At 41.7% G+C, this 131,055-nt stretch overlaps 1 protein-coding gene across 3 annotated transcripts; it reads left to right on the forward strand.

Annotated features, from left to right (window-relative positions):
- The first annotated feature begins 51,546 nt into the window (after positions 1–51,546).
- On the forward strand, positions 51,547–86,088 carry MYB (MYB proto-oncogene, transcription factor). 3 transcript variants are annotated; one of them, XM_045814731.2, is made up of 16 exons: positions 51,547–51,858; positions 56,269–56,386; positions 58,230–58,301; positions 60,013–60,105; positions 60,351–60,571; positions 62,309–62,543; positions 64,196–64,276; positions 64,719–64,823; positions 66,118–66,372; positions 67,259–67,621; positions 69,143–69,285; positions 70,274–70,388; positions 70,480–70,605; positions 71,833–71,943; positions 73,825–73,932; positions 84,743–86,088. In XM_045814731.2, exons 1-16 carry the CDS (start codon positions 51,836–51,838, stop codon positions 84,857–84,859), a joined length of 2,286 nt encoding a protein of 761 aa, XP_045670687.1. In that variant the 5' UTR covers positions 51,547–51,835; the 3' UTR covers positions 84,860–86,088. The 3 variants fall into 3 exon arrangements, with proteins under 3 accessions (XP_045670687.1, XP_045670688.1, XP_087721631.1); XM_087865505.1 differs by lacking the exon at positions 51,547–51,858 and adding an exon at positions 51,941–53,596; XM_045814732.2 differs by lacking the exon at positions 67,259–67,621 and having other exon boundaries at positions 51,555–51,858.
- The last annotated feature ends 44,967 nt before the right edge of the window (positions 86,089–131,055 follow it).

The following is a 131,055-nucleotide window of genomic DNA, read 5'->3' on the forward strand; positions in this document are numbered from 1 at the left end:
TCTCTCCCCCTGTCCTTTTTTCCCTCTCCCCACTCACACTCTCTCTCTTTTCTCTCTCAAATAAATCAATCTTTTTTTTTTTCAAAAAAGCTGATGTTTCCTAAAATTGGAGCTTCAATTAGTTCCTCAAATAGGTAGAATAATTATAGTATCAAAAGGGCCTCAGAGACTGATTTCACTGAAGGTGACATGTCGGATTTAAATAATGTTTCAATTTCCAGCATCATTCCATTTTAAGCTCCTCTGTGGAATCTAGGATTTAGTATTCTTTCCAGAATTTCTTTTTAGACGTAATTTTTTTTAGACATAGTTTAAAAGGGATTCAAACTGCCAACACATCTTGAATATTTGTCTGGAGGGCTTAGTCAAGATTGGGTTTATATGGAGATGCCTGGGTGGCTCAGTCGGTTAAGCGTCTGCCTTCTGCTCAGGTCATGATCCCAGCATCCTGGAATCGAGTCCCGCATCAGGCTCCATGCTCTGCGGGGAGCCTGTTTCTCCCTCTGCCTGTTCTGCCTGCTGCTCTCCCTGCTTATGTGCTCTCGCTCTCTCTCTCTCTCTCTCTCCCTCTGACAAATAAATAAGTAAAATCTTCAAAAAAAAAAAAAAAACAACAAACCTGGGTTTATAATCTGTAACCTAAAGATGGAAGTTTCTGAATGACAATGACACTTGCTAGAGGCGATCTAACTCTCATGATGAATGTGAGCACCTCATTTACAAAATGCGTCAACTGATTATAGAGAATCCAAAAAATGCAAGAACAAGAAAAAAATAAGCCAAAAATAAACTCATCAACTGTGCTGAAGCTTATTTAATCTCATATAGTAATCCTTCCTCTTTTTCAGAATATTATCCGGAAATTCTCATGTCCATAGTCTGCTCCTACTATCTTTGGATGTTACCTTCTCCAGTAAGCCTTCCATAAATCCTCTATGTTCTGGGAAAAATAGGGTGACCCCAAGGGTTCCTTTTCTTTTTAGCTCTTCCTTACTCATCAGTAAGCTAAAGGTAGAGAGTGTTGGTAGAATGTAGGCATATCAAGAAGTGAAATGAAAACAGTTGAGTTAATTCTGTGAAACATTTCCACTGTTCTGGTAAGAGTGAAAAGCATATGTATGAACTACAAAATATGAATAGTGTAAGTTCAGTAACCCTGCATATGAAGTCATTGCTCTTACATTTGCATTTAAGACTGCACAAAATAAAGATGAGCAGTAAGATGCATGCTCATTTCAAATTTTAATTTTTCTTTACTTAAAATGACATTAAATAGGAAAAAAAGAACCCTACCACAAGTGGAGACTCTAGAACAAAAGGAAAAAGGCTTATATATATAGTACCTTTAACGGCACCCTTTTTCTGCCTTTTTAACAAGGGTTTCTGAATTTTCATTTTGTAGCTAGTCATACAGATTGTGTGGCTTTGGTTATAATGATGCATCAAACAGGAGCCTTTAAAGTCTAAAAAAGTTCAATAACTTCCAGAATGCCTACTCTATAGAAAGATGATAGATATTGTTTATTCCTTTTGTTCAAGCAGCACTATGTATTCCTGAAGTATGAATACTTGGTACAAACAACACTTCCTTAGAATCTGCTTACCAATATTCATTGCCTTCACGTTGTTCATAGTTTTAAGCCCCAGAGGTTTGAACTTCTCTTCAATATGCACCTGTGCTGGGCTTTCTCCGAGGCTCTGGAGCATTTCATCACTAGCATGCCCTGTGCTTGATGACCTTTAGGGGAAGATCAGGTGGTTCCTCTGCTCTTCACACTAGGGAAGGAAAGACCTGCTTGTAAAATGCAACAAATGTTTCCTGGATTGAAGCCAATTTATTTTTGATCTTCATTTGATCTTTATTTTGACTAATCCTTTTCTTTGTGTGATTTCCTTTTGTTGATATGCCAAAATCCTGCCAACTTGTTTCCTTTCTCAAAAAACCCCTCATTTCTGTTGGGTTTAATTTAGTATTCAGACTTGTTTGCCGAAAGTAAATTAAATCCCCTCTGCCCTGCACCAACCCCTAACCAGGTCAGAAGCATATCTTGTAAAATGTCTTGACGATTGGCTCATCTATATGCTTGTTGTGCCTTTACCTTTCAGGACTGTCACAGACAGGTCTTTATGAACATGTTTAATGGGGGTGAGGGAAAACTCAGGATTCTCTTTCCATTTATTCACTCTCACAACAGAATATTTTCCTCTCACTGTGGTCCAATCTATACAGCACCAACTATCTAGGTAATGCAGACAACACATTCAGCTTTAATTCGAACTACCCAGGTACACTGCATTGCCCAAGATGCCTATAATCCCAATGCACGAATGTGATAAGGACGTGACTGACCCATTCCATAGCCTATTTTGGGAACTGTGCTTGGCAATCTAGCATTATGGCATTTTGTGCACTCACCTTACTGTAGGTAATCTCTCAGCAAGACCAACGTCCGCTTGCAGAGCTTTACTAAACTTTATGCTAAGAGAAACCTTCTTTTTCCAGATGAAACTATTCAAAGGTTTGGGCAAAGCAAACTAATGCACCAATTAGCACTGTTAGCTCAGCATTTTCAACATGCAAGTTTGCTTCCAAAAACCTCCCTTTGAGCCTGAGTTTGCAAGAGGTTCAGATCTCCTGAGTTTCACTTTGAGTGTCAAGTTCAAGCAGAACCCAAAAGAAAACTCAAATCAAAACCCACTCTGGACCCTTTGAGTTTCACCTGGCTTCTACCTGAAAGAACTACCTAGTGTTCCCTTGAAACTTGACCCAAGTTTGCATGCAATTCAACTGAAATCCAATTCAGCATTGCAGAAAGGTTTGCAAACCTCCATAAAATAGGCTATGAACGTAGGATGACCTTTGGGTATCCAAGGAGGTTTACCAGTTTTTCAAAAACTCCATTTCAACAGCACTGTGAGGACCTGGTAAAGAATCTATATGTTGTTTTTTACACTATAATTCACCTCCAGGAAATCTATGTATCATACATAATTGGCCCCAAAGGATGAGTTATTTCTGCTTTCTAAAATTATTTTTCACCTCTTTATACTCTTTGAAAGAGGAGGAATTCTGGCTAAGTGGTGAGAAAGACAGTGGCTATCACTACATGCTATTTTCACCTCGCTGTTATCTAGGCAAAATCCACAAGCTCAGGCATGTTATTAAACATTGACTATAAAGTGGCCCCAGGGAATCTACACATTTCTAATGGCGAACAGTTGAGATAATTCAGTATCTTAGCACAACACAATGGGTTGGAACAACCTGTCACAGAAGACAAACTTCCACTTTTTCTAATGAAGATAAAACTGCACTTACTCTTTTCTTTGTTCTTTAGGCAAAATTTCTTCCCGTGTCATCTCTGCCTTACTCCCCACCCACTCCTCTCGCCACAAAGCCCTACTTGTGTTCTCCTGATAATCCGCATTCATTCTCCCTTCTCTAACCATTTACCCCTTTCCTCTTTTTCATTCTACATTACCTGCCCCTCATCCTTACTCCATCTCCTTTTTCCCCAAGCTCCTTGAGGGGACTTACGGACTGACTTTCGGCGGCCGCTCTTTTACGACAGTGTTGTAAACGGGCCTCCAATAGCCCTTTCCACCGTTCCCGAGCCTACGCATGAGACTTGGTGCTTCCAGAGCTGTGGTATTGTTCTCAGAGTTGCCATTTTGGGAACTCCTCAAGAGGGAGGTTGTGTGACTCTCCTCAGGGGCTGATGTTAAGCAACACTGTGCAGCGACTGTGGATGAGAGAGTAGCTTTATTCCGTACACCTAACACAAGCAGGAGGGGAAAAAAAAACAAAAAAATAAGGTAGAGTAGAAAAAAGCATGGATTTTGAAGTCAAACAGACGTGGGCTTGAAATAGCGTCTTTGCCATAGTGACCCTCTTGGAGTTGTTTCCTTGTCAGTGAAATGGGAATACTTACACCTACCTCAAAATGTTAAGGGACTAAATGAAATAAAGCACATTACAGAGACTCAGTTCATGTTCATTCTTTACCCTTAATAGTTTCTTAAGAGAAAATACTGCATCTTACATCTTAGGCTTAAACAGGGTGGTTTAGTGGGAAGTTAGAAAACTGCTTATTTTTAGCCTTTCTCCTGCAGTGTAACTTTTCTTTTGGTGTCTAAAGGAAATGTGGTGTCTTCCATATAAGCACAAACACCAGACTCAAAGAAGTCTCCTAGTTTCTCCTTGGGCATGCATCTTCCAAAATGCTCATTTTGCTAGAGCCAAGGTGATCTCATGCTATCTGCTTGGTTTAGAGCACTTGTCTAGCTAAGGAGAATGTTACTAAAAATAATATCCATAACTCTTCTCCATATATTACTTTGTAAATAAAAACATTCATTGATAATATTATTAGAAACAAACCAAATTAAAACTTAACAGTGCTTATAACTGTAAACATTATTTAGTGACATTGCTGTTATTAACGTACAAATATTAAAATTAAAAGGATCTGGCTCAGGTTTTTAGAGTTAAAGTCAAAAAGACACATAAGAATGTTGAACATCGGGGTGCCGGGGTGGCTCAGTTGGTTAAGCCTCCGACTCTTGATTTCAGCTCAGGTCATGATCTCAGTGTCCTGGGACTGAGCACTGAGACAGACTCCATGCTCAGCATGGAGTCCGTTTGAGATTCTCTCTCTCCCTCTCTCTCTCTCCCTCCCCCTCCACCCTCGCACTTTCTCATTCTCTCTCTCAAAAAAAATAAATCTAAAAAAAAAAAAAGAATGTTGAACATCGTTTTTGACTGTGTGTCAGATGAAAAGCTATTTTTTAAATTTATTTATTTGTACCGACCGATAGTTGACATACAATGTTACATTAGTTTCAGGCGTGTATCACAGTGATTCCACCCTCTATACATCCCCTATGCGCACCATAAGTGTAGCTGCCATTTGTCACCACACAATGCATTACAATATCATCAACTGTATTCCCTATTCTATGCCTTTTCTACCCCTGATTCATTCATTCCATCACTGAAAGCCTGTTATCTCCCATCCTCTTCACCCATTTTGCCCACCCCCCACCCCTTGCCTCTCTGAAACCACTGATATATTCTCTGTGTTTATGGGTCTAGTTCTGCTTTTGTTTGTTTGTTTGAAAAGCTATTCTAACTAAAGATCTTAATCTCTATTCACTTCAACACACACAGGTTTTGAAACTTAATTTTTCTGCGGATTTGTGCACTCAAAGATAAGTCAGATTCCTCATGGATTTCTCAGTATCTTTCATGTATTTTTCCCATTTTGGTAAACACATACAACAACCAAATAATAATTGGGGGAAATATACTAATTACTACAATCTCACTGCATCTATCTAAGGTTCAGACTCTAAGCAAGAGCAAAAAGTCTGAATTAAAAATGAAGAATTCTGTCAATCACCCAGTTTTCTTTGTTTAATTTTATAAGGACAACATATTTAGAGCTAATGAAACAAGATAAGTTAGTGTTTGGTGCCATGTGAATTATACTTTAAAATGTCTGTTGGATTTAGTCTTGTGTAAAAATTAATTATCTATTATTGTCTGAAGGAAGCTAGATAAAATGTTTAACAATATGTGCTCTCCTAGGTTCAGTAGAATTCATAGTTGAAAACTTGCCTCAAGAAAAAAATGCCATATGTGACAAGAGGAAAGGTCTGTTGCATTCAACTTTATAATTATGTATACCTAATAAGTGTTTGTTGAATGAATGAAAAGCATAATAAATTAATAACTTAACCAGTCAGTCTAGGAAATGAGGCTGACCAAGCAAATATCAGGGAAGGAGTGAACTGGAGAGACGACTGTGCCCACCTTGAAGCAGGTTGGGCAGGCCCACTGTAGGGCTCACCACAGACACCTAGATAGAAGCATGACTGAAGGTGATGCAGACCAGAGCCCAGGATTCTGCACGAAGCAGAGATCCAAAAGTAAGAAAGAGAGAGATCACATTCAGATGCAAAGTATAACTGGGTAGGGCTAGTAGCAGGTAGCAAACACTGGCGTAAATCAAGAGCTAAAGTATGCTGGAACTGAATCCTTCTAGAAATAGGACAAGCAAGCAAACAGAAAGATTATCTGAATAAATGTTTTAGCCTTAGTCACTTAGTTTTATAAACAGAAGTTTGCATTCTGTTTTGTTTTTGTTTTTGCTTTTAAGTTTTTATTTTAATTCCAGTTAGTTAACATACAGTGTTGTATTAGTTTCAGGTGCACAATAAAGTGATTCAACAATTCCATACGGCGGTTTGCATTTTGAATTTACAAGCTGACATGGAATTGCCTAGATGGAAGTAAATTATGGAGGGGAAAAGTCCAGGTGGAAGAGTGAAGGGAAGGGAGGAAGGAAGAGATGAAAACAAGAAAATAAAAGAGAAAGGAAAGGAAGATGACAATATGAAAGAAAAAACAAAAAGACAAGGGAAGGTAAAAATGGAGGAAGGAGACAAAGACAGGGAGGTGAGAAGGGAAGAAGCTCCCAAGGATTGGGAGGAATCTCGGCTATCTCTCCACCAGTCTTACAGACGTAACCGTTCATTCGCTCATTTATTGACACCAGTTTCCCAGCGTACCTAGCCAGGCATCTTTGAGGTTTGTAGCTTTGGCACAGAAATGGCTCCAGTCTCAGAAGATAGCTCTGAAATAAATATGAGGGATGTTTCATTATAACCACAAATCCGTAAGAGTGAAATTCAAAAAGAAAGAAAAACGAAAATATTATATTTTGTTTGAACGTTTGTCCTGAGGTCATTACCCAGTTATGATTCATTTTACCCAGCAAGGAAAGTTAGGGGTACCCCTTTCGTGAGTCAAAATCTTTTTCTTGTGGATTTCTTTGTTTTGAATATTTTATTTCTTGATTTGTTAAACACTATTAATGTCAAGTGTCATAACAAATGGAAAACTAGTTGAAACCATCACCACAATAATAAAATTAAACACAGGGGCATCAATCCTGCAGGGTACACTTGATAAAGACGACTAATAATTTTCTCTTCTCTAATTAATAAACGTTAACTGGTAGTCAGGAACAGTAGATGCTCTTTATACTCTAACTAGGTCCTATCTAGATAGTGCTGAGCTTCCAGATGTCACCCAGAACATACACCCGGGGGGGGGGGGGATTCCACTTATATGTAACAGAGAGTTAGATCAGGGACATTATGAGCCCTAACAGTGGCCTGGGATAATATAAATGGGTTCAGGAGTGCCTGGGTGGCTCAGTCGGTTAAGCATCTGCCTTGGGCTCAGGTCATGATCTCAGGGTCCTGCGATGGAGCCCCACGTCAGGCTCCCTGCTCAGCAGGGAGTCTGCTGCTCCGTCTCCCTCTGCCTCTTTCCCCCGTTCGTTCTCATTCTCTCTCTCTTTCTCAAATAAATAAATAAAAATACAAATGGGCTCAGCAAGGAGACAAGAGAAAATAATGGATCGGAGATCTCAAATGAGATCTCAGAGATAGTTGGGTACATAGCTCCCCTTCTTCCATCAAACAGCTCTTGGTGCCACTATCATGAGAAGCCACTATCAATGAGAAGATCATCGTTCTAGGCCATTAGTACTTATGCTACTACTAATAAAGACAACAGTAATGGTTTTCATTTACTGCATATTGCCAAGAGCTATTCTAAGCAAATCAATAGTTAATCCTGAGAACAACTCTAAGTGATGGGTGCTTATTGTTATTCTCCTCCATTTTTGTGACTTGATGAGCCCAGACTGATTCCTCGTAAATTAATTATCCAAATTCATGTCCCCAAATCGCAACAATTTAAAGGTAATTCAGCAAGGTGGTATAAAGGTATGGTGGGCTGGTGTGCTCTTGTTGAAAGAGTTTGGGTCAGACAGCCCATCACCAGTGCTATGCACTAGAAACAGGAGACCTGGCCTCTACCCATCCAGCCCAGGCTGTGTCACCTTCCTCCTAAAAACGGAGAATAATAATGATTACCCATTCACTACATGACTTATCATAAGAATCAAATGAGTTATAGATGTAAGAGAACCACTTAAACTTGTTATTTTAATGATGTTAAGCATGAACATATCAGATGATGGAAGAAATGGAAGGAAATATATTTGCTCAAGGTTGTAACAGATTTTGATTACCTCTTTAAGCATTGAATTAATCATATATTCATTTTTTATAAACAGGGTAACTACTTATCTTATAACTATAATAATAAATGGATCCTGAGTTATCTCTAAAATGCTGGGGGCAATGTGATAGTTAACTATACATTTAAGCCAGATTTGCCTGGGTTCAAATACAAACTAGCTGTGCAACTTTTAAAAATGTCCTTAACCTCCTCCGTGTCCTCATCTATAATAACAGGATCTGTCTCATAGGGTTTGTCTTATAGGGTTATTGTGAGGATTAAAGTGAGTCAACAGAAGTAAAGCATTTAGAATTAATACCTATTATATAAAATATACTGTATAAGTGTTTGCAATTATTATGAATTGTAATACACACTCAGGTAGAGAAAGTTACATTATCTTATTTCTAAATCACTCCATACTCATAATCATGAATTTCAAGGGCATCATTATATGATTGTTTTCAAATCCTTTAAGCAAATTAGTATTACACACATACTACTCAGCCAACACTATGCTAGCTACTGGACTGTAACAGCAATAACAACAACAAAAACTATGATATTCTCCCAGCCCGTCAGGGCTTTATAATCCCGTTGGGATCCAGAGAGGAGAAGTATCAAATTTTTGAATACCAAATTAAGTTATTTGAGTACCAAAACAAAAATCACTCTCTGCTCTGAGATGCAGTAGGAGGTCATTATAGATTATTGATCAGGAGAAATACATGATGAGAATGGCAATTGAGGAAGAATAATATAGTAGTAGTATGCTCAAAGACCCGAAGATCTTTTTCCTGTATTCCCAGACTCAGTTGGTGGCAACATCATGTCTCTGGTCACCCAGCCAGAAAATTGCGAGTCCAGTCAATTTCCAAATCCTGTGACTGTGAGAGTCTAAAGATCTTTGCAAGGTATTTCCCACTCTGAATAAAATACCATCTTTCCTGTATACTAGGAGCATGGTTTCTTCTCCCTCTTCCCCTCTTCCTCCATGACCACCACCACCACCAAACTTCTTCATCTCTTATCTGAGCTACTGTAATTGCTTCCTAGTCTCCCTGATGCTTTTGAACTCCTCAAATCAGACAAATTGTTACCTAGCATCTGCCTAAAATGTGTATCTGACCAATCGTTCAGTCATTCTCAAGTATTTATTTAGTGCTTACTCTAGATCAGGTCAAGTGTAGACAATTGTTGTACCAAAGCAGATGGTCTCCGAATATCCTAGAGACGGCATGGTGACAGACAGTAACCAAACTATCCTCACAAACTCATGTTGAGGTTAAGGTAATATTAAATATGACTTCTATGCTTTGATTGCCCCGTATTTGAACAGGAGTAGCAGAACATACTTTACAAGGTTGTTAATGAGGCTACAATAAAATTGCCGTCATGAAGGACCACAGAAGAGAGGCTTGATAAGCATTTACTTTGTTTTTGAAATTAAATGGCAGCAGTCGGCCCAGAGGACAGAGCTAGAGCTATATGACAGGGAGTCACTGGTAGAGGAGAAGTGGAGATAAAACCACGAAAGTGAAGGAATTCTCCAGAAGACAGAGAGAGAGAGAGAGCTAGGCAGGGAAGGCAAAGAACCCAGCACAAGCTTTAAGTGAAGGGGAAGGGAGAAGAGGAGCCACAGGAAGGAGACTAAGACTTTGTAAGAGAGGGAGCAGAGAAACTAGGGTCTACTGTTATTAAATACTAAATGACTTTATGGGAAAGATTTATACATTGCTTGCATTTGTCTTATTTTTATAAATTCCTTTTCACACCGATAGTAATAACCCCCAGGTTACAATATGAAGAACAAAGATGTCAACATCTTGAATTATGTCAAGAAAGTTATTAACCCTTAGCTGGTCTACCAAGTGTTGCATGTAGTCAACTATTATTCAACTCAGACAAGCTAGGAAGGAGACCAGTCTAAACTATTGAAAACTCTGAATTATATTCTTTAAATAAATGCAATTTTATTATTTCATATGTACACAATGATGTCCTATTAGGCCAAAACGAGTACTGGTTAAGTAGATACTTTTATAGGCTTAATTTCATAAATGACAGAAATTATTAATATATAATGTACATAACTTGAAAGTACATAAACAGATGATATCAGGCTACATACAGGTATGCCTTGCTTTTTGCAAGTTCATGTTATGCCACTTCGCCTTTACGGAAGACCTACACTAGTACCTACTTTCACTAACCAAAAGATACACAAGGAGGATTTTTGCTTTTATGAAAAAAGGCAAAAAGCGAAAATACGATTCAGCATTTGCTTTGCAATGAGACTCATAAAGGCAGCTCACACCCCCATCAGCAAGAGGGGCCCATCAAGCTCCTTCCCTAGAGATACACTCAGCGCCTCCGTGTCAAGCCACCAGAGCTTTGAACTGAGTCCATGAACATCCGTGCTTTATCTCGATTTATTTTGTACTTTCATTAATGAGATGTGTCCTGAGGTATCAGAAAAGCCTATGAGAGGTTATTTTCTGGGTTTGGGTATGTTTAAAAATGTTCCATGTACATTACTGGTAACTGCTTTTTCATTTTACACCATTTGGGCTTAAGGAAGTTTTCATGGGAATGCTGTACTTTCAGATAGTGGGAGAAACGGGTACTTGAAAAAATGTCTTCTCTCAAGTAGGTTCATGATATTCTTGCAATCTCTTAGACCATTTTTTGTTTACTGAATCCATTTAGCATAGTTAGACCAAAGGCCATCTTTATCCGAATCCCATGCCAACTACCAAAAATTCCCAATTGCCAGTCCAAAGTCATGACATTTTACCATACCTTCAAGCTAACACCTGAATATTCTTCTCTTTGAAAACGTGCAGTTATGTTTAAGCTGTTTCTTTCTGGACCAAATTTTCAATGGCTAACTGAAGTTCTCGAATGAAATGGATGTATTTCCTTAATGGTTTCTCATAACGAATACAGTATCCGGGTTAAGGAATTGGTCCGTCCATTTTGCCCCACCTTCCGCCCCTGTCAGAGCACAGTCGCAGCTTTATGTTCAGTTCTGATATTCAGTTCTGGGCATCACATTTGAGGACACACTCTCATGAAATGAAACACAGTTTGAAGAGAATGAGATTTGGAACCATTTCATATGAGGGGCAATCGAAAAAACTGGGACACGTGGTGCAGAGAATAGATGACATGGAGAGACAGAATATAATATCTTGTCTCCAGCTCTCTGAAGGGCTAGGCGTATAAGAGGTATTGACCTTGTTATTCTCTTTGGCTTCAGAAGAGTGGTCTTCAAACATACGCATGCAGAGGGAGCTCATAAAGTTTATGAAAGCAGGAATCTGGGCTCCAGAGCCATCAATGGCCGTTCAGTTGGCCCTACGTGGAGGAGAGTTGACGAACCTGCATTTCTACAAGAACCACAAGTGACCTTCATGCACGCGGTCCATGGAGCACACTTTGTGAGGCACTGCTTTCTAAACTGAACAAGCATTACTGGGTCAATGTCACAAGGGATAGATTGCAGCTCAATATACAAAAAAAAAAAAAAAAGCCCTTTTTCATGATTAAAGCTTCTCTAAAATGGAAAGACTTATCTTGTTGTACATTCCTATTATTGATAGGTTCCAACAGGATCCTGGTGACCACCGTCAAGATGTCATGGTTGTGCTGCATGCAAGCTGAGGGATTCAACTGCTAATGAGAGTGTCTTTTTTTCTGGATTTGTTAAATAAAGATGTCGGTTCTGATCATGATCCTTTATACAGAGGTTACTTGGCAGTGGGACAGAAAAAAAAAGCAGAGACTGTGAGAACTTCTGTTAATTTTGAAACAGGGACAACAACTGGTCAATTCATTGTTTTTTCCTTGAAGGACCCAAAATTAAATTAAACTATGACAACAGGGAAAATATGAGAATATTTTATTTTTTCCTGCATTATTTTTGCTACAAGAGGAATTTTTTTTAAGTAATCTCTACACCCAACATGGGGCTCGAACTCACAACCCTGAGATTGAAAGTCACGTGTTCTACCGACTGAGCCAGCCAGGCTCCCCAACAAGATGAACGCTTGAGCCTTGTGAGTAACTTCGCATGTGTTGACCAAAGATGATAAGACATCATAAGTGACACAAGTATTTGAAATAAAGGACAGAGGATGTGGTCGCTGGGGATCCTCCAGACACGTGTTCCGTGGGGTGCGGGGAACAGAGAGATGAAAGAAAAAGGAAAAAATGTAAAAAGTATCTTTTATACTTGTATAAAAGTATACAAGTATACTGATTTTCTCCCCAAATTTCAGTTGTCAGCCTTAAACTGACTACAAGCCAAAAGCTTAAAGTCAAAAACAATTGTCCTAAAAAGAATGAAAAAGAAGCAGGTGGAGAAATGACATCTTTTCACTTCCTGAACAATTTGATATTGATAGGGAAAGGGGACTGATTCATAATAGGTCAGATGTGATGGGAAGCCAATAATGAGACATTAGTTCCATTTGCGGTTTGGCTGTGTGAACTGCCAGGCTGCAGGGTGTGAGAGCAAGCCCAGGGCTGATTCACGCCCTTTCCTTTTATGATATATGTGAGGCAAAAGTACACGCATTTTTAAAATAGGGATGCATGGGGCGCCTGGGTGGCTCAGTCGTTAAGCATCTGCCTTCAGCTCAGGGCCTGATCCCAGGTTCCTGGGATCAAGCCCCACATCGGGCTCCCTGCTCTGCTGGGAGCCTGCCCCTTCCTCTCCCACTCCCCCTGCTTGTCTTCCCTCTCTCGCTGGCTGTCTCTCTCTCTCTCTCTCTCTGTCAAATAAATAAATAAAATCTTTAAAATAAATAAAATAAATAAAATAGGGATGCAAGTTAAGAAAAGAAGGATATCAATGCCTCTCTTTATCTGAGAATGAGGAAAGCCGTGCTGGTCGTGGGAAGGCCTTTCTGAGGAAGTAACATTTGCACCGAGCTCCAAATGAACAAAAGAATCCTGACACATGAAGATCACAAAGAACAGCTTACAAGGCAGAGGGACCAGTCAAAAAATGAGTGCTTGCTTCAAATGTACGAAAGATTACTTTGGTGAGGGAGCAGGAGCTAGTTTCCAGGGTTAAGGATACGGGAAGAATCCAGAGTCCAATAGTATGGCTCATATAGTCCTTGCGGCTGTGAAGTCACAGCCAAGATGGCCACTAAAGATGGGGAGCTTCCATGTTAGGCTCTGACTGACATGAAGAGACCACTGGGCCTGCACACTGACTGGCTAGGACCCACAGAGATTCTTGCTTTCCTAACAGTTGCCTGGAGGACCAGCTAATACAATTGAGACATGTGGTAGTTACTGCCCCATGGGTCTACTTTGACCAATGAAAGATCAGAGAAAGGAAGTGGTCAGCAGATAAATTGGCTGGTTGCTGATCCTCCTCTGTGAGGGCCTCTTTCTAGATGTTTGTATACAGTCCCTTGGCAAGGAAGGCCTTGTGATACCATGCAACCAGCAAACTGTGGCCAGCCCAGGAGGACCCGCCCCCCCTTGCATTTATTCTTATTTCTTCCCTACCTTACAACATTCCTTTTCCTCTCACTGCCGTTTCTGGGATTGCCCTCCAGAATAGAGGTAACACATAAGCTTTTGCCTCAGGCAGGTTTCTGGAGAACTTACTCTAAGATGCATGTATTAATTAATTTAATCCTCATGGAAGTCTCATGAGGCGGGTACTATTAATAACCTTATGATGTAGGTAAAGAAACTGAGCACAGAATTATAGAATTACGTGACTCGCCCAGAGGTGTGCCGCTTGTGAGTGGGCTAGCTGGCTTATGAACCCAGGCGATCTGGCTCCACACCGTCTATGTTGTACAGTCCTGGCGATGCTACCCATGTTCGTGGGGCAGGGGCTGCATTCAAGATAAGCTTGCAAACGCTCATATGCAGTGAATGAGCCCCTTCTCAGGGAGTAGTGCCCCCCTCTCCCCACTTCCTAGGACAGGTCATGAAGCACATGATGAGGGTCCCTTGGCCCACATGGCTAGACTCCCAGTATTGGAAGAGACCAACCTGCACAATCAGCTAGTCTTCATCAGAAATAGCATTAGCCACTTACCAAACAGGGCTGAGCACTGTTCCAGGTACTCATTTGAGAGAGCAGGGGAAGCAGAGCAAAAACAGAAAAGTGGGGCCACGACCAGAATAAGGCAAGTGAGGTACTTGCCCGAGGCACGAAGTTTAAGGAGGTCCCAAATACTCAGTAATCTAGAGAAATCATATTTTAATGGAATAATTTTTAAAATATAGATTAATGCAGAAAATATCAGGGCCATGCTCAATCCCAGAGTAGAACCAAGACTTTCTTTAAATAACTTTGGTGTATAGACCTACCTAACACACACATTTGAATGCCTTGTGCAAGGACTAACATAAAGAGTTACAATCTGTACCCAGCATCGTACTCTCCTCTTGCCAACCTCGGGGCATTAAATAATATTAAATTATATTATTCAGAATTGAAGTTACCTTTAATTATCCCTACCTTTGAAAATGAAAAAAAAAACCCACTATTTTCTTACTGATGATTTTTTTAAATCTTAGAGTTAAATAAGAAATATGATTGCAGGTGACAGAAAATATCACTATTCAATAAATATTCAAAAATATTCAGTAAATGAGGAAACTGAAAATAGATCATAAGCACAGTTTACAATTCTCATATTTTTATTCTATTCTAACAAATGATAATCATGAGATAGTTTAAAATTACAAAGCTAATTTAAATTTACGGAACTATAAATTCTTAATTTAAAATGATAAAACTATGTCTTTATATATGCTAGCTTTGAGGTTATTGGGTGGAAAGATGTTCTGCTGTGCCTAGGAAGAATTATCTTCCGGGTTGGGAAAAAGAAGCCTCTTTGAAGAGTAAAAGCTCCCTTGAATTGCTGTACCGTCCTCAAATACATCAAGAACTTTCTGTGTAGGCATGGATTTCGTAAAAGGAGGCAGATCTAGGAAAGTTCTAGGCGAGCTGCTCCCTCGAAGAGCTGGGGCGGGCGTGGAGAGAGGCAGGGGAATTCCCAGCTGTGGGGGAGAGCAAAAGGGATTACCCACAAGAATCAATGATAACTTGGCATCGATTGAACTTCCTCTTCCTAAACTTGCTGAGGCACTTCTTGAAATCAAAACAAAACATAGCAACAACAACAAAAAATCCCTTCTTTCTTTTACAACTGAACACCAGTGACAATTGTGAGGCTGCTAAATCGTACTTTCCCAGTGGGTCAGGCTGGAACTTGATTTAAGTGATTTTGCACTGGGACAAACGGAGAGAAGGTAGCTGCCTTTCCATTCCCCCGCCCCGCAAGCTTCGGTCTGTTGTTCGCTATATACGCCACACTGGTGATACTTATGATTCCTGCAGCCTACAGTCATTCTGGAAGTTCTTTGTCATGAATTTATTTATATTTCATATGCCATGTGGCTGATAGGAGCCTTGAATGCACCACAGAGATAAACCCTCCTCCAGTATTAATAACGGTTAGGGGGAAAGTGCTTCTTCATGATCATTCAAAATGAGCAAACCAGGAAAATTCTATCATCGGGTTCCTACGTGCGTATTACAAAGGTTTGCTAGTCAAAAGTCTATGGCACAAAAAATAAAATAAATGACCTTCTGTGCCTTTAGCTACTACCTTCAATTAGGAATTAGTGTAACCGTTTCCTTAGGTGATAGCGAGCGCACCCCCCTGCGCACACGCGCACCGCACACGCGCACCGTTTTCGGGTTCAAGAAAACCTCCGAATTTCAATGCAGAATAGCATTCTAATTTTTAGTCCAACATTCTTAGCCCGAGGAGAATGGACTGGAAATTTCACAAGCATTGATTTAGTTGTAAAGGTGCAGATTTTTTTTCCCCTGAAAAACAAAGGAGCCAAAATTCTACGCTTTTGCTCCAGCACTTTCGATATCCTAAAACAGAATGGTGCCAAACCACCATAATAAATCTTAATACTCAAATGAGGATATGTTTAAAAGCTCTGCCTAGATTTACCATAGGTCTCTGTCTCTAGTTCTTCATGCCTTTGGTTTGGACACGGATGTTCTTCTGGGATTCGTATCGGACAAGTTTCTGCTTACAGGCCGAGAGCTGTGTGTTCAAACTCCGTGAAAGTTCTGCTCTGGGCAACGAAACAGAACAAAAATGATAATGCATATATAGTAAATCAGTTTCTAGCTATGTCAAGCCAAACAGAAAAGTGAAAGCTTTCTTTTACATGCCATGTACCTAGCAGACACTGAACAAATCAGTTTTGAATACTGTCATTAGCCTCTTTTTTTATCCCCAGGGAAAAGTTTTTCTTGCTGTAAAAACAACAAATCGTCAATGAATCTCATTTTAGAATCTGTAAATTTCATATCTCCAGATGTGAGGTTGGATATAGAACAGGTGGAGTGGAGGAGAAGGAAGAGGGAAAAAATACTTCGGATCATTTCCCCCTCAAAAAAAGATGGCTGTGTACATTGGCAGAATGTAGACTTCCCAACTATGAAAGAGACATTTGTTGGCCGAAGAAATGCTATAATCTCTGAAACTTTAAGTCTGTGTGGTCAGTGAATATTTCTTTTTTGCTTTTATTCTCCTTTGTTTGAAGGAGGAGGGACAGCTAGTATAAACTGGAAACCACTCCTACACTAAATAAAATCAATTAAGCCCAGGGGTTCCTACGATTTAAGACAATATTGAATAAAAAGCTAACCTTAAAATTCCATTTATATTTAACTTTGACTTAATCTTTTTTCACTCTACAGTTATATCTCTACGGGAAAATAGAGAAAGATGTTTGTGTTCAACCCACTCTTCAGGCATGTCTATTATTCTAGATTATTCGCCCACCGCCAGCATTTACATGAAAGTCTGAGGGGCCTCCTGGGATAAAACCCTTCCTTAAGGGGAAAAAAAAAAAAGGTTCAGACAAGCATCATGGTTATGATCCACTTTTGTTTGTTTGTTTTTTCATTTAAAAGCCTTAGTGGTCAGAGGAGAAGGGGTTGTAAGTACAGCACCATGATTGTCCTTCTATTGTCTCCCCTGATCCAGACCCCAAGTGCTGTACTGGCCTTCAAGCTGTTATCCTAAAAACTCTGAGACATCAGAACACAGGGGGAAGAGCCATGGGGAAAGGTGTAAACCCAGCCAAGGTGGACTGAGCCCCCCCATTCCTGCTCAGGACCCAGCTTGGAAATGCCAGACAACACAGTGCCCCTTGGGCTCCATGAGGAACCCAGCACCCAGTATGCCGCCAGCAGTGGTGGCCATGCCCAATGCACATCCACTGAGCCTGGTGGGGATCACTTCTCATGGGCACCCCAGTGAGCGCCAGGGACACAAAAGGGCGAGAAGAAAAGCTTGGGGAGAAAGCAAGCACAGCCCCATGTGTGGTAGCTAGTAGGTCTTATTTTGTTACAAGCACAGGGAGACTATTTGAGTGAGAGTCATGAAATAATAAGTGAAAGAAAGAATCAAAGACATTCGAATTTATGCACACCTCCACTGCATTAAAATTATATGAAATCTACAGCAAATGTAATGAGACAATTGTGATTGCACATTTTGAAATGAATCAAGATAATAGAGTAGATTTATTTATCAACTTCCGTATTTGTGCTTCAATCTCATGGTTTACCCTCTGGGATGTTAATGTGATTGCACTATTTCATCATTCGCCATAACTTGAAAACGCATTTCATCCACTCCAGCAGACTGTGAGGCACATACTTCTAATAGCCCTGTTTTAAAGGAGAAGAACTAATTCAGAAGGCCCAATGATTTATCCAACACTACACAGTAAGTGCAGAAAGGGACAAACTCAACCCCCTGGCGTAGAATCCTACACCCCTTTCACAGCCCTGGCATGACCTGCTAGTGTTCCCAGGGCTGCTTGGTGATCCCAGAGTCAGCAGGTGAAAGCTCTAGGCGGACTATTAGGAAACCCCAAATGGAATCCTTCTGGCTCTTGTTCAGCTTCTTTTTGACCTTGTGGGAGTCACATAACTTTCTATTTTCTTTCCCCATCTACAGAATAGGTTGGTAATAACACCTGCCCCACCCAAACTTTTATGAATGTTATGAGGAAGAATTAGATAATGTCTGCACTGAGTTTTGTTCTCCTTAGAAGAAAGTCCCTATAAAACTCAAGGTAGAAATTCATTATGTGGACTGAAGAGATCAAAGCCTGTAGTCATGAGCTGGGGAAGCTTTCCCCTGCAGAGAGAGCATTTACTGCTCTACACTCTAATAACATTCCTCCCTTAAGATTCTAAAATGATTTGCAGATAGTCATTAAGCAAATCTTGCTGCCCTTAAGCAAGATGCAATTTGCACTATAACAGCCTAAAGCTTTATGGAAATAAATTCTTAGGAGGAGCAAAGGCAATGCTTAAAAAAATAATCCAGGAATTAGGATCCTTAGGTCTGTTTTTCCAACCACCTACTCTCTAATCCACAAAATATATTTCTTTAGTATTTAACTTTTTCATTTTCCATTCATAGCAGCTAAGTAGTACCATTGCAACCCTATGTGAAAATAAAGGGGAACAGATACTTGTAAATATCAGTAACTTTAGGAGCTTTGGGCAACTCTAAAGCTTTATATGAATCTCTAGTTTTAATATTTGCCTGAACCAAAAATACTGTCTTTTCTCCTGCTTGTTAGGCAGGTCCTTTCCTTCGGCAAGGCGATAAGGCCATCAAACCACAGAAGAATGCACGGGTCGGTTTTAGGGACTCCATCTTCCCAAAATCTTAGGATCCATTAACCAGGTCTTAATGTTTGCATAATATTGCCTAACCTCATTTTCTAATGTCTCAACTTGACTGCATTTCATTTTAATTTATTAAACTCTACTGGCAAAGTCTCAGAGTAAAATGCTGTGCTATCTTATTTTTGAATCTACATGTTAATCATGTCTAATTGGCCTTTATTTCCATCTGCACAGATCTCTAGTCCTCATTTCTGGAATTAGTAGATCAACCAACCCAGTCATGACCTCAGACGTTCATCTGACTTTGCCTCAATATTCTACCAAAGCCTCAAAATGTAAGCATAAGGAATACCGGGCAATTAAAAGATGATACCTATAATATTTCTTGTTTGGATTAGATCTGTCGAAAGACAAGAGTTAAAAGTACTAGGAGCCCCTTATCCTCAAGGCAAGACTGACATAGGCTGTAAGCGTTCTTCCTTTTCTAGATCTGTCCTACAGTTTCTTAGGATGAACACTGAGGCCAGTGTGGATGGGCAACCCACATTTTAAGAGATCGAATAGAAACCACCAACTTTGTCAACCTAAGAGTTTTTGCCTTAAAAAAGAGGGACCCATTCAATCTAAATCTAAAAAGGGGAGGGAGACCAACTTTATGTATCAGAGCTGAATTAATTATAATCCTAATTAAGTATAAACAGGGACCTTTCCATCCAAAAAATAAGCCTTCCATATCTGCTCCTATTTAGTCTCAAGGAGTAACCCTTAAAGTGAGGGGAATAATTTTGAAAGTGTCATAAAAGAACCCTTTTGCAAAATAATTTTATCCGTCCAATAACTGTGTTTCCTTTGACAAACCACTTTGCTCCTGATGAAATGTTAATAGCTTTAAAAGCCATAATACACGAAGTCTTATCAGTTGTTTATCTTTTATCGTGAATTAATTGAACACATTCTGTGGGCATAGGGAAGAGACTGGAAAGGAAAGCTTAAAAGAACTCAAGGCGAATTCTACCAAATTTTAGCGGGCCAGGTGTTTTCTGAATAGCAATCCTTTCTTCATTCTATTTTATGGCAGCTTCTCTCTTCTGTGCTGAAATGTCACGTAGAACCTTTTCTTTAAAGTCTGCACAGGAATTCTGTGTCAGATGAGTAAGAAGATGAAGAGGTGGAGGAGACAGACCCTGGGGTTACATCTTCCCTCTGTGCCCAGAAAGACATTCTGCTAATAGCATAGAAGCTGGCTGAGACAATGTTCTGCAATGAAAACTTGCAGCAACACGCCAGCGTCCAGGGTTCCAGACCAAGGAGGAGGAAGGCGTGTAGAACGTTTCATTCTAATTATGCCAGAAGTCTGAACTAAAAAATAAAAAAATAAAATAAAATCTTGATAACACTGGAAGATTGTACATGGCAGTCTAAAATGACCCAGAACTACTAAAATTTAGAGAAGGGATGGTGTTTCTAGTTCTCCAGTTATAATAAACTCGTGACTGTGAAGGAAAGTCAGTGTTTCTGTAAAAGGAAGACTAGAAACCCAAGGCCCTTGGTTGGTGGAGAAGTCAGCTCTGCTTAAGAACATTATCTTCCCCCAAAGTAAAAAGCAAGATCATTTCAAACATCGTGTTAGCTAGTCTTCCTGCTGAGGGTCACTCTGGTTGACCACCCTTTGATTTTGCAAACAATGTGATGAGCTTTCTGGATGTGCAAAGATGCACATTGAACCTGATCTGCCAACTAAAATTTCCCAAATAATTTCATAAGAACAGGAGAAAGGGGAGATACATCAGGGCTTTGGGAGCTGAGAGTAGACCACCCAAGGCAGGAGCTTTAGAGCAGGAAGATCTATCCTGAAGTTCAAGTGGTCTCTTTTGTGCTCCTGGTGTTGGCGCTGCTCTGGGGAATAAAAGAAGGTGGGTGATGGTCTTGTGGGGGGCAACAGCCTTGTTAGGGTAAAGCAGTGTAGACAGGAGCTAATGGGCAGAGTCAGCAGGATGAAGGGAGCGACGAGAGAATTCAGCAAGAACTCAAGGTGAGAGGTGGTTATGGGGAAGAAGGCACCGAGCTTGGGAATCCTTACTAAGCTCAGGCAGAGCACCGGGCTTCCCACAGTATTTAGTATGGATGGTTGAGCCATTTTGTTTGAAAACAGAAAGAAGAAAAGAAAAGAAAAGAAAAGAAAAGAAAAGAAAAGAAAAGAAAAGAAAAGAAAAGAAAAGAAAAGAAAAGGAAAGGAAAGGAAAGGAAAGGAAAGGAAAGGAAAGGAAAGGAAAGGAAAGGAAAGGAAAGGAAAGGATAAAGCTATAATGCCAGAGGACATTTTTTGGTACCTAATTAGTTTACTCTTGCTGCATAAGGGGTAAAAATCACTGGAAGTCACAGTCTCTTCTCTCCCAAGACAGCTGCATATATGCTTAGATTAAGTACCATGTGGAATGGTTGGATTCTAAATTGGGTATCACTCCATATAATTCAGTCCAGTGGTGTGCTGGTAAACCGGCTCTCTGGGGAGGATAAAAAGAGTTGGCCAATTTTTATGGTGTAAAAACACCCATGTTGACCAATTTTGAGCTACAAACTTTATATCACTGTGTGTGGAGTTAGGGAGACACGTGGAGGCAGTTCTCAGAAGCTGGTCTGAGCCAGCTCCGGTGCACTGCTGGCCTAACCCACGTGAGAGTCACTCATTCCACGCCATCACAGGACCAGCCCCGTGGTCTTCTTTCAATTCCCTTTACCTGGCCTGCGTCTTCCTGCCTCAGGACTCTGTGTGTTCTGTTCCTTCTGCCTAGGATGCGCTCTCCTTCCTTTCCATCTAGTGAATGTCCACTCACCCATCTGTTCTCAGCACAACTGTGGCTTCTTTAGACAAGCTTTCTCTGGCCTCTCTGACCAGGGCAAGCACCTTAAGCCTAGCCTCTCATTGCACCCATGCACCTTTCCCTCCTAAAATAGGTTATGGGTATAATTTTATGCTTGTTCGATTGCTCATTTGATCGATATCTGTCTGCCCTCCTTGACGGTAAGCCTCAGGAGGTCAGGCCCCATCAGCTTTTGTTCACATTGCAGAGCCTGGCAAGTAACAAGTGTGCTATGACAATTCGTTGAATGAATGAGCATCCCAGATCGTCCCCCAAACCTAGTAAGTCACCAGCTGGTCACCTTGCATTTGAAGGTAGAAAGCATAGAGCACACAGACTAAAGCTTCTCTCTCTTCTCATCGGTACCATACCTGGAGGTGCCTGGGACAAGGAAGCGCTCACAAGCTCACACTCACTTGAGTGTCAGTCTACAGCAATTCCTTTCTATCTGAAGAACCACATAATAAACCGGCAGGGGTTTAGAAATCATTTTGTGTAATCTTGAGATACGTAACAATGTCTTGTGTGGTTGCCTGATAGTTCCCTCATCAAATAACCATGTTGTTTCATTTTTTCTATCTATGCATACCTGCTCAATACACTCGGATAAATTCAATTTAAATTCATTTAAGCTGGAAATAAGAAGAGAAACTGGAACTTTTAAGGATCTATGTAGTTCCCAGTCCTCAAGATATTAATGTTTTATTAGATGAGCATTTAAATAATGGAAAAATTTAAATTGTGTAGCAAGCTGAAAGGGTTTACCAAACAACTGTTAAATAATAGCTAAGATTTATGGAGTACTAGGTACTAACTCCTCATGCCAACTCTAGGAGGCACAGAGAAGTTAACAAAGTACTCGAGGTCACACAGCCGAATGCTGGGGACTTGGAAGATAAGGACTCTGACACTGGAAACCACACTTCTGGCTACGAAGCTCCGTAGGGTAAGGGGAAAAGATCAAATGCAAAACAGATACAGTGACCCTTCATTCAGGGAAGACGGGATCTGAATAAGTTCATGCAAATAGACTTGGAAGAAGGCAAGAAGAAACTAAAACAGCCATGCTATGTGAGAAAAGAGAGAATAATAGGCAGACTTTTTTTTTTTTTTTGCTTCTAAAGTTTCATTTTAACATTTTTGTAAAGCAGTTGATGAGGGATAATAACCAGCCAACATCTTTTGACCTATGGAGCATACCCACATAGGGTCATTAGTATCTTACTAAGGATTCTAAGAGGAAAAAAGAAGATTTCAGTTTATTCCTCTGTAGCCCTATGACTTGTGCCCTCACCTAGTCATAGTAGTAGGAGCATATTTTGGCAGTAAAATCATAGTTAAAAGTAGTTGAACTGCTTAGCCATGCATCAAAAGTCAAGTTGTCTACACGCAGTTTAACATAACTTTCTGTAAAGAATCCATTAGGGGCTAAAGACAAACTTAAGTAAAAATGAAAAAGACACTTAGAGACCAGGATACATTGCTCGTTACAGGACAATTGCCTCTACCTCTAATTCCAGCTTTCACTGAGAAAGCCATGCGTGCCGAGCACGAGACTCCATGCTATGGTGGGCCATGCAGTGTTTCATGTAATTGCCCCAACCCCCTGTGAGCTACCTGCTATGACTATCCTCGTTTTAGAGTTGAGGAGTGAAATAATAAGCTCAAATTGGCACACTCTGTGGAAGGGGGAGCAGAAGTTTGAACAAAATTCTATCTCATTCACTGTACACGTTTCATCGAAAAATACAAGATGTTAAAAAGCAAATGTTCATTTGAAAGCTCTGACTGGGGGCGCCTGGGTGGCTCAGCTGTTAAGCGTCTGCCTTCGGCTCAGGGCGCGATCCTGGCGTTCTGGGATCGAGACCCATGTCAGGCTCTTCCACTGGGAGCCTGCTTCTTCCTCTCCCACTCCCCCTGCTTGTGTTCCCTCTCTCACTGGCTGTCCTTATCTCTGTCAAATGAATAAATAAAATCTTTAAAAAAAAAAAAAAAAAAAAAAAAAAGCTCTGACTGGCCCTCCATGGGATCTGATCATTTGGTCTGTCAATTCCTGACAATTTCCTTCTGGAAAACGTTTAGAAACATATTCCATGAAGGAGCTTCTGCTTTATAAGAAGCCGGACACAGCAGTGCCTTTGCCTCTTGAAAAACGAACAAACAAACAAAAAAACAACCCAGCATCAAGAAATAAGCAGCAGCAAAATCCTATAGCAGTAGTTTTCAACTCTGCATATTCAAATCATCTCAGCAGTTTTGAAAAAAATACTAATGCTTAGGCCCATCCCAGACCAATTAAATCAGAATTTCTTGGGGTGCCTGGCTGGCTCGGTCAGAAGAGCATGCGACTCTTGATCTCGGGCTTGTGAGTTCAAGCCCCACACTGGGCATAGAGCCTACTTTAAAAAAAAAAAAATCAGAATTTCTTAGGGGTGGGGTTTGAGCCTTGGTGATTTTTAAATGCTTCCTAAGCCCTCGTCCGCCTTCTCTACGTCCTCTACGCAACCGCGCCGGTGAAAACAAGGGTCACTGAGTAACGAAGACAACAGCAAAAAATTTCGATGTTTTTACATTCTTTTGCTATAGGGCTAATTTGTAAACGTATAGGACTGCTTGTAATTGTAGTTTCTAAACTTACCTAATTTCTGCCAGCAGCATTTCCTAGCTTCAAAAGTCATACCAAAAGGCAACAGTAGATGGCCCACGTCTCTCAGAAAGAAAGATCACAGACCTGACCTTGCATCTTAAATGGGAGAACCCAGACTTCCCTGGCAAATCAGCTTGAAGTAGAGAGTGGGTAGGAAGATAAAAATGCGGTGACGAAAATGGGAATTCGGAGTCTTTTCTCGAATAATCGAAGGGCGGACTAAAAGAATCACACACAAAAACTCTAGGGATGGAAATGAGCAAAAGCGATTCCAGGGTGTAGGCTCTGACACTGATAATGAAAGTAGTGAAAGTTTGAACAGGGAAGTAGACAAACCATGTAAGCGGAGTTCCAAAGTTCCCCCATTTGTGGACATCTTTTTCCCTCCTTTTCTGGTGAAAGTAAGAATGGAAGATTTGGTTTTATGGACAATATCTGTGAGGAAACTTGAATATGTCTTTCCTTTGATTGTCAGTACGTAGCATACAGAGGTGCCAGAAAGGCCAGGAACTTTCCATTGCATCATCTATTCTTAAAATTGTTTTTATTTTCACTTTGGCCATTTATATTATATTTCAGGGACACGAAGTAAGCATACCACTCATTAGAAATCAATGAAAATTAAAGTTTAGTTAAAGGCTGACTCCTATGTGGTTAGTCTTCTAATACAAAGTATTTGTTATAATTGAAATAGAGTGTAAGGGGATTGTCTTTTCTTTTTATACAAGTGTAATTTTTCACTAATGAAATAATAATACATTCTTTCAAGAACTTTGCTCCTGCAGAATTCAGTACATACTCAAGGGATATTCATTTCTATCGAGTAGAAAAGAACAGATTTTTTTAAAAGATTTTATTTATTTATTTATTTATTTATTTATTTATTTATTTGACAGAGAGAGAGACACACAGCGAGAAAGGGAACACAAACAGGGGGAGTGGGAGAGGGAGCCTGACAGGGGCTCCATCCCAGGACCCTGAGATCATGACCTGAGCCAAAGGCAGATACTTAACTGACTGAGCCACCCAGACACCCCCCCAAAAATAGGTTATTATCCCCATTTTACAACCGGACCAACTGAGAGACAAAAGAAAAAGTGATGTGATGAACATTCTCAAATGAAACTGATCTCATGTCTCCTAGTCCAGAGTTCTACTCTTCAGTGGCTTTTCTCACTTTAGTACCTCTGGGCTGATAGAGGTTTGAGGTGACATTTTCACTGTTAAGGATAGTTGTGTCCTGGTTCCAGGACCTCTCATGACTCAAAGCTCAGAGACCAATGTTAGTCATCGTTTTCACCTTTTGACCCCAAACTCACGCTGGACCCAAGTAAACCAGAGACCCTACTTAAAGCTGTAATGGGGGGGAGGGGGTGGCAAGAAAACACAACTTTCCCACAGTACTTAGAACCCAAGCCAGGACTGGCTGCCAAGAACATTAAACTACATTAACAGTCAGATTTCTCCATACTCATGACCATGCATCATCAGAGTCCTGTTTCAGGATGCCTAGAAAAAAGTGTTGAACTTTAACAGAATCTGGCCGTGTGAGCAGCTGTTGTGTGCGACACATTGACCTTGCCCTGAAGCGCTGATAGGAAACAGAGATATTGTTCCTTCAAGTCCATTCACTACCAGGTCTCAGTGAGCAGAAAAAGGGCAGAGTGGGGGTGGTCTAGGATAGACAGCTGCAGCTAAAGCAATGCCAGTGGCCAGAGCTGCGAGGGTAGGTAAACAGCGGGTTACAGCTAACCACATCCTTCTGGCATGAGGTCACCCTAACTTGGCCCAGCTCTGCATACAACTAGGTAAAGGTCTAAGGATGTGTTCCGATTTGTTTATCCTACCTGTGCATGTCAAGTTATTTTTAGTGAGACTGAATCCTATTTAATGCTCCCAATGGGAAGCCAGTGATAATCTTTTTAACAGCGCAGAAATCTCCAGCCCAGTGCCCAATTTACACAATTACATCTGCAAACACACGTGGTGGTGGTGGTAATAAAGTTGTCCTATGGTTCATTTAATTCCTGAGTACTTGATTAACTCCAATTGTAACTACAAACAAGTGCTGGATCTGCTCCTGTGCACACCACTTCTGCGAAAAGATCTATCTTCAGAATTGGCTTTAATTCTTTTGACAATCGAGGACACCTGAGTGGCCCAGCCGGTTAAGGGTCTGACTCTTGGTTTCAGCCCAGGTCATGATCTCAGGGTCGTGAGATCAAGCCCCATGTCGGGCTCCGCTCAGAACGGCGTCTGCTCGAGATTTTCTCTCTCCCTCTGCCCCTCCTGCTTGTGCTCTCTCTCCCTTGCTGTCTCAAATAAATACATAAATAAAATCTATAATTTTTTAAATTAAATTCTTATGAATATTTTCAAGAAGTTAAAATAAATCCAATGATCATGGCATTTTTCTATGTAAAACTGTTGTATTGTTCTCTGTACCTTTAGAATGGAGTCCAAACTGCCAAGATAAGGAATTAGAGACCTTTTATCAACTCTCTCTAACCTGTCTTTCCCTCTTTATCTTTTATGATTCTCTACCATCTCAACAAACCCCCAAGACATCTCCCTACTCTTGCTACGCAGAACCACCCGTCTTTGGACTGTGTTATTCGCCACACAGAATGTCAGCTGGAGGTCTGTGGAGCCAGCTACCCTACAGACATGTTTTGTTTGGGCCTTAGAGTGTTTAAAAAAAATTTTGTTTGGACATTTCACAGGACTTCTATCTTCTTGTGACAATTTGCCAACATTGGGCCCACATCCCTGCATGGCAGTGACTAGCTGACATAAGTAATGGCTTTCTGCTTCAGGTGTGACACACAGTCTCTATTTCTCCACAGCCCTTACCCTTTTCCACTGAATCACTCCTAGCCCACTCATTCGTTTTCTTTATCTGCCTGGTCCCCACAGAGTCATGCCCTTTATACTTTACACTTCCATGTTGTTCCCTTATCCTTGTTCCTCTTTGGGAGATGTTCTTCTGTGTTTCTCTCTGGTAGACTTCTACCAGTCCCAACTTAATATCTCCTCCACTGTGAAGGCTTTCACCTGTAATCCCTTATACGCATTGCTCTCATAGGACTGATCACCATGCCCTAAAGTTCATTCCTGACCACCTGTCCCCTCAAGTCCAAGAATCTGGATCCATTTACTTCCTCATTGCCAGTATTTAGCACAGGTGCCAATGGATGAGTAAGTATCCAAGAGAGTCATGACATGATATAGGAAAGAGTGAACTAATTGCCGCGACATTGAAGTTAAGAATGACTTTTTCCTGGGGCGCCTGGGTGGCACAGCGGTTAAGCGTCTGCCTTCGGCTCAGGGCGTGATCCTGGCGTTCTGGGATCGAGCCCCACATCAGGCTCCTCCCCTGGGAGCCTGCTTCTTCCTCTCCCACTCCCCCTGCTTGTTTTCCCTCTCTTGCTGGCTGTCTCTCTGCCTGTCAAATAAATAAATAAATAAATAAAATCTTTAAAAAAAAAAAAAAGAATGACTTTTTCCTGAGTCAGGCATCGGTTGTGTTAACAGTGGCTGAAAGTGGGGCAAAAAAGTAGGGTAGCAAGAATGTTAAGAGCACAAGCAAAATCCTTACTTATGAACAAATTCAGAAAGCAGGACACATAATTGTAAATTGTACATGGCCTGCAAATGCAGGTAGGTGATGCACGATAATCATAGGAATAGTATAATTGAGGAAAATTGTAAAGGACACATATAGACACAAAAGTATCCGTATTTATAGTCTCCAGTCCTATTGTTTTTTCAGTTAAGAAAGGACAATTTCTGGAATTATTTATAATACTACTGTTCTACATTACAGAGGTAAGAGGTAAGAAGTTCTACATTCCTAAATGTGTGGAAGAAAAGACAAAAACAAGGAAAAAGTAACTCATTTTTTCTGAGACTTTCATTAAAAAAATGAAAGGAGAGGGGAAAAAAAATACTGAATTGTTTAACATCTTAAAGGTTTGATCAGTAGGTAGACCAGAAGTCCGCTCCATTTTTCCAAAGTAATATTTACCATTACCTGGTCATTACAGCTTTTATGCTTGCATCTTCAATTAGTTATGGTAAGCAACAAAAACATGGGGAAGCACTTGAGCAGTCACTGCCTGAATGAGGCATATGAAAAATAAAAATTATCTGTACACATCATAACAAGACTAATACCCTGTGCTAGTAAATAGCCATAGTCTGGTTTGTATACTGAAGTCTTCTTCATTACTCTAAGGGGTACACATGCTCTCTTGTAGAATTCTAGAGCACTTCCTTTAGCTTCTAGCTGAAGTACTCTGACCAATGTATGCTTGCACGCATTTAAAGTTCTCTTTTCTATTACCTACTATTAATGTACTCCTACTTCTTTTCCACTAGCTGCTTAAAATGGAAGAAGAATGAAGCATGTAGTAATTGACCTAGAAAGACAAGTTGCCAATTTTTTAAATGAAAGAAAGGAAGTGTAGTGTCTGTAAGGTGACAAGTTTATGTGGGAGTGTTATTTTGAATGACTTCAAGGAACCTCATATTTTTCTGGTATAACATCAAGTTAGTGGTATGCTTCTACTTTTTTAAAAAGTGTTCTCTCTCTTACAAAATCCCGTTGAAGAAATAAAGCATCCACACCTAAGTATAAGATACTAATTTCCTCAAGTATCTTCTATGAAGTTACAAAACTCATGATGAAATAACAGCCTCTTCAAACACTGCGTTCAATATCTCGGACTTCAGTTTATGCCGTTAGAAGGTCCCTAGCTTCAGAGCTTCTGTTCTCAATCCCATGCTCCCCAAACCCTTGCCCTATAAGCAAATAAGGGGTAGAAATGTTAAGAGGGGAAGAACTGAAATGTCTTATTCTGGGAGGAAGAAAGTATGACTCCATGTTATCATTCTAAAACATCTATTATCTTGGTCAAATCCTTTCCTGTCACCAGTTTTCTAAATTAAATGTTTTATTTTACTTGAATGAACTGCAAAATGTGTCAGCCTCACAGTTCATAAATCTATTAAAAAAGAACTGGCTTCTTGAATTCATTTGCTTGATCCCAGGGAGCTAAGTGATTTCCATTGGAAAATTGACTAAAATTTCACCAGGATATTTAAGACAAAATGACATTAGTTATAGTCTTGTTTTCTTCTATTTCTGTTCCTTACGCTAGGAGAAATTGACCTTTGACTTTTAAGAAAAATGCAAAGTTCATTATCTCTTTTTCAATAAATTAGTCAGCATGAGATCTTGCCTATCATTTTTCATTGAAATAAACAACCGAGTCCAGCAACGCCTACTATAATTCGAATTACTTAACTGAGCATAAATTTTTTAAAAAACGTTTTGTTTTGTTTCTGTAGTATTATTCTATATTTGGGCTCATGATATGGCCTGTTAACATGTGGTCTAAACCATTTGCAAATCATCCCATTTTTATGTGTCTATACTAAATATACAAAATACAGATTTAGGGAAATTAAGGATGAGAGCCATCTGAGACCTTTGGCTCTACTACTTACTAGCTGTATGACCTTGAGCAAATTTTTTAACCTCTTTAACTCTTCATTTCTCTATCTCTAAAAGGAGGATAATATCTTAATTCTAGTGTTGCTGTAAAGATTAGATGGAATACTATATGTCAAGCTCTTGGTCTAGTCCCTGGAACATAAAAGCATGGTCAGTAAGTGATGATGGTATCATGCTGATGATCAGAAAAAAAGAGAAGAGAGGAGTTTGGGTTATTCTATACCCAGCCCATGTGTACCAGATAGAATTCATGAATTCTTTATGCAGGAAATGTTGGGAAAGAAGTGGAATTTTTGAAGCTGTTCAAATGGTATGGAGCGATGAGAGACAGTTTATAACAGGTTGTACAGAAGTAACTGTGTCCTCCTTATTTTCTCACTCGTTCATTAAATATTTACTGTGTGCCCAATTATGCCAGGCACTTTTCCAGGCAAAGGGAATACAGTTGTGAAGAAGTAAAAAAAACAAAAAACAAAACACAAGTCTTTCCCTCTTGAGCAAGTGATATGGATGGAAGGAAGAACATCCAGACAGAAGAAAAAGCAGGCCCTAAAGTGGGACCACGCCTAGTATGTTCTGGAATCAGCCAAGTGGTCACAGTGATGGGAGTGCCCTGAGCAAGAACAATAGGAGGATATGGGGTACAAAGTTGTTACAGTGGGTGAGAGGGTGGTGAATCATACTTATGTCGTTATAGCATCTTGGGCTTCTACTCTAAATTGGAAAAACATCAGGTTTTGAGCAGAAGAGTGACATGGTCTGATTTATCTTTTAAAAGGATTCTTAGGGCACCTGCACCCTGATGTTTATAGCAGCACTATCAACATTAGCCAAATAGCCAAAGAGCCCAAATGTCCATCGGCTGATGAATGGATAAAGATATATATTATATATATAATGGAATACATTGTATATGTATGAAATATAAAATGGAATATTACTCAGCCATCAAAAAGAATGAAATCTTGCCATTTGCAAGGACGTGAGCTAGAGTCTATTATTCTAAGCAAAATAAGTCAGTCGGAGAAAGACAAATACCATATGCTTTTGCTCATCAAACATAGGAACATAAGGGAAGGGAAAAGAGAGAGAGAGGGAAGGAAAGCATAAGAGACTTTTAATGATGGAGAACAAACTGAAGGTTGATGGAGGGAGGTGGGTGGCAGATGTGCTAAATAGGTGATGGTATTAAGGAGAGTACTTGTGATGAGCAGTGGGTGTTATATGTAAGTGATGAATCACTAAACTCTACACCTGAAACCAATTTTACCATATATGTTAACTAACTAGAATTTACATTAAAAAATTGAAATTAAAAAAATTGGTTTATCACTTAACAATTAAGCAGTGTGTGAAAAATTCTCTCTCTGGGCCACAGAAATATATTAAAGGAATACTCAATATCTTAAAAAAAACAAAACCAAAAACCGATTCTGGCTGCTGTGCTGAAACTAGACTAAAGGCAGCCCATTAGGATAGCATAATATTGTAGGTGAGAGATGATATGATGGCGGCCAGTAATAGAGCCGTAGCAATGAAAATAGTGAGATGTGGTCACATTCTGGATATGTTTTAAAGATAGAGCCAACAAGATTACTTGATGGATTATGAAGAGAGAAATCAAGGATAACCTCCAACTTTTATAACTGGAAGAATGAAGTTGTCATTTACTGAGAAAGGAAAGACTTCGAAAGATCCAGAGATGAGAACCAGGTACTTAGCTACATGAGTCTGGAGTTCAAGAGACAGATCCAGACTGGAGATAAAATTTCAGAATTATAATTATAGAGAAGGTATTTAAAGCCATTTGTGAGAAATTCTAAAGCCACAATGTGATAAGCACTTAAAACAGACTTTGAGAAAGCAGAGCAGAGGATAGTAGAGGAAAAACCCCTATAAAAACGGAAGGGGATGGGTTTGCTGCAGGGGGCTTCAGTGTCAAGGGTGCCGTGCCCAGCTCATTGTAACAGGAAACTGGCTGTCGAGGCAGGGCTGTGAACAAGATGAGCAATTCTGTCTTTTCTTTGCCCACCAACGGGCCCTGATGATCTCACCTTACTGTCAGTTCTTACACCTCACCCTACTCCCCATATTCAGTTAAGGGACACCTGTTTCATTATTTCATCCTAACCTAATTTTCCTATTAAACAGGTAACAACTTACCGAAGGACTTACTCTACACATAAATAACGTAAGACAAAGTTCAGAAAAGGAATGTTTATCCATTCACTTCATATGCAAAGAAAATGCCATGCTTAGACTGACATTGGGTTGTGCTTATTAGAAATCATCGCTGTTGATTGCTTAAAGCAAGATCTTGGAACGGGCTATCCTCGGTTCTCATAACTTGGCGTGGGACACCTCGAGCTCCCGGGCCTCTTCAGCCCATACTCTGCTCTTGGTATGTTTCCTTCCCTCACCTTAGGGACTCTCCTCTTGGCCTCTTCTCCTTCTCATCCTGTGCTCTTTTTCTCTCTGAAAGCTCAACACCCCGCACAACCACTGCCCACGTGCAGATGGTGTCGAGGTTCCTCGTGTTTCCGTTTCCTGGTACTAAGTCAGCGACACTTCACTGGGCGTCTCCCATCTCTCCCATCTCTCTAGGCATTCCAAAGGCCCCCAAATGTTCTTTTCTCCTCAAACCCTGTCCTCCTTATCCAGAATTACCTCTCTCACAAGATGCACCATCATTTATGAAGTCTCCAGGCCAGAAACCTAGGAGCGACCTATACCCTCCTCTCCACCCCCTTCTCAGCCCAACATTCAGTTAGTTTTGTTAATTCTACAACTTAAATGTTACTTCCTTCCCCACACCACTTCTGTAATTCCTGCATACCTTTTTTCTTTTACTAGAATACATTATTTTGTTTTATTTTTTCTAATGTTCAACTCTTTAAATTATAGTTAGCTAGCATATAGTATAATATTAGTTTCAGGAGTAGAATTCAGTGATTCATCACTTACATACCACACCCAGTGCTCATCACAAGTGCCCTCTCAATACTTATCACCCACCTAGCCCACCCCCTGCCCACCTCCCTCTAGCAACCCTCACTTTGTTCTCTATAGTTAAGAGTCTCTATGGTTTGCCTCCCTCTCTTTTTTTTAGTTTCCCCTATGTTCATCTGTTTTGTTTCCTATATATTAGTGAAAACATATGATATTTGTTTTTCTCTGCCTGACTTATTTGGCTTAGCATAATACACCTCAGCTCAACCCATGTTGATGCAAATGGCAAGATTTCATTCTTTTTGATGGCTGAATAATATTCCGTTGTGTATATATCTATATTTATATCTCTATCTCTATCTATGTCACATCATCTTTATCCATTCAGCATACTTTGATCATTACAAGATTTAGTAATTCTTTATCTCTATGTCTGCATCCCCTATTAGTCTGTGAGTTCCTCAAGGGAGGATACTAGATCTTATTGTGGAGAAGAATTGACTAATTGCAGATTTGGCTAACTGGTGAGGCTAACTGGTTAGAGTAAAGCTAGAGACATCAGTGACTATAGCAAGTAGCAGTGAGAAGAAAGGGCCTGACATAACAGTAAAAAGAATTGCAAAGCTGATGTTCAATAGTGCCCCCTAAAGTTGTGCATACCCAGCCTGCACAGCCACATGCAGATAAACACACTTGATTACTACACTTGAATCCATGAATGGGAGTTTGTTAAATACCTGTTGTGTAACCAACACTGTGTTAGGCCCTGGTGGACAATAAAGAAGTATCAGACCCAAGCCTTCCTCTTTTAAGAGCCTTCCATCTGGCTGGAGAGAAGAGATGGTTGCATGGTGCACGACAGTACAGAATTAACTGATTTACATGCACAGACTGTGTCCTGGAAGAGAAAAAAATTGAGACTAATAGTGAAGGGCTTTCTGAGGAAGGGGAACTCGAGAAGGACCTCCAAAAAGGGTAAAGTCCAATAGAAAAGGAGACTAAAAAGGAAAAAAAAAAAACCACATAGGTTCTGGAACGTGTTCACAGGACACTCAGGAGAATAGCAGGACCACGGGAGAGGCTTCCTGAGTTAAGACAGTGGGAACGAGGCAGGGCAGGTAAAAAATGAAAATAGGCAAAGGGTGAATGTCCAAAGCATGCAAGAGTCCCTCGTTGGAGCAAATTGTGATAAAATTTGACCCAATACACTACTTAAGGTTGATATTTCTTTTGGCTCAGATGAATTTCCTAAGTCTTCTTCCCCAAGAAGGACAAGGACATGGATCCAGCAGTCGGCCAAGGTAAAGGCAGGGAGAGGGCGGGCCTGATGTCAGTCAACGGAAACGCAACAGCTGATTAAGGAGGGGCATTACTTCGCTTTAAAAGGAGGCTCTTGCTTCCTCTCAGGGACTAAAAGACTGATCACTTCAATAGAAAGGCAACATCAAAGGGAATTGAGCACTGGGCAAACCAGAATTAGAGCTGCACAGCGGAACGTCAATTACACACTCTTCCAAGTATGTGTTCCGCTGCCGAGCACTTAGAGAACGATCCAGAGAAGCAGATTTGTGCGTGAGTGTGATTGATGAAAACAGAAGATGTCAGTTAAAGGACAAGAAAGGAAATGAAAAAGATGTGTGAGATCTGTCAACCTTCTCCCTAAGTACCCTTCCCATCCTCAGCGAGTGCAGTAAGCGACCCAACGTGACAGAAAACTCATCGTGAAACTCGAGCCAGTGGCAGAGCAGAATGAGCAATTTCATAGAACAACAACGGACCTGAGGTCTGCAACAGAACTACAAAAGGAAGACAAGTTAACTGTTAAACCTCCAACAGTTACGTTCTGCCTGGTTTGGGAACAACAGAATGCAGAGGCCGTGTCATCTTCACTCTCATCCCCAGATGTAAATGTTTTCCTTCTCTAAGCTTGCTTAGAAAATGAACATGCTAGACTCCAGGAGACTTTTTTTCTGTAATTTGTTGTGCATTATCAGCTATTTACATAATTACTCTAATTAAGCTAGTTACAGCAGTTCCTGTAAATATGTGAAAGATCACTGAAACATGTAATTATGTCCTTATATCATTAATTAAACTATATCAGCTGAGAAAATTACGGTAAATATGTCTGGAGGTGTTATTAGTCTGTGTAATGGAGACATAGAATTCTTTATTGAACTACAATAACGTGCCTCTGCACCCATAATACGTTTAAAACACCACTTGTGATGTTTAAAGTCTAGGATATCGGGCATAAAGGAAAAAGGTATCTTTCATACCCACAATAGTTTGAAAAATTGATACGGGTTTTAGATTTCCTTCATTACCAACTCGGGTAGAACGCAAATTGACAGGCGGGCCCAGTGCCCCAGTGGTCATTCCTGGAATTGCAGCGGGAGCCCGCGGTGCCTGAGCCCTGACCTCTTTTCCTGGAAGAGGCCCAGCCACAACCCAGCCAGGACCCTGGCCCCCAGGCTGCCTGCCATGCTGGACCAGTCCCCATTTGTTCCCTCCTCGATTCTCATGACCTGCCAAACAACCTCTTTCCTTAGCATTTATGGGTACATTGCTGTCCCCATGCCCCTAGCCAAAATATTAGACTGGTCATGGTAGGATGCCCAGGTCAGATTGCATTGTAAAGGACACACACATCAGAAGAATGAAAATCTCGAGATACTACATTTCTTTCTTTCTTTCTTTCTTTCTTTCTTTCTTTCTTTCTTTCTTTCTTTCTTTCTTTCTTTCTCTTTCTTTCTTTCTTTCTTTCTTTCTTTCTTTCTTTTCTTAAGACTTTATTTATTTATTTGACAGAGACAGACAGCGAGAGAGAGAACACAAGCAGGGGGAGTGGGAGAGGAAGAAGCAGGCTCCCAATGGAGAAGCCTGATGTGGGGCTCGATCGCCGGGATCACGCTCTGAGCCGAAGGCAGATGCTTAATGACTGTGCCACCCAGGCGCCCCTCGAGATACTACATTTCTAAAGATTTCATTTCAGACATCGTGAGCATGAATTGTAAGATTCATGTAAGAGCATCCAGCCTTTTATTTCCTCCACATCAGACAGCTCCTGCCTCCTCCTGAGGCAGGTCCCCACAGTCAGCATTTGGAGGTACTTCAAACCCTGCACCAGAAAACAGTACCCTCATTCAGTCAAGAAAAACTGCAGGTAGCTTCTGCCAGGGGGTGGCAAACGATGGCCACAGAGCCCTTATTGGTTCAAAGGATGCTCGCTGTGAAGGAAAAGGCAGCGAGGACTAAAACGATGAGGGGATACCCAGAGCTTCAGAAAGACACACAGGAAACCCCCTCCCTCAGAAAATAACAAACAGAGAAAGCTTTCAGTTCTTCAAGTGCAAAAAATAAAAGCTTGTGACTAGAATTCTGACTCTCTTTAGTTTAATGTTTATTTCTGGGGAGAGGAAAAGGTTAACTTGGTTCTTACACCAAAATGTTACATCAGTGTTCATCTTTTTTGGAAATCAAAAAAAGGACCAATTCTTTGTATAGAAGTTTTTTAGGTTTTGGAAGAAAGTACATGATTTTATTGTTAGTAATTATAGAAATAAGATTTCCACTTGTCTCTAATCTTCGTATGTGGCAGATGACATACTTGACTATAGTTCCATCAGATTTACACTTACAGACTAAATAGTGGTTTAAGAACTAGATTTGGATGAGGATTTCTGCCTGCTTTCCAATTCATGCCCTGAGACAGAATTTAACTCATTCTGTAAAATGACACATGATCTTCTATCTCACTTTTGGGGTTCACCAACGACTTTGTGAATCAAATGATGTTGGAAATTCTCCCCCTTAAAATTGAAATGAATATATTCATTGTAATTTACATGCAGTTTAAAGTGTCCCCTAAAGTCTATCCCCAGGCCCAGGTCGGGAACCCCCAAAATACACTTTGAATGTTTAGTATTTATTAGATTGCGAATGTTCTCCTTTAGGAGCTCTGGAGTCAAGTGAAAAAACCACCAAGACCCTTTAATGAAAGAAAGTCATGGCTGATAAAAATGTGTAATACAGAATACAGCATTTTAATATAAACACTGGTCGGGAAATCAGATCAACTTTTAGCACACAAACACTGCGAATACGGCCGGTTCCGCTCCCTGATCCTTCCTTCCTTCGATGACTTTTCATTCAGGCTCAGAATACTCTCTATGGACAAGCTACTTCCCAACATACCCCTGAGGTAACATCGTCTTTCCAATCACGCCGTGGGGTCGTATCTGGCCCCCAGAGAGAAGCAGCCTCCACAGACTTCTCAGTAGGCTCCGGGTCGTCAGCTTCTGTCCTTACCTCAGGATTCACCTACCTTCGGATCAACCTGGTTTTCTCAGGGGGAAACGTGGCTCCGCAGGCAGCTTCCTGTCCAAATAAACCCATCAAAACGCTGGGGCTGGGGAATGTGAAGAGAAAACAGGGCATAGGCGACATCTTACTCAGTTTTCTGGATCTTAGGAGCACCGTCCCCAAAGTTGTAACTTGCTAACCAGAGCAGTTCAGCAGGAGAGATACTGCACCAGCCCCAGAGACGAGACCAGAGCCTCCTAGAAATCCTTCTCTTTCTCTTGGTGACAGCCAAGCCGTGATCTCATGGGAGATCGTGATCTCAGTGAAGCGGTGCGATGCTACCTCCAGAATCAAGGTTCTTTCAGAGCTCTACAGAAATGGAAAGCAATGTGTGAAAATGACATTTTTCATATTGACCCAAAGTTTTATTCTTTCTGGCAAGTAATTACAGAAGCTAATCTCTTGGTCAGCCAAAGTAAATAAACCTTTGGGATCACATGCCTGGCCATGGAGCTCATCCCAGGATATGGAACTACACATGGAGGCCCTGATACCATCAATGGATTAACACACCTCACTTCGGTAGGCAGTTGCTCTCACAAGTGGCCTCGGCATGACTTCACGATGAGGGAAACAAGAATCTAATATATAATTTTAAAGACATCAATGGTATCCAAAAAAGCATATGTTTTTGAAGAAAATGGTTTTTTTTAAATTTACTTTATTTATTTTATTGTTGTTGTTTTTAAGATTTTATTAATTTGAGAGAGAGAGAGAGAATGATCTGGTGGGGGAGAGGAAGATAGAGAATCTGAAGCAGACTCCACACTGCGTGCAGAGCCCGATGCTGGGCTTGATCTCACGAGCCTGAGAGTACCACTGGAGCTGAAACCAAGAGTCGGTCGCTCAACCGACAGGGCCACCCAGGTGTCCCTGAAAAAAATGTTTTTTAAAACATTTTACAATGTGTTGACTATCGTGGGCACATTCTGGGTGCTGCATTTGTTAGAGGCCGACTAGGACCTAAGCAAACCCGAAAAGGCCAGGTTACCTATAGGTCTTCCCACGTCCACCGAGTGGGCTGCACTCCCTAGAATTTGCCTGCTACTGAATGAGGCTTTTCACTCCAGGGTCTCCTCTGGGCCTATTCTTCACCAAACCTCCCGCTCAAAAACGAAAGCGCACTAAGGGGTAATAGTTATGAATGGATCAATATGCTCCTTTAATTCAAGGCAATAGTTGGAACAGGAATCTGATATGACTCTAGGGTGATGACTGGAGGTGGACAGGGAAAGCGTCTAGACAGGCCAGTGGACTGAAAACACATTAGACTGGGCTCTAAGGGCAAGTGCTCTCCAACATCTTCTCTCGTTGTTTTATAATTATGGATAACCTACGCTCTCTCCCAGGAACATAATGCACGTGGCACGGTAATCACTGCGTGCTGGGCCCCCCTTGCTGAGGGGCAGAAACTTGTCACATTCGTCTTTGTCACCAATGCTGAAGGACTTGCTGGTGGCCACACCCTGCTGCTGATGTTGTTCCCTCCGATAATGAGGGAGGTTCTCCAGGCCTTCCCGCTGTGTTGTCCTGTTGGCTGCCTGGGGAATACGCTAAGGTGGGGGCAGGGGAGTAGGGACTGGCCTGCCTGGCACCCGGAGATGGAGCTAGTAGCCAGGGCGATGGGGAGACTCTCTTCTGAGGTGGGCGATGGATAGGGTGACCCCATCTACCATGGCCATCACAGAGTAAGCCCAGTGTTTGTTGGCCTCCAGTGAAGTGATGGGATGCTCTGTTGATGGGAACACGGCATGGCCAACATACTCTGCTCACCACAAAACTTGAAGATTGTTTTCTAAATCTCAGAAGAAAAAATAGACAAATACGATTGATTTCTACTATACCAAAGCAACATAGATTTTGTAAGCCACATTGCTAGAGCTGCCTTACATCCTTTTGGGTACAAATAGGGCTCAAAAGGGTATCTAACTATGTGACTACAGGGCCTTGCCTTTCTGATTTTGGGGAGTAGCCGACTTCAGCACTGGTCACCTCTGATGGTTTGAGTGTTTGCTGTTGACTCCCTTTCTTCTCTGAACATCGTGTTATGTATTCCATAAAGGACAAGCGTTTAGATTTCCATGAAACCTGACTGCAGTACTACCGAAGCCTACTTGTTTTCTTTAATGAGCGTATGTCTAATCACAGCCAACTAATTCCTATGGCTCCAGGCTTGGCTCAAAGCCAGAAATGCCAGTAATTACCAACCTCAAAAGGTCATGTACTCCTTCTTTGGGAAATTATCTGGAGTAAATCCTTATTCAAAAATCTCTGTGGAGTTGTTCTTCCTTCTGTTTGCTGCAATGGGTTAACCCTCGTGTAGGCCTAAAATTCTACAACCCCTCTCAAAAGGAGGTATATTCTCAGCTCTCTCATTATTTCCAAAAATCGTCATTGGACTATCTTATTCCATCAACTGAAAGGAAATTTAGGAACCTCGCCTTTTTTAATGGGGGCAAGGGGAGGGAGGGTGGTGGAGATAAAGTTTCTAGGAAAGCCCATAGCGTTGGGATCAAAAAGGCCTGGGTCAAACTTCTGGCTCTGAACTTTAAAGGTCATGTAAATTTGCACATGTACTTAAACTCTAAACGACTCTGTTTCTTTCTCAGTCAAATGGAGATCATATCACCTGCCTGGCAAGGATGCTTTGAGAATTAAGAGTTAGCCCACAAAGTGCCTGTCATATAGCAATTGCTTAATAAATCATAGCTACCAATGTAGTGTAGTGTTTCCATTAAATGGCTGTGAACCATATTTGAGCTCTTAAAATAAGTTATCCACAGTTTATGAAATACTTTGAAATATATTATCCACTTGAGTCTCACTTTGATTCTGCATAAAATAGGTATCACCTCCATTATACAGATGAAGACACAGGCTTACACATTAAGGATTTTGCCCAAAGTTGCAGTTCGTTTGGGAGTGTGGGGACGACTCAGGGTCTCGAACTCTAAATCAGATACATATTTCTGCCCTCCTGCGACCCTATCTACTGTCACTGACCCAGTCAGCCTATTCATTCTTTTAAGGTAAAATGTTAAGTATTTAAGTAAAATCCTAATGTTGAATAATTGAATGGAACCTATTAGGAAAAGGTTCTTATTTTCATTATTCAAAATTTTGCAAATCTGACCCTTAAGGAAACAATGAGAGCAAGTATGAATTGCTTGAAGGTAGCTTATTGGAAGTATCTGATCTTGAACAAGTTCACGTTCTGTAGCCACTAGGTACACATGACCATTGAGCAATTGAACTGTGGCTTGTATCATCAAGAAACTGTATTTTGCATTTTAGTTGTTTTTCATTAATTTAATATTAAATTAAAAATCTGACTTCTGCTTCAGGTACCAAAAAACTTTTAGGTATTTTTGAAACAACTTGGATATGCAAATTTACTTTTTGAGTTGTACATTTTATGAACTCTGCAAGCAGAACAAATATTTCTGGTGAAAATTAGCATTTGAGAGGCGCCTGGGTGGCACAGCAGTTAAGCGTCTGCCTTCGGCTCAGGGCGTGATCCCGGCGTTATGGGATCGAGCCCCACATCAGGCTCCTCTGCTATGAGCCTGCTTCTTCCTCTCCCACTACCCCTGCTTGTGTTCCCTCTCTCGCTGGCTGTCTCTATCTCTGTCAAATAAATAAATAAAATCTTTAAAAAAAAAAAAAAGAAAATTAGCATTTGAGTTGAGATGTGCTATAAATATGCAAACCCGATTTCCAAAGACCAAAACAGAATGCAAAATATCTTCTTCATATTTTTTAATACTGACTTATGCATTTAAATGATAATATTTGGGATATAGTAGGTTAAATAAGATACATTATTACAATTAGGGGTATCAGTTTCTGTTCACTTTTTTAAAACATGGCCACAAATTTTTTTTAAAGCAGATACATGCCTGGCATTAAATTTTATTTGGTGGCACCGTTCCACAGGAAACCCAATTATCTGTGTAACTGGGGAAAATCACAGATAATATCACATTTCATTTTATTGATAAATTTTAATTTTTGACTGGCCCGAGTCTCAGTTTCTTCATTACTAAGGTATTTCCGGGTACTACTATCTCTGAGACAGCCAGAGAGAAGGCAGGAATTTTTTTGGTAGAGAAGCAAGCAAAGGCCTAAAAAATCCTGAAATTGACATAATAACTATTGAATTAAAAGCTATGTTCACTCTAATTCCGTGCCTCAAATACTTATGCAATGTCTGCAAAATGAAAATGCCCTGTTACACAAAGGTTAATAGAACCCAAAAGTCTTGTCTCTGAGGTGCCTTCGTCATAACCCACAACATCAGCATCACCTGATTCTGCCTATTAAAAATGCCGATTCCTGGATCCCAGCGAGCCCTATTGAGTTCGACTCTGAACAGTGGTGATTTAGGAGTCTGCACATCGAAGGGCAGTTCTTATGCTTCTAAAATATGAGACCCGCTGGTCCAGGGCACAAGAGAGAAAGGAAACAAAGTTAAAACCTAATGTAAGTACTCTACTCGAGGCCCTGAGACTTTCCCAGCATGCCGTGGAAGACTTTCTCAAGCAGAAGGTGTCTAAACTGAGGCTGGAATGACAAGCAGGAATTAGTCACTAAAGAAGGAAGCAAGCAGAGAATCGAATGAGCAAGGCGTCTGAGCGCAGATCCTCATGGCACGTGGGGTGGCATAGGAGCTTCGAACTCTTCCTAGGGCTTACACATCATAGGAGACTATGAAAAGTCTCAGTTGCAATGCTAAGGATTTTGATTCCTACCCTGTAGGCAGGTTGTTTTTAGGGTGAGGGAGACATTGGCAGAGGTGGTAGGGGAGGCATGTGTCCTCTGAAAACAGTTTCCAGGTGACCCTGATGGTCTGGTCCAGACTACAAGCAGGATTTCAAGCCAAGGATCATTAGGTTCAGGGCTGTGTTTTCAAATTTTTCTGACAACTATGAAGAGAATGACTTTTAAGAAGTTAACTAAGCTTCAGGGAGTAGATAAATGTCTAAACTGAGGTGGTGGTAGGAGGGATAAAAAGGAGAGAAACCACTGGATAAATGTTAAGGAAGTAAACTTAGCAGGAATTTGCGCTTCACTGGATCTTGGGGCAGAGAAAATTTAGGGTGACTCCCAAGTCCCTGCTTTGACTCACTGAAAGGGTGGCTGTGCCATTCACTGAGAGAACACCAACACCCAGCCTGGTCTAATTTCAAAACTTTGTCTGGCATGTTCTTCTGAATGAGTCATTCTATGCAAAACCTGTTGACAGTCTTCAAAAGGATCCAGTGAATCCATCACATGGCACAAGACAGTATACCAGCACACAGGGACTGCATCGGGTTTTGCCTTAAGAAAAATCTGTTCCCGTGTTACCTTTTCAAAGGAGTCTTTTGACTATTTGGGATTTGAATCAACATTACCATCATGAAAGTTCTGATATTCACATGCTTAAAAGTACCCCTAAGTACATTGTAATGAGATCTTTTTTAAATTTCAAACATTAGTAATACCTCCTTCATATATCCACATATATCAAATGGTTAAATAAAAAATATAATTCTCTAAAGATGAAAAGTAACTTCTTTCTCAAGGTAGTTTTCATATGTATTGCTCTTTAATTGTTCTATGAAGATATCATTAACTCTCAGGTATTTAAAAGAAAGAAAAAGCACCGACAGAGCTTTCAGAAAAGAAACTACATATAATCTCGACTAAAAAAGAAATTAAAACTTGAATAGGAGAACTTTGATGTACCTGATATTTTTCAACAAAATACTGCCTTTCATTACAAAAATTCTCTCAGTCAGGCTGTACCCTGAAATAGGATCAGATGAGCCTCCCCACATTCCCACAGAACTATCACCTTGGAAGTGTTTCAAAATTTTAACCCAAAGGATTAGAAATAATTGGACATAGTTTTTCTAAAGGATATTTTCTTTACAAAAAAGTAAAATGCTTTGCTTAACACAAATATTTAAACCAAATTAAGATAATTCTGAGAATGGATTTTTCATAGGCTGGTTAACTATTTTTATTTATTTCCTAGAACTAACACTGAAAAGTAAATCAATATATGTAATCTTTATAGATGTCACAACATTATAGTATTGGTTTTACACTTTTACAAACTTTTTATATTTCTAATGATGCATTTAAATGGGAAGAGAAGAGTTACAGTATACTTTATCCTAACGGGTTGACATTTTAAATCATGGAGTCCACTTGATGTGAAGGGCCAAAGAACAGTAGTAACGATCTTAAAGTTATTCCTTTCTTCCTTCCTCCCTTCCTCCCTCCCTCCCTTCTTTAGACTGTGGGTTCAGATGAAAGAGAAAGGGGGGGAGAGAAAGGGAGAAGAAGGGAGGAAGGGAGGGAGGAGGGAGGAAGGGAGAAAGGAAGGAGAAAGGAAAGGGAGAAAGAAATAGGAGACATATATTAGTGATTAGAAAAGACGCTAGTTCTTACCAAATGGTTTTTACAAAGACTAAGAAAGCTTTTCATATTTGCTGGAATTAAGCGCTCATTGATTTTATGACAAATTTCAAAATGGATGGCTATTTGAGGTAAAGAAATAGAATTTAATATTGTAGAAAGTTACATTAAGCTAAATAAATGGAGATAAATTTACAATGATAGAGCAGGAGAGGAACAAGATTCAGAAAAACGATATATGGAGGGGAAAAAACAGGCTTTGAAAGAAAACAGCTCGAGAGTCAATTCGCCAAAAGGACAGCAATCTTTACAAATATTAGAAGTAAAGCACTACCACCGAGATTAAAATGATGGAATTGACGCAGTTTGTAAGTTACTGACCTTTGCCTGAGGACAGGATTGAACCCGTGGGAGGTATTCACAGCTCAAGAAAGATGACAAGAACACCAAAGCTCAAGAATTAAAGTTGGAGCCTACCATAGAGCAGTGGAAAGCACTCAGGATTTGGATAAAAACCTGGGTTTAAACAATGCCAGCTCTTCAATTTATTATCTGTGTGGCCTTGGGTAAATCACTTCACCTCTCTCAACTTCAGTTACCCCCACCCAAAAATGGAAAAAAATAATACCTAGAGGGGGGGAAAAAACAAAACCAAACAGCATAGGCAGAAAGATAAGAACTGCTCTAAGGACTGAATGAGGTAATACATGGCAAAGCCTGTTGTAGACTCTAAAACCCCAAAGTAAGGCATTATTAAGTATATTTTATTTTATTTTATTTTTTTAAAATATTTTATTTATTTATGTGACAGAGAGACAGCCAGCGAGAGAGGGAACACAGCAGAGGGAGTGGGAGAGGAAGAAGCAGGCTCATAGCGGAGGAGCCTGATGTGGGACTCGATCCCGGAACGCCAGGATCACGCCCTGAGCTGAAGGCAGACGCTTAACGACTGCGCTACCCAGGCGCCCCAAGTATATTTTAAACACACACACACACACACACACACACACACACACACACACAGCAGCTCAAACTAATTCCTCATCAATTGTTATTGTACAAAACATTTATGTGTATACTTGCCCTCAAGACCCAGTTCTAGAACTGAGCATATAGAAAGATAGAAGGGGCGCCTGGGTGGTTCAGCTGGTTAAGTGGCTGCCTTCCGCTCAGGTCATGATTCCAGGGTCCTGGGATCAAGCCCTGTGTTGTCGGGCTCCTTGCTCAGCAGGGAGTCAGCTTCTCCCTCTCCCTCTGCCACTCTGCCTACTTGTGCTCTCTGTCAAACAAATAAATAAAATCTTAAAAAAAAAAAAAAAGAAAGAAAGAAGACACTGTCTCTCCCCTCTAGTTTATCATCAAGACACAAGATGAGATAAGGCACATTATAAAAACGAAAGACAGAGATAAAGGAAGTAAATAACAAAGGAAGGTAATAGAGGCTCCTACGCTCATAGAAGGCGGGCAAGGTGGGCATTCACAGGACTCACAGGTGGGGGCAGTGATTGTGAAGCAGGGAAGCCTAAGAGAACTTCAGAAGGCAGTTTGGGCTTCAGCAGAGCCTGAAAGATGGGGGGGCACTTAAGTAAGCAGAGAGGAGGAAGGAAGGCATTGCAGGCAGGAGGCATGGTGTAAGTAAAGGCCCTGAGATTGCCAATGGCTTTTTGGGGAGGAAGCAGAATGAACAGGGCATGGCAGAAGATAAGGCCGAAAGGTAGCTTGTGTTGTAAAGCAGAAAGACCTTCAGCCAGCGCGCCGCAGTCAAGCTTTCCAGGTTGCCTGTGGCCACCGCCAGTTCTGATTGGTCGGTAGCTGAGCCATCCCAGTTATTAAATACCATCACCCCCGAGGGTAAGGCTGTGTAGGCACAGAGGCCAAAGCCAGCTCAAGACAGAAAATGCCAAGTTAAGGAGTTCAGATCTTATCTTCCCAACATTAGGGGCCAGTTAAGGATTTTTAACCAGATGACTAAACTGCCAAAAGGGGTTACGATGAGCTTGTGTTGGCAGTGAGGTGATAATAGGTCGGGGAGAACGAACTCAGAGGGGAGAACATTAGTGAGGGGGTGTTGTGCTAGTTTAGGCTGAAGCAATGATAATCTAGAAGGAGGTGGCGACAATGGGCATGGTACCGGGCCCTGAATGTGCAAGAATCCTGGAGCAAAGGCCCGCTTGTGTCTGCAAGCCCATGCCTCGCACAGTGCCCAACACGGTCAAGCCTCCATGTGTTTACCAATAAAAAGGAACTGTGGAAACACTGTCGAGTAGATAGAAATACATTGGGCTGCCCAGGTATTTTAAGGAGAGACAGAGAATTAAGGGCCGGCAGCATCTTTAAAGCTCTCTACTGCCGTCTCCAAATTTTGAAGGTTTGGAATATGAGGCTCAGAGAAGTTGTGTCCTGTCTGCACATTTGAGAACCTGGCTTGGATACCTTGTTACTTAGTTACTCCAGTAAGCCCGTAGGTGTTACTGTTGTTGTTGTTTATTAATAAACGCTTGCAATTTTGTCCACTGACTTTGAAATCTGCTATTTTACTTTTATAACATACGTGGGAGGAGTGTAGAGAAGGAGGAGGAATTGGCTAGAATGGTTGTGAGAAGAGATGAGAGAAAAATGACTTCTGTAAAGTGATTTTCAGGACTTTTTTAAAAAAGAATTTATTTATTATTTGACAGAGAGAAAGAGAGAAAGCATGCAAGCAGAAGCAGGGGGTGGGGCAGGCAGAGGTGGAGGGAGCAGCAGGCTCCCTGAGGAGCTCGATCCCAGGAACCTGGGATCATGACTTGAGCCCAAGGCAGACGCTTAACCAACTGAGCCACCCAGGCGCCCCTGGTTTTCAGGACTTTCCTCAAAGTGTTGAATAAGATAGGACTATCATTTGGAAAAAGGTGAGCAATTTCCTAAAGCAGATTTCCTACAGCAGAAAGAGGTAAGGCCTTCATCCTCTCAGCAGCATTTTTCAAACTATGGTTCAGTACCCATAACCAGGGCACAAAAACAAGGCAGGGTTCATGACCAGGATGTATTTAAAACAGGATGGAAGAGAATCGGATGGGTGGGATGGGATAGAATGGAATAGAATAGAATAGAACAGAATAAATTGCATGGTTGGTAGAATGAGGTAATATTGTTTTATAAAATTTTTTTTAGCTCTAAGTGAGGGTGTGTGTGTGTGTGTGTGTTGAGATGGGAGGTAAAATGAGTTTGTTGTTATGAATCACAGTAAAAAATGTTTGAACTGTTCAATAAATACCTTTTCTCAAAGTGAAAGAAAACCTTTCAATGTCAATTGACAAAATATAGAATTCTATCAAAAGAAGAAAAGACAAAAACATTTATGTGTGCGTGTCTAGAAAACCTTCTTTACTCTCCAACAGGTCTCTTCACCTAGCCCCTACACTCAGTCTCAACCTCAGTTTTTCAACTTCTTAAATATTCTCTAAAGACTTTCCCTTGACCATCTCTCTACATAAATGCACATTAGCAAACCCACGACAGAGTGCAACTATTGCCTTTATGCAGACAGCTCTTAAATAGAGTATCTCTCCAGCGTTGCCCTGGTAAAGGTTTTCTGGGGCCTAGGGAGCCCTTATTTGTAGCATTTGTCACTTTTTGTGGTATAAATACACCAACCATAGCCAAGCCCAGCTACCCGCATGACTTCACTGAACACAAAATTGGGAAGATATGCATATTAGCATACATTACGTAGTATTCCCATCATGCAGATGTATTGGGGAAATTACCTCAAGAGCATACATACTAGTAAAATGTAGTAAAAAGAATTAGGAGATTATGAGTTTCGAATATTTATTACCTTTTGAAACATGATACACTTAATTGTAGGTTTATAACATTTAATTTTTTAATCATGTTTGTGTCTAACAACTGGCTCACGAAATTTTGCCTGACGTCTCCTGTGTAGGCGGGGGTCCCACTCTCTCTGCTACCGCTGTACAACTGCACCCAGATCTCTTCCATATGAAACCACAAACTTAGCATACTGAAATCTAAACTCGCTTTCCTCTTTGAATCTCCATAGCGCACACTTCTCTTCCCCTCTTGACTTCCCTATTTCTATGAATGGTGCCTCCACTAGCCATCCAATCAGTTGCTAATTCTTCAAGGTTCTGCTTGGGCAGTGTTCTTCTGATCTACCCCATCCTTTTCATTCCAGTTAGGGTCACTGTCCCAGTCCAGACCAGTTAACTGAACTCTTCCCCTTCATCTTCTTTTGACTACAGTCTATCTGACCATACTGTTAGATTCATCTTCCAAACGCACAGCTCTGAAAAAGCAGCTCTTCCAGTCAACACACCACACTCTAATCCTCGAATCCGGCCTTGCCCCAGGCAATCTAGACAGCGGCTGGTTCCCTGTGCTTGGAATATGCCTTATGATTCCTGATCCTGTGTTTGCTCAGTTTTCTCTTCCTCTGGAATGCCCTTCCCTTATCACGGAAAAACTCATGTCTTTTAACTAAGACTCAGTTCCAATGATGATAAAAATAGGCAGGTTGTTTGTCTGAGGAATATATAATCTAGAGGGTGGAAATGCCTAATGAGGTCCAAACCCAGAAATCATTTGAAGATAAAAATGTGTTTGGTCACTATCTAACATAGAGGCTCTGAGAAACATATTGCAGTAAAGTAGCACTTCCCTCATTGTTCTTACTAAAAGCTTTGCTGTGAGCTGACATGAGGTTTATCTGAAACCTATAGATTTCAATTCTATATGTTACAGCTGTCATTCATGAACTGAAATGATCAAGAATTGTCTGTACTCTAACCATTTGCTGTTTACTGTAATTATTTCCCTTTTAAGAATGCTCTGAACTAAAATGTGTTGAGAAGGCGAAGAGAGGTGGGCCGTAGAGACATGGAGCCCCAGAAGGCTGGTCCGTCATCACCACTGATAAGCCTCATTTGTCTTTGGGACACTGACCACAGGTACTAAAGACCCACCACATGCTCAGGATTTCTCAACAGTCAGAGGCAAAAAAGCTGACATTTGTACCTTTCACACATCTCTCTTCCTGTCAGCCATTCCCTGATGGTTAGCATAAAGCATAATGCGTTAAATGTGTGCTTTCTCAAGGAGGAGAATCCCAATGACCAGCAAGTGATAAGTGATTCCTTTCCTCTCAAGTTCAGATCTGAGGCTGAAGTTTAGCAGGAAAGGAGGAAAGAATAGGCTGCCACAGCCCTGTGGTCACTGGCCTCAACTTTCTCACACACTTAAATTATTTTGGATTGGAGAGAGCCTGAATCCTTAGCTGAGGAGAGGTGAAAGAGAACGAGGAGGGGGAAGGTGATGAGAAACAACTGGAAAAGGTAAAAGTGTTTTGAACCCTCTTCTTGTCTCTCTTAAATTGAGATTATCAAGGAGTAGTCTTGAAATCACTTCTATGAAAACCACTTAGGTACTTGTTTAAAATGCAGATTCCTAGGCCCTACCTCAGACCCACTGAATCATAGTCTCTAGGGGCACTGCCCGGGACTGTCTATATTTCACTGGGACAGTGTCTGGGATACACACTAAAGAGTGAAGACCACTGTTCAAGTGTTGGCCGCTCTGGCCTGCAGGCTGGATAGGGCCCACAAGCTAAAGGTGTTTTTTACATTTTCAAAAAATTATTTTAAAAAAAGAAGAAGGAAAGAAAAGAACACACACTGTAGCTCATAAAGTCTAAAACATTTACTATCTGGCCCTTCACAGAAAAGTTGCTGACCCCTGTCTAATGCAATGCAAATAAAAGTCTGTATCTGAAGTTAGCTCTATCCCAGCCCAGCCCCAGCTAAATTAACTGATGTGGCAGATTTGAAAAAAAAAAAAAAAAAGTGATGAAATACATGAAGTTCTCATCTAAAAATGCAGTTGTAATGATTATAAGTGGAGGGGAGAAATGTATAGTTATAGTAAACATTCTGTAGCGGCTTTGGAAATATATTTTCATCTCTACAAGAATTTATAACTCCATTTGATTCTCTCCTTCCATATACTTATCAGGTGGCAATACATCCCAAATTAGCCTAGTAAGAATCATTGCTCGTATACTCTTTATTGCACATATACTCTTCATTGGACTATGCTTACATTACACATATGAGGAAAAATATAAAACTATATCCCAAAATGTCAGTCTGGGGAATGAAAATACAATAAATTCTCAAAACACAGATGATGCACAAAGTGAACAAAGGGGATAAAATTGAATTTGATATCTTTCTACCTAAAAGGAGTTTAAGAATCATAGAGCAGTTGTACCTCCTAATTATCTTGGGAAACATGAACTCATTTTCAGAAGGGTTCTTATACTCTGTGAAGAGGCTCAGTTTGGGAATCACACCAGTTAGATTCATAAAGTAATCCCAAAGACGGAATGTTCATTCCTTTTGGAGTAATTTCTACATGTTTTTTTCTTTATTATTATTTGTTTTATTTTTGATGTGGAGAAAGAAACTTTATTATAGAATCTACAATATTGGCTTTAAAAATATATTAACTTGCAAGTGACTTGTCTTTCAGAACTGCGAACTGAAATATCTTACAATATTTTTTGTTTCAGTGTTATTTTTGTCTCACGAAGAAAGTAATGTTAAAAGCTTGCTTGCAGCTAACATTTTTTGATAAGGACTTAAAGTATATTACAATTTTTAAGAAGCAAAGTTTAAAACACCAGATAAAGTCTTGAAACCTAGCATGCTTCACCATTTAATAAAATTATGACTCATTTCTGTAAGAAAATGCTTTTTTAGTAAGAAAAATGCTTTCTGAGCTAAGTTTAAACTGCAGGGGCACATGGGACACCCACAAACCCAGTCAGCAGAAGTCTCAAACTTTTAAGATTAAAGGAAAAATAAATTAAGTGTGTACAGAGAATGAAAAAAAAAAATCCCCAATGGTACAAGTCTATAAACGGAAGTAAAACTAAAACTCCCCTAAAATCCCCCAATCATCAATCCTTATAAATTCAGCACTTCTCTTCTCCCTTTATTTCTTCAGGACCCCCTAGTTAACTGAACACAAACGTCTTCAATGATCTTTATCTCGTAAAACACAATCCCCAAACTGCGCGAAGCCTGGATACCGACCTCCGTATCACAAACCGCTTAACTTTTAAAACCATGCAAGCACACGTGGGGTTTCCTTAGTTCTGTTCGGAACCCCGTGGATTTCGCAGGTGTGTGATCCAGGGCGCGCGCTGTAGGAGTGGTGCGGGGGCACAGGTGTGCGGTGGGCGCCGCCCGGGCCGGGCGCGTGCCCTGGTGAGAGTGAAGTGCTAGTGACAATACGGAGGTGGCGTGTGGGCTGTGTGGGCTCCAGGATCTCGGAGAGGAGTGAAAGCTCCGCCCGGATGCCTCATATGGAGCGTTGATAGCTCCATCCCCACTTGTATTTAAGTGTCCTTTGTCACTAACGAGTTAAATTAGAGATATTAAAAACAAAAACAAAAAACAGCCAAAAGTCCTGTGAAAACACATGCTCCCGTCCCCTACTCCTCCTCCCCAGCCCCCATTCCCGCATCTCAGAGAGCTGACTTTTGCACCCTGCCTAAAATCCAATCCCGAACGCAGGAGTTCTCCCCCCCACCCCGCCGCGGCCCTTGCCACCCCTACGACAGTGAGTCAGAGCCCGGCGAGCTCGGGCGCTGGTGTCTGGGGCACGCCAAGTGGGGCGACGGTGGCGCGGTCGCCGAGGAGGGGAGGCGGCAGCAGCGGGACGTGGCGCGAGTCCGCGCGGCCGCTGCCCGGGAGCGGGGTTTGCGCAAGAAAAGGCGCCGCCGCGGTCCCTGGCCGCCCCTCCCCGGCCCCAGGCTCCCCTCCCGCGCGCCGTCCGGGCCTCGCGGCGCGCCAGGCGCAGCGCGGCGGCGCGAGAGGCGAAGGGGAGCGGCGGCCGGGCCTGCCCGGCAGCCCGGCGGGCGGCAGCCAAGGCGACCGCGGAGGCGGCGGGCAGGGCGCGTGCGCACTGCAGGGGCGCCAGATTTGGCGGGAGGGGGAGTGTCCAAAGCTCTTTGTTTGATGGCATCTCTGTTTACAGAGTTTACATTTTAATATCAACCTGTTTCCTCCTCCTCCTTCTCCTCCTCCTCCGCGACCTCCTCCTCCTCCTCCTCCTCTTTCTCCTGAGAAACTTCGCCCCGGCGGTGCGGAACGCCGCTGCGCAGCCGGGGAGGGACGCAGGCAGGCGGCGGGCAGCGGGAGGCGGCAGCCCCGTGCGGTTCCCGCGGCTCCCAGCTGAGCCCCGCGCCCGCCGCGCCATGGCCCGGAGACCCCGACACAGGTAACGGGGAGCCCGGACGGGCGGCCGCGGGCGGGGGCGCGCGGGGCACCGGGCGCTTGGAGAGCAGGTGGGAATGCGTTCCCGGATCTTCTGCGGGGCTGTCAGATCCTTCGAGGACCTAGAGCCTCTGCCTCCGCAGCAGGAGCCGCGAGTAAAACTAATGAATGGAAGAGCCTATGCGGGAAATATATCAGGACGTCAGGAAGCGTGCCTTGAGGCTCATTTTGCAAGTTGCACGGGGATACGTTTCTCTTAGGGGGCAAAAAGCAGCACCTTCCAGCCGGGGGCAGAGAGGTGCCCACCAGCCCCGGGGAGACCACTAGGTCCCTGGCTTGATGCAGCGGGCGTCGGCGAGGAAGTCGCAGCGTAATTGGTGGATGCATTGCGATATGTTTGGACTTGGAAGTGGAGAGCATATGGCAGATATAGGGAAAATGCCGGATTGTTTGGTAGCTGCAGGTAGTTCCCTTAAATTTCATTCATTCTTTATGGAGGCGAAGAAGAGCGGCAGCTGACAGGCGGCTGCAAAGAAGATTTTAGGGAGGAAAAGGGTCTCTACATTTGCAAATTGTTTTAAGCTCCGGTTTTGAAGGCTCTCATCACAGTACTCTGGGAGGCTTTTATTTCTTATGCAAGCACTTCACACGCACTCACACGCGTCCGCGCCGCACATGTCCCCGCACTTGGGGAGGCTCGCCGGGATGATGGGTGAAGTCCCCTCACGTTGCGGCCGCACGGAGGGGAAGAGGGAGAGGAGGAGGGAAATACTCGTCCGAACTGTCAGTCGCTGGCCCTCCCGCTTCCCCTGGTATCTGAACTTCCCGGACTGGAAGCGCCGGAGTTCCCTGCGAGCCGCCGGGTGCGGGGACAAGCTCAGCGGCCGTCACGGTTGCCACTCAACGGAAAAGCACCGAGGCGGGCAGCACCCAAGGCCGCTGCCGCGCAACCAGGACGCAATCCCCGCGGCCTCTTCGCTGGGGCAAGAGGTCCCGGCGCGGCGCGCACACGTGGACGCGGCTGGGGTTGCCGCTCCTCCCCACGCCCTGCTCCCGCCGCCTTAGGTCGCCCGGGCGGAGGAAGGGTGACGGGTCGATCCTCGCACAGAGGTTCTTGGTATAAGCTTCTGGAGGCAAAGCAAATCCAACCTCTTTTCCTTCGGGTTGTTTGCTTTTCATGTACTTATTTTTTAACCGGCTGTCGCTTGTCTCCGCGCAGCGCCGGGGAGTTGCAAGGAGCGTGGGTGTGGGCCTGGGCCGTGCAGCAGCACCCTCGGCCGGGCCTGGCCAGGCGGGGAGCAGCGCCTAGGCATGGCTGGGCGCGGGAGAAAAAAGGGAGGCGACCTGGGGGGGCTCCTGGGCTCCCCACGCCTCGCCCAGGACCTGGCCACGCGGGGCGGGAGGGCTGCCCCTGAAGTGGTTTCACCTTCGTCTTTGGGACTTAACAGCAGAGCAGCCGAGGCCACCCATTTTTTTGAGAGCAGAAACTGGGAGGAGGAGGAGAAGGAAGCTGGGAAGGGGTGCTGGGAGGAGGCGCGGCGGAGACTCCGCGCCCCGCGATCTCTGCTGGCCGGGTGGGGCGGGGCCGCGCAGGTTCCTTGCAGCTCCCAGGTAGCGGAGAAGGGTGGCGGCCGGGACGGGCGGGAGCCTTGAACCTGCCTCAGGGGGAAGAGAAACCCGACTGCGGACTCAAAGCCGTTTCTTGCTGGGCGAGCGTCAACTCGGCAGGGATTATTAACCAGGTCAGCGAAATGAGTCTGAACCCCTTTTCTAGAATCACAGTAGTGGCCACAAGGCACTTCCTCCCGCTCCCCTCCCTCTTCCCAACCCCCAACACCTCTTTTCTTTTTCGTTTCTTTGCACGGTTTGTTTCCTTGACAGAATGTAATATTCATAGTTGTACTCTTGTAACCACACCAGGTCTAGCAGGTGGGGAGTCGAGTTCATCAAGCCTGAAGTCAACCTTTGAAAGTCCTCCGACTGTTGAGTCTGAGAGCTTGTCAGAGCAGATAAAGGAAAAGTTATTTCAGGTCCTTAGTAGAAATTAGTCGTGCTACTTAGGCTACCGGGACAAATTAGAGCGAGGGCATCGCATGCAAAGCTCAAAAGCTCGGCGGGTGCCAAACCTGCTGATGGCCCCAGGAGCAGACTGTGAGCGGCCCTGGGCTCGCCCTGCTCCCTTTATGGTTTCAGGACTTGCAGAAGTCCCACACCACGTTTTCCCCCAAGACTGGTTTTGCACATCTCTGCTTCTGTGCTGAATTTTGAAGAAGCACGGAAGACGTGAAATCATCATTTATTAACACTGGAAAGTACCTTACTAATAGAATCCAAGCCCTTAGGTGTACGCGAGGAACTGAGGTCCTGAGAGAGAGGAAGTGATTTGTCCAAGTCATGCAGGGAAGTGGAGGCAGAATTAGGACTGGCACCTTTGCCTCCACAACTCTAGACTTATTTGATGCCTATCCTTTCTCACCTGACGTTGGCTGCCCCCTATGGGCCGCCGTATTTGTTGCTCGTTCCTGAGAGGTGAGCTGTTTCCAAGAGAAAGATGTCCAATTACTAGTCTGGAAAATGTAGTTCTCACTTCTGAAAATCTCCAGATCCAGCCAAGCCTAAAACGTTAAAGTGGATTGAATCTGTGACTCCTTTTTCAGATTACTCTGCTTTTCTTGGTATCCTTGATATTTCATAAAAGTGCCACTTCATTTGGGGGCTTTCCAAGGAGTACCCTGTGAACCGTTCAAAAGATGCTGACCTACAGCTCTGGGATTATAATATATAATATAATATAGATATTATATATCTATTAATATATACACATATACATTATATATCTATTAATACATATCTTCTGATGCTTGTGTTTTTTATTAATGGGAATCTATTGTATTTATTAATCAGAAGTTGTTTAGAGCCTCTTGTTGACAGTGGAGAACAGGATGAGACTCTTGTCTCAACAAAAATGATTGTAGAGTTTAGGGATCTCTTTCGTGGTGGCATTTGGAGTTTGGATCACATCCTACTTGTCACCATGCATCCTGGACCTTCAGATTGTGCCCAAAATAATAGTTTTAAATTATAAGAACCTCAAATTCAGGATTTTTGGAAAACACTTTTGCTTGACTTGTAAGGGGTGAGTAATATATACTTGTAAGTTAGTTTGGGAAGACGAAACCTGAGATAAATATAAATTTCCTTTTTAAAAATAATAATTGGCACTATGATGTTGCTTTATGTCATTATTTTTATTGTCCTCAGTTTGGTGGATTTCTCAAATTACAATGAAAAATTTTAGTGAAATTTCTAAGATAGTATAATTTAAGATATTTAAAGTACATTTATATTATATTAATATCTTATTTAAGATATAATTTAAGATAGTACATCTTATGTTCTATAAGTAAAATTATAACTAAAAGTAAACTGTAAATTTTACTGTCTGTAACATTACTGTCATCTATTAAGTATACGATTAATAAACACTAAGTGTAGAGTTACTTCAAAAGTCATCAAAATTCAGAGTTTTGGTCTACTAGGTTAAAGAAAAGGCTCCCTTCAAAACACTAATGCATTCTTTTTAAACCCACCTGGGGGAATCCCTCAGTTTTGAATTAGGTACATCTTAAGAGATGTCAAATACCATTCAGTCAGAAATAGAAAAAAAAAAAGTAAGTAAGAGTGTGACTACCAAGTGGCCTTATTCATTTAGTTACTTAGGAAACTGAGCACTGTCATCACAGCCACAAGTTAGATCAACTGGCCTAGAGTTTTGAGCTGTTGGATATTAACATTGTGTACAAAGCAGTGTGATCACTTGATGGCCTTATCCTTCCTCTGGTTTTTTAAATACTTTCTTTTTACGTTCTCTTAGTCTTCTCACCTTTAAGGGGTGACTATAATTGTGTTGTTGGGTGTGTTACTTCTTGAATTCTTTTTCTCTCAATAAAACAGCAGCCCCATTGGAGTAACGTGATTGAGTTGCTTCTTGTTTTGGAGAAATATTATTTAAATGATGTGATGTATGCCAAAGATTTTGAGCATGTGCTTATATGGAGGACATAGGCTCTTGTTTCTTTTATTGTCCTTAACATTAAGTTTTCAACTTAAACCTTCATTGGTTGGAAGGTTGCCAGACGTGTAACTTGTCACTGGCCTAACAGTCTCAGCAGGTTTAAACATGCAGAGCAGTAAGAAAGTGCCAGGTCCTTGGCCGTATCTGTGGATACCACTAACAGCAGAACCAGTTTATAACGCTAGGGCAACAGAATGCAGAAAACAATCTCGTTGTGCAAGATTTCACAATTTTATCTTTGTAACCTTTGAAAAGATTGAGTTTTCATGTAAATTTTGTATCCCAGCAGTTTAAGTCTTCTGGTTTCAGTCCACGTCTGCCCATTTTTTATTTCTGCAGCATATACAGTAGTGACGAGGATGATGAAGACATTGAGATGTGTGATCATGACTATGACGGGCTGCTGCCTAAGTCTGGAAAGCGTCACTTGGGGAAAACTAGGTGGACCAGGGAAGAGGTAACTAATCGTGTTATCAAAACATGGAACAAACCTAGAGTGTATCAATTTATGAAAAAAATGTTTCAGCTATACTACAGGTGCTCAAACTAATTAGCAGGCTCTTTGAAGTCTTCTCCCAGCCTGCCCCGGCAGCGTGCTGACCTCTCACCACTCCCCCGCGCGTACACTATACCTTCCGCTTCCAAACTCTTTGTAGTTCATTGAATGTCCCCTCCTTCTCACTTTAGGTTTCCGCGGTGTTTTTCTCTCTGCCTATTCTGTTCTTGTCCTGCTGCTGCACTGCTTCTTACTCCTTCTTTATCACCTGTGAAGACATCGCCTTTTCTGTGAGGCCATCCCTGGATTCCCCAGGCAGGTCGGATGCGTCCTGCCAGCATTGGATACCCATTCTTACTTAGGACTGCTGTAACATGCGTGCCTCCCCCAGGAGACTGCCTACAGATCTGCAGAGGGCAGCGCTAAACGACTGTTCATTTTTGTGTTCCCTGAGCCCAAAATCGCTTGATACCAAGGAAGATATTAATAAGCGTTCTCTGCACAAATGAATGAATTGCTATTTCCCAAAACAAAACAAAAGTATGAAACAAAATACTCCCAGAACTCATTTTGTCATAAAGGATTTATTTAACATATGTGATATATAACATTTCACAGAGCCGTTTACATGAATGTCTATTCGAACAGCTTTCAGTGATGGATGGAGACGTGTCTTCTTCCCACCTTTCTTTTTCTGCTAGCTTATCAAAAGCTTGATCTTTGTACAGATGGAACAATACTTGAGCAAAATTATTAGTGTATGGGAAAAATTGCTTTTTCTTTAAAGCTTTCCAAAAAAATCTGCAACTGATTTTAGAGGATTTTATGTTAGAATAAATGATATAACTCTTCTTGGCTTTCATTGCACCCCTACTTCACTTAACCCTGAGCCCCTGTTGATAGGCAGGTGGGATTGCCAGTGAGGTCCATAGGAAATGCGTAGTTTATCCGTGGAGGTTGTGATCTTAGATGATCCTGAAAGATATAGAAGTTCTCTTGTTAACACTGGTGTCCTAATTCCTGTGTCTGTGTCCTACAAGGACCCACGTTATGTGTGAAAGTTACCTTTGCAGAAATGTGGCTGTTTTTCACTTGAAGGAACGTGTTTAGAAAGACAGTTGTGAACTGAAAGATTTCTCCCTGATGTTTAGTGTCTTCTGTGTTCTGATAAGTTTGGCCTCATTTAAATTGTGACTACATTGATGCAAAAATGAAATTCTTTTCTTACATTATCTATGCCTTCACATTTAATCTAAAAAGTGATCTTCCACTTTTTGCATGAAAGAGGTTGAACTAGTTAAATGTTAAAACAGAACTTGAACCGTTTCTTACTCAAGATCCTATTTAGTGCCATAGTTAAATGTCTATTGACTCTAACATTGGAGTTCATTATTTTTTTCCCCATCAGGCAAAACTTTTAATAGTTATCATATACTAAACATTCAGTGAACCAGGCATTATGCTAAATGTTTTGCATAGCTACTTCATGGAATCCCCCCAAATCCACATTGACATCAACATTCCCACCGCATAGATGACAGTATTAAGGCCCAGAAAAGCAAAATGATATACCCAAGCCCATCTACCTAGTCAATAGCTGAGTCAAGTTTCAAACTCTGGTCTGTCAGACTCTAAATAAATCTATGCTCTAAAACACCATATTATATTCGTATCTGTTGTATTTGGATATTTTTGAGGGTTTTTTTTTCTGGATTGGATTATTGGATTGGTTCCCTTTTACTCTGATTGAATAAAGTTACACAGTAAATGACTGATATCTTAGGATTAACTTTAAATGTCTTAGGATGAAAAACTAAAGAAGCTGGTGGAGCAGAATGGAACAGATGACTGGAAAGTTATTGCCAATTATCTCCCGGTAAGTTTGTAATTTTTTTCTTTCTATAAAAGGAAATCTTCTCCCAACATTTTGTCCTGGGAGTGGACACTAAGACACGACCCACTTGCATGTCATATATAAGAAGTAGGGGAAGAACTGCTTCATTCATAGCTTATAGTTTATAGTTTATATTGTAATGCATATAATTGGGGTTTCTAAATAGATTGTTAAAGGATTTTTACACCATTTTTTTTAAAACTTTGCCTCTTGTTTTATCTTTTTATTTATTAGGATAACATAAATTAGCATTCTGATGTCTTGTTATACGGTAGGGATGATGAAACTCCTGCTATTTTCAAGTTAGCTTCTTTTAAATTTCCTATTTATTTCAATAGCCATACTTTTGGTACCTCGGCTGGAAAGTTTGGTTTATCCTTTTTGACCTCCCACTTCCCATCTGCATCCAAGCCGTGACTGTGGCATCTGGGATTCCTTTGTCAGTCAGCCCCTCCTCTCCATCTTCCTTGCTCCCTCTTCTCTACGCAATTAAAGGGGCTTCCTAACTGCCTTCCCTGCCTGTAGCCTTCCGCTCTTCCATCCATCCCAAACATTGTTGGCACATGGAGCTTCCTAAAATGCAGCTGTCCTTGAACTTTTCCAAATCAACAGCAGTGACATAGAGTCTCACAAATTAAGTACACTGTCTCAACCTGGCCCCCAGGGTCCTTCCACATGGCCCCAACATACAGCTCCGGTTCTGTTTCCTACTTCCTCTCTGTGAGCAGGTTTCGTTGAATTCATTTCTGCTTTCCCTCCTTTGGGCTTTTGTCTCTGGTGATGTCACCTCCTAGAATGTTCCATCCATCCTTGCAAGCCCTTATCAAGAAACATAATTTCTCCTCCTAAGGAGATGCTTCTATTCCCAGCCCAATGTCATTTTGCTTTGGTTTCTTCTCGCATGTGAATCAAATTCTGCCATCTGTTAGTTAATCATATATTTGTCTTTTTTAATCTATTGGTTAATTATATATTTATCTTTTTTTTCTTATAAGATTATACTCCCTTGTAACATAGGGCCTCTCTTTATTCATCTTTGTTCTGCAATATGAATACTCGAGGCCCTAAATTGAAGCACATCATTTTGCTTTGGTTTCTTCTCGCATGTGAATCAAATTCTGCCATCTGTTAGTTAATCATATATTTGTCTTTTTTAATCTATTGGTTAATTATATATTTATTTTTTTTTCTTATAAGATTATACTCCCTTGTAACATAGGGCCTCTCTTTATTCATCTTTGTTCTGCAATATGAATACTCGAGGCCCTAAATTGAAGCACATCTCTTAGTTTGAATAGGAAGCAAACTTGAGTCATTAGGGTAGGTTTCCACGAAAGCCTGACCTTCCTGTGGAATCACTAACAAGCCTTAGTCTTGGTTCACAGAGGTACTTCTACAGGCTGAGGATAAGGTTAGGTTAAATTGACAGCTATGTGTACAATATGATGGTCCTTCAATTCACATGGCAGGACTATTTTGCTAAGGAGTCAGAGCTTCTAATTTTAGATGCAATTTTGATATATTCTTTGTATGTTTGTTAGCTGTAAGTAATGAGTGAGAGGTAGGCTCTCCAAACATGCCCTCAAATGTTCCTGACTGTGTATACTGTCTATATGGTTCCTACTGTAACAAAGTCTTCATGTGCTTATCACATCATATCTATATGACAGCACATACTTTGTTATTTGTCTAGAATCGAACAGATGTGCAGTGCCAGCATCGATGGCAGAAAGTACTAAACCCTGAGCTCATCAAGGGTCCTTGGACCAAAGAAGAAGATCAGAGAGTAAGTTCTTTCCTCATTGGTGTGTGAGTCACAATTCAGAATATTCCCCAGACATCTTACTGAATGCTTCCCAACTTGAGGAAACAGGTAAAGTGTCAGGAAGCAGAGGACTTTATTCCCATATTTCCAATGAATGAAAGCAGATTCTTAGACATTTTCTAAAGATCTTGTAACACTGAAGAATGATTACACTGAGTCATTACATAACATTAAAACATAGGTTATTTTTGTGTGTTTATCTGAAGGTGATAGAGCTTGTACAGAAATACGGTCCGAAACGTTGGTCTGTTATTGCCAAGCACTTAAAGGGGAGAATTGGAAAACAATGTAGGGAGAGGTGGCATAACCACTTGAATCCAGAAGTTAAGAAAACCTCCTGGACAGAAGAGGAAGACAGAATTATTTACCAGGCACACAAGAGACTGGGGAACAGATGGGCAGAAATCGCAAAGCTACTGCCTGGACGGTAATAATATGTCAAAAAATCTATTGATTGGGAAGAATGAGGGAGTGGGTATTGAACATTTTGTTTTAAATGTATGGTGAGTGAATTACATTCCAGTGATCATGTTTCATTAGCTACGCCAGATCCATAGGTTTTAAAACCGAAGGAGCCCTTAGTATTTCTCTGGTCGAGGGCTTCCAGAATCCACCCAACAGTGAGCTCTGCGCCAAGTCACTGAACTTCAATCGTCCCATTTGCAAAATGAGTAATAGCCTACTTCCCAGGGCCAAAGTTAGTATCAAATAAAATGAATGTCAGAGTACTTTGTAAACTATAAAACCTCTAAACACATAGAAGGAAACTGAGGACAGAAATCTTGTCTCTGGTCTGAGTTCATGCAGCTGGTGAAGTGACCAGAAGGAGCTCAGCTGTCATTTTCCTGTTACTAGCATTCGCTTTATTATACCACTTGGCTTCATTTTTCTGCCTTTGAAGAAATAAATAGAGTATTTCTAGAATTATCATACTGCTTCCAGGTTTTTAAATAAGGTCAGCGTTGTGCTTTCTTTTAATGCACAAGGCACAAAGATGACCTCATTCTGAGAGATATCTATAGAAGCTCATTTTTGTCCCACTTACCCCACTTGAACAATTCATAAACACATTTTCTTTAATTTGGAAGATACTTTTCATTATAAATCTTATGTAAATAATGTAAGATAGAAAATATTTAATAAATTTTGTTCTTGAGCTTCAGATTTGGAGAAAGCGTCCTTTCAAAGAAGGCCATGGCACTGATGGTTTAGGTAGTTTACTTGTGTGACGGTCCAGAGCATTTCCTCCCTCATGGAGGGTTCAGGATCAGCTTAGAGGAGCCAAGAGGTTGACGAAAGGAGGTCTTTTGTCCCATTTGGCCTGAGAGGATATGCTGTTGATTCTTGTAAAAATTTAAGGGGCGATTGAACTTCCTCTTTCTTTAGCATACATTTCCCCCACCCCCATCAAAAGAGTAAAAGGGAGGCTTAAAACGGTTTGTTTTTTTTTTTTTTTTTGAATTGAGAAACTGTTTTCCTGAGAAATGAAAGACTTTAGTAAAAATGCTTTGCAGTTTGAAAATATATCGGGACTTGGCATCTTTCCCTTCTGTATCTCATTTTCCATTCTCACCTCTGGTTATAGAACAGTTTGAGGTGGATGTCAAAAGGTGGAAGTCTCTTTTTTTCTTTTTTCCTTTTTTTTTTTTTTTTTTTTACTCAAAATTTCTGGCTAGTGCTATTTGAGATAAAGAGCGGACAGTGAGGCAGTGGCGACATCATTATCATTCACCAAACTTCACTGTGTGCCTGTTGTGGGGGGTAGGCCCTGCTAAGCCACCCTCAAAGGAGTAATTTTCTAGAACAGCTGGATCTCTTAAGTTGTAGTGGAGTCTTATACCATGAACAGTCAGAATACACATGAAGGGTGGCTGCATTGAAAATATTCTTTTATCAAGGAAACAACGTGGTTAAAGAATTTAAAGATTTCTAGAAATCCACATATGTTCCATATGGGGTAATGAGAAAAATCTATGGATTTTCAGTTAGGTAACAGGGGAAGCATGATTTTTCAGAGGTCCCAAAGACTAAAACAATTAAAACAACAACAACCGCAAAAGACCAGAAGAAAAGGTCTCTGTTCGAAACAGTTTTCTGTCAATTAACTCTAATCTGAATTGAAATTTTTGTTTGTAAAATTCTTATGTGATATATTTCTGTGCAGAACTGATAATGCTATCAAGAACCACTGGAATTCTACAATGCGTCGGAAGGTCGAGCAGGAAGGTTATCTGCAGGAGTCTTCTAAAGCCAGCCCACCAACAGTGGCCACAAGTTTCCAGAAGAACAGTCATTTGATGGGCTTTGCTCATACTGCACCTTCTGCCCATGTCCCGCCGGCTGGCCAGCCCTCTGTGAACAATGACTATTCCTATTACCACATTTCTGAAGCACAAAATGTAAGCCATTTCTGAGAATTTAGCTTCCTGAGAGAGAAGGTGATTTTAGCTCCAAGTAGAAGTAATACCTCACACTTTTACAGATTCCAGAGAACTTCCATAAACAGGATCCCCTTCGATCCCCACCTACAGCCCGTGAGGTAGATAGGGGGAGGTGTTGTTATCTGTGGGCACATGCCCAGAAGCCAGAGTGCAAAGAGTCGCACAGCTCACAGTGCAGACTGGTGTCGGGGCTGTTGGATTTTGACTTCAGTGCTTCAGATCAGATTAGCTTTTGAATGTAAATGTACTTAACAAGCTCTTGCTGAAGAAGGAGGGGAATGAAGGTGTATTTTCGAGCTGTTGTTTTCCTCTTCCAAAATGAAAAGTGAGTGTAATATAAAGTTAAAGAGGAGATCTTTTGACACTGAAATTTAACAAGTTTGATTCTGGTAGTGGTCTAGCAGAAATGTCTTAATGTATTCCTTCTGGGCGTGTTTACCTTCTTCCTCTGAGTCAGGAGCAGGTTTGTGACACATTTTCTGATGCCTCCTTTCACCCTCCTTTGGATCACTGTGATTCCTTCCTAATTGCCAAATATTTCTATTCAGGAAGAAATTTCCATAATGGTTGGGAAAAGAAAAATAAGGAGAATAAAGACAAGAGCAGTAAACTTTAGGGGCGCCTGGGTGGCACAGTGGTTAAGCGTCTGCCTTCGGCTCAGGGCGTGATCCCGGTGTTATGGGATCGAGCCCCACATCAGGCTCCTCCGCTATGAGCCTGCTTCTTCCTCTCCCACTCCCCCTGCTTGTGTTCCCTCTCTCCCTGGCTGTCTCTATCCCTGTCAAATAAATAAATAAAATCTTTAAAAAAAAAAAAGCAGTAAACTTTAATCTTACAACTAACAATAACAGATGGTGAAACTTAGCCAAGAATATGGAGCTCATATGCAAATTGTATTCAAAATGTATTCCTAAGTAGTTTTTAGTCTTCTCATCTGTTCCATTCATTTGACTACAGACTTTCCAGAAAAGTCTCAGATGAGTGAACTATCATAGGTGTTTCTGTTCTCTTCATTAAAACTCATAATTATTCCAGGAAAAATATTTCTATTAGAAACAGCTAGAGCCATCAGTTTTTCCCATTATGACTTTGTTCATACACTCATGAATGCTTTTTAGATTATATTTTTCATTGTGTTTTTCATACTTCTCATCAAGATCAATGAGCACTTTAAATCTCTTTATGTTGCTTAAACTACTTATTTGGCAGTTGTCTGGGTGGCTCAGTTGGTTGGGTGACTGCCTTTGACTCAGTTCATGATCCTGGAGTCCCAGCATCGAGTCCCGCATTGGGCTCCTTGCTCAGCAAGGAGTCTGCTTCTCCCTCTGATCCCCGCCCCTCGCCCCGCCCCACTCTCTCTCTCCCAAATAAATAAATAAAATTAAAAAAAAATTAAAAAAGTAAAAAAGGAAACTACTCATTTTGCCATTTTTAAAGGCCTGGCAATTTAGAGGGTTTTTTTTCTCTGTGTGTGTGTGTGTGTGAATTTTATCAGTAGAGTTTTGTTCTGTTTTCCTCAGTCCTAGAGCAAAACCTCAGGAAGCCAAGTCCCCTAAAGCCTATGTGACCATGAATGACTCGGCCTTTGTTTGTCTGCCTTTTTGATCTAGGTCTCCAGTCATGTCCCATATCCTGTAGCGTTACATGTAAATATAGTCAATGTCCCTCAGCCAGCTGCTGCAGCCATTCAGGTAAGATCATTTGAAGACATTTCATAAAGAAACTCATTGGCTGTTAAGACATGCTTTCTTTCTTTCATTTAAACACTTATTTTCAACTGAAGTGAAAGAAAACAAAAGAGGGAATAGTGGAGAGGTGGGTGGAGTTCTGGCCAGCAAGCCACCAGTCTTCACTTCTAGAGTGAACTTGCTCAGGAATTCTCTGGTTCTCTGATGTTATCAGCCGACCCAGCACATCAGTGGGTGCCCACTCGAGCCTCAGATTTCACATCGCTCCCTCACCAGTGGAATAATCCTCACAAAGCTTTGTACAGTGGCTGGATTCCGTTGGTGTTGGTTTCACGCTGAGGCTTATCGGGCCCAATGGCCCCTCATGACTTCAGGCCACAGCCATTGTGTCTGCAGCCTCCAGTCAGGCCCTTGAAATTTTTTCTCCCTTAACTTTTAATTTCAGAGACACTATAATGATGAAGACCCTGAGAAAGAAAAGCGAATAAAGGAATTAGAATTGCTCCTCATGTCAACTGAGAATGAGCTCAAAGGACAGCAGGCGCTACCGGTAAGAAGAGAACCGTGTGCTTGAATGGGGGGGACCACAGCTGCATCCCAGTGCCCTCTGCCTCTTCTCCCTTCTCTTCTATTACACTAACCAAGACTATAGATCCATGAACAGTGTTTGAGCAGAAGTTGCTTGTGCTAAAATGCAGTTGGGCTTCCAACGTGTGTTGACCAAATGGAAAGTAGCCCTTTTGTGTGGCAAAAGAAACGCAGAGTCCGCTCGTGGTGGCCACCATCGATTTTCTTGTCTTCTCGGGACTGTCATGCATTCAAGGATGAACTAACAGATATAAATGAATGATAATCTGCAATTTTTACAAAGCCCTGCATTTGTCTGGTCCTATTCATTTGACACTTTTTCTATTATTTTTCTTAACCTAGATTTTCTTACTTTATCATTTCACATATGATTTGGTGCCTGTTCCATATATACATGGGAAGAAGGTATGGATACGCTCTCCGTCAATAACACGGCCGCTCTCTTTTGTTTGCATCCATGAGAGCTGTGCGGACCATTACTGAATTTTGACATTTTTTTTGGTGGTTGGGCTGTGAACTGAGAAAGCAGCGTGTACTTTGTAACTTTTGTAGTTAAGCAACAAAGAGAATAAAAGAGATGTGATACCCAGCAGGAATTCTTAGGAGTGAATTCCTTTGGGGTTAAATAATAAGATGATTATGTGCATATGTTAGTTCGACCACTTTTTAACTTTAGTTCATGTTTTGCAATGTCTCCTGTTGCGTGGTCATGCTGAAAGGAGACTTCTGTTACTGTGCTCTTCTGCTTTCCTAACCACGCTGATCTGGCAGCCCTTCAGTGCTTCAGTGCAATCGGTAACATTCAGAAGGGACAGAAGCAACAAGAACATATGCAGATAAAATCAACTCCAACTCTTGAGTCTCCTGGCCTTTTTGCAGGTTAGAAGGAGAATAGGACAATTCTTCGTTCTCAGCAACCACGTGTGGCCTTTTGGAACTTACATTAAAGTAGATCTTGAAGACAGTCCATGTGAGACCTGTACTTTGTGACACAGTGCCTCTGTTTGCAGTTTTAGCAGAACGATGACAGTGAGGGTACTCACGGAGGTGACAGACCGTAACAGTATTAAAAAGCAGGGTCTTGCAGCGATGAAAGGAAACATCTTGACAACTGTTTCATAGGCGCAAGTTTTGGATGATGCAACTACTTTTATCTTTCCTCCAACAGCATCTGATACCTTGTGCAACTTTATTGCTAAGTTCCTTCTCCCTTTCTTCTCCCCGCTCTTTCTTTATGCCCCCACCCCCCGTCTCAGACCCAGAACCACACGTGCAGCTATCCTGGGTGGCACAGCACCACCATCGCTGACCACACCAGACCTCATGGGGACAGCGCACCTGTTTCCTGTTTGGAAGAACACCACTCCACCCCATCTCTGCCTGTGGATCCTGGCTCCCTACCTGAAGAAAGTGCCTCTCCAGCAAGGTGCATGATCGTCCACCAAGGCACCATTCTGGATAATGTTAAGAACCTCTTAGAATTTGCAGAAACACTTCAGTTTATAGATTCTGTAAGTAGAATTGTTAAGGCAAGTTAATGTTTTTGAAGGTGAATTAGAAAACCCACTTCTCAAACGATTGCCATTTTCTATAGCAAATATGTTATTAGCGTATATTAATGTACAAGTATGATTTTAGCCTTTGCATATATGTCTTTTCAATGATTTGAATTCATCGGCTACTCAGTTAAAAGGTGGCTTTTCATACATTTCCTTCAAAAAGCATCTTTTTTTACAACAGTAAAGTTAATGACCTATAAGTAAATCTTGGGTTGTGGAATGAAGTTTGTGTTATTTTTAACTTATTTTGCTTTGTGACTTCTTTGTGTTTCTCCAGAATTGCGCTTTGCTTTTGGATAGCACATTAAGAATTGTGTTTACACAGAACTTAGAGCAGTCTTGCAATGTACTTGAAGTAGTAAGAAGTTCAGTGGTGATACCGGCTCTCGCCACAAAACATTGATTATTGATTACCAGTCCCAGTTGGTTCAGTGAGACAGACCATCTTTAGTGAAACAGATGTGAGTGCGGCACCTAAAACGTAGATACTCAGCTCATTTCCTTTGTCGCTGAAAAGCATTCATTGCATATCCATCAAGTGGGATGCCCTTGCCAAAATGCGCCATCTAGAACAGGCTTCCTGTTCGCACCGGATTGCATGCGAGTGAGAGAGTATGGGGGGGGGGTCCCTGTGGCGCATATGCAGGACCAGCCTGCAGGCAGCATGGCAGACCTGCCGTGCAGCATACCGGAACAATCGTGAGTCCTGAAGCTCTTTCTCAAGAGGGCCAGGTGTTTCGGCCACCGTCAGCGTCTCTTTGTCAGCGCGGTGTTGCAGGTGATGGCACACAGCACGCACACGCCGTCTCAAAGTTCTGTGCCTCCCACATTGTTTCAGGATTCTTCATCATGGTGTGATCTCAGCAGTTTTGAATTCTTTGAAGAAGCAGATTTTTCACCTAGCCAACATCATGCAGGCAAAGCCCTACAGCTTCAGCAGAGAGAGGGCAGTGTGACTAGAGCTGCAGGAGAGCCTAGCACGAGGGCGAACAAACTCAAGTTGAATGAGGGTTCGCTTGACCCGCTCAAGCCCTTACCTCCTTCGAGGCACAGCACAATTCCACTGGTCATCCTACGCAAAAAGCGGGGCCAGACGAGCCCCTTGGCCACTGGAGACTCTAGCTCCTTCGTATTTGCTGACGTCAGCAGCTCAACTCCCAAGCGTTCCCCTGTCAAAAGCCTACCCTTCTCCCCTTCGCAGGTAGAGCACGATTTCTGCACAGCTATTACTAATTTTCAACAGCCGCTCGAGCCTTAATAATCTAGAAACTAATCCTTTGGAACAAATGACTAATTACTGTTGCCCTCACTGATTCCGTTCCATCGTTGAATCTAGCTGTTGCTAAGTCATACTGCCTCCCAAAGTTTGAGCTGTCTGTAGGCTGACTGATGATTTTGTCACAATTCTCTCTCTTTCTTTTTGGTGATCTGAAACACTGTTAGTTGCATGGGATGGGCTTTTATTTCCTCCAGCACTAGAGTTTAACATTTCTGTCCCTTCCTTTTCTCCCATCCCTTCCCTCTCCTTAAAAACTTTAGCAGATTTTTCTGCCTATTTGTTCACTTATTATTTTGTGATTCACTGACCCAGGGGAGGAGGGAACCAAACGGTGCTTGGAGAGCATTTGGGTTGCAACCAGAAATTTTAGAGGTTCTGTTCCATCCTTAAGTGGAAAAGTTTTGGGGAAACATAAGGAACAAATGCTCAAGGAAAACAACTTATGTTTTAATTTTAATTTCTCAATATTGGCTTTTTTGAGTTACGCCATACTATTTTATCAGTACAGTTTTTGCCATGAATATTCTCACTTCATAGTTTTTTTTAAGACGTGGAAATTATAATTCTTATCAGAGATTATATTACTTAATTACTAAACTAATTGAAGTTAATAGATAATTTGGCACTTTATAACATTTTTCCGATTATGTCTGTTGAGTTTATTTTCGGGACAGCTTTAAGTATGAACAAATGAAGCACCCACCCAAAAAATTATCTTGTATTTGTTTGTATCTTCCAGATTGTATTCTGGAGAACATTAGTTCTACAAGACTTCAGTAGATGTTCCAGAAAAAAATCTAAATATATAAGAATATAGGTTTGGGAAACACTAAATCACAGTTAAAATTGGTTTCTTTACTGTAGGACCTCTCAGTTTTTGATACACTGATGCGCATTATGATTTTCCGGGAGGACGTTATGATATGTATGTTTCCCAAACTTGATTTAACCTTGGAAATTTTTGAGGAACACCTATTATTTCCCCAGAATAATGGCATTCTGAGAAACACAGCTTCTTATTCAAGAATTTTCTACATAATGCAAATTTTCTATCATAATAATTCGTAGATCATTAAAGAGAAAAAACAGCATGAGAGAAAAATTATAATTACTTTCCAAAAAATCACTTTAAGGCTTAGAATCTTAATAAAGAGTGCATCTCATTCTCTTTAATGGCAAATGGCATTTATTGAGAATATTTTCATAGGATTTTGCGAGTTTTTTAACAGTGATCCTAGATTTTATTTCTTGGAAATTACACTCCAAATTGCACTCCAACTGAAATAAAACAATACCCTGTCCAACGCTACATGCTTGTTAACGTCTTTATTATTTTACCTAGTGGGTCAGTAAAACATGCTTGTTATCATGGTGTGATTTTTAAGTTGGGCTGAATAAAGAATCGCTGCTTAAGTAATTTTTTTTCTTTCTTCCTATATTTAGTTCTTAAACACTTCTGGTAACCATGAAAACTTAGACTTGGAAATGCCTTCTTTAACTTCCACACCTCTCAATGGTCACAAATTGACTGTTACAACACCATTTCATAGAGACCAGACTGTGAAAACTCAAAAGGAAAATGCTATGTAAGTCCTTGGTTCAAGAATGAAATTATTTATCCTTGTTTACTTACATTTAGTTAATGGAATATAGCCTCCAAATGTCTGAAACATTCATATGTATGTAATCATGTATGTTCCCACGTTGACTGTATCTGTCCTAGGCATGTTACAACTACCTAGGGGTGGCAGTCAGTAGATAAACTAGCTTACGTATTGTAATTCTCTTCAAAATGTACTATGTAGCAGGACTATGGAAGACCACATGCAGAGGTAGTCCTCATATAACTTCTCCATTCAGTTGTTCTGTTTGCTCGGTAAGCCCTTTCCTTCTTCACCGAGGACAAGATTTTCAACCTCCTTTCCTCTCTGATTATAAAATTCAGAATAACAATGATATGGTTCTTTACTTAGTTCATGTTTTTTTAATCTTACATTTCCTTTTTGAAATTTATCTATAGATAGGACTTCCTCTAAAATCCCCAGGAATATTATATGATCAGAAGCCAAAGAGTGATTAAACAATGTTAGTATTCAAAAAGCCCTTACCCAATTCAAAGAAATGGCAAAGAACGTCAATATGAATTATAAGAAACCTTTAAAAAATTATATCTTCCAAATTCCAGTTACAATAAGTACATTTTAAAAGGCTAACATATGTTTTCTCTTGTGGGCCTGTTTTAATGAATAGATCAAATTGATTTGTGAATGACAACAGATCTTTATAATGTTTATGGTCATTATAAAGACCTAGGAGCACTATGTGTGTCTCCCGAATGATTAAAGAAAGATAAAAAATAGTTGAACACTCTTAGGAGTATCATATTTTGAAGGGTTTGGGAATACGTGATGTACATACTATCTTTTTCTTAACAACACATATATGATTAATTCACATACCCAATTGCATATCAATAACAGAGTTTGTTCAGTACAAAAGTATTGCATTTAATAGGTAGAGCGATGGAAAGGACAATTCTTTCATACTGAACCAATATTTGTTTTCTTTTTAAAGTTTTAGAACTCCAGCTATCAAAAGGTCAATCCTAGAAAGCTCTCCAAGAACTCCTACACCATTCAAACATGCCCTGGCAGCTCAAGAAATTAAATATGGTCCTCTGAAGATGCTAGTAAGTTTGGGCCAAGTTCCTGAGGTCCGCTGGTTGATTAGCACAGACAGAAATTGTCCTCTGATGCGAACATACCCACTCTTCCTTGCAGCCTCAGACACCATCTCACCTAGTGGAAGACCTGCAGGATGTGATCAAGCAGGAATCGGACGAACCTGGAGTGGTGGCCGAGTTTCAAGAAAATGGACCACCTTTGCTGAAAAAGATCAAACAAGAGGTAAACATGAGATCCTTTGGAAGGAATAAGATGTGAATCCTGCTGCCTCTGTTCTTTGTGGGCAGCTTTCTGTGTCTGGCCTCAGTACTGGGTGACAACACCACTTGTCATACAAGATCTTCCTACAAGATTCGGCTAAGAGGTACCGCCCGGCTGTAGTGGGCATGGCACCTTTCGTTTGGGAGGCCAGGCCACCCCTACTTGCTTCATGTTTGAACAGAAAATGTGTTAAAGAGGATAAAGGAAAGAGAGGGAAGCTTTTTATTGTCCTTTTTGTTTTTGTTTGTTTGTTTTTTTAAATAGGCTCCATGTCCAGCATGGAGCCCAGTGCAGGCTTGAACTCAAAATCCTGAGATCAAGACCTGAGCTGAGATCAAGGGATGAATGCTCAATTGGCTGAGCAATGCTGGCACCTCTTTACCGTCCATTTTTATCACCAATACACAAATGGATAGATAATTAATACATAAGATTTTTAATTTTCAGATGTCATGGAGAGTTGAAATGTAAATTAAAATAATAGTATCTAACTCATAGTATAAAAGAAAAAGACTCTAACTTGCAAGGATCAAAGTTTTAGCTTGAGGGGGCGCCTGGGTGGCTCAGATGGTTAAGCATCTGCCTTCGGCTCAGGTAATGATCTCCAGGTCCGGGGATCAAGCCCCGAGTCCGGCTCCCAGCTCAGCAGGGAGTCTGCTTCTCCCTCTGGCTCTCCCCCTGCTTGTACTCTCTCTCTCTCTCTCAAATGAATAAATAAAATCTTAAAAAAAAAAGTTTTAGCTTGGGTGGCAAGAAGCATTTTCAACAGGTAGATATAGTGCCTCTGGAATTTTTTTTCATGTAAGGATAAATGTTTAAGAGACTGACCAAAAATTTACTCTTTTTTGTTTTTTGGCTTTACCGAGATATGATTGACGAAATTCTAAGATACTTAAAGTGTACGACATGATGATTTGATATCCATATACACTGTGGAAGGATTCTCCCTGAGTGAATGGACACGTCCAACATCTCACATGTTGACCTTTTTAAAAAATTTTTTGTAAGAACATTTAAGTTCTGCTCTCTGAGCCAATTTCAATTATTTAATACAGGGTTACCAACTATAGTCAATGTGTTATACATTAGATCCTCAGATATTACTCATAGAACTTTACTCTCAAGTGTCCATGTTCCATGGGAAGTTCTAGTTCTAGAAACAACGAAGCGCTTCCCGTTTGCTTTTAGGTGGAATCTCCAACAGATAAAGCGGGAAACTTCTTCTGCTCCAGCCACTGGGAAGGGGAGAGTCTGAACGCCCAGCTGTTCACACAGGCATCGCCTGTGGCAGATGTGCCCGTAAGTACACGCCCATGTTATAAGATGTTGGCGCCTCACAGAATTCGCTGCATGGCATGTGAGGCTCCTGTGGTTTTAGCACTATTTAATACCTCATATTTCTAAATATTCTCCGTTGCATGACTATTTCCTTATGATTAATGTTGAACATAGAAATTTTGCTTATTAGAAATAATTTCTTTTCCATGCAGGTTTTTTTCATTATTTGTTTTCTTAAGATTTGAGAGTCCCTGGCACTTAAAAAATGTGCTGCATGATAATACATATTTCTGTGAAAGCAGAACATTAATTTTACATTTTCTTTTAATTTGTTTGTCTTCCCAAAGTAGTATTTCCTCCTTGTTACATTGCCTCCTGTTTGGTTTTCTACAGCATCTAGCATAAGGCCAATCCGTGTCCGTAGCAGACGCCCTTTATTGTTCTTATTACTGCATTACTTTGCTTGCCACCATTTTTTTAACACAGAGTTTATTTTTTAGAACAGTTCTGGGTCCAAAGCAAAGTTGAGAAGAAGGTACAGAGATTTTCCACATTCCCCTTTCCCTGCACCTGCTTAGCCCTCCCCATTGTCAACATCCCCCACTAGAGTGGGAACTTTGTTACAATTGATGAACCAACAACCACTGACACTTCATCACCCAAAGTCCATAGTCTATAATAGGGTTTGCTGTTGGTGCCATACATTCTATGGGTTTGGACAAATTTATGACATGTATCCACCATTAGAGTATCATACAGAGTAGTTTCACTGTCCTAAAAATTCTCTGTGGTTCACCTATTCTTCCCTCCACCACCACCAGCCCCTGGCAAACACCGATCTTTTTACTGTCTCCATAGTTTTCCTTTTTTCCAAGACTTCATATAGTTAAAATCGTACACTGTGTAGCCTTTTCAGACTGGCTTCTTTCACCTAGTAATATATATTTATGTTTCCTCCATGTCCTGTCCTGGCTTGATTGTTCCTTTCTTTTTACTTACCGCCATTTTTGAAGTTTGTAATTTGTGAATGGTTGTCCCTTATGGAGAATCAGAGCTAATAACAATTATGAATATTTCTTCAGTATGTACTAAAGGGTAAGTACTATTCTAAGAGCTTTAGATGCATCACCTCATTGAATCCTCACATCAGCCTTGCAAAGTTGGTAACATTATCATTGCCATTATACCAACTGGGATATACGCACAGGGAGGCTTACTTACTGGCTTAAGATTATATAGCTAATTAAGTGGTAGTTCTGGGTTAGAACTCAGAAAGTCTAGTTCTAAATTCCATGCTTTTAACCATTATACTATACTGCCATTAATTTGTAGCTTTAAAATATTTTGGTACCAATATACGATATAAATATTTCTCTAGAGCTAAGTAGATCTTTCATTTTTATTTTTTAAAAAAGATTTATTTCTTCATTTTAGAGAGAGAGAGAGCATGAGCAGGAGGAGGGGCAGAGGGAGAGGGAGAGAGAGAATCCCAAGCAGACTCCCCGCTGAGCTCAGAGCCCAACTCACGGCTTGATCTCATGACCCTGAGATCATGACCTGAACTGAAATCAAGCCACCCAGGTGCCCCAATCTTTCATTTTTAAAAGCGTGGATTTACTAATCTCTTTAGCAGGTGTTTTTTTGAGTGCCCACATCCTGCCTAGGACTGCATCAGACCCCAAAGCTTTTCGTTTTAGCGAAGTTTGCCATGGTGGGATTAGGGTTGGGGCATAGCTAAGGTCTTCTCTAAGCTCAGAGAGAAGAGAATTTCTGGCAGATTCCTGCATTTGTTCTTGCTCACGCATATCACGTCATAATAATCTCCTCTCTACGGTGTCAAAATTGTGTCAGCTCTCATAGTCTCCAGGCTCATTTAAATTTCAAATTGTTCTTTCCCTTTAGAATATTCTTACAAGTTCCGTTTTAATGACGCCAGTATCGGAAGATGAAGACAATGTTCTCAAAGCATTTACAGTACCTAAAAACAGATCCCTGGCGAGTCCCTTGCAGGTAATTACTATTCCAACTTTGGTGTCTTAAAAGCCATTCATTGAAACACTGTCACCTGGAGGATTTTGTGTGTGTGTGTGTGTGTGTGTGTGTGTGTGTGTTTAAGATTTTAGTTACGGAGAAGTGATGCTTTTTAACAACTCTTGATGTCTAAAAGTCTCCTAACATTCTTTATTGACACTCACATGAGACACAGCACAGGTTTTTATTAAGCAGGCTTTTAAAGCATGATGAAGTGAAACATTTCTTACTGTGACCGAGGGCAGCATCATGACTTACATGTGTCAATATCTCCCTCTTCTGCTCTTAGACATTTCATAAAAAGTTTATTGCTATAGTTCTTTTTTTTGTTTCAAAAGTTTTTACTTTTTACGCTTAATTTGTAAGCCATCAAAACTCAGGCACTGTTTGGATTTTAATTGAAGTTTGAAATTAGCTAGTTGGGAAGTCATTACAGTCTATTTGACTATCAGCATAAGACGGTCAGCTGCCAGTGTTGTGGGGCTAAGCCATAGCCGCCCATCTGTGCTGGGTTTTAATATCAAAGCGATTTCCCTTATACCTCTGAAGTAGGTGTATGTTGATGAAATACAGCAAATTCCAGATGAATCCTGAGCCAAATGTAAATAAGAATGCAAATTTACTCCCCTAAATTATTTAAAGCAGTTCCCAACATGAAATAGCCCGGTATCCAGCCACCTGCAGAGCCCTCCCCGCCATCCCTCTAAGCTCCACTGAGGGAAACTTCATAAACCCCGGAGCATATAGAGAACCTGGAGTCAGAAGTGGAAAGTGCCATTTGTACAGGGAGTTAAAGGCACCATAAAAGGTTGGCGTGCTTTGAGAACTTATCTTTTTTTTTTTTTTCCTCTGAAGGGCTTCCCCATCATTGTGGTAGGCTTTCTCCCTCTAGATTGTGAGAATCTTAAAACTTCCCCTTTTTAAGTATTTGTGATATTTGGTATTATTTTTTAAGTAGTCCAAATACAGCTAGAAGGGCTGTAGGCATGTTTTGTTTCTTAATCAGATTGCTTTCCTGTGGCCTCTGTCTGGTTCAACTGCTTTGCTGAGAGATTGACTGTTGACTGGAGTGTAGGACATGGAAGAGGGAAAGCCAGTGCTAAGGGGGGGTTCTGGAGTGTTCCTAAAAAGCCAATGGGATTTTAGACGGCCTGTGCATCACCAAGAATTGGGACAGGAGGAAGAGAACGAACTCCATCGAGGCAGAAGGGGGACACATAAAGCAGGTTAGAAGGATATCAAAGCAAAGGTCAGCTCTTTCAACATTTTACCTACGCTGATCCTGGCTCCAGAAGGCAATGCATTCTTTGTTTTTCTTTCCCTCTTTCTTCCTAAATACTTGCCCTTGGTTTCCAGAGCCTAGAATTTGACTATTGTTGTTAGTACAGTAAGCTAGAGTAACTCTTACATATATTTTATAACCTAGTCTATAACCTATATTTACAGTAGTATAGAAAAAGGGCATTCTGAATTTCGAAAAGCAAACATGTAAGTATATTTGAGGATAGTTTTCATGATGTAAGTAGTTATCATTACATAAGTTGAAAACCCCTGGTTACGTTCCTAAAATTGAATCCAATCCTAAAAGCTTTTGGCCTAACCGAATAGTGTTTGGCCAAAACCATTAGAGCTGAACATGGTACTGATATAAAATATATGTTATATAAAATTGGCAAGTTGTCAGTACTGTAAAAATGTAAGTTGTCAAATTTGTTTATCTTACATGCTATTGTATTTTTTAAAAAAATGATCAGTGTGGAAATTTATTGTCAATATATCTATATATTTAACGGAAATATCAGTTATCTTTGAGACTCAAAATTAAGTAGTGCCCTGTTTTATTAATCTACATTTTCTACCATATAGAGGAGTCGTATTTGGCACTATCCAGATTCTAATATCTGTATGTTGGGATTAAGCCATTCACATAAATCCTGCGGTAAAAGCAGTATTTGTCAATTCCACTAAATAAAATAATTGAGATCCAGAAGTTAATTTTAGAGTCAATGCTTCTATCTTCACTATATGGCTAGCTGATTTATACTGCTTAAATATATCTTAATAACCTGCTGTAATAGATAACTAATTCATTTTAAGAAATACTCATTGAACGAATGAATATACACACCAAGTATTTCCATTATTTTGTGCCATGGAGCTCTAGCTTCTGATACCATAGAAATACGCGATTTCTAAAATGTTTTAAACTTCTGTGATGAATATTGGAAATTCATCAAATGAATCTCAGTATTTAAACATATATTGCTTATATTTCATATAGTCCTGATTCAGCAATATTTACATAGGTTTTTATGCAATTTTGTAACTCTGTTTGTTTAGGACATAATACTTTATCATACTTGATCTGGCTTTTCAGTTTAGGAGTACTTTATATAACCTATAGCTTTTGTACCGTGTGCTTATAATAAATCAAATTTTTAATGGGATTTTAGCCAAATAGTCTGGATATTTTTATCATAGTGCTTTTAATTAGAACAACTAAGTATGCTTCCTAAAATATTTTTAAATTTGATACTTCTAAAATATAAAATATCTGCCACTTGTATAGGGCAATTGATTGTCTAGCCACCCAGTAGTCTAAATAACTTAGGTACCAGAACAGTTTATTGAAGACTACAGTAATTCCGTGTTCTGTCATTTCAGTTTTAATCATCCCTGGCTTAATTATGGCAATGACACTTTAGGCAGAGCACTTAGTATTTTTGAGGCCAAAATACTGGACCTGTATGGTTCTAGCCTCTAGTGTACATAGAAATGCACACAATTATACAAAAATATGTATAAATTACATTTGATATTCTAAAACTAGAAATGCAAGAAGCTATGAGTTTAATATTTCATTATGACAAGTTTCACACATACATAGAATTATAGAAAACATTTTGATTTAGATTTAACAATTATTAACATTTTGCCATATTTACTTCATCTATTTTTTACAAAGCATGTTAAAATTCCAGACAATATGACATTTATTCATTTATGTACCTCCAGATGTATCTCTAAAAATAAAGATTTTTTCTATGTGACCTAATACTGTCATCACACATTATTATTTACAGTAATTCCTTAATATTCTAATTCTCAGGCTGTATTTAAGTTTCCCCATTAATCCAAACAAGAATCTTCTTATTTTTCTGATCAAAAATGAAACAGTTTCACTAGTGCATTTTGTTGTTAAGTCTCTTAAGTCTCTTTTAATCTCTAGACCAACGTTGTCCAGTAGAACTACTGCAGTGATGGAAATGCCCAATGTGCAGCTGTCCGATGTGATAACCACCTAGTCATATGTGGCTAGAGCACTTGAAACGTGGCTAGTGCCACTGAGGAACAGAATTTTCAATTTCATTTAATTTATATTGCTTTGACTTAGTAGTCATATTTCCTTCCTCTCTTCCTGGAATTAACCATTTCCCCAAAGAGCTCTGATCCTTTCAGTGGGAAACGGTATGTAGAGACCAAAATCAGGGTGCTAAGTATGTCCATGTGTTATGTGGGTTGTCACTGAGAAGCAATGAATTTTAATAACTCAGAACTCTGAGTTACAATCCATAAACTATAATGCTTACATCGAGGCTCTATTATCCATTTGGGCAAAAATAATGTTCTATTTGTTTTTAAAATTTTTTATGCTCATTCTCCTTCCAAAAGGAATTTGGGGCAGCTGCACAATTTTATAATTGTTGGATTTCCTTTTTCTTTTTAAAGGTGCTTTAATTTTAAATTGTACCAGTTAACAGGGACTCATAAGAAAAATGGTCTGAGATATTTTTGATATTTGTGTCTTTCATGTAGCTCAGAATATGTGAGATTTTCACATTGGGCAGTTGCACCATTTTTTCTCACGTTGTGTGGGGGTAGAGGATGGAGTCTAGAAAATGATAAAATTATCAAATCTGGGGAAATAAAGCTCAGCTTAGAAAGCTTACAGTTTGGGACAGGAAAGAGATTCATGGTAGAACACTATTCAAAAGTTACCCTGAAAGAGCCTGAGGCACACACACGCCGGCACACACACGCACACACACGCACAAGCGTGCACAAAACGCCCTCCTCAGCGAGGGGGAAAGAGCTGTGTGTTTTCTTCAGTATGCTTTCAATTAGCTTTACATTTTGAAATAAATATATTATGCTAATGAACACTTCTTGAGGTAGACATTTTCATTGGCAGATCCAAAACTGTACATAAGTTATAAGCCTTCTGAACTTCTGTATTTTTCTCTTAAATTATAATTTCCTTTTATTCCTATTTAAAACCCACGTGTAAAAGATGTGTTCATATGCTTTTTTACTCACTCACTTTCCTCTTTTTTCTAACCACAGAATGACAGCCTTAAATTTTAATTTCCTGACTTGGCTTGTCATGGCCTTACTTTTGTAAAACAGTGAATCTAATTTAAGTGAATTTCTCAGGCCACTATTATTTAAACATATTTGCACAGCATTGAGGAATCTTAAAATATTATTGCAAGCAGACGAGACTCGCCTTTTTTCAGTTCCATGTGTTTTTGATCGCTCCTATCTTTATATGAACTGTTCATGAATTTTTTTTAAAAATAGAGCAAACCCTTTTTGTATGATCGGCATTGCTGAAGAGCACAACAAACTAGCAGGCAGACAACAGGAACCTGGGTTCTAGTCTACACTCTCGCCATTGTCTGATCACGTGATCCTAATTCATTAACCTCTTCAGACCAAAATGCTCTTGTCTATAAGTTTAAGACTATAGTCTATCCTCCACTCATCATACAAGGTTGGTAGGAAGATGAAATGGAGATAACACTGCTTTCAAAATGGCAGCACAGTGGCCCATGTACATCGGTGGTATCTATTATTAGGCAAAGGCTGTACACAGTCTCTGTCAGAAAGACCAGCAAGGAGGCCTCGCTTACGGCCAGGGCTTCTTGCCGTGTGGTGTACTATTTCCTCTAGCACACTCTTTCTCATTCCCTGTTCCACTCTTGCAGAACTGTGTCAGTGGGTCACCCAAAGAGATAGCTGACTCAACTGATTCCTGAAATAAAGGTAGTCAGATCTACCTTTGGCGTGATGGAGATGAAACAACAGATGCACTGCTTTTCTCTATTTTTCTGCTGCTTGTGTTGGCATGTCAACAGACATGGAAAACAATCTGTCTACATGTGACATAGGTCTTTCCAGGCATTTCTTAATGTAGTGTGCTATTGTTGACTGGCTCCCTTGGATACCTCTACTTATTTGGTTCTCACTTGGGTCACTTTTTTCCACTTGCCCCAGCAAGAATTAACATAGCTGTTGGTAGTATCTCAGCGACCTGCTTTCAATCTATGGTCTAAACTAAGCAAGTTTGCCATGTACAGCTTTTGGGTTGAAGTAGGAAAGGCTGAATGATGGGGGGAAAGGAGATCAAGCTCAAATTCAGAATGCCTTGCCCCAGACATTACAAGGTATGGATTTTTTGTTTGGTTCGCCTTGGTAAACACTATGATGTTGACTCTTCCTCAGGCCAGCAAAGATAGAATTGCTTTAGAGCAATTTGGCACTTGTCTTAACCTTAATAGTCTGAACTAATATGTGACACTCTAGGCTATGTGATATAAACTGTTGGTAAAGTCTATAAACATGTAAGATGGAGAGAGACCCCTGGAGAAATCTGGGACAAACTCCAAACTGGGGAAAATTCTAGCCACATTAGCAACAGTTAACTTAGACTTGGGTGGGCAGTGAAGGCACTGGTGGATGGGGAGACTTCCAATCACTGTCTGGACCTTTAATTCCCTAACTTTTAAGTCTCTTTTCTATGAGAAGTTAAAAAACCTGAAGTTGAGGTCATTTCACTGTTTTGTGCAGACATGGGGAGGCATTCATGTGTGAGAGAAGTTGGCTATTGACCTTACCTTAGTGACATTTCATCTCCGGTCCATCCCTGACTTTCAAGACTCCACAGTTTTCAAGATTTTTACGTCATCTCTTATAATTGATACATCTTTAAAAGGTGCCCTTTGGGGAAGGAATTCTGACTTATAGAATTTTAGTCCAGAGTATTTTCTTCAGATAGGTTAAACAGACTAATCAGATAATTCTTACTCTTACTCGTTAGGATACCTGTTTATTATTTAAAAACAGAACAAAAGAAAAATACAGTACCGTCTCATGAGTTGCTTTGGTTTTACAAAATCATTTTTCATTTTTTTATGACTGATGAAAATTTTTTATTAGGTCTACGAATTGGAAAGCACTTACCATGCCAAGGTTTTTGACCTCAGCTATTGTGTGAAGTCGCAGTATGAATATAATAACGATAGCAGTTGTTCAGCATGATGAAAAACTATATTCTAAATGAAAACGAGAAGATTATCTAATTCTGACAGAAAACCACCTGTGGACATGGTCTTGTCTCATTTTATTTCTTCTGTTTTCCACAAAGGATCCAAGTATTTATTTAAAGTGCCTTAGCAGGATATCCCAGCTAAAGCTTTGACAGTCTGTTTACAGTTCACTTCTGCCCTGGGGGCAATTAAAGGCACATTAGTGAATAAACCAGGTGACTCTCAGGCGAGAGGAGGAGGGCGTGCAGCAGGATTATTAATGCTGAAATGAATTAGCCTGAGAGTGACAGGTCTGCATTAGCATGAGAATTCATGTGCAGAAATCCATAATTCTTAACAGTTCTTTAGTGTAAATGAAACTAAAATTTAAGAAGGAACAAGGAGGCACAAAGATATATATGACAGTATTAAAAAAATATTCTTCTAACACAAAGACATTTAATCCCCCTTTGTCAAAACTCTTCTGTTTGCTTGAAAAGTTGGCCGAGGGCCCCAGGGCTTCAAGGTAAGGAGAGAGAAGAAACTAGCAAAAGAGGAGGCCACTGTCATTTCAGCTGTTGGACCTGAGCACTTCTCTTACCTGAGTACTTGACCTTCTGCTCTTCCTTTACTCTCACCCTGTCGGTCTGTGTCTGCCCAGAGCAGTTTTTTCATTCATTGTTGTGAGAAGTACTCACACCTGCAGAAAAGGAGCTGCCCACTTATGCTGCCCACTGGCCTTTCTATTCTACATGCACTGGCTACTGTGTCCTGGTATTTGTCTGAACTGGGAGATTCAGGTGTTCCAACCATCTTGCCCTCCCCAGGCTCTGAGCCTCAGGGCTTATATGCTCCTGAGATGCTCCATTTTCTGGAATTCAATTTGTTTTCTTGGAAAATTCTGTTTTGACTTAGAAAAAGCTGACTGTTTGAAAAGTTTCCTTAAAATACTAATTTAAAATATATGGTACCTTTTTAATATTGGCCTTGTTTTAAATATCCAGTCCTGGAGAAAGAGCCAAATGTGAATAAGTGGTGAGCCATGTAAGAGATCCAGTAAGAACACAGTCACATTTCAAGTTAAGAATATATGAAACTGGTACTACTCCGTATTCAGTTCTCCTGAACAGATTCTGGGAATCCTGAATTAACTTAAGTACTGTATGGCCAAGGGTCAGAACTTGACTTTTACCAAGAGACATGGTAAAAGCAAGCAGGAGATTGTTTTCCCATTGTATTTTAAGATATATAATTTGCACGCTTAGAAAATTAAGTCATATTAATTGAAGCACAGCTAAGTAGAAAAATTCTTTTTTTATTTTTTAAATTTAAATTCAATTAATTAACATATAATGTATTATTAGTTTAAGACGTAGAGGTCAGTGATCCATCATGTGCCCTTCTTAATGTCCAGCCCCCAGTTACTCCATCCCTTCCCCTCCAGCAACCCTTGGTTTTTTCCCTATGATTAAAGAGTCTCTGATGGTTTGTCTCTCTCTCTGCTTTCATCTTTTATTTTTTCCTCTCTTCCCCATGATCCTCTGTTTTGTTTCTTAAGTCCCACCTGTGAGTGAGATCATATGATAATTGTCTTTCTCTGATTGACTTATTTCACTTAGCATAATACCCTCCAGTTCCATTCACATCATTGCCAATGGCAAGATTTCTTTTTTTTTTTTTTTTGATGGCTGAGTAGTATTAAGTAGAAAAATTCTTAACCAGAGAAAAATAGAAGCATTTGCCCCTGCTTCTCACTTTTCTCTCCCACCTCACCTTCATTCCCCTTTCCCCTCCGTTTGTACGGATTCTCTCAAAATAGGTATTTTGGGGTTTTGTATCTTTATGTGATTTGGGATTTACATAGAAGATGTTGGTATTTCCTTCTGCTGCCTTTTTAGTCACTCATTTCTATGAGATCCGTGTACTTGGTTCTGAGCACTGCACAGTCCTTCGTGCAGACGTCTGCCCTATTTCCCTCGTCACTCCCGAGTAGTGACAGGTCACACTGCCACAGGGACAAGAGATGCCAGCTCAGTCATTGAAACGGTAACATCAACTTTTATTTTTTTAATTGGGCTTCATGTGTCAATGTGGTGTTTCAGCGCAGTGCTGAAAAACTTAGCAACAACATGTAAGCAACTAACTTAATTGAAATACGGAATTTGTATGGACAGATACACACCAGAGAAACATGCGTATTTAATCCGCTTGCTAGAACCTGGAGAAACATCATTTATTCAGAACTATTTCAAAGAAATACTATAACTACCCTGGTGATTTTGTTTAGGAAAAGATTAAATGTGACCCAGTGGCAGTAGTCGGCCCCAAACAAACAGCTGTCATCTTGGTGATACACAGCTCCCGGAAAATATTATGATAATCCATCTTGCTATGTAGTATTTCAGGTTACGTGTTGAGCGTCTGAGCCTCCAGAGCAAACATGTGTAAACTTGGACGATGCCCTTTGCATTAGTAATGAGACTGTAAGGCATATGGGGCAGGAGCCAGGAAACCCGCTTTGTGTCCTGTGCAAGCTTCCAAGTTAGAAACATGGCACCGTAAGCCTTCTGTCATTGACGCTTTGTTCCAGCCACTGGGCTAGGACACCCCATCACCCTACAAAAGCCATGTTCATTGAGAATGATTCCTCTTTGCTTCAAAGCCTAATGACTTTGATCTCCCCCCCGCCCCCCGCCACCATCTAAACGTTTCTTCCTGCGATCCAAGACCTCGTTGAGCTGAATCCACAAGTTTTCACTGTTAAGGACGCTAGTGGAAGTAGCATCCTACACTCACGAGGGCCTGAATTCAGCCTGGCTTCATCACTTCTTAGCTGGATAACCTTGAGGATGTTGCCTACATTCTCTCTTCCTTTACCATTGGCCAGTCTGCAAAACAGGTGCACTGGCCCATCCCTGTGCCTCCGGGATTCTGTGTGAGGATTACGTGAGATGAAAGATGGAAAACACTTGGAAGCATGGCTGGCACATGGTGACACTTGCTAAATGTTGTCCCCAAATCCACCAGATCTCTTCCTTTCTTGCGGTCCCTCCCACAAGCAGTGTACAAATTGCAGCTTCCCGGTTCTTTTGTGCTATTTCTCTGCCCAGGGTACACTCCTTCGTTCTCACCTGCCCATCTAAGTCTGCCTTTTCTTGTCCTTTCCCTGACAATGTCTCGGTGTGTCATCCCCCCTTCACCTGGGCACAGCCTCACGAACCTCCCACGCTGCCTCTTGTCACCCTGCCTGGTTCCCACATGTTTCACTGTATCCCCTACTGGGTACTGGAGGCTCTAGAAAGCAGAGGCCTTTCTTGGCTTCTTCCTTTGTCCCATGGAAAAATCCCTCTTGGGTGTCCATACCAGGAAGAGTTGTGCTTTTACTAACCCATTGGTTTAGTTTTGAGCTCACAGACCCCAAATCTGCTTATGTTTCTGTGTCCCCCTTTGCGTTGGTTGCTAGAGCTCCGAGACAGGCTTGAGGCTTACACCTAGCTGACGCACTGGACTTCGTGACGAACGTTTTACGTACAAATATCACCCTATCATCATGTTATTTATTTTTTCCATACTTCCCCATGACCCTGCTTCGCCCACTGTTTAATCCTGTTATCTTATATTTATATGTGAGCATCATAAATCCTTTCGGGAATGAAGTTGAACAAAACAGTACATATTTCAGTTGGAAGCAGTATGGAGGGAAGGCAGGGCCTCAGACTGTGCAGAAGACAAACTTGGGTTCAAAGCCACTCCACTCCTCACCCTCAGAGGGGCTTTGGGCAGGTATGTCCACTCTCCGAGTCCATTTCCTGCCTGTTTGAAGAGAGAAGGAACCTCCCCTCAGGTGCTTGTGCTAGGTCATTGAGCTCGTGACTGGGACATGTCACACACCGGACCGGGACGTCGATGCCGCCTAGTAGATGTTAGTTCATCTGCATCTTCCAGCGTGTCTATCCTGGTGAACAGAGATTGCTAAATTAATTGATACTTCCTTGATAATACAAAATATATAGTATTAATACAATATATATAGTGGGTATGGATCGGTTCCAGCACCTGTGGGAGCTTCTTCCCTCAGAGAACTGAAGCCCCCCGGTTTGTATGAGGAGTACAGGCCCAGGGACACCGCAGGCATCTGGGAGGATTATGCCCATTCCTGTCTCCAACTTTGTAAAACTCGCTCTAGTCGACCAAAGGCGCTCAGGGGCAAAGATGCGTCTGTAGCTTCTGCTCTTGTCTGAGGTGGGGTTTCCTCTCTTAGCAAGAAATGATTTCTAATCATTAATATCACTTCAGAAGGCTGGAGTCCCAGGGGTCATCAGAGAGTTCAGACTTTATCTGACGAAGGCTCCCCGGGATCTACTCTTGCCATCTGGAGGTCGGAATTCCCTCGGCTGACCTTGCCGGCACTGGGAATCCTTTGGGGGCGGAAGTACGGCTCTCCTGTCTAACCTGGCCCTTGGCCTCTTTGTCCCCATTAGCCCTGTGGTGGCGCCTGGGAAGCTGCGTCCTGTGGAAAGACGGAAGATCAGATGACGGCTTCTGGTCAGGCTCGAAAATATGTGAATGCCTTCTCAACCCGGACTCTGGTCATGTGAGACGTTTCTAGACAAGCATTATGGTTTTCAGAACACTTCAGGTTGACTTGGGAGACATCACTCCTCTCCATGAGACTTTTCACGAATGGGAGAAGAGCCTATTTTTGTTGTGGTACAACAGTTGAGAGCAGCACCAAGTGCGTTTAGTTGGGTGAAATCCTATGGGATTTCACCCAACTAAAAGGATTTTTTTTTTTAAATGAATAAGTAACAGTCTTACCTAAATTATTAGGTAATGAATTGTAGTCAGTTGTTAATATCTTAATGCAGATTTTTTAAAAACATAAAGTGATTTATCTGTATTTTAGAGGACCAACGGACCAGTATTTTTTCCTGTGATGAGGTTTTTGAAATTTTATACACACACACACAAAAAAAAGGTACTCCAATATATCACTTTTCTCAATCACTAAACACAATGCATTACTGTAAATGGTGGCTTAATACCATGGGATCATTAATCAAGATTGTAAATGCTCATTTATGGTTAATAACATTGGAGGTACATTTATTGTACTAAACCATTTTATGAGGTTTTTTTGTTAGCTTGCTTTAAAAATTATTACTGTATGAAATAGTTTTATAAAAAATTATATTTTTATTCAGTAATTTAATTTTGTAAATGCCAAATGAAAAAATGTGTTTTGCTGCTATGGTTTTAGCCTGTAGACATGCTGCTAGTATCAGAGGGGCAGTAGAGCTTTGGATGGAAAGAAAAGATACTTGGTGTTAGGTAATTGACTATGCACTAGTATTTCAAACTTTTTTATTTTTTATATATATATATGTACTTTTTCTTCCCCTTTTGTAATACATTGGAAAACTTGTTTGGGAGATTTTGCATTTGTTGTTGTTGTTGGTTTGTTTTGTTTTTTTTTTTTTTTTGGTTGTTGTTTTTTTTTTTTTTGTCATTGTTGGTTTATAAGAGCATGCGTTGCACTTCTTTTGGGAGATCCGTGTTGTTGATGTCCTATGTTCTGTTTTGAGTTCACCCACTGTTCTTTACTTCAGGGGTTATGTGTTTGGTCAGCGTTCTTCCTGGTTTCTGAGTATATGGTCTCAGAACTTCCATACAGAGCCTGTGTTTGCAGCTGGGGTCAGGAGACTAAGGTTGATAGTCAGTGGCTGCCTTAAGAATATTTGGTGCAAGATGTGTGGCACTGAACTTGGAGATAACAGTGTACTTACTGCCTTGTAGAGAAATAAAGCTATGTCCTTATTTTACTTACTTTTGGTGTCTCTCTTGTGATTGTGGACAATAGTCATGCTTTTAAGGAAATGGAGTGAATTCAGAACATTTTCTTGTGTTAATGATTCGTGCACCACCTGAACTTCATGGAAGAAGCCAGGAATCCTTACTTTAGAGAAAGAAGAGCAAACAAACCAGGTTTAGGAGTGGACAACATCATCACGAGCAGAGGGACAAGTGGGAGGACTCCTGCAGAATGTGTTAGGGTTCCAGCAGCATTTGAACTGGGGTAACAGGTACTGATATCACAGATGCGGGCAGGGAGAGGAGGACCACAGGGCTGGTGTACAGAGCGGGAGAATCGTGGAAAGCAGGAGCCCAAGAGAGGAGCCATGACCTTTGGGGACCTTGCAGGGAGATAGTCAAGGGTAATGCCTGGCTTTACTTCCATCCTTCCCATCTCTGTCAAGGGTCCTCATTTGTAGAACCAATCAGAAGCTAGAGGCGAGGGAGCCCCTAGATGTAAGGCCAGTCAGCCTGCAAGGGCAGAGCCAGAGGGCATTTATCTGTTGGGGCAAGGGTAGGACATCCCAGCTGAATCACCCATGAAGTTTAGCTCCCAGTAGTACAGATGGGTCTTCACTGCTCTCCGTCTCTCAGCTCGCCATTCTTCCCCCGGTGTTACAATAAACTTTCACACAGCTTCCATACGATTTGCTCTAGTCACTCTTGTCCAGCTCAGACTTGCAATTCTCACTTGGCAGGATGCACGTGGTGCTCCAAGAACCAAGGATTTATGACCCCAATCACGAGTCTTTAGGACTGTCTATAGGAAAAAAAGAATAAAAACTGGTTAGTATTTTCCCATTGTCTTTCTGCGAGGTAATAATGCATCATCCCAAAGACAGTGTTTTTATATTCATGAACTCTCAGAGTATGTTCTAGGGGCTGACTCTGCCCCTTACTAGCAATCCGAACTTGGGCAGATCGCTGGCCTTTCTGAGACCTTTTTCTTCGTCTGTGCAATGAGTTCATTCGAACAATGAAATCTTGTGAAGTCACCCACTAGACAAATGGTTGCTATTACATATGTTTCCATAATTAAGTAACGGGTGCCACATCGTGTGTCAAATATTCATCTGACTGACAATGTGCATTGCTGATTACAGAGTTAAACGTAGAGGTTGGATTTATAACTCTTGAAATAAATAAATGGCAAGAGTAAATTCAGCATTATACAGAACTGAAATAAATATGTCATTTTCCAACAAGTATGTGACCTAATAACTAGAAACTAAAAACCTGAACTAAATGAAAAACAGTGCAGATTTAAGTTTTATGTACAAATACACTCATATAACACCCATTTCCTAAGCATCTCTAAGACATTTATTTTCCCTGTCCTTGTTTTTAGCCATCCTTCTCTCTCTAGCAGAGACCGACGCAGTAAAATGAATCTAAACAGCATTTCTCACTACTCCAAGGAAAGGTTGTCCTTTTGGGTTCCTGTGTGTAAAGCTTTAGTCCACATGTGCACTTTGGGAGAACAGGAGAGATGCCGAGAAGATTCTGATTTGTCTCCCAGCTGATCATGGGATTAATAATTCAAGATGAGAAAGAAGTGCAGGGAGAAATTTCTTTGTGTCTTTAGAAATTATAAAATATTAGAACTGAAAGGGACTTTAGACATCATAAGGGGCTGCCCCTGTTTTATCACTCTTAGAGCACAACCAACTGGCCTGCATTGAATTCAGACTCTGCCCTTTACCAGCTCTATGACTTTATATAAGTTTTACTGAATCTCTCTAAGCTTCACATTACTTGTAGTGTATTTTACTTATATTGGACATAAAGGTCCATCTCAAGGTTGTGGGATATTTTGAAGATGACGTGACAGAGTAAATGGATTCTTGCATTTTTGTAAAATGTTGCAGTGCCTACTGACTGGGTAAGTGGCCGTAATGACTTATGATCAATCGAAGAAAAAAAAAAGTGTCTATTACTTAGCAGTGGAGAAGTGAATACCACCGAGACCCATGTCCCTGATGGTGTTAAATCTATTCTTTGTATGCAAACTGACTTTAAATTGAAATTATATCTTCTCAAAATATAATTCCTAACCATTCTAAGATGTCACTATTTAATATAAGTTTCCCCTTCTTGTACAAATGTTTGTGGGAAATATGGGGCATATTTTCCTTCAAACTTGTTGGTTTCTAACGTGAAAAAGGAAACCAGTAGATAAAATATGATGTATGTATTTTACACCACACTTAAAATACTTACAACCTTGTTGCTTGTTTTTCTTCCCTAACCTTCGCGATTATAATTTTTTTCCCTTTATTTGCCATTTTTAGAGAGCAGAGTGGAAAGGAAGTCAGCTAAAATGCAAACCCCTTTTTAGGGGCACCTGGCTGGCTCGGTCGGGAGAGCGTGAGATTCTTGATCTTGGGGTTGAGTTCAAGCCCTGTGCTGGGTGTAGGAATTACTTAAAAATAAAATCTTAAAAAAAAATAATTAGTAAAATGCAAACCTCTTTAAATATAAAATTGCTTTTTATATAATTATATATAGTACCTTCGGGAACTACGGTAAGATGAAGCTGAACTATAAATCTTGAGGAAACTTAGTATTTTGGTAATAAATAAGCAATAATTCTTTTTAATTAACACTGAATGCAAATATTCTTAGCGTTAATGTGGAAATTGGAGAGGTTGATATTTGCTTTATGGACAATGTTTATTCAATGAGCACCTATTTTGTGCTAAGTGCTGCCTTTGAGATTGGGGTTAGAGCTCAGAACAGCAGAGCTGAAAATCCCTGCTGGATGGGAGCTTACATTCTGGAGGCAGATACAGATATGAGTCAGTGGATAATTACAGTAGAGTCATATCCGGGGTAAGAGAGACAACAAGAGAGCCCTAGAGCTAGACTTACAGGAACAGCACAGCTTTCCCACAGAACTGGCATCTAGCAGGACCGACAGATAAAGCGAGGCTGGGGCAGGGTCAGAGGCGGAGGGGGCATCGGGATGAGGGTAGCATCTGAAATTTCCTGGAGAAAAACACCCGAAATTAATGACTTGTCTTACTTTTAATTCATGACGACTGCAGAAGGGCACTCAGAGGCAATTCTACTTGAGGATATTGTCTGGTATACTCTGTCCTTGCTCAGGACATCAGTGAGAACATAGAAACATTCACCTCCCCACACCGAAAGCGTCTGTAGACCGGCCCACGGGCCGAAGTCTTTGCATTTCCTCTTGCCATGCACGAGCATTCCCAGTGGCAATCAGGGGCCAGCCCTTCTGTTTGGCCTCTGCAAGCTTGTATCCTTGTACCCTCCAGGGCCTCATCCTGCAGATAGGATCTTTCTCCTATATCATAATGTCTTCCTCTCTCCTGATTCGTTCTTATCACATTAATATGGTCTACATCTCCCAGCAGTAATATCACCATCGTACAGCCCCATTTATCTGCCCTTCTCAGCAAAACTACTTACGGGATCTGCTATGGTCATGGCCACCACTTCCTCATGTTGCCTTCTCCAGCAGTCCACGTTGCATGAACTTTCATTGCCCCCACTCCACCAACCTTGCCCTTGTCAACGTCACTGACGGCCTCCATGTTGCCAAATCTTGCTCTTGCTTACAGGCCTCATTTTACTTCAGCTACTGCCAGCCTTCAACAGAATTGACGCTCCCACTTTCTTGAACCACTTTCTCCTCTTGGCTTTAGGGCACCACTCTCCTGGTTTCCTCTAGTTAAATACCAAAAATTCAACTGAGTAAATTTAAAGGAGTAATTGACTTTCTTCAAACAAATAGAAGGGAGCTCCAAGGAGTTGTGCCAAATAGCTTTTCTAGGCAGGAATGGGCGGGGGCAGGGGTGGTGGCAGGACAAGGAAGTTATTAGCAAAAATTGTTTCAGGCAAGGTCATCTTCCCTTAGGGGGAGAGGTGGGAGGTCTCTTCAGGCAGATGATGCAGATGACCTCACTGGTGCTGATCAAGAGATTCCAGACTGAGCGGTTTAAAGTTCCACTCTGGGGAGAGGTGTACACTGCTATGAGGTTAACTATTAAGTCTTGATGGGACTTAGCGTAAGTGACTCCATTTTGGACCTGTTGTTTCTTTTTAACACAGTTTGATACTCTCTTTTTGGCCTCCAAGTGGCCCTTTTCTCCTTCCTCACCATCATTCTTCCCAAGGGACTTTATTACTGCTCCTGCTTTAAGTATCATCTTTATCTTTAGCCCTGATCTCCTTCCAGAACTCCAGACTCCTGTACCCTCTTCCATGTTAGCATTTTCCCCACATAAACTTCTTAAATTTAGTATGAATGAAAGGAAGCTCATAATCACTCAATGTCTCTATTTTTGCTCATTTGTAGTCATTCTCACTTGTAGCAATTAGCCCTCCTTTCTTCATTTCTCAAGCCAAAAATTTAGGTGTCATCCTTGATTTCTCCCTTTACCTTGCAGCCTTCTTTACACCCTGTTGCTCAGAGGGACCTGAGTACTCTACCTTGAGAATATACCACCTTAAACGTGCTACACTTCTCCACTGTCAGTAGTGATATTATTAGCAGTGACACAATGTGTGTTAAGTGCTCATGATATGTTAAGGAAGAAGGGAGAGGGAGGGAAAGGTCCTGGAAGAGGAAAGAAGAATGGTGATATCTGAGAGGTCCAAGTGAGGGGAAAATGAAAGGGAAACCTAGGGGCCCAGGAAAGATATGGGGCCAGCAGGAGAAGCCTATAACCTCCCTCAAAGAATTTGAACTGTGTCCTTAAAGATATAGGGAACCATTGAATGTTGAATTTCCCTGCTTTAGGCAGGGAAATAAAATGATTAATTTATACCTGGCTTATATAAGTAATTCTGTTCAAACCCCTTTCTTATAGATAGCATAAAATGAAATCTCAGGTTAGCAGAGCCAGATGCTTGCAGGAACTGAATTTTATACTTAGTTAATTGGGTTTTACACAGTACATTTCCTACTGTGTCTTAATTTCAAAGGAATGTGCTTTAGTCCCAGAAAATCTTATTGAAAAATGCCTTTTGCTCTGAAGTTCATAAAGGCTATTTTCACATTTTATAGTATACAAAGTAATTTGTACAGGAAAATTTGTTTGCATATAACACTTTTCTCCTTTAAGAGCAGTATATTTTCAACCAATAACCAATAATTTATCTAAAACTTTCCTTGTCATTTTCAAAAGCCAAATCTTCCACTGAATTTTTAATATGTGGTATAATTCTTGCCCATTAAGGAATCCTGACAATATTTGTTCTTAAAGGTGTCCTCAGCTTAAATATTTATTTTATTTTACTCTTTAATCTAGAACACATTCAGATAGTCCAATGATTTTCAGACTTTCTTGGGCATCAGAAACATACTGGGAACTTGTTTAAAATGGATATTTTTGGCCTCATTCTCAGGGATTCTGATTCGCAAGTCAGGTGTTGATCTAGGAATGTTTTCACAAGCTTCCTGGTGATTCCAATGCAGGTGATCTGGGGGGACCACACCAGAAACCTTACCTTAGGAAAAAACCTTTGATTCCCCCAAACCTTGTGGGCTTTCCTTATTACAGTCCCCATAGATTTCAATTCCTGTGGAGCCCATAATTCTTCATTAAAATGTCCATTGATCTATAGAATATTAGAAAAATATTAAGCCCATAACCATAGAGTTTCTCAAATCCAGAGAATCATTATATTTCAGATATTGGTCATTAAGGCTAAACTTGGCTATCAGATCCATCTTTTGTTTGATTTTTGCAATATGTAGTGAAGGATCATTTTACAGTATGTCCAAATCTCTTTAATAATATGGCTCTATTGCACACAATCTATCAAAAGGGAATTTATAGCTCAAGAAGTTTAGCTCATAAACAAAATACAAAAACATCATTTCCATCCAGAAGTCCCTTGTTGTAAACCAGTCTCTAATCAACTTGCCAAAGGCTTGTTCAAGTCACTTTACACCTCTGTGCTTTGGGAGTTCTATTTAAATGGAGGAAGTATTTAATCCTGTATTTAGTTACAAAGCACACAAAGGTTGTCAGATCAAAGACAAATAAAATTCAAAGAAAGCGTCAGTAACCCAAAGACACTGGACTACTGAGGATAGAATTGTGAGATTTTCCTGCTGGAAAGTATCCTCGAAATGAACTTATAAGTTAACAAATTATCCTTAGCCTGTGTTTGGGGGCAGATGTTAAAAGACAGAGCTAGGATTTGTTTTCACTTACTCACTTTTCTAAAGAATGCAAATCCATTCACCTATAATGCAGTGATCCCAAATACCCAATTATGGGCAGACTCCCTGCCTTCCCTTCCATGGTTAGTTTCCAAGTCAGGGCCAGCAGTGAACCCTAACCAAGTGGACAGCCTGAAGCACCCTGGGGTGGTACTCAGCGGCCACATGGCTTTACTTGGACCGTACCAAATGCATTTCCTTCCCCATTTGCGAATCTGCCAAAATGAGAAGACATTAAAAACATGAATCCTGGTTAGATGGCATGAACAGAAGACATAAATTAATGCCACTCCATCAGGAAATTCCACCAAATGACAATAAAGGGGGAAGTAAGGAGCACAAATATACAAGTCAAAGAGAATGGGAAACAACAGGTGAAAGATTTTTGGCCAAGAACCTAAATTATTTATTCTACAAATATTTATTGAGTACTTTCAATGCAATGCTGAATTCAAAATTCTATAAATCTGGTAGATGACAGATAGATAGATAGATAATAGAATTTTCAAATTACTGGTGGAGCAATATTGTCTTGGATATCGCCCCAAAGTAGTAAGAAAATGGTCTGTTTCAGATTTGCTATTTTATTAGCCATATGTGTTTGAGACTAAAGGTCCTTTTTCATGTTTTATCATATCTGACATCAGGTAAGTCTTTAACATAGCCTGATTTTTCTTACTTTGAAAATTGTATTAAGCCCATAGAGCCTTATACTTGATGACACCATAAAATAAAGGAAGAGCTTGGAACTTACAAACAGAAATTTCTGAAAAGACTCCCTAACTTTTTAGGGACACCTGGCTGCCTCAGTCAGGGGAGCATTGACTCCGTATCTCATGGATGGTGAGTTCAAGCCCCATGTTGGGCACAGAGTGTTAAAAAAAAAAAAAAAAAGCCTCCCTAACTTTTTAGTTATGAATTTTTAGTAACAAAATCCACAGGTTTTCAGCCCCCACAAATTATGTCCACTTTTTGCAGGCACATCAGAACCACGTGCTTAACTGTGGCTCCTGGGTTAAAGCGTGTCTAAACCACTCCAGGGTGGGAGTCCCCTTTTATCTTCAGTGTCTAATTCCATGCCCAACGTATAGAAGGCGCATACTACGTAGTTGGAAAATCCTTGAAAGAATGTGAGTTAGCATCCCTGCATGGTCTCATGACCTACCTGTGAAAATGGTCAAACACTGCATCTCTCTGTCTGTGTTGGCTTAGCTATAAAATGAATATGGATAAGCTCAGCTATAGACTCCTTCCTGCTCTACCCATCTTCGAGTAGGTGAAGTTGTAAGATGCTGAGCATGAGAAATGACAGTGGTTTTAGAGGATTTACTTGACAGGTGTATTGTTCATGAAAGTAATGCATTTGATAACTGCTGGCTGAATTATGCCTCCCCTTACATTCCTATGTTGAAGCCCTAACCCTCAGCACTTCACAATGTGACTGCATATGGAATAAAGACCTTTAAATAGGGGTAACTAAAGTAAAATGAGGTCATATATCTAATCAATGTCCTTATAAGAAGAGATGAAGATATAGACACAGAAGAAGACGGCCACCTCCACATCAAGGAGAGAGGTCTTTGAAGAAATCAACGCTGCCAACACCTGGATCTCAGACTTCCAGACTACCAATTTGAGAAAATAAATTGCTGTTGGTTAAGACACCACTCTATGGCACTTTGATATGGTAGCCTTAGCAAATGATACAATAACATTTGCTAATCACTAATTGCATAAGAAGAGAAAAGGAGTTTCTATACTTTGGGGCTCCTCCCATCTCTGTTCCCAAGCCTTAAAATTGCTTCTTAAATGGGAGTTCTTCTATTCCAAAGAAATCAACAATACTCTGTTGTGTCACCTAAAAACGACTTGATATATGGAAGCTCTCTCTGTGTGTTTAATAGCTAATTTGTATAACTTTACTAGAATCAACTAACCAGCTGTTTCGTCATGCAAAAATCTTAAATCTACTCTAGCACTTGTATGAAAAATCCATATCATAGAACTTGGGTTGGCAAATTATGACCCCTGGCCAAATCTGGCCCACTGCCTAGTTTAGTAAATATGCTTTTATTGGAACACAGCCACACTCTTCCATTAACCATTGTCTGTGGCTGGTTTCCCACTACAGTAGCAGAGTTGAGTAGTTGCAAGGGAGACCACATGGCCTGCAAAGTCTAAAGTATTTATTATCAGGCCCTTTATAGGAAAAGTGTATGACCCTAGTCCTTGAGGAAAAGTAATTGAAAATCTCAGTAGCAGGGCACCTGGGTGGCTCAGTCAGTTAAGTGTCCAACTCTTGATTTCAGCTCAGGCCATGAGCTCAGGCCTGTGAAGCTGAGCCCCACATCGGGCTCTGGGCTCAGCTGGGAGTCTGCTTGAGATTTTCCCTACCCATCTCCCGCCCCCCGCCGCCACACGCTCTCTCTCTCTCTCTCAAATAATAAATAAATCTTTAAAAAAAAGAAAAGAAAATCACAGTAGCAGTTCTATTATTAGTGGTGAAGATAATGGGTTCTGCCTCAGTTAGACTGACTTTCTGATTTCTCCATTTCCTGGGTTCTTTTGTTGGCTACATGCCATGACTGCTTTTGTTTGGGAATTGAGAACCTCTAGCAGGTTAAACCATATACAACTGTCAACATTTGACAAATTTTGACCTACAAATATGGCAATTTCATGTGACTCAACCTAATACTTCAGCCTCCTTCAGGATGCTCAGTTTCAAGTCCCCATTCCCTTCGTAGACGTCCAACTATTTTACTGGTTCTCAGCTTTGGCTACATATTAGAATCACCTGGAGAGCTTTTACAACATTGATGCCTAGGCCACGCACAGAGCCAGTTGAAGCAGACTCTCGGGGTATGGTGGACGCACCCCATCAGGCTTGAGCACCACTGAGCTATGAAGAGCTTTTGGCAATACCTAGGTGCTGGGTGTTATGGACACCTTCTACCTAGACAGAAGAATGTGGGCAGTTGTAATGAATGATGGGGATAACCACTCCTGCAAACCTAAGCCTGAATCAGTCACCTGAAGGGCTTTGCGACGTCACAGACTATGGGGGCCACCCCCAGAGTTTCTGATTCTGTAGGCCTGGGGTAGGGCTTGAGAATTTGCATTTCTAACAAGGTCCCAGGTGATGTTAACAATGCTGGCTCAGGAGACACACTGTGAGAACCACTGTTCTATTAGTATCTTCCATGGGCACAGTGCCTCGCTCAGAGTAAGGCTTTCATGAATGTGTGTTGAACAGAAATGAGAGAACTGTGGCAGAAGGAAAAGGCTAGTGACTTCTTGATGCTAGAAGCTAGGGATATGGCAGTGAACAAGACAAACAGCTTCTGTCCTCATGGGATTTATGCTCTAGGGAAAAACACAAAACTTCAAGGGTGACAAAAAAATATAAAAACACTAATTCGAAAAGATATATGCAGCCCTATTTTCAATAGCCAAATTACAGAAGCAACTCAAGTGTCCAGCGACAAATGAATGGCTGAAGATGTGGTCTATACACACAATGGAATGTTACTTGGCCATGAAAAGAATGAAATCTCACCATTTGCAACAACATGGAGGGATCTAGAGAGTATAATGCTAAGCAAAATTAGTCAGAGAAAGACAAATATGATATGATTTCACTCATATGTGGAATTTAAAAAGCAAAACAAAGAAAAAACAAACAGAAAAGCTGACTATTAGCTGTAGAGGACAAACTGATGGTTACCAGAGGGGAGGTGGGTGAGGGGATAGGTGAAATAGGTGAGAAAAAAAAAGCCTCAAAAAAAAAAGAAAGAAAAGAAAAAAAGAAAAGAACCCTTCAAGGGTGAATATAAATATCACAAAAGAAAAAGATGGAATACTGTTGCAGAACATTGAATTCCCCGGGCCAAATGGTTCCTGGCCCTCTGAGAAGCCCCTTTTAAATCTCATGTTGCTGAGTTTTATCATCACTAGGTCAGCTGGAGTCTAAGGACAGAATACTCATTTGGGAAAATACATAGAGGGAGAGAGGGAGAGGGAAGGAGGGAGGGAGGGAGGGAGAGAATGGGAGTGAAAGAAAGCTGGTTGATAGATAAAAAGAAGAGCCAAACATGTGTTTGACCAGAAGTCAGAACCGTGATCCTACTTTGGTCTTATTACCACCTCTGTTAGTCAGCTTGGGCTGCCATCACAAAATACCACAGACCGGGTGGCTTAACAGAAATTTATTTTCTCACAATCTGGAGACTAGAGGTCTGAGATCAGGGTGTTACCGCGGTCAGGTTCTGATGAACATTCTCCTCCTGGCTCGTAAATGGCCACCTTCTCACTGCGTCCTTACGTGGTCTTGGTGTGGTGTGCACATGTGAAGAGAGCAAGAGACTGACTCATCCTCCTCTTCCTCTTCTCATAAGTCTGCCAATCCTATCAGATCAGGACCCCATCCTTATGACCTCATTTAACCTCAATTACCTCCTAAAATCCCTGTCTCCAAATACAGTCACATTGGGGATTAGGATTTCAACATAGGAAATTTGAGGGGACCCAATTTGGTCCATAGCAACCACATAAACATAGGCTTATTTCATCAACTAACAATTACATCGCCCCTAATATAGTTAAGCTCCTAATACTTAGTAAGAGGAAAGACACAGAGGCGTGATCGAAGGTGATGTAGTTCGTTCCTCCGCTCCTCTCACATACATATAGCTTTTGGAATGCCGGGACATCTTCAAATGAGAGAAGGTCTCCATTTTCAGTTATCTGAGCTGCCCAAGACCTCAAAGACAAACGACACATTCAGACTCAGGCCTTGTGGAGAGCAAGACAGTCGTCTGGGATGTCAGAGCAGCTGTGATGGCCCAGTTGCGACTCCAAGTCATCTTCCATTCCCATGGCTCAGTTGCTGTTCTCTTCTAGCCACTCTGGTTGTCCAGTGTTTCCCAGGACATGTGTTCCATCCAGCCTCTGTCCGCTTCTCTGGCAATGGTTATAGCCTTATTTGATCTCCAGAACCAGTTAGGTTGACATGATGGCTTTCATCCTGGGCATCACTTTCTAATCCTTTTCTACAGACTATTATCAGAGACCCTCATTTTTCAAACCCAAATCCAAATAATCTTGTCCATAAGGAAATCCATGAATAATGTACTACTCTGAGGCACCCGGCTGGCTCAGTCAGTGGAGAATGCGACTCTTAATCTCAGGGTTTTGAGTTTCAGCCCCACATTGGCGGTGAAGTTTTCCTTAAAAAAAAATAATGTACTACACGAATAATACTTAGGTGCAGAAGAATTTTTCCTTACTCTTCGTTCATCAAGACAGTTGCTTAAATTCCTCCAAAATTCCCTTTTTCCATTCCTCTCCATGCTCCCCTCTGAGTGCTCTCTGGGTAGTGTGTAAACATCTGCTAATCCCCAAACAGAGTGGTTGTGGTTTTAGCAATGAGAGGAAGAGTCACTGGGGTTTTACTTACTGGAGAAACTCCCAGCAGCCAGTCAAGCAGCCATAGAATTTCCCCCACCCAATTTACAGAAAACTAGCAGCATACGTTGGAATTTGTGGGGTTCCCTATGCCATAAATTTCAAATCCATTTGTAAGACTGGAATTTTCCTTTGATTTGATACTTGTATCAAGTGAGTGGAATAAGGCATGAAGTAGCATGTTCCAGAGACAGAAAATCAGTTATCAGCTATGTGGGCATTACAGTGTTAACACAATGGACGAGTATATCCAGGGCCTCTTTTCCCGGCCCCAAAGCACCTACTGACTGCTCTTCCTCCTAACACCTCGTTGTGTCACTCTTCTGGGCTTGCTTTGTCTCTTCTCTCCATCACTGTACATGCTTTTTAGTTTTCTTTGCTCAGGGGGCTTTACCCTTCATCTTGGACATCTGGGCCCTTGGGCAGAGTTGCAAGGTGCTCTCGTCTCCTGTCCCTTTTACATTCCATGATTCCATGATTCCTTTCCATGTCTTCTATTTTTGTTTATATCACTATTGAGACGGAAATCTCAGGAGGAAGATAGAAATAAAGGAATGAGAGAAAGAAAAGAAAGAAAGAAAGAAAAGAAAGAAAGAAAGAAAGAAAGAAAGAAAGAAAGAAAGAAAGAAAGAAAGAAAGAAAAAAGAAAGACAGACCACCCCAAAACATGACTCAGAATTAGATCTGCAGTAAGGGAACATTCTCTGGGCCAGCAGGCAGGAGTTGCATTCTTGCCAACCCTTCCTATCAGCAGGCAAGCAATGCCTCCATTCAGACTACGTGAGTCATTTTGAAACTGATTGCAGTTGGCGCTTTTATTGGCATCCTTCCTTTGAAGTTGACTTTCAGATCATCAGTGGTTTTGTCTGCAGACCCTGGTGCCAAGGTGAAGTGACAAACTTTGCTCACAAAGCAATATTCTTAACTGTGTTTTACTCTGGGCTACCAAACTGTCTGGTTAAAAGTAAAGACAGAGGGATTGATTTGTGGATGGATAGGAATAGGTAGAAGGATATGATAGAGAAAGTATTATAAAATATTAATTATAGAATCCAAGGGTATGGGTATTACTTTAAAATTCTTTCAACTTTTCTGGATGTTTAAATACTCACAAAAAAATGTTTGGGGGAATATACCAATATCAGCAGTGAGGTTAGTAGTAGATTATAAACACTTGAAAGCTGAGCATGCAAAGAAGGCTGTATTTTTTTTTATTAAATGACTTATTGATAGTTAATTATTTCCTTACTCAATATTTTCCAAATTAAAGACATAGATGTCATAGGAGAAAAAAAGGGGTTAACAATTTGAACACCTTACATCTAACATACTAGCAAATTCCAAACCACTAATCATTTATTAATACATGGATAAAAGCATAGCTTTTGGTGTCAGATGATAATAGGAACATACCACGCCTTCCATTAGGGCCAAGTTATTTAATCTCTCTGAGCCTTAGTTTTCTCAAGTATAAAATGGGTCGGCGGTGGTGGTGAGGATTTGTACATCTTCAAGTTATAAGGTTCAAATGTGCTGTAAAGAATTAACTGCTCTGTAAAGGATAAAGTACCTTATAAATGTTATTTATAAAAAGAAATCAACCATAAGAATTAAAAAGAACATGTTATTCTGATGTTTCAGACCAGCCCCTCAAAATTTGGCCAATGCTATGTGAACAGCACCACTGAAGCATTTTGAAAGGTTGGAGGTCCAGGGGCGCCTGGGTGGCTCAGTCAGTTGGGTGGCCAACTCCTGGTTTCGGCTCAGGTCATGATCTCGGGGTCCTGGGATCGAGCTCTGCGGTGGGCTCCGTGGTCAGTGGGGAGTCTGCTTGAGAATTCTCTCTCTCCCTCTGAACCCTCCGCCTGCTTGCTCGCTCTCTCAAATAAATAAATAAATCTTTAAAAGAAAAAAAGGTTGGAGGTCCAAGAGACTCTCCATTCAACTCCCCGTTTTTCTGCTGAAGCATCTGAAACTCATCACACATTTAATGGGGGTTTTTTTCACTCTTGGAAAGAAAAAGAAGGAAACAAAATTTTGTGACCTTTAACAGCAGTTCTTAAGTAAATTACACAAACTCTGTACGTACCCACCACAGGAAGATAATTTGCACATTACTGAAACAAATTAAATATGTCATGCTTGCAAAATTCCTGTGAGAAATCCTTGTCCCAGGTCACTGTTGAATGCTGCTACTAAAGATCAGAGAGGTTGCCCTTCTAACCTGCCTCAGAAGAGAATGGGACTCGGAGAGTACAGCAAAGCAACACAAAACTTAGTGTCTTAAAATAACAGCCACTAGTTATTTGAACCTACACTTCTGCTGATCTCAGCTGGGTTTCCTCAAGCACCTGAAATCCAGCTCTGCTCCTGGATTTGGCCCCACAGGGTGCTGAGTTTGTTCACATGGGGGCTCAGCAGAGTTCCAAAAGGGCAGGCAGGTGGGCACCGTCTCTGGAGGTCCCAGCTCAGAATAGGCATGACGTCACCTCTTTTGCATTCTATTAGTCAAAGCAACTTACAAGCTCAGCCTAGAGTCAAGGGAAGGGAAATAGACCCCACCTCCTGATGGGAAGAACTACATAGTCACACTGCAAAGGGAGCAGAATCATGATAGCCATGTTTGCAAACAGTCTATCAAAACAATTAGCACCTGGATCACTTTTACTCTGGAAGATGCTACTAAAAGTGTCTGTACAACTTCCCCTTTAAGGTCAATGTGCAGTTGTGGACCAAATCCTCTGTTTCCGGATTGCCCATCAAAAGGTGAGAGGTGGGCACCTGGGGGACTCAGTTGGTTGAGCGTCTGCCTTTGGCTCAGGTTATGATCTCAGGGTCCTGGGATCGAGCCCCAAATCCAGCTCCCAGCTCAGCGGGGAGCCTGCTTCTCTTTCTCCCTCTCCCTCCGCCCCTCTGCCTGCTTGCGTGCTCTCTCTCTCTAATAAATAAAACCTTTAAGAAAAAAATAGAAGGTGAGAGACCAGAAACAAAGATATCCTGTGAGCTGTGAAAAACAAATACAATGATATCTGAATATTTTATGACCTTATTTTGGGTGGAGAATAAAATAGCAATAGATAACCCCTTGGTGAGTCTCTGAGTCTCTTGATGTCATAAAATTGATGTCTTGGTCTCATGGTTTATCCTTAAATAATCAAAATTAGATCTCGCTCAGAAGAACTGTTACTCCTACATTTGACAGGAAAGCATCTTCTACAGTTTCTGAGCTCATTAACGGGCACGTGTGGAGGTGAGATCCTCCAACAGGATCTTGATAAATGAGATCCTGTCCAACAGGATCTTGATAAATGGCTTCTCTCTAGGTGGAATTGTGAAAGGCCCGGGATATTTGGTCTCCAAGGGCTTACCTCATGAGCTGTATTCCCTTGGAATCTTCTAGATTCCTTTAGCTGGAAATCAGATTTCTCCCCTCTGACCACACGAAACATTTTATTTTTATCTCTCTTTTGACAGCTGTACATTTCTCCATGTTACATTATATACATAGCTCAACCTCCTCACTAGATTTTTTTTTTGGTTACGTCTTGTTTTGGTATTCATCTTCGTGTCTCCCTTAGCACATTATAAAGTACCTTCTAGATATTGGAGCATAGCGGGGCTGCTATTTTGCTGCCCTGGACATTCATGGTTGATGCCTTTTCTGATTGCTTCGTAACCATGATGTGCCATTGGCAAATACCCACGCACATCACAAGAATCAGCGGACATTGAAGTCATTATTATAGGGGAGTATATACTCTAAAATGTCCTCCTATTACAACATAACTAGATTTTACATGTAGTTTAAAGCTTACTTTTAAAATAATTTTTTAGCCTCACAAAAAAGTGGGAGGAATCTCCGTGCTCCCCCCTCAAGCTGCAGGAGACAATGACGAAGCAGCAGACAAAAGCCACACAGTAAGCAGCAAACAACTCCAGAAACTGAAGCTGCCCTAGGAGAAAATATGCATATCAGCTCTGGAAGGTGGAGGCTTCCACATGAATCCAAGACCCCCAAAGGGGACTAAAGTGCTTCTGAGCTGGTAGTCATGGTAGGCAGAACTCTAAAGGTGCTCCCCACCCCCAAGAGTCCTGTGCCCTAGTTATTGAATCAATCGCTGATCTAGGTGCTGCCATGAAAGGATTTTACAGATGTAACGGAAGTCCCAAATCAGTCTTTTTTAATTTTTATTAAAGATTTTATTTATTTATTTGAGAAAGAGCGAGAGAGAACACGAGCAGTGTGAGGAGCAGAGGGAGAAACAGACTCCCCACTAAGCAGGGAACCCAATGCGGGGCTCGATCCCAGGACTCCAGGAGCAGGACCTGAGCTGAAGGCAGACGCTTCACCAACAGAGCCACCCAGGTGCCCACAAAATCAGTCAGTCTTAATAAATATTCAATTGTGGGCTTGACCCAGGTAGGTAAATCCTTTATTTAAAAGCAGATGGGGCACCTGGGGGGCTCCGTCAGTTGAATGTTCGACTCTTGATCTAAGCTCAGGTCTTGATCTCAGGTCATGAGTCCAAGTCCCACATTGGGCTCCACGCTGGATGGGAAGCCTACTTAAAATAAGTAAGCAAGGAAGTAAATACACAAATAAATAAAAATAAAAGCAGAGAAATTTCTCCAGAATGTAGCAGAAGAGGGAGTGAGAGAGATTCGAAGTGTGTGGGGGATTCAGATCCATTGTTGGCTTTGAAGACATAAGGGGGCCTCACAGAAGGAGCAGAGAGAAGCTTCTAGAAGCTGAGAATTGTCCCCATCTGACAGCCAGCAAGGAAATGAGGACGTCCATTCTAACCAATGATAAGGATCTGAATTCTGCCCACAGCCGAGGTGAGCTTGGAAGCAGATTCCTCTCCAGACCCTCCAGATCAGAGTTCAGTCCAGCCACCACCCTGACTTCAGCCTGCCAGGCCCTAAGCAGAGAAGGCCCTCCTGGAACTACTGGCTGCATAACTGTGAGCTAATCAATGGGTGTTGTTTTGAAGTTGCTCTGATTGTGGTAACGTGCTCTGCAGTTGCATGAGACTATGCAGCTTGAAGGTGTGACGTTTTAAAGAAGTGAGGGGGATATGAGCCATCTATTCTTGAGAACTGGCTAGAAGGAAAACTGTCATCAGGCAAAATCAAGTTTCAGTTAAGGCAGAGATGGAGGCAGCATTCAAGTTTAACATGTGCCTGTCAAAATGAGAAGATGATATGATTAATAGAAAGACACTGACAAATACCATTATCAAATGTAGGGGCTTTCTTTTTTCTTTTCTTTTCTTTTCTTTTCTTTTCTTTTCTTTTCTTTTCTTTTCTTTTCTTTTCTTTTCTTTCTTTCTCTCCTCCTCTATTTCATAAAATCAAGGGACATGTAAATATGTTCACATTTTATAAAGACAGCTTTTCATAAAGCAGAAGATAACACAATCAGAGGGAGGTAAAACTTCCCAGGCCCCCAAAAACTCCCTGAAGGGACAGCCGGCTACAACTGTGGAACATACTGCCATCTTGGAGTGAGGAGCCTGCCAGTCGGGGAGATCTCTCTCGCCCCTCCTGGCACCCTCTTCTGCCCAACGCCATGGAAACCCTGCCTCCCTGTCTGCATATGGGGCCCAGGAATGGATGCAAAACAGTTCCAGGAAATTCTCGAGTGTTTGCTGTGAGGTGAAGGGAAGCCGAGGCAATGTCCCAGGAGCGCCTCTCAACAGGCCCTGCTTCCTGCTGGCCCGAGGTCCACGCACACAGGGCTACCTTGATGGGGGGTGGGGGTGCGGTCAGAGGGCTCAGAGAAAGGTGGCCTATCCGAGCACAGGTGTAGGACGGAAACGATGAATGTGGGCCCTGTGCGTGGTGCTACCATCCGTATGGCGGCGTGAATGTAGGATCTGATGTCCTGGGTGTAGTGTGGGGTGCAGGGCAGCGAGAAGACAGGAGCTCTTCCAGCTGTCCTGAGAGAAAGGGTTTTCTTTTCTTTTTTTTTTTTTTTCTCATTTGGACACACATTTAGTCAGAAGAGAACTGGCGAAAAATACATAAAATCGAGTAGATGAGTTGTGGAAGCTAAGGCATGATTCTATCGATCTTGCAACAGTAGAGACATTTTTCCCTAATCAAGGAAATACTGCCATCACTGAGGTATTTCTCAATGTAAGATGATAGTTCAATGACAGCATCTCTCCCTGTCCTGTCCACTTGTTTTCACAAACTTTCCGTTCATGGGGACATTTGCACAGCATTGAATATGCACTCTGCTTGGCACATGCACTTTTTTTTTTTTTTACTTCCTTATTTATTGACTTGATCAGCTGTGATTTCTATATTGGTAACTGTGTTTATCTGGTGGAAAAAATACAAAACAAAGATCCTAGTTACTGTTTTTCTCCAAAATTACCCAGAGATGACCCAGCAAGGCGAGCACTCCTGCCAGGAAGAGTAAGAGCGTTTAATCCACATCAAATCAGAAGTGTATATGCGATGCTGGGTGTAGCTGGGGCTGCACCATAGAGAACCCATGAATGTGAACCCCTGAGATCGTGTACAAAGTTTTGGGTAACTGTGCTGTTCTCCGTGAAGAGGGTCTTCAGCGTTTGCGAGCACTCCTATCTTCGCAATATTATTTGGGAAGCTTTTGGATGCAAATGACAGGGACTGAATTTAGCGATTGGAACCCACATTTTCTTTTTTTTTTTTTTTTTAAGATTTTATTTATTTATTCGACAGAGATAGAGATAGCCAGCGAGAGAGGGAACACAAGCAGGGGGAATGGGAGAGGAAGAAGCAGGCTCATAGCGGAGGAGCCTGATGTGGGGCTCGATCCCATGACGCCAGGATCACGCCCTGAGCCGAAGGCAGACGCTCAACCGCTGTGCCACCCAGGCGCCCCAAGGAACCCACATTTTCTATCTCAACCACACCTTGTGCGGGGCAGGGGAGGGGTTTGTCCTGAGATGCCCCGGGGCCAGCTGGAGGCAGGAAGACACCACTTCAGGTTGTCTGAGCGGCTTTCTGTGGGTCAGCTGCATCCTCTCCAGCCCACAGCACCTGCAGACTCTTCCGGGCAAGCTTTCGACTTCCCAGCTCCAGGTGGGAAAATCTCAGGGAGAGACGCTCACTGAGCTGCAGGAGTCAGGGCTGGCGCGGCCCAGTTTTCCAGGAGCAACGCCTGCAAAGAGACTGTTCAAGTCATTTATAATGAAAGTGCTCTCAGGAGAACAGGAACAGTGGGGAGCAGGACAGGAAGGGAGCAAGAACCCACATGGAAGTGTGATTTCAGGAGATTCCAGTTTCAGCCTGATACTTCTGGAAGCCCTGGGGACGGGAATGGTGCTCGGAGTTTGTCCAGACACACGACAAGTTTACAGCACTTTCAAACTCCCACCCAGCTGGTCACTGGCTAAATGTTACCCCGAGAAGCATCAATTCCAGAGGCTTCTGCCTCCCTGCACTTGCTTGCAGGTGATATGGGAAAGCCAAGCATCTCCCCCAGCTGCAGACAGGCCTTAGAAGAGAGTCACAGATGGGAGCTCTTAGACGGAAAGGGCATCAAAGCCAGGACACAGACACACAGAAGGAAGTCCCTGAAGGGATCGGTACAAAGAATCCTGTTCCACGAGGCTCTCCCAGGAGCAAGCACTCTTGTCACTGCCGTGGGATGCTATGTACCTTCAGCTGGGTCAGGGACTCTTCTGCTGAGTAGTCACCGTGGCCAAGGGGATAGGATGACAGAAATGATGGCTGTTACCATTTAGACTTGATTAGAATTAGGGAAAGCAGAAGCTCTCCCAAAGAAATGGGAGAGACAGATAAAATAGAATTATCTTCTATAGCTACTCCCCAAATATTAGCAACAGGGAAGCCTTTTCAACCAGAATTCTGCAGATAACTTTGGAGCTTCAAAGAATCTTGGTATTGAGATCTAAACTGGAATGTGGTATTCGAAAGGAGGCATCATTCTGTTTTTTGTGATGCTTGTTCCTTTAATGATATTTACTCGTGGAGATGCCATTTATAAAGAAGAGTTTCTAATAAAAAGAAAATCTCTAGTGAATTTCAGAAAGTGTGTATAAATAAAATGTATTTGAACTCATAGCAATGTTTGAGTAAAGACAGATTTATGGGGAACTGATCTGGCATCTTCTTATCTGTTATCTTGATCTAAATTTCAGGAAATAGACTCTACCTGAAATTTGTTGTTGAAAGTATTTGATTTCCTGGAAAACGGTGTTTATAGTGAAGAGGGCATCACAGGTCTTTCTGATTAAAAAAAATTTTTTTAGTTTAAAGATAAAGGTAAATATGACTTATAGCTGATTCCAAAAGACTACACATTTGCAAAACAAAATATTGCTGCGTATCACAAAGGAACTGTTTCTTCAGCTTACTCAGAAATCTGTAATGAAGTAATCGTGATGAAGGATTCCCTGACAATTTGTGTAAGATTCCTGCAGAACCCATCAAACATTATGGAAATCTGACAGATGCTTGGATTTCACTGAGACCATTTTCACAGGGTTACAAAAGCTTCTTTCTAGTTTAAAAAAATGCATGGCCAGATGCACTGCTAACAGAAAGGAAAATGCAATGCATTTGTAGAAAAATACCAGGAGGATGAAGCAAGAGTTTGATTATGTATCAGTGGCCATATAACATCTGTTTTCTGATTTATTCTTGCTCTTCTGGGTTCTAGATTTCTTAATACCCTTTCTACCTGTCAAGACCCTCTCCCTTTGGACCCGATTCTTGACCTCTTTCCTCAGATATGAATCTGGACTTCTTTCCTTGGCTATAATTTATGTTGGCCTCTTAGTTCATGTCTGTTTCAGGCTGTTTTGAGCAAAAGGTCATGGAACCCAGTTTGGCTCCGGACAAATTTTGCTAAAATATCTCAGTTATCATATGCTATCTTATCCCAAGCAATATAAGAAATAATTTCTCAGGTTTAAAGGAATACCATCAAATCCCAAAATGATGTTTTTAAATCTGATAACACCATTTTAAATTTTATTTCTAAGAAGGAATAAGTAAAAAATGTCAAAGAATATTCTAGAAAAGAAAAAGACTAGGAAGGGGAGCCAGCAACAATAAATACATATGTAGCACTGGGTTGGGATAGCTTCATAGTAATAAAAACTTAATATATCACAAAGGATTTCTCATAAAATGGGCAGGAAGGAAAGGGACAGAGATCAGTGGTTAGGGATAGGAGGAGAAAATCCATTTATACCTGTATCACACACTGTATTATACAATTAAAAATAAAACTAAATATAGAAAAAGAGTTGAAAATCTAATATCAAAATTCTGGATTATTTTATTAACCTTAGAAATAAACGATTGACTCATATAACTAGAAGTCAACAGATTTAAAGAGATTTTGAAAACATGTACATCTCCTCCCCCACAAAAAAGAAATCTATAACCAAAGTAGAAAGACATACAAAGGCTGTGAAAGACATATATAACAAATATAATAAATACAGCAAATTCTTTTTTTTTTTAAAAGTAAGCTTCGTGCCCAGCGTGGGTCTTGAACTCATGACCCTGAGATCAAGAGTTGCATATTCTACCTACTGAGCCAGCCAGGTGCCCCAAATACAGCAAATTCTTTATTATTTAAAGAATAAAAAAATTCAGTGAATAAATGAATGATTTGAACATGAGGAAACATAATTAACATAAAGATTTAAAATTAGCAACCTTGGCAATTCAGACATACTTCATACTATTAGAAGAGGCCTATGGGATTGGATATACTCATCTATCCCTGCTGACAATGGGAATGGCTGCAAATATTTTGGAAAGCAAGTTAGTACCACATATGAAGAATAAAAAAAAAAACAATCATTGTTTGCCTTGACATAGTAATCCCAGGTCAGGAAAAAAAAAAAAAGCCAGAATAAATAAGAAGCAGTAGGATTTTTTAAATTAAGATTTTATTTTTTATTTGTCAGAGAGAGAGAGAGAGGCAGGCAAAGGGAGAAGCAGGCTCCCCGCCGAGCAAGGAGCCCGATGATGAGAAACTCAGTGCTGGGGCCCTGGGATCATGACCTGAGCCGAAAGCAGATGCTTAACCGACCGAGCCACCCAGGCGTCCCAAAGCAGTAGGATTTATGATAGGAAGAAAGGAAGAAAGGGAGGTGAGTAGGAAGTTAAGAAGTTAGAAGGAAGAAGGGAAGGAAGAAAAAGAATAAGACATTAACTAAACTATAGCATAAGGCAGCCATTTGAAATAACAGGTACCCTATAAAAAAGCAAGGAAAAGGCTTGCTATGTTCCGTAAAAGAAAGTAGGATGTGTCCTTCCGTACATATTAAATTAGCTACCAAGCAAAAATGAGCATGCATACCATTCGGATTAGAAGGGAAATTTCAAAAGTGAAAATGGTTGGGATTCATTCTCCTTCTCCCACATGTTCTTACTGTTACTTTGTATCTTTACTACTAGTGATAAAGCACAGCTAATACTCAGGAGAAAGACAACGCTCTCAGGCATGGACGCTTCCAAGCTGGCAGGTGGCCCCATTCTTCATTGTTCACAGAGAGGAGAGAGCAGCTTTGAATTGACCCTGGAAGTTTCTGGAAGAGGAATAACAAAGAAAAGAATAGGTGGAAAAATGAAATAGAGTGCTTTATTTGCTTATTTTTTTAAGCTAGGAGGTACCTAAGAGCATCCACTTTCTATATATACACATGAGAAAAGATTATTCAGGTAAATAATTGTTCATATTTTCATACAAGCTTCAAAAAAGCAGTTGATAAAATCTTCTCAATTGGGATTGAGTATTGAGTTACTTATTGGCACTTTGTTGTATTAATCATCACCATCAAATAATAAACTATTTATTAGTCACTCCATTGTTCGGGCTGCTATACTAGCCTTTATCTGATAGCAAGGCACTCCACCCTAGTTACGGAGATACTTTTTCTAAGAAAATGGGACGATCTGGCGCTCGGACTGGCTTTCTCCCCCTTCACATCCATCTTACACTTGTCTGATTGCTTTGGTTCCTGAGTTTGGTCAGAGGGGAGGGAAGCAATGGGACTGAGTCCCCTGCCATTGGTTTTTCCTACTAGTATAAGGGAACACGCTTTCCTTTTTCGTGATTAATAACAACATGGTGGAATTTTTCTATTGTTCAGTTGTCATTTCTAGGCTTTCCATTGCTGTCAGCCTGGCAGCCAAAAAAACCCCTCTCACAACCCAAGAAACCACTGCTCTGACTTGGGATCAATGGGCAGTAGTGTTTCTGGGCTGACAACTTCAGGCGGAAGAGATGTCAGATTTACAGCCAGACCCGCTTTTGCCTCCTCAGCTGTGAAAAGCTACAAGAGACTGTTTCTTTTCAATACTTAAGCCCCAAACTACAACTTAAGAAAAAGATTTCTATTTCCTGCCTCCTACTCCTATAGTTGCAAAACTGCCTCTTTGACAGGTTATTAAAGATCTTTAAAGTTGAGATGTGGTGAGGGGGGGTTGTTGTTCTTTTTTTAAGCGCTGACGTCTATGGTTTTAGAGTATCTTGAAAGGCGAGGTGTGATTTAGCTTTCTGGGGCCCTAGCTTGGCCCTGGTCTCCCAGAATGCAATGCCACTGGCCCGGGGAAAGCAGGGGTTAACCGGCAGCAAAGTGTAACTACAATAAGAATTTTGTATAAATAACTAACTCTGGGCCTCAAAAATACTTTTAATGCTGATCCAGCTCAATCCTGACCATTCTTTTGCTGCCCTATATTGTAGAGTTGATGTGATTTGGTTCTTGGTAAAGAATTCGCTCTCTTATAGAAACTGACAGGAATGATAAACAGGAACAGGGCAAGGATCCTGGCTGTCAGGACAATTCTGTGGCCAGGATTGCTTATTTAATTTAATTAATGTATTTATTTTAAAGATTTTTATTTATTTATTTGAGAGACAGAGAGAGAGAGAGAGAGAATGAGTGGGGGGAGGGGCAGAGGGAGAAGCAGACTCCCCGCAGGACCCTGGGATCATGACCTGAGCCTAAGGCAGACGCTTCACTGACTGAGCCACCCAGGCGCCCCAAGGATTGTTTAAAACCCATATACATAATCAGTTGAAAAGACGAACAACTGTGCTTTGTATATAGAATATGGGGTGCAACTCCTTGCCTGCTCCACTGAGGCAAACTTTTGCATAAAAGGAGGTTTTTCATTATTTTAGTTCTTTTCCTTATCCCACATGCAAACATTTCACAACACAGCAGGTGTTTCTAGGAGTGAGTACAGGACGTGCCCGTGACATGACGTCTTGGTAGCTTTTACTGGGGGCTTTTCCAGCAAGCGCTGAGGACAACCCAGCTTCAGTTAAACTCCTGACAGTTGATAATCCGGCTTCACAGCCTCGAAACTCTTGTGCTTGGAGTCACTGAGGCCAAGCTCTCCAGGAGGGAGAATCAGAGAAAAGGCCGCGAAGGGGTCCCTAGGATCCGCTCCACATGAGGGCCTATTTCTGATGGATTTGTTTCCTTTCTTGTTTATGTTTCCTCCTTGAGGTATCTGGGCCTCAGTTTCCTCTTCTGTAAAATGGGGATAACTCCTAGCTCATGCGATTATTTAAAGAATGAAGATGTTCAAATGAATAAAATACTGGGCATAGTTTATTGTCAATGGAAAGGACTAAACAAATCACAGCTAAAAATATTGACAAATTCAAACTATCATAATCTGGATGTGATGAAACAGTTTAGTTAGTGGACTTGTTTCATATTTCCTCCATGTGATAGATACGTGCCCTTTTACAAATCTTGACTACAGTCGCAGTAGGTTCGAATGCATGAATCTATTTCTATTTCTTACACCTAAACCTAGGATCCCTTGGATTAATATGGAAGATTATGCAAAACTATATTTTATTACCAGAGCCCAGTTTTCTTTCCTTTTTAAAAAATGGAACAGGATACAGGATATAGGAAAAACTTAAAAATACACAGAACCCTATTCACTTACCCTCACATATCTTTCTTTATCTTCCAGCTCCCTCCCAAATAGTTATATAGTTTTTGTGTGACATCAGGGACAAGCAAATGTCCTCCCTTACAATCTCCAGCATGCATCGGCTCAGCTCTGAATTATAAGAGTTCTTGTACACTAAATTTCACCTTTTCCTTCCACGAACCCAAACTTAGCCTCATAACCCTCGTTGATGATTTACATGTTTTACAGAACCTCTGTGATTTAAAATATCTCATTCTTTGAGAATTACCTTTTGAGGATATTATGGTCAAGTTAGGTTTATAGTAAATACATTTTGGGGGTGCCTGGGTGGCTCAGCCAGTTAAGCGGTTGACTCTTGGTCTCATCTCCGGTCTTGATCTCATGGTCGTGAGTTCAAGCTCTGTGCTGGGCTCCATGTTGGGTATGAAGCCCACTTTAAAAAAAAAAATTAAAGTAAATACATTTTGTAATTAGTAGTCCCACATTTTAAAACTCTTTAAATGTTTTATTTTCTCCAGAAAAATCATTATTTGGTTCACCATCATTGTATTTTACTTGACATTCATTCTCTTATCAACAATTCCTATTTAGCAAAGAGCACAACAAACAGAATGTTGAGAAATGAAATATTATTCATTAATAATATATGATAATTAAACTAATGTCTAATTTCATTGAACTAGTTCTAGAAAGTAAACAGAGGTTAGTTTCATTTTGTATTCCCTCAACATTTATGTGGGACCTGCTTGTAGACAGGGTTCTATTTTGGTGACAGTGGGAAATCACCAAAAATGTGGAAAAAATGACCCCTGCACACTGAGTGACTCATGTAAATTTAAAAAGGTGGGGACTTCCAAGAGATCTTTTTGTCCAGGTTCCCTATTTCTAGGTATGTCTATAGTTGTGTTAATAAATAAGCAACATAATTCCGTTTTCTCATGTCTGTGGATTGGGGATGCTAGTGTTCTGCAGTGAATGAAGACTGTGTGTGTGTGTGTGTGTGTGTGTGTGTGTGTGTGTGTGTGTGTAGTGTATAACACTTGACCGTGGGTCCACTTAACTTCCGTCATCGTTAGCAAAGGACCCTATCCTACCTTTCTCACCTCATTAGAATGACCTGTGTGCAGACCTTCCTTGACTAGGGTCAACAGCACCTTAGGAAATTAAAGGTATGTTTTTCAATGTTTGACACCTGTGAAGAAATGTGTCTGTTGGTGGAAAGGATTTGGTCTTCCAGTGAGTTCCTTAGTGGGCCCAGCAGGCCTATGGGGGCAAGGCCAGCGGCAGGTTCTCTCTGGCCCTCAGGCCTGAGGATGTGGGGAGGACACTCCCCGCAAACAAGTGAGGCCTCCCATAATGAAATGTGACAGTGTTCCCACTGGTGGGAGGCCACCGGGGAGAGGGCCAAGAGAGCTCGGGTAGTTAGGGAAGGATTTGCATAATTACATTCACCTGAGGGACTCCATTTACCCAACAATGGGTCTCATTGTGGTAAAGCCAGCTGCTGGCCATACTGTTAGAACAATATGCGCTGTGGCCTTGTTCTCCCCAAACAAATGCTTGGACCCTGAAAAACTACAATCAGCATTTTGAACTCTGTGGCTGTTACTCGCACAAACGTCAGCACGCTGTGTGACGCTCCTGTAGCGAGGCCTGCGCTTGTAGGTAATGCACGTATTGCTTCGTGCTAGAGCGGAGGGATTACATTCTGCTACGGAGACCACGTTTATAGATGCACTGCAGACAGCTTCGTATTCCGTGTGAAGTGTTAAAGTGCTCCTGACCAGAGGCAGAAAGCCCTTTACCTGTAAGCTTTCTCCTGATGTTTGGAAAAGAATGATGTGTGGAAGGTTTTTCCCGGGGGGGAAGGCACTTGCTGTTTTAAGTTCCGGTACAGTGCCTTTTGTCCTTGGCCTCCGCAAGCTTACAGCGGATCTAAGAGATGCTAATCAGAACGCAGAGGGGAGGCACTGGGTGGAAGAGGCCGCCGCGCTCACCTGCGGCCACGCTCCGTGGCCGGGGGCATGTTTACCTAAGACGCCAGCTAGCGTGGAGATAGCAGGCAGCGCAAATACCTTGCCGGCTCGTTTCCTGGTATTGCCCACATTTACATTAAAAAGGGAGGTGCCCGGGAGGCTGCTGGCTCTAGAGACAATTCCTTGTATTATGCTCCGTAATTGTTACATTTTGTCCCCCCAATTTAGGGCACAGGACGCATTTCTTAGGGGAGAAAATCCCCTAAAGCAGTCTGCCTATTCTCAGCTTTAATTAAGCACACGTATCAAATGTCATTTTGTAAGCGGCAGCATCCAAAACTTTTTCCAGCCTTTAACTGTCAAGTAGGGAACTGGAGGAGCCCTTGGCTGGGGACGCCGAGCCTCTTCTGACCCTCCAGCTGCGCCCAGCCTAGTGCAAAAACGGGGGGTGGTGTTTGCTTTTCCTGACTTTCTGATAAGATGTAAAAGGTAGAAGCTAGCAGGATTCCAAAGCTGGGAGTCAAATATTAGGTCCACGTGGCCTTGGCTCTGTCCCCGTGTTCCAGAGGTGGCATGCTGATGAAAGACAAACACGCTGGTTTTTGTTTTCCTTCAGCAACAGACGGTGGGGATTACAAATGAAAGACACTTCGCTGCCAAGGAGAATGCTCACTGGGAGGAAGAAGGTGGGGAGACAAAATGGCAGGATGAATGACAGGTGCCCTGAGAGCGCCTATCACAGGAAGCCTGGGGAGGGCCCAGGGTCAGGCGGCCAGGAGCTCTGACAGAACCTCCCACTCTAACCTCTGCCCTGTCAGCCCACCATCACCCAGACACCAAGGGGAGCTTTCTAAAACAAAACCCACTTCCTTGAAACTTTCCTGGTCTCCAGAGCCTGTGGCCATGGCCTCTGAGCCTGGCGACCCATCAGAGCCATCTGGGCATGACCCTACCACAAACCTTGGGAATCAGAATTCTCTGGAACAGACAGACACAGAAAGGAAATCTATATTTATATTTCACTTTTCAAGTCCTCCAGCTTTTTGGATTCAGAGAAATAACTACGACCACATGAGAGAACTCAAGCTTCCATGATATATTATCTCCACAGGAATTTAATTTCCCTCCTAAATGCCTCTGAGGGTTCCTGGGTTGAAGGGAAGAAGGTTCCGAGATTTTCCTTGTTTTTTCTTTTTCTCATTAACCCAGCTCAGATCTCCTGCCCTCCACTTTTTCCTTGATCTGTTTGGCATCTCCCTTTCCTTTCTTGGTTGCGACTGACCCTCCTCCTCTTTCTCCGAGGGCATCACCACCACCAGCTTACACTTCATTAGGGGTTAATAAACCTTAACTAGCAGGAGACTAAAGACAGTACAAAATAGGAAACGAGGTGATGTCCAATATCAGACACTACGGCTCCTGAAATGACATGGCGCTTCTCGCCATTAGAGAAGTTACTGGCTGGTTAGCGCTATCCTTGTTCCCTGACCTTACCCACACCCTGACCTTACCCATGTCCTGCCCCAGAGGGCCTTCTTCCCATCTTCTCTCGCCCTCTCTACCCCAGTTTCAAGTTCCTTCCTGCTATCAGCAGGATGTTTGTGTTCCCCTCAAATTTCTACGTTGAAGCCCTAACCCCTAATGCGATGAATATATATTTGGAGGTTGGGTCTTGGGAATTGATTAGGTTTAGATGAGGTCAGGAGCATGGAGCTCCATGATGGGATTCGTGCCCTGACAATGCCATGTGGGACACAGAGAAAAGGCAGCTACCTACACACAGGAAGCAGGCCCTCACTGGAACCGAATCCACTGACACCTTCAGCTTAGACTCACCAGCCTTGAGAACTGTGAGAAATAAATGTTTGCTGTTTAAGCCACCCACTCGATGTTAATTTGTGATAGCACCCCGAACTGATAAGACACTTTACCTCCCCTCCAACCCTCCAAAATCATCTTCTATTGGGAGTCTTCCTCTGGGCACATTCCAGAAAGTTCCCGAATTGGAGGCATCTTCCTCGGCAGCCCCTTCCTCTTGCAGAGCTGCCAGACCTTCTGCATCAGTCTCTCCCTCCAGCTAAGTTTCTAGGCCTTGTACTTCGAAAACAATAGTAGTGAATGTCCGCAAGAGAAAAGAGTGGTCTTTTCCAAGGATGAATTCCGTAATTTTCCTTTCCGTGTCAGCGATGATCCCCATTGTTAGGGCCCTACAAAGCTTTACAGATGGTTCTGATGGAGCCAATCCCCTGACTCTGTCTGGCAACCACAGGCTTCCCCTCAGTGGAAGCTCCTTCTGGGAACCCCGATCATCTTGGGGATTCCTGCTTACCCTGGAAAAATCTCTGCCATTTGCTCCCTGAAGCTTTCTGTAACTCCACCCAAAGTATGTTATTTTTGTCACACTGCTATACTTTGTACCTCTTGGCATGGAAGCATTCATCTTGTGTTACTGGGATTTGGAGGTTGTCACTTTGGACTTCCCTACTGGTCCAAGAGGATCTTAAGGGCAAGTGTTGCTCTTTATGGTGTGTCTCTGACCTCCAGCGTGCTTGTCATTGAGTGGAATGTTGTGTGTTTACTGAATAAAGTAAGATGTGGAATGACAAATATTGGTTAGGTTAGGCAATTAAGAGGTCATTGGGGACTATGGTCACTCCAAAAGAAATACTCATTAAGGACAGGCTGCCTTTGGGGCTTCTCCTATAAATGTGTGGACGGGACTTGCACTCAAGGGCTTGACTGGGGTTGGCACCACATATGTTATCCGCAGTCCATTGCCCTGGCCGCTGACACGCACGCTTCAGCCCGGTGGAAAGATACCGTCTCCTTACTGATCTACTCAGAGGGTCACATTTCGCAGTTTGCCAGCTGGAGGAGGCCCTCAGACTTCCCTCAGAGGCACTGAGTGTGCTAGTGGAGTCCCACCTCCTGAGACTGGACTCCGTGGTTGGAACCCTACTGAGTCATTTCATTCCTTTTTCTCTGTGAAGGGGGAAAACCTATCACAGAGTTAGATGAAGTACCTTAGGAGGGCCATTATTGCCATGTATTTGGAAAACGTTCAAAAAGCCCAAGATGTTTTCATAGGCATCTCAAATTCAACACATGCAAAACTGAAGTCATCACCTCTCCCTGCGTTTCCTTCGGTGGGTACATCTGATCGCCCAAGCTAAAAGCCCTCCTGCACCGCCATGCCTTCAGTCTATCCACAGGTCCTCCTGGGCTCACCTCAAAAAGCGAATTCCTATCCTCTGCCCTCCATTCTCTGGCCACTGCCCTGCCTCAGGCCATCACCCTCTTTTGACTAGATTATGTCAACTGCTTCTTGTCATCTCCTGTTATCTGGTCTTTCCTCACAAATTCATCCCCCAGATGGTCTCCAGACATCTTTCTGAAAACAGGATCCATTCTCCCGCTTAAAACCCTTATACATTTCCCCTTTACTCTCAGCCCACTGGTTGAGTCCAGACTAGCTTGGTATCCAAGGCCATTCACTTTGGTGCCGGCCTAACATTCTGCCCTTTGCCAACTGCTCAGCACTGTGCATTAGCCTGTTCCCTGAGGGTCGGCCATGTTCCTTCCCTGGCCTTGCACATGCTGTTCCCTAAGCCTGGGCCTTCCCCCCTTATCTATTGCTTTTATCTCCAGAATATTCTGAATCCCCCTCCAAGTTCTCTGTTCCTTCTCTGTATGACTATATACTCCTCTCTTGTAGCACTTCATGTTCACATACAATCATTTGTTTAATCTCCCGGATGGGAACTTGACTTTCACATCAAAGATGAAGTGTTGTGAATTTTCCTCTGTCTACCATTTATCAAAGGGTCTGGCATTTATTTTGTGCAAAGTAAATGTTTGTTGAGTTGCAAGTCTATCCCCCAAGACATCAACGGTTCTACAATGGAATAACATGCAACTACTAAGAAGAATGAATTAGATCCACACATACTGATTATAACCTCAGAGTGATATGCATCTATCTTTTTGTAAAAGATAGAAAAAACTGCTCTTTACATGTGTTTTCGTCTATCTGAATATAGTGAAGTGGATAGAAGAAATCCTAAATTCAATCTTTGGCTAACCCAGTGAGTGGGATTGGAGGAAGGAGGGAAGGGTGATTTTCTTTACAACTCTATTGTTGGACTTGTCAAAAAGAGCTTATATTGTTTTAGTGAAATCAATTAAGAAAAATGAAGTAAATGGTTGGTGAATGAGTAAATGGTCTTCAGGAGAGAAGTTTTCAGAGAAGAGGGAATATCGTTACTCTGGTGCAAACTCTAAGAAAATCTGAAGAAGAAAATTAGAATCCCCAGAACATATAATTAGGGTATTATTATTCATTCTGTAAAGGACTTTTCTCTCCTCTGAAAGAGTCTCCACAGGCTCCTTTTTAAAAAGGCAACTCCGTTCAAGCTCTTACACATTTAACAGATGATTAACGCGCTTGACAGGGGGTGGGGCCAAGAAGGAGAAAGTTTCAGGAGTCAGTGCCAATTGAAGAACTATCAGAAATGAAGATAAGCTCCATTGATATTATAATGTAATTATCAGAGAAATTATTACATTGAAAAAATTCAAAGTTCACACAGTTTTTCTAGAGAAAGGGCACCTGGTACTTTAGGGAGAAGGGGAAGGTGCCTACCTTCTTGGGGTGGGGAAGATGTGCAAGGCCATAGACGTGAGAACACTACCCAACTGGCAGACACTGTAGCCAAGTCCTAGATCTTACTGAGAAAGCAAATCCTTTTCAGGTGTCTGCAATTAGTCAGAGAGGAGAGGTGGGTGGTAGTGAGAAGATAAGGAATCTTTTTTTTTTTTTTTAAAGAAAAGAATAAAAGCTAGCTGAAGTAGACCTGGCAGTCACCATGAAAATAAAAGAAACACTGAGAACCTTGCATCATGAGCAAGATGTGGGCCTTCAGTCATTAAAGCAGAGGAGGATGAGAGCTACTAACTCAATTTTAGTATTTGATAAAAGAAAAAAAGAAAAAAAATCAACCGGCCTTGCCTTATTGACTTACCATGTATTTGTCACTAAGAGGACAACTTAAAAAAGAAAATTTCTACCAAAAGAAAGGAAATCGAGCCAGAGGCCTCTTGCGCTCCTACCCACAACTTCTATATGATAAAATCTAGTGAAAAACAGTAAGCACAGCCTTGAGGGGGAGAGGGAGAAGGCACGGTGTGGCAATAGCTTGGATTCCTCTGGATTATGTAAAACAGGGGTTACAGACTTTTTCTGTAAAGGGCCAGATAGTAAATATTTTACTTGGCTTTCTGGGCCAAGTGATACAATCTAGAGTGTGATGTAGGCACTCTTCATAACAAAAGTGAAAGAGTAGATTCCCACAACTTTTTAAATTAACCAAATTCAAAACTTTGTTTATGAACACTGAAATTTGACTTTCTATCATTTTCATGTGCCATGAAATCTTCTTTTATAAAATTTCTCAACCATTTGACAATGGAAAAAGCATTCTCAGCTCATGGGTCTTACAAAAACAGGTGGTGGACTGGGTTTGGCCCATGGGCTCTAGTTTGCTGACTCTAGACGTAGATGGAACATTTCCAGGTCAAGACAGGAGCCCTTAATCAGTCAAGGTCCTACAAGCTCAAGCTGAAGTTGGGCAGCTCTTCAGAATTCTCAACACAGCAGTGCTGACAGTGATAGCCACAAGGAGTGGCAGAGGACAGCTCGGCCTGCCATGCAGTGGCATCTCTGTAGTGGCCGATCAAAGCCCAGTTAATGCAGGTGGCAGCTGGGTTGTCCCAACCCTTTCAGATCTGGTGCAATTGACCCCTCCCTCCATCCCCAGCCTTAGGAAAGTCCAACTCCAAGGTTTCGGTTACTTCCCAAGGAACTCGCACCTTGTGTCCAGGAATGATAGCTTCTGCTGAATTTGGGCAGTTTATGGATTTGCCTGACCTTGTTTTCACGATTGCTTTGACTGGAATGGGGAATTCAGTTGTTGTAATATTCTTGAACAAACTCACAGGCTTTGAACTGAAGATTTAGGGAGATAATGTCAATTTACGTGGCAGTAATAACAGCATCTGCTCAACATTGTTTTTGTCATCATCAAAGCCAACATTTCCAGACAACTGGCTTGCTTTGTCAGATACTTTTCATATATTATCTTATTTAATCCTTCAATAGTCATGGGAAATAGACTTTAAAAAAACCCAAACAATTATTATCCTGTTTTATTAAAATAAAGGAAAGGAATGTAAGAGAAGTTGAGGAATTTACCAGTCACAGAGCTAGTTAGTGGTAGAGTTGAATTTTCAGCATGGTCAGACACCCAGAGCCTGCGACCCTAAATGCTACCCGATCTCCATCTGTGGGGCTTTAGTTGAACACCAGACCTTTTCGTTCTTAAAAGTCCTTTCCCCACCTCCCTTCCCCATTCTCACTGGCCAGATCTTGTGACCTTGTGGAGTGTTCTGGCTTCTAGCCATTTTCCTGGTCCTCTCCTCACCTGTGTCTTTCTCACCTCTTCCAGATTGCTCCCATGAACTCCTAGTACCTTGATACGATTATCTGCAGTAATTTAGCTCTTACCAGCTCGTATTCCCAAACTAAGCTCTGGAGGAAGTCTTCCTTGAGAAGTAATGACATTTATAGGAAGAAAATGTTGATTGGCCAACTGGATGTAGAACAATAGGACAAAATCTATATAGAGAGGGTAGAAGAAATGAGGTGCTTTAGAAAATTAGAAAAATGGGGGCCCCTGGGTAGCTCAGTCATTAAGCATCTGCCTTCGGCTCAGGTCATGATCCCAGAATCCTGCTTCTCCCTCTCCCACTCCCCCTGCTTGGGTTCCCTCTCTTGCTGTGTCTCTCTCTGTCAAATAAATACAATCTTTAAAAAAAAATTAGAAAAATGAGTAATGTTCCTTTCTTTCTTGAGGGCATGCAGCAAATAGATAAGAAAAGATGAAGTCAGGGATTGCTGAGCAGCATGGCAGAGAAGATACAGAACTTTTTTGCTTTGCATGTTAGTGTTCAGTAAGGTCTTCTATGCCTAAAAACAACTTTGTGAGAGTATACAGAATGTGCGAAATCAAGAAGTGAAGAATTCAGTGGGGATAGAAAGTAGGAGATGAATGTAAGCTCCTTGAGAATCTAAAGAAATTCTATAGATCTTCCATATTGGATTTTTGACATTGGATTTCCCGTAAGATGTGCTGATGTTACTTAAATCTTTAGCAACAGGGTGAATCTACATAGTAAAGTGTGACCCACAGGGAAGAGGACAATTCCATGTGGGTGGGGAGTAGAGAATGCAGAAAAAGAAATGTGTAAAGATGGTGAGTTGAAGGTCAAATGAAAACCATAGTAGAGAGGGTGGGGGATATTTAAAAGGGGACCTGAATAAGGGCAGGATGGTGGGGCTGGGAGGGATGACATGAATCTAAGAGAGGTGATGGCTTTGGTTAGGGTTCAGGCACAGGAAACAACAGTCTTTCTAGGCATTTCAACCAGAAAGGAACATGAGGTAGGGAACTCGGTTCTTTCTAACATTTCTGGAAAGGCAGAAGAAGCAGATTCCAGGCCAACCTCTAAGAATGAACAGCACTGCAAAATGGCCCACTTGGGAATTGTACCCTCATCTCAATAAGAAAAGAGGGGAATTAGGAGACCACGTTCAGCACTGTCAATTTCAGGAAGAATCTACCCTAGCTGTAATAGGCGCTGCTGTCACAAGTAGTGGTTCTAGAACTATGCTGTACCCACTCCATCTGCAACAGCAAAACATGCATGCCTCAGCCCACGCCTTGCAGTCCTAATTGCAGCAAGTGCCTGAGTGTTGGAACATAATTGTGCTTGCCAACAGAAACTAGCATAGCAAGATATCTTCCATCTCACTTCTGCTTTCCAGATTTCATGTGAGTGCATCTTACTGGTGGAACCCATTAAGATTAAGAAGCTAGTGACATGCCAAGCTGTGTTGGAGCCAAAGGCAAAAGGGAACATAATAATATTGTAAGACATAATGTAATGGTGCATAACATTTTAATTTTTGAAAATATTGCATTAGCATTATTTGTCTGGATTGAGTTTTTTGATGTCCCCTTAACTTGTGTGCATGAGGTGCCTTACTTGTGTCCCCCTAGTCCCAGCCCTGTTAAGAACGCTAACTGCAAGGGAGTCTTAGGAATAGAGTTTTTAGCTTTCCATCCACTGCAGTACTGAAGGTGCACTGGGGGAGATTGGGACGGATGCGGAGAGGCATCTGTGACAGTTCATTTTATGTGTCCGCTTGGCTGGGCTACAGTGCCAATGTTTGGTCAAACAGCAGTCTAGATGTTGCTCTGGAGGGTTTTCTGGATGTGATTAACATTTAAATCTTTGACTAAAGCAGATTACCCTCCATCATGTGGGTGGCCTCATCCAATCAGCAGAAGGCTTTAAGAGAAAAGACTAAGGTCCCCAATGAAGGGGGTCAAAAGGTACAAACTTCCAGTTATAAGATAATTAAGTCCTGGGAATGTAGTATACAACACAATGATTATAATTAACACTCCCATATGATATATTTTAAGTTGCTATGAGAGTAAATCCCAAAGGTTCTCAACGAAAGGAAAAAATATTTTTTTCTTTTCTTTTCTTTTCTTCTTCTTTTTTTTTTTTTTTGATTATCTCTATAAGGTGATGGATGTTAACTAAACTTATTGTGTTGGTCATTTCACAATGCATGTAAGTCAAGTAATTATGCTGTATGCTTTAAACTTATACAGTGCTGCATGCCAATTTTATATGTCAGTAAAACTGGGGGAGTGGTAGAGGTGACCTCTCTAGGTATTTCAACTAGAAAGGGACATAACATAGGGAATTGGGTTCTCTCAAACTTTTGGGGAGGACAAGAGAAGCAGGCTCACATATATACGCATGCATCCTATTGACCTTATTAGTTCTGTTTCTCTGGAGAATCTTGGCTAATACACTTGGAGGAGGTGGGGATGGCTAGGTCCTCACCACTGAGTGGAAGAAACAGTACTGGGTTATAGTGTCAAGGCAGAAGGAAGAAGATAGAAAAGGGGGAGACTAGGCTGATTCCCAGGCTCGCAGTGTGGATGCCCAGCTGGTGCCCTTGACCTCAATAAGGAAGACAAATACAGTACCAGGCATGCCCCTGAGAAAACAGCATGTGCTCATCATCCTTACAAGACACAGTTAAAATCTTCCAAGTGCAGCCGGGGCCAGGGGATGGGATCCACCCCATACGAGTCACAGGTTGCCTGCAATAGACAGTTTGGTTGATCCCTCATTCATTCAGATTCTTATCCATTAAATGAACAGTTGTTAAGTGCCTACCAGTGTCGGGTACTGTTCTAGGCTTTGGAAGTTCAATCGTGAATGAAAGATGAGTTCGCTTCTTTTATGATGTTTTCATTCTAATTTAGGAAGACATAATAAACAAACATACAAACAAATAAAGGAAATAATTGCAGGTAGCAATATGTGCAGCTAGGACCACGAAATAGGGCAGTGTGATAGCGACGGGGAGTGGGCGGTTCCCTGGACGTGGTTACTCAGCTCAAATATACCTGGAACGCGTGGCAATGTGTGGGAACGAAATAAATGGCTTAGGGTGAGGGGCAGGCTGAGCTGCTGGGTGTGTGAACAAGCTGGAACGAAAGTCAAGAACTCCGGGCTTATGTGAATTATTAAAGGGACCCCGAGCACAATATGAGTGTCTGTGATGCATTTCTTGGTTCCCCCACACTGAAGTGCAATAGGTTGGAACTGAACGAGCCTCTGTGAGGTAATGCAGGTGGTGGGCTGGACAGCAAGGTCCAGGCCCAGGGCTGAGTCTAAGAGCAGTGTTGGGATCCCCGTGAGACCAGACGCTCTCTGGGGTGCAGGCAATGCCCAGGGCTATTAAATCCCCAGACTGACACAGTGCTTGGCACCTGCTGAGTTCTCTCTAAATGTCAGTTGACAAATTGAGAAATCCTTTGACTGGAGATGGAAGGAGCAGCTACAACAGAACCAGGGAGCCTTTGCGTTCTGTGTGATTTCTTCACACTTGGGGAAGCATTTGCTTCCTTCTATGAAACAAGTCCTACAGCCTCCCAGGTAGGAAGGGGAAGCTGGCCAAATGGCTTCAATTTTGTGTCCTTGATTTCAGCACTTGCTGTCCCCGGGGGGGGCTGGGATTTGCTTTTAACACTTCTGCCATAGTGTGTCTCCAAATCGTTTCCTTAGGTTTGTCCCCTTAGCAGCTGAGACAGCCTGGAATTCTAGAAGACTTCATTAGATGCTAAGGGACTAGAAAAGACTAGAACGCCAAGAGAGCTCCAGAAGGATAAGCCGTCAGGTTTACACTGTATGGTTTCCTGATCTTTCTAGACCTGCTGGTTCTGGTACCATATACCACGTAGAGAGATTGTTCAGATCTAACCCCAAAAGATGGGTACAGTTTCACAGACAACATGACTCAGCTCTAGGCCCATCGTCACAAACAGGGAACAAATCTTACTTCTTTTCTGCGATGAAGCTGGTATCTGCCATTAAGATTGTATTGCCAGATCCAGCAAATAAAAAAAGAGGACCAAAACAAACAAACAAAATACAGGACGCTGAGTTAAATTTGAATCCCAGATACATATCAAAGAATTTTCTAGTATAAGTACATCCCAAATATTACACGTCCAAATGTTGCATGAGATATATTTATAACTGAAAACAATTTGTTGTGTATCTAACATTCAGACTTGACTGGGAGGCTCCAATTTTACCTGCCAACCGTTCTTAAGACCAAGGAGGAGATTTTAACTTGCCACCTGCATCAGGCCCTTTCCACCCAATCCTCATTCTGGGTGCCAGTCCTGGGTCTCCTCATGTCCTCAGCGGTGTGTGGTGGAGCTTTTCAGCTGCCCCACTCAGAAGTTGTGACTTCTTCCTTCATTTGAGACCCTGCCCTCTCCCGTTCCTATACAACAGGGGCTCATGCCTGTTTGGACGGAATCACAGTATCTGAACATACGATGAGCCTATTAGCCACACAACAGGAATTCGGCATTCTGTCACAGTTTTAATCCAGTCAGCAAACAACAGCCTTGCCCTTTTCTTCAGGAATACTGAACTCAGTCCCCCAGTGGCCATGCTCAAAATTCCCCAGGACAAGAAAGCTTTTTGGACAGTTGGTAGCTCTTCAGACTAGAATATTTCCATTTCTCTTACATATCAAAGGATTAAGTAGTCAGCCAACCCTATGACATGCCTGGGGGCTATTTTCAGCTCTCTTTTAACCTGTTGAACTCCGGGTAGCAACTTCTGTATTTTTATCTTATGTTATGCTTCCTTTGAGGCAGTAAGCATGGGGCAGTGAGGTTAAAAAGAAATAACTAACAAATTTCAAGAAAACAATCTAAAATAAGCAACTGTGTAGTGATTATAAAAATATACAGATCTCTGCTTCTACTGGTGAGGGTGAAGCCCGCATATTTGTGATGTGTCTGCACGTGATGTGGACTTAGCCACACGGTTCTTTTGCATTGAACCTTTTAGGTCAGATGTGTTAGACTTCCTCCTTCCCCCACTGCATGATCCGTGCAGGACTTCTTGCTTTCTCATGTTGAAGCAGAGCGATAATACTGTTTCACTCTCAATTCAGAAATAAAGGGTAATGGCCACATGGGCCATAACAAAATCCATCCAAATATTAGCTGCAATTCCTGGTCCTGGTTCTTTTACTGCCTCTGGCTGCCTAGGTGATGTTTAAAAGGGCCTCTAGTCACCTCCCTTTTTCGTTTGCTTACATGGGCATGGGACTGTGAGTTCTACAATAGCTTGCAAGCTTGGTAGGGTGAGGACCTTGTGTTGGTCACCGCTGTCACGGTCCGCTCCGGCGGCTGTAACAAAACACCAGAGCAGGCGCGTCGACAACAGACACTTTATTTTCTCCCTGTTCCAGAGGCTAGAAGTCCAAGATCAAGGTGCCAGCAGATTTGGCTCCTTCTGAGGCCACTCTCCTTGGCTTGTAGATGGCTGCCTTCTTGCTGTGCCCCGCCCCCCATCCCCTACCCCTTTGGTCTCTCCACCATCCACGAACCCCTGGTGTCTCTTTGGGAGCCCAAATCTCTTCCTCTTATGAAGACACCAGTCCGACTGGATGAACACGCACCTGAATGGCCTAATATTGACTTACTTGCCTCTTCGAAGGCCCTGTCTCCAGATATAGTCACGTCCCGATGTATTAGGGGTTAAGAATTCAACATACGAATTTTGGAGAGACACAATTCAGTCCATAAGAGCCTCTGTATGTCCAGTAACTAATTCTGTGCCTGGCATCTGGTACCCAGTAAGTGTTGAATTAATACAAGAACTTCGATCATGTCATCGGTGAGGCAGGCCACTCAGAGTTTCTTGTAGCAGCCATCCAGAGAGCGCCTGACTTGGAAGCTGCTTTTCTACCCACACATTTCACTGGCCGTTGAGCGTGTCATAGCCAGTAATCTGACCAAATATTAGATTTGTGACACCCTGCTTCTTAGCGATGAAGCCGAATGGATGTCAGGGCATCCATCCCGCTCCCAGGCGTGGAGCCTGTCACTTCCACGTTGTCTCCACCAGCTCCCCGTCAGGCTCCTGATGGTGGCCGATGGGAAATGCAGTGGCAGTAATGAGGTTCCCCAGCTGTCATCGCGAGCCTTCCTTTCAGCAGATGCTTGACCTCACCCTGTGGAGGCATGCTTCTCTCCGCTTCCGTTACTTCCTTCAAATTGGGAAGAAAAATTATAACCCACGAAGGCTCTCCTGCTACTTTTCTGGGGGAGAATGGGCATCTCAACAACATACCCATTGTCTGCTCTGAGCTTTGCTCTGCTAGTCTTTCAGGGCAAGGGAGAAAAAAAAAAAAGCCCCAAAACTTTGATCCCTGGGGAGGTGAAGCGGAAGTTGATCTTCACCATTAAACTTTTTTATAGATAGCAAAGTCCATGTTTCCACCTGCATCCAAAGCACAGAGGCAGCTGGCAGAACAAAGCACCAGAGAAAAATAGCTGACCAGAGTCTCCTAAATTGCCCATGTACAGGTGCAGTTGTTTTTCATCTCGGTGGCAGTCACCAGTGATTGACAATGTTTTACCCAGAGGACTTAACCCTTTCCTCCCCCAGAGGAGCCAGAGTCAAGTCCCATGGCTTAGCAAATAAATCCTACCCCTCTGTCTGGTCTAAAGAAATTCAGCCGAAATGGATGGCAAGAGCACTTCAAGCTGGTGTTACCCTCAGTGCAGGATGCAGCAAAACAATTTTAGACAAAAGTTTTGGGGAATTCTTGCCAGGCCTCTCCAGTTTTGTTGCCAGGGCTCCTCCGTTTGCACTGAGAGACACACAGATCGAGCCAGTGTGTGAGGGACGCTCTTCCAGAATGGGAGTGACATCACAGGCTGGCTTCTCCAGGTGTGCAGTGAATCTGGCACCTGACCTAGAAAACCGATTCCTGTTTGCCCTCCGCTTCTCCCCTTCACCAGCAAACAAGCTGTTTTAGAGGGTAAGCAGCAGAGAGGAGAAACTGCCATGCAGCCTAATTTTAAAACTTCCCGAGATGGCAAACCGGGTAACCTTGCCTCACTGGTTCTGGGCTGGTTTGTTTTGTTTCCCCCACGACAACTCCCACGGCATCTCCGTGGGTGACTTTTCATCGTTGTGCACGAGGATGTGAGCCATCTGGGGAGTCCCCTTGGAGAAGCTGAATTTGTGTAGAGCCCAGACAGGCAGGTCATCCACATAGGGGACTGTCTTCAGAGCTCTCATGGGGGGCATGAACTGAGGGATCGCACAGGGACAGGGCAATGTTTAACAAATGAAAAGAGCAAACATCGCGAGGGTGGCATGAATAGCTCTCTGAACCTCCACAAGATTTGAACATTTGGAACAGGGCCAAGTGCAAAGGAGGAGTTACCTCCTGAACTGGGAGCCCTTCTAGTGAGAGGAGAAGTTTGCTACTGTTCTTCTGAGCCCAGGGGTGGACCCCTCTGCCGAGTCCGGAGCCATGAGGAAGAGGATGTTAATGAAGTGATAGTTTTGTGGGTCAGATGGCTTTTTGTTCTGGTAGCTGTAATATAAATCACCTTGTCTCAGCACCAGAAACCTCACCGATGAGCACTTGTAATAATTTGAATGCCTGGAACACCACGATATGAGCACAGAGCATGACCTCCTTAACCCTCATGCTCATAGAGCGATGGTTGACTTCTGAATGGAAAAAATGACATACAGACAGCTCTGACGCTTCAGGAGTCTTAGTGAATTTCCAGTCATCACACAGGTCCCAGAAGCACCCTACTCTGGGTCTTTGGCCTCAACGTGGGCTTTGAACGGAGTCCACGCTAGGTTGAAGGCATCTGTCCAGATGTTCTGGTCTCCACCCTCAAACCAGTTAATCTGGACGTAAAATAACCAAAGGAACTCTGTGGCCTGGAAGCCAATCTCTCTCATTCAAATATCAAAATCTGTACGAGTCTTGGTATGGCCATGGGGCCAAAAGCTATTGCATTTAAAAGTTTTGAATTTTCAATAATTGCTTTGATCTTAGAGATGGACAGCGGTTGCTAGCGATGGTGTATGAAATAAAATACTGAGATTATGCAGAAATTAAAGCCTTGGCACCATGGTGATAATCTAATGAGGCAAAAGTTTGGATGCATGTCAACTTAATCAGAACAATAGGTGCTGTCAAGCAGACAGTGATACCGTAGGAAGTAATGCCTCAGAAAGCACACAGCCTGGAAGTCCGGCGGCAAAACCCTTCTCTGTGGGAGTTCCTAGCTGGCACAGGGAGCATGGTTTGCTTCAGTCCAATTCATACAATCTTCTGTGGGAGCGGTGAGAACAAATCCTAAATTCGACTTCAGAATTTACGCCTTTTATGTGGACTTGCGCTGCCGGGACAGTGGAAGGAGCACTCACAGGCCCATGGGGCTGCTGAGTGCCGGTGACTTTCTTTTCCTTTTGGTCACTCCATGAGGGAGATACTCTTCTTAATCACCACACTCATTCTAACAGATTTTTGCACAAGGGCTTATATAGAATGCTCTAGACTTTGGCTATTCTTGGCCTTGGGAAAGTAATTTTTTTTTTTAAGTTTGTAAAGGTAATTACCATTATTTACAGTTCTGAGGGCAAAGCCCCACCCTGGGCTCTGGGCCAGGGGATCTCAGGCTGGAGTGTAGTGAGGTGAGCCAACTCCAAGACAAAAGCACAATTATGCTCACATAAAAACCAACACTGGTGGTAGTGGGATGAAGGAAACGCCCACGCAAGGGGGGAGGGGTGGGTAGGGAGGGGCTTTCTTTGAAGTTTTGCATAAATCTTGTAAAGTCCCCCTCCCCCCCCAATCCCCAATCGTCGTGGGAATGAAGATTCTGAGTTTTTATCCTGGGTCTCTTATTAAGCTGTGCCATAAGGAAATGGACCTCCTTCTTATTTGATTTGTCAATTTTAAAAACTGAACTTTAAATAAAAGAATTTTAGAAGAATTAAGAAAACGGGAAGTGTTGTGTAAGGTGTTATGGAGCTTTCTTCATTTCTTGGCAGAAAGGAACTCAAGCAAAACACCAAGAGAAGACATCTTTCTTTTTTAAGCCCGCTTCACCTACCCTCCCTCCTCTCGGATTCACATCCATTTTCCAGTTAGGAACGTTTTAAAGCTGCGGGGCCGGAGAAAGTGTTGCCACAGTGTATCTGGTTCTCCCACTCAGAAAATACTTAGCTAATACCTAACGACTCACGCACATTACCTTCTTGTTAACCATGCTATCTGCATCTTTTTCCTCCTGCCAGGATGAAGGCCAGGTGATTATTTGTGCTGATGTTATGAATCAGTGACAAGAGAGCTTGTAATGGAAGTGTTGACATGCCTTGACATACATGGGTGCTACAAGGTAACCCTGAGCAGTGACAGGGAGCGTCCGAACCCCCTGAGCACGCACCCCAACCTGACCTAGAATGCCTGAGTGCGTTGGTTCCCAAAGGGCTGGCTCCACGGACTGTCCACAGTGCAGTAGTTCAGGAGAAAAACCATACGAAGTGGGATTTCCCCATCAGTCCAGGAGGAAAGTCCTCTTTGGGAAACAGGGGTAGACCCGTGACGTCCTCTGGCTGTGATCTCAGTGAAGCTAAGGCTGAACGAACTTGGAAAAACCAGCCCGCCCCTCACGGCTGCCCACCAGCGATCAGCTCTGCACACCCAGCTCTTCGCTGCCCCGCAGCAGACAGGAAAGGGGGATTAGGGGCGGGCTGGACTTAAAACACTGCAAAGGCCCCACCTGAATTTCAGGTGCCCCAGGGAGTCCTTTCAACCACCTGGAGTTGAGGCTTTTCAAGGTACAGATGCAATATGTGTTTGTCTTGCTTCTGTTTGCCCCTGAATACAAGTACCAGCTGGAAGCCAGAAGGTGTGGAGTATTGCAAACAATTTTGACTGTAAATAAAGAAAATGTAAGAGTTTAAAAGCCAGTGCTAGGAGCTGAGTCCTGGAAGGCAGGGGGGTGGATGGGGAAGAGAGGGGAGAAGAAATACATTTACTAGAGGAAATAGAAAAATACACAGGAATTTGTAATGGTATGATACTGCTGCGTATTTTCCACGATATGGTAATATCCCTACATACAATTCATCCTCAAATTATCGATGTACAGAAGATAAGCCTTCGGACCTGTGATCTGCCTTGCTCGCTACTGCATGTGCCTACTACGCGCCAGGCACCGAGGTAAATCCTCAGAATCAGTGATGAAAAGATAGTTCACGCTGCACTCAGAGAGCAAATTCACCACTTTCGATGAGATGGCCACATGGCAGAGATGTCCCACAGGCCGTGAGAACAGAATGGGCCAGCCGTGCCTCCCCGGGGTAGTGAATGAAGACTGGAGAGGATGCACCGAGAAGGAATATCATACACAAACCTCTTCTCTCACCCCCAAAGCAACACCAACAGGCACAATTCCCACGAGGGTGTGAGATGTGTTGGTGGTGTGGTCTTTCATTAGACGTTCCTTTTGGACTAGGATAATGTCTCTGTAGCATATGAAATTTGGAAATACATTTACTTAAATGCTAAAGTTTGATGTGACTATTTCCTGGGCAATACGCAACATCGAGATTCCTTTTTGATCCACCTATTTTGTTGAAGATTGTTCTGCAAAAGGCTTTAGACATTTGGAAAATATTAAATGTTTAACTTTTTGATCTAATTATCCTCATACCCTAGTTTATAAGCTGTGTGATCGGAGATACAGAGCATTACCTTTCCGAGCTTTAGGGTTTTTGTTTTGTTTTAAATGGGAGTAATAATAATAATATCTAATTTTATTTTGTAAAATTACAAAGATTTTATTTATTTGTCAGAAAGAGGGAGAGCACAAGCAGGGGAGAGCCAGGCAGAGGCAGAGGGAGAAGCAAGCTCTCCGCTGAGCAAGAAGCCCAATATGGGGCTCCATCCCAGGACCCTGGGATCATGACCTGAACCGAAGGCAGATGCTTAACCGATTGAGCCACCCAGGCGTCCTGAAAATTAAATGAAATAAGGCATACAAGGAGCCTCATGCCTAGCCTGTGCTCAGTGAAGAGTATTATTAAAATTAGCCTATAATCATGAATAATTATAGTAATAAATACTTTTCCTTTTCCTGCTAAATTATGACTATGCGTAGGACAAAGTGAATGGGAATAATGGCAATTATTTTGTGAATTTAATGGGTCCAGCCTACTCAAATGGTTCCATAAATTTTTGAGTGAAACCAGCCACTAGTGCTCTTTGAAGAGTAACTTATTTAATAGGATAAATGTCAAAATCATGTTTCCCTGGCTGTGTAGACAGAGTGAGTGTCATAGCAAGGTTATCCACCATGGCCCACATTCTCCAGAAGCTGACCAAACTCTTGTTTGCCCTCAGGAGTACTTACATTAATCCTAAGGAGAATGAGAAGATCAAACGTTGAAAGCACATCAAGAGGGAAAGTTAAAGGTGTTCAGCACCATCTTGCATATCAGTCACACAGAAATCCGAGTGCACAGTGTCATGACCATAAGCAGACCTGCTTTAGCTGGACCCGTGCCAAGAGATGTGGCCGCCCCCCCACCCCCTTCCAGTCAGCCAAGTCTCTGTGTGACTCCTGCACTTCTCTGCCTCAGGGTGTCCAGGCAGCTCCTGAGACTTTTTAGGTAAACACGGCTGGGCTGGATACTGGGTTTGCTTGTTGAACAAAGAGTTGTTTGAAGCGTTTAGGATTTTTTTAGATGATAAAAATATGGGTGATGAAAATGACTGGATTCACTTACAGGCATGAAAATAGATAACACGAAGCTGTGAGTCCTTAAGGGAAGTTACTCAGACTTAGCAACGATCATA

The sequence above is a fragment of the Ursus americanus genome, chromosome 11, assembly GCF_024610735.1.
Source record: "Ursus americanus isolate L20-20 chromosome 11, mUrsAme1.1.p, whole genome shotgun sequence".
NCBI classification, from domain to species: domain Eukaryota; kingdom Metazoa; phylum Chordata; class Mammalia; order Carnivora; family Ursidae; genus Ursus; species Ursus americanus.

Bases quoted from the DNA above. Each gene is read 5' to 3' on its own strand.
- MYB (XM_045814731.2), top strand. From the start codon at position 51,836: ATGGCCCGGAGACCCCGACACAG. The intron at 56,387-58,229 runs GTAACTAATCGT...TAAATGTCTTAG, and splicing joins CTAGGTGGACCAGGGAAGAG to GATGAAAAACTAAAGAAGCT. The intron at 71,944-73,824 runs GTAAGTACACGC...CTTTCCCTTTAG, and splicing joins CGCCTGTGGCAGATGTGCCC to AATATTCTTACAAGTTCCGT.